General features: G+C 44.4%; 7 protein-coding genes across 12 annotated transcripts in view; 5 read left to right on the forward strand and 2 right to left on the reverse strand.

The window, feature by feature from the left end:
- Positions 1-2,881: 2,881 nt before the first annotated feature.
- Positions 2,882-12,610, reverse strand: LOC110493281 (coiled-coil domain-containing protein 42-like). Its single transcript, XM_090204204.1, has 6 exons — positions 12,531-12,610; positions 12,285-12,390; positions 11,688-11,888; positions 8,148-8,369; positions 6,423-6,584; positions 2,882-2,971 (listed from the first exon to the last, which is right to left on the reverse strand). Exons 1-6 carry the CDS (start codon positions 12,608-12,610, stop codon positions 2,882-2,884), a joined length of 861 nt encoding a protein of 286 aa, XP_090060330.1.
- Positions 12,611-14,612: 2,002 nt separating this feature from the next.
- LOC110494759 (beta-1,3-galactosyltransferase 6) lies at positions 14,613-17,879 on the forward strand. 2 transcript variants are annotated; one of them, XM_036950822.2, is made up of 4 exons: positions 14,624-15,149; positions 15,247-15,305; positions 15,526-16,075; positions 16,430-17,879. In XM_036950822.2, exons 3-4 carry the CDS (start codon positions 15,536-15,538, stop codon positions 16,907-16,909), a joined length of 1,020 nt encoding a protein of 339 aa, XP_036806717.1. In that variant the 5' UTR covers positions 14,624-15,149; positions 15,247-15,305; positions 15,526-15,535; the 3' UTR covers positions 16,910-17,879. The 2 variants fall into 2 exon arrangements, with proteins under 2 accessions (XP_036806716.1, XP_036806717.1); XM_036950821.2 differs by lacking the exon at positions 15,247-15,305 and having other exon boundaries at positions 14,613-15,149.
- A 7,820-nt stretch (positions 17,880-25,699) lies between these two features.
- On the reverse strand, positions 25,700-29,643 carry LOC110494760 (protein kish-B). Its single transcript, XM_021570090.3, has 3 exons — positions 29,491-29,643; positions 28,083-28,214; positions 25,700-26,563 (listed from the first exon to the last, which is right to left on the reverse strand). Exons 1-3 carry the CDS (start codon positions 29,498-29,500, stop codon positions 26,481-26,483), a joined length of 225 nt encoding a protein of 74 aa, XP_021425765.1. The 5' UTR covers positions 29,501-29,643; the 3' UTR covers positions 25,700-26,480.
- A 1,445-nt stretch (positions 29,644-31,088) lies between these two features.
- Positions 31,089-65,762, forward strand: LOC110494762 (mitogen-activated protein kinase 14A). 4 transcript variants are annotated; one of them, XM_036950813.2, is made up of 14 exons: positions 31,089-31,243; positions 32,005-32,141; positions 42,624-42,719; positions 44,597-44,726; positions 51,239-51,297; positions 51,875-51,986; positions 52,226-52,255; positions 52,936-52,983; positions 53,598-53,712; positions 53,868-53,939; positions 59,047-59,126; positions 61,895-61,973; positions 62,393-62,566; positions 62,662-65,762. In XM_036950813.2, exons 1-14 carry the CDS (start codon positions 31,184-31,186, stop codon positions 62,727-62,729), a joined length of 1,260 nt encoding a protein of 419 aa, XP_036806708.1. In that variant the 5' UTR covers positions 31,089-31,183; the 3' UTR covers positions 62,730-65,762. The 4 variants fall into 4 exon arrangements, with proteins under 4 accessions (XP_036806708.1, XP_036806710.1, XP_036806711.1 ...); XM_036950815.2 differs by lacking the exon at positions 42,624-42,719 and having other exon boundaries at positions 31,098-31,243; XM_036950814.2 differs by lacking the exon at positions 31,089-31,243 and having other exon boundaries at positions 31,647-32,141.
- A 23,296-nt stretch (positions 65,763-89,058) lies between these two features.
- LOC110493283 (trypsin-like) lies at positions 89,059-93,081 on the forward strand. The gene is made up of 5 exons (XM_036950823.2): positions 89,059-89,168; positions 90,135-90,294; positions 91,413-91,554; positions 92,243-92,509; positions 92,760-93,081. Exons 1-5 carry the CDS (start codon positions 89,111-89,113, stop codon positions 92,928-92,930), a joined length of 798 nt encoding a protein of 265 aa, XP_036806718.1. The 5' UTR covers positions 89,059-89,110; the 3' UTR covers positions 92,931-93,081.
- Positions 93,082-96,977: 3,896 nt separating this feature from the next.
- On the forward strand, positions 96,978-101,246 carry camk2n1a (calcium/calmodulin dependent protein kinase II inhibitor 1a). Its single transcript, XM_021570094.3, has 2 exons — positions 96,978-97,639; positions 98,314-101,246. Exons 1-2 carry the CDS (start codon positions 97,477-97,479, stop codon positions 98,382-98,384), a joined length of 234 nt encoding a protein of 77 aa, XP_021425769.1. The 5' UTR covers positions 96,978-97,476; the 3' UTR covers positions 98,385-101,246.
- Positions 101,247-143,472: 42,226 nt separating this feature from the next.
- ddx19b (DEAD-box helicase 19b) overlaps positions 143,473-144,179 on the forward strand; it is a 9,034-nt gene continuing 8,327 nt past the window's right edge. Inside the window, exon 1 of one of the 2 annotated variants that reach the window (XM_021570095.3) lies at positions 143,473-143,895. In XM_021570095.3, the coding sequence (XP_021425770.2) occupies positions 143,839-143,895 (57 nt within the window). In that variant the 5' untranslated portion in view covers positions 143,473-143,838. The remainder of the gene's footprint in view (positions 143,896-144,179) is intronic. The other variant, XM_090206429.1, reaches the window with a different exon arrangement.

Consider the following 144,179-nt stretch of genomic DNA (forward strand, 5'->3'; position numbering starts at 1 on the left):
TTCCTATGTGAAGACTCACTTTTGAGTTGAAGCTAAATTAATACCGTAAAGATGGCGTCTCATGGATACATAACAAGCGTAGTTTGAGCTACTCCTGGAAGTGGAGGCAAGCTCAGCGCTGTCCCTTCTCATTGAGTCAAGTTGAAGGCAGACCGGCGTACTGCAGGCTGTCATCGGCAACTGAAACTATCCTGTGAGCGATTTTAAAATAATCGGTTCAAGGACATAAATCTGGTGTATTAGAAGTAATTATTGGTACCACATTTGTCTTTGAAAAACCTTTTCATCAAGATTTCCATTTTCCCGTTCACTGTTTTCTGCAAACAATGGCTGCAGTACCGCGGCTTCAATGAGAGGGGGCAGTGTTTCTCCACTGGTTGTGAAGGTGTGGATCCTCTGAGAGCTGAATTGGTAGAGGTCTTAAAGGAAACAGCGCCATCTACAGCTGATGGCACAAAGCCCCAGAAGAGGGTAAGGACTCATAACCCTGACTCATAACCCTGACTCATAACCCTGACTCATAACCCTGACTCATAACCCTGACTCATAGCCCTGACTCATAACCCTGACTCATAACCCTGACTCAAAACCCAGACTCATAACCAATGATTCATAACCCTGACTCATAACCCTGACTCATAACCCTGACTCATAACCAATGATTCATAACCCTGACTCATAACCCTGACTCATAACCAATGATTCATAACCCTGACTCATAACCCTGACTCATAACCCTGACTCATAACCCTGACTCATAACCAATGATTCATAACCCTGACTCATAACCCTGACTCATAACCCTGACTCATAACCCTGACTCATAACCAATGATTCATAACCCTGACTCATAACCCTGACTCATAACCCTGACTCATAACCAATGATTCATAACCCTGACTCATAACCCTGACTCATAACCCTGACTCATAACCAATGATTCATAACCCTGACTCATAACCCTGACTCATAACCCTGACTCATAACCAATGATTCATAACCCTGACTCATAACCCTGACTCATAACCCTGACTCATAACCCTGACTCATAACCAATGATTCATAACCCTGACTCATAACCCTGACTCATAACCCTGATTCATAACCCTGACTCATAACCCTGACTCATAACCCTGACTCATAACCAATGATTCATAACCCTGACTCATAACTCTGACTCATAACCCTGACTCATAACCAATGATTCATAACCCTGACTCATAACCCTGACTCATAACCCTGACTCATAACCCTGACTCATAACCAATGACTCATAACCCTGACTCATAACCAATGACTCATAACCAATGACTCATAACCCTGACTCATAACCCTGACTCATATCCCTGACTCATAACCCTGACTCATAACCCTGACTCATAACCCTGACTCATAACCAATGATTCATAGCCCTGACTCATATCTCTGACTCATAACCCTGACTCACAACCCTGACTCATAACCCTGACTCATAACCAATGATTCATAGCCCTGACTCATAACCCTGACTCATAACCCTGACTCATAACCCTGACTCATAACCCTGACTCATAACCAATGATTCATAACCACTTTTATTTAAGCCACCATGCATCCATCTGGGGACTCCCCCGCCATTGTCAGAAATATTTTGGAAGCAATTTAGAAATTCACATGTATTCTATTACAGACATCTTAATGCATATTTCTAAATTATATCATGTGAGCTAAGGATAAAAAATGTAAATATATAAAAATAACTTTTCTTTTAAGTATAATTATTTAGAAAGTGCTAATATTACTGTCCCCACAACAACAACAAAACGACTTCAATACATTGTCCTTACAGTATATATACAGTACCAGACAAAGGTTTGGACAGAGGAGACTGTGTGAATCTGCTGCAAAGAAACCACTGCTAAAGGACACCAATAAGAACAAGACACTTGCTTGGGCCAAGAATCACAAGCAATGGACATTAGACTGGTGGAAATCTGGAAATTTTAGATTTTCGGTTCCAACTACCGTGTCTTTGTGATACGCAGAGTAGATGAATGGATGGGACTAGTGGGACTATCAATTGTTTTTCAACAGGACAATGAGCCAACACACCTCCAGGCTGTGTAAGGGCTATTTAACAAAGAAGGAGCGTGATGGAGTGCTGCATCAGATGACCTGGCCTCCACAATCACCCGACCTCAACCCAATTGAGATGGTTTGGGATGAGTTGCACCGCAGAGTGAAGGAAAAGCAGCCAAAAAGTGCTCAGCATATGTGGGAACTCCTTCAAAATGTTGAAAAAGCATTCCAGGTGAAGGTGGTTGAGAGAATGAGAGCGTACAAAGCTGTCATCGAGGCAAAGGTCGGCTACTTTGAAGAATCTCAAATATAAATGTCACTGATCCCTCTGGAACTTTCATTGCACACACCTGTCCCCTATTCCCACTGATTGTATTTCTATATATGTTCCCTTTTTTCTCCATGGTCTTGTTGATTATTGTTACAATGTCCGTTGGCGCATGTGAGTACCTGTGCTGTGTATTTTGGGCTTTCGTGCCCTTGTGAATTGCGCAGATGATTACGGGTCTCATCCTGTGTGTATTTATTAGAAGTACTCCTCGCTCTTTTGTTTTGGGTTTCAACCCTGTGTTTTGTGTACGTGTTTGTTAGGTCTTCGTCCCCGTGCCTCTACACGCACGCCGTAATATGAGCTGAATAAAAACCCTTATTACTCATTCCTGCCCTTGTCTCCCGATACTTCATACCAACGTGACAGTATAATCGACCATTGAGGGAGACAGCAGGAATGGCCCGTCTGACAACGCTGCGATTGGTCCGTCCGGCACCGCCGCAACTTCGGCAACTGCAACTGGGTCGGCCGACGTCGCCACAATGGGTCCGTCTAACGACGCAACTTCGGCAGCTGCATCGGCTCCTCATCGACCCGCATTGCGTTCCTGTGATCGCCCTCGAGGCCGTTGTCATTGTGCTGCTTTGGCAGCACGTCGAGGGGGGGGGGGGGGGGGTCCTGTCACAGATCCCTCTGGAACTTTCATTGTGCACACCTGTTACCTATTCCATGTGTATTTATTAAAGGTACTCCTCGCTCTTTTGTTTTGGGTTTCTACCCTGTGTTAAGTTATGTGTTTGTTTGGTCTTTGTCCCTGTGCCTTTACACGGCACGCCGTAATTTGGGCTGAATAAAAAACCCTATTACGCATTCCTGCGCCTGTCTCCCGAATCTCCTCATACCAACGTGACAATAAAATATATTTTGATTTGTTTAACGCTTTTTTGGTCACTACATGATTCCATATGTGTTATTTCATAGTTTTGATGTCTTCACTATGATTCTACAATGTAGAAAATAGTACAAATAAAGAAAAACCCTTGAATGAGTAGGTGTGTCCAAACCTTTGACTGGTACTGTATATATCATTGCTCATAACGCTACATCTAGGTCCTGTCACATAGAGAAAGCGAGGGCCGCTGTTCACGTTTTGTTAGTCTATCTGACTTATGAGCAGAGGCACATAATTAATAATCAGTCTCATTTTTCAAGCAATACACCTGCAACCTGTACACAGTGAACATGTCACATCTAGTCTTCATCACTTTGGGCTTGTGTTGAACAGCACCAGGAGAACGTAGGCAGTAGAGCAGTGGGCGTGTCTCATTTGTATGAGTTTATGCCTGCATTTCACTAGTCGCCAAATCAATCAATCAATCAAATTTATTTTATATAGCCCTTCGTACATCAGCTGATATCTCAAAGTGCTGTACAGAAACCCAGCCTAAAACCCCAAACAGCAAGCAATGCAGGTGAAGAAGCACGGTGGCTAGGAAAAACTCCCTAGAAAGGCCAAAACCTAGGAAGAAACCTAGAGAGGAACCAGGCTATGTGGGGTGGCCAGTCCTCTTCTGGCTGTGCCGGGTGGAGATTATAACAGAACATGGCCAAGATGTTCAAATGTTCATAAATGATCAGCATGGTCGAATAATAATAAGGCAGAACAGTTGAAACTGGAGCAGCAGCACAGTCAGGTGGACTGGGGACAGCAAGGAGTCATCATGTCAGGTATTCCTGGGGCATGGTCCTAGGGCTCAGGTCCTCCGAGAGAGAGAAAGAAAGAGAGAATTAGAGAGAGCATATGTGGGATGGCCAGTCCTCTTCTGGCTGTGCCGGGTGGAGATTATAACAGAACATGGCCAAGATGTTCAAATGTTCATAAATGATCAGCATGGTCGAATAATAATAAGGCAGAACAGTTGAAACTGGAGCAGCAGCACAGCCAGGTGGACTGGGGACAGCAAGGAGTCATCATGTCAGGTAGTCCTGGGGCATGGTCCTAGGGCTCAGGTCCTCCGAGAGAGAGAAAGAGAGAAGGAGAGAATTAGAGAACGCACACTTAGATTCACACAGGACACCGAATAGGACAGGAGAAGTACTCCAGATATAACAAACTGACCCTAGCCCCCCGACACATAAACTACTGCAGCATAAATACTGGAGGCTGAGACAGGAGGGGTCAGGAGACACTGTGGCCCACTCCGAGGACACCCCCGGACAGGGCCAAACAGGAAGGATATAACCCCACCCACTTTGCCAAAGCACAGCCCCCACACCACTAGAGGGATATCTTCAACCACCAACTTACCATCCTGAGACAAGGCTGAGTATAGCCCACAAAGACCTCCGCCACGGCACAACTTAAGGGGGGGGGGGGGGGGGGGCGCCAACCCAGACAGGATGACCACATCAGTGACTCAACCCACTCAGGTGACGCACCTCCTCCAGGGACGGCATGAGAGAGCCCCAGTAAAGCCAGTGACTCAGCCCCTGTAATAGGGTTAGAGGCAGAGAATCCCAGTGGAAAGAGGGGAACCGGCCAGGCAGAGACAGCAAGGGTGGTTCGTTGCTCCAGAGCCTTTCCGTTCACCCTCCCACTCCTGGGCCAGACTACACTCAATCATATGACCCACTGAAGAGATGAGTCTTCAGTAGAGACTTAAAGGTTGAGACCGAGTTTGCGTCTCTGACATGGGTAGGCAGACCGTTCCATAAAAATGGAGCTCTATAGGAGAAAGCCCTGCCTCCAGCTGTTTGCTTAAAAATTCTAGGGACAATTAGGAGGCCTGCGTCTTGTGACCGTAGCGTACGTGTAGGTATGTACGGCAGGACCAAATCAGAGAGATAGATAGGAGCAAGCCCATGTAATGCTTTGTAGGTTAGCAGTAAAACCTTGAAATCAGCCCTTGCTTTGACAGGAAGCCAGTGTAGAGAGGCTAGCACTGGAGTAATATGATCAAATTTGTTGGTTCTAGTCAGGATTCTAGCAGCCGTATTTAGCACTAACTGAAGTTTATTTAGTGCTTTATCCGGGTAGCCGGAAAGTAGAGCATTGCAGTAGTCTAACCTGGAAGTGACAAAAGCATGGATTAATTTTTCTGCATCATTTTTGGACAGAAAGTTCCTGATTTTTGCAATGTTACGTAGATGGAAAAAAGCTGTCCTTGAAATGGCCAAATGCATATTTAGTGCCAGATGAGAACATTTTAACATGCTTAGAGTGCCACCCACACTGTAGCCTTCAAAGTAGCCTGAGCTCCTACTGACTACCGACTGCAGTCTGTCTCTGGATTCTAAAGACTCCCACAGCATCATAATGAGGCCCCTGACTGGCTCTCTGACTCGGCAGTCTGTCTCTGGATTCTAAAGACTCTCACAGCATCATAATGAGGCCACTGACTGGCTCCCTGAGAGACCACACTTCATATATACTTCATTTGTTTGGTTCGTTATTGCAGTTATAAGACCAGAGAGTGGGAGAGAGGGGAAGGAAAGGAAGAGGAGGAGAGGCAGTAGTAGAGAGAGAGAGAGAGAGAGAGAGAGAGAGAGAGGCAGAGATGGAGGGAGAAAGAGAGAACTACCTAGTTTAAACACTGTCTATTCAGAATAACAATGGCCCCCTCTACTGGTCACTGTGAGGAAACTCACTTTTATCTGTAGTAATCCTACTGTATTTTAAATGTCTTAAATGACAGGTAAGTCAGGTCCTTTTATGTCAGTCTTTAGTAAGAGGCTTTAGAGTGTGAATAGGATTCAGGGTAAGGCCGGTTAGGGTTGGAAATGTTGTCTTGTTTGTACTTGGTTGACCTCCTCCCAAATACAGATGAGGTTGGAGAGGAATTTCTGAACCTGCAGGCGAAGGACATCATTTGAAAGATCAGTCATTGATAGCCTACACGGTTTCTGGTAAGTTCTTGTCTGATATGTCATTAGGACTTTCTGTACAACAGTGCCAAGACAATAGAATAGAATAGAACTGAATTGAACAGATTCACTTTATTTTTCCCAGAAGGATCTTCAGTGACATGACAAATATAAATAGTTACAGTAAACTGCACAGTTAGCATGGTAACACACACACAGACACACACACCTTATCCAGCTGTTTGAGAGTGTCCTTCAGAGCGACCTCGCCCCACCCATCCTGGGCCTTCTTGCTGGTAGTCTGGTACAGGTTGGCGGTGGCCATCTTGATGGTGCCCAGGAGCATGGCCTTCGTAGTTGCCGAATTCTGGATGTGAGCCCACCGGGACTCCTGAGTGAAGAAACACACATGAAGAGAGAGAGATGAGAGAGCTAAAGGAAAGACTGGTCTGTGTGTGCAGCCCTCATGTCTATATTTTGGAAAACAGTTAGGACACTGAAGCCTGGGAATTCCATCCCCTTTCCTGCCTAAGTAAGTTGTGTCAGACTATCGAATCGTTACTGAGAAAAATTAGATAAGTGATGCTTTTAATCAGCATTTTATCTCTGGAGGATTTTTATTTGAAAGAAATGGTGGTTTAATTGACCCAGGTCAATCAGTCGACTGCTCTTCCCTCTCCCAACCTCCAGTTGGCTCAGTGGGAGATCAGTCAACTTCTACTGAATCTTTGTTTTCGTTTCAACAACTTTCTACTTGTGATCTACTAGATGGGTTAAGATTGATGTAAAAAATAAATAAACTGCCGCTGATTTGCTTAATCTTTTCTGGCTGTATCTTTCTGCTCTCCTGATTGCGGAGTCTGGCGCTTATCTCTGGTGCTATCCCCAGGGTTTCTGCTCCCTCTCCACAAAGGTAGTGACCCCTCCAACCTAAATAATGATCGCCCTGTCTCAAAAATGTCTTGCATAGCAACAATTTTGATGACCGCTTATATACATCTGGGTATCTGGGTTGACGAAAAGCTAATATGTTGATGAGTTAGTTAAGAAATTATGAATTAAAATGGGCTTATTTTATAGGAATAAGTCATGCCTTTCATTAAATAGCAGCAAACAAATAATTCAGACAGCATTCATACCGGTTATAGACTATGGAGATATTGTCTATAGGAATGCAGCTGCCACTTAGCTTTGTTACGGGCGTTAGGTTCAGTACACATCAATGCATTCTGTATCAAAAGGTAGACTGACCCTCTTTGAAGTCTGTAGGTCAATGCAATGCACTCATTCGGTTTATAAACCCCCTCCTGCGTGAATTTCCTCCATACCTTACTTCATTGTTAAACTTACAGACGTACCAGATTCCAGAGCCAGTGTCAGGTATGGTTAACTCTCGATCTCCACTGATTTAGATAAATCTGCTTTTAGTTTTTTTGCACCTTGCTTGTGAAATTATCTCCAAGACGTTCTAAAGTTTGGTGCCTCTCGGGCAATACAACCTTTATTTTATTCTACAAAAGGCTGCTTGAGGTCCATTTTACTGGAAAATGTGTTTGTTTTCTATGATTGTGTTTAGCTTTTTGTGTATTGGTGTAAATATTGATGTGTAAAGTGATGTGTATATTGAGGTGTGTAGTGATGTGTGTAGTGATGTGTGTAGTGTATATTGAGGTGTGTAGTGATGTGTGTAGTGATGTGTGATGTGTATATTGAGGTGTGTAGTGATGTGTGTAGTGTATATTGATGTGTATATTGAGGTGTGTAGTGATGTGTGTAGTGTATATTGATGTGTAAAGTGATGTGTATAGTGATGTGTGTAGTTTATATTGATGTGTATATAGGGCTCATCTATGAAAGAGACCCAGGTCTCGAAATAAAGGCTGAATACATTTTTGGGGCACACCATGCTGATTGATCTGCACAGCCTCATGTCTGTTCACTGCTGTCCCCTCACCCATAGCATGGTCTCACTGCGTACTCTGTCCAGAATCCTCTGTAGCTTGGCCAGCCTGTTGTTGTAGTGCAGCAGGCGGTCGTCGTTCTGCTCCAGGTACTGGGTCAGCTGGGTCCGGGCCGTCTCACAACACTCCTGGTTCTGCTTGATGCTGGTCAGTAGTTCTTCCCTGGTCTGGACCAGACTGTCCACCCTGGACATCACCTGCCACGCCTCCTGGAACTGAGAGGATTCTAACACAGTTAGAATAATGTTCACAAAATGGTTACTCTAGGTTAGGGGTACTCACTCCACCCATGCCTATTAGACTGAGGGTCAGGTTAGGTCAGGGATGGCCAATCCTCCTCCTGGAGAGCTACTTGGTGTATAGGCTTTTGTTCCAGTCCTGCTCTAAAACCTCTGATTCGACCATTACACATCATGATGAGCAGTTTATTAGTTTAACCTTATGAATAGCATTGGCCACCTCTGACCTGACCTGACCTGACCTCTGACCTGACCTGACTATCTACCACATACTTCTCTCAATGGCTTAATAATGGAAGTTAGTTCCATTAAATATGTTACAAACTCATGGAGAGTCTTAGAAATCTCAGTATCGGTGTCAGTTCCACCAAGCCATCAGACCAGAGAATTAGCTCAAAAACAAGTCTCTCACCGTTGCCGCCTGCTATAGAACACCCTCTGCCCCAGCTGTGCTCTGGACACCATATGTGAACTGATTGCCCCCCATCTATCTTCAGAGCTCGTGCTGCTAGGCGACCTAAACTGGAACATGCTTAACACCCCAGCAATCCTACAATCTAAGCTTGATGCCCTCAATCTCACACAAATTATCAATGAACCTACCAGGTACCTCCCCAAAGCCTTAAACACGGGCACCCTCTTAGATATCATCCTAACCAACTTGCCCTCTAAATAGACCTCTGCTGTCTTCAACCAAGATCTCAGCGATCACTGCCTCATTGCCTGCATCCGTAATGGGTCAGCGGTCAAACAACCTCCACTCATCACTGTCAAACGCTCCCTGAAACACTTCAGCGAGCAGGCCTTTCTAATCGACCTGGCAGGGGTATCCTGGAAGGATATTGATCTCATCCCGTCAGTAGAGGATGCCTGGGTATTTTTTTTAAATGCCTTCCTAACCATCTTAAATAAGCATGCCCCATTCAAGAAATTTAGAACCAGGAACAGATATAGCCCTTGGTTCTCCCCAGACCTGACTGCCCTTAACCAACACAAAAACATCCTATGGCGTTCTGCAGCATCGAACAGCCCCCGTGATATGCAGCTGTTCAGGGAAGCTAGAAACCATTATACACAGGCAGTTAGAAAAGCCAAGGCTAGCTTTTTCAAGCAGAAATTTGCTTCCTGCAACACTAACTCAAAAAAGTTCTGGGACACTGTAAAGTCCATGGAGAATAAGAACACCTCCTCCCAGCTGCCCACTGCACTGAAGATAGGAAACACTGTCACCACTGATAAATCCAACATAATTGAGAATTTCAATAAACATTTTTCTACGGCTGGCCATGCTTTCCACCTGGCTACTCCTACCCCGGTCAACAGCACTGCACCCCCCACAGCAACTCGCCCAAGCCTTCCCCATTTCTCCTTCTCCCAAATCCATTCAGCTGATGTTCTGAAAGAGCTGCAAAATCTGGACCCCTACAAATCAGCCGGGCTAGACAATCTGGACCCTTTCTTTCTAAAAATTATCTGCCGAAATTGTTGCCACCCCTATTACTAGCCTGTTCAACCTCTCTTTCGTGTCGTCTGAGATTCCCAAAGATTGGAAAGCAGCTGCGGTCATCCCCCTCTTCAAAGGGGGGGACACCCTTGACCCAAACTGCTACAGACCTATATCGATCCTACCCTGCCCTTCTAAGGTCTTCGAAAGCCAGGTCAAAAAACAGTTTACCGACCATTTCGAATCTCACCATACCTTCTCTGCTATGCAATCTGGTTTCAGAGCTGGTCATGGGTGCACCTCAGCCACGCTCAAGGTCCTAAACTATATCTTAACTGCCATCGATAAGAAACATTACTGTGCAGCCGTATTCATTGATCTGGCCAAGGCTTTCGATTCTGTCAATCACCACACCCTCATCGGCAGACTCAACAGCTTTGGTTTCTCTAATGATTGCATCGCCTGGTTCACCAGCTACTTCTCTGATAGAGTTCAGTGTGTCAAATCGGAGGGTCTGCTGTCCGGACCTCTGGCAGTCTCTATGGGGGTGCCACAGGGTTCAATTCTTGGACCGACTCTCTTCTCTGTATACATCAATGATGTCGCTCTTGCTGCTGGTGAGTCTCTGATCCACCTTTACGCAGACGACACCATTCTGTATACTTCTGGCCCTTCTTTGGACACTGTGTTAACAACCCTCCAGGCAAGCTTCAATGCCATACAACTCTCCTTCCGTTGCCTCCAATTGCTCTTAAAAACAAGTAAAACTAAATGCATGCTCTTCAACCGATCGCTGCCTGCACCTGCCCGCCTGTCCAACATCACTACTCTGGACAGCTCTGACTTAGAATACGTGGACAACTACAAATACCTAGGTGTCTGGTTAGACTGTAAACTCTCCTTCCAGACCCACATCAAACATCTCCAATCCAAAGTTAAATCTAGAATTGGCTTTCTATTTCGCAACAAAGCATCCTTCACTCATGCTGCCAAACATACCCTTGTAAAACTGACCATCCTACCAATCCTCGACTTCGGCGATGTCATTTACAAAATAGCCTCCAATACCCTACTCAACAAATTGGATGCAGTCTATCACAGTGCAATCCGTTTTGTCACCAAAGCCCCATATACTACCCACCATTGCGACCTGTACGCTCTCGTTGGCTGGCCCTCGCTTCATACTCATCGCCAAACCCACTGGCTCCATGTCATCTACAAGACCCTGCTAGGTAAAGTCCCCCCTTATCTCAGCTCGCTGGTCACCATAGCATCTCCCACCTGTAGCACACGCTCCAGCAGGTATATCTCTCTAGTCACCCCCAAAACCAATTCTTTCTTTGGCCGCCTCTCCTTCCAGTTCTCTGCTGCCAATGACTGGAACGAACTACAAAAATCTCTGAAACTGGAAACACTTGCAGCTCACAGATTACTGCACCTGTACATAGCCCACCTATAATTTAGCCCAAACAGCTACCTCTTTCCCTAATGTTTTTATTTGATTTATTTTCCTCCTTTGCACCCCATTATTTTTATTTCTACTTTGCACATTCTCCCATTGCAAATCTACCATTCCAGTGTTTTACTTGCTATATTGTATTTACTTTGCCACCATGGCCTTTTTTTGCCTTTACCTCCCTTATCTCACCTCATTTGCTCACATTGTATATAGACTTGTTTATACTGTTTTATTGACTGTATGTTTGTTTTACTCCATGTGTAACTCTGTGTCGTTGTATGTGTCGAACTGCTTTGCTTTATCTTGGCCAGGTCGCAATTGTAAATGAGAACTTGTTCTCAACTTGCCTACCTGGTTAAATAAAGGTGAAATAAATAAATAAATAAAATACCTGCTTGCTGGCTTTGACCACTTTATCTAGAAAGCGGGGGTAGATTTCATGTTTCTCTACAAGACCGGCAATCTTTTCTCTCTCTTTAGTGAGAGCCTTGAGCTCCTGTCTCAGGATGAGTAGGTGCGCTGCTTTCTGACGAGCTAGCTCTCTCTCCTTCACTGCTGTCTTCAATGCACGGCCGTTTTTCAATTTATTCTCCTGAAAAAGGCAGGAGGGGATTGCTGAGTGGAATCAGTTTGTGTGATGTGGAACTACTGTCTCTGAGTTCAATGGAAAATATTAACTGATACACAAGCCTAAAATAAGCCAATAAAGTATGTGATTGGTTGAAAGAGTCAGAACATGCAATAGGTTGAGACGTCCTACTACTAAGGTCCTACTATCAGACCTCTCCATTTACCTGGAGAAATGTGTTGAAGTTACTGAGGTATTCCTTTAAGTTAACCTCCCTCTCCTTCAGCTCTTTATCTCTGACACGCTAGGCCATCAGGGTCATGGCAAAGTCCTGATAGACACAGACACAGGAGGAGCGGGCAAAGGGTCAGAAGTCAGTGTGTGCGCATGTGCAAGCGTGTGTGCGTGCGTGTGTATCACCTCTTGAAGGGCTTCCATGGCCTTGTGCATGTCCAGCTCCTCTCTTCTCTTCCTGATGAGGTGAGTGGTGGGAGCCAGGACATCATCAGTGGATCGGGGAGCTTTCCTGATTAACAACAACACAGAAACAACTCAATGTGATTTATTGTGTAAATGTACAGCTTCCTTCAGCATTTATTTTGGTAAGGAGCATATCCCAACGGAAAAACAAATGCTGCAGAAGTTCTATACTACTTGTGCACTTACAGTAGCTCTTTTTGAAGATTGTTCCCAGAGAATGTTTTAAAGTAATGAGTCAGATCCTCTGCTGCCTTTTTATTGTCCATGTCTGACAGTCAGCCTGACAGTCTGGCTGTGTCGGCTACTGGTAGAAACACAAGCCTGACAGTCTGGCTGTGTCGGCTACTGGTAGAAACAAGAGCCTGACAGTCTGGCTGTGTCGGCTACTGGTAGAAACAAGAGCCTGACAGTCTGGCTGTGTCGGCTACTGGTAGAAACAAGAGCCCGACAGTGGACAACACTGTCATGTCACACTACATGTTATATCTAATGGAATGCTTGATCATACCTGGTCAAGAAATATTTAACAATGGTGTCCTAGCAACCAACCAGAGTGGCTCTTCCTTTTACATAGAGATAGAACATAAAATTGGAACAGGTAGAACATAGAATGTGCCATAGAATGGAGGTAGAAATTGTATCTCTATGGTTTCTTACCCACAAAACTAACAAAGAACAAGAACAAACAGTTGGGAGGTTCCACATTCCATTCGACACAATCAGTGTTGGAAAAAGTACCCAATTGTCATACTTGAGTAAAAGTAAAGATACCTTAATAGAAAACGACTCAAGTAAAAGTGAAAGTACTGACTATCCTACCGATCCTCGACTTCGGCGATGTCATCTACAAAATAGCTTCCAACACTCTACTCAGCAAACTGGATGCAGTTTATCACAGTGCCATCCGTTTTGTCACTAAAGCACCTTATACCACCCACCACTGCGACCTGTATGCTCTAGTCGGCTGGCCCTCGCTACATATTCGTCGCCAGACCCACTGGCTCCAGGTCATCTACAAGTCTATGCTAGGTAAAGCTCCGCCTTATCTCAGTTCACTGGTCACGATGGCAACACCCACCCGTAGCACGCGCTCCAGCAGGTGTATCTCACTGATCATCCCTAAAGCCAACAGCTCATTTTGCCGCCTTTCGTTCCAGTTCTCTGCTGCCTGTGACTGGAACGAATTGCAAAAATCGCTGAGCAGCTAACCGATCGCTGCAGCTGTACATAGTCTATCGGTAAATAGCCCACCCAATTTTACCTACCTCATCCCCATACTGTTTTTATTTATTTACTTTTCTGCTCTTTTGCACACCAATATCATTTATCACTCCAGTGTTAATCTGCTAAAATTGTAACTATTCGCCGACCTCCTCATGCCTTTTGCACACAATGTATATAGACTCTCTTTTTTTTCTACTGTGTTATTGACTTGTTAATTGTTTACTCCAAGTGTAACTCTGTGTTGTTGTCTGTTCACACTGCTAAGCTTTATCTTGGCCAGGTCGCAGTTGCAAATGAGAACTTGTTCTCAACTAGCCTACCTGGTTAAATAAAGGTGAAATATATATTTTTTAAATTAAGTCACCCAGTTAAATACTACTTGAGTGAAGGTATTTGGTTCTAAACATACTTAAGTATCGAAAGTAAATGTAAATGCTAAAATATACTGAAGTATCAAAACTAAAAGTACAAGTATAAATCATTTCAAATTCCTTATATTAAGCAAAGCAGATGGACACATTTTCCAGTTCTTTTTTATTTACAAATAGCCAGGGACATGCTCCATCACTCAGACATAATTTACAAATGAAGAATGTGTTTAGTGAGTCTGTTTAGTGAGTCCACCAGATCAGAGGGAGTAGGGATGACCAGGGATGTTCTCTTGATAACTGTGTGAATTGGATCATTTTCCTGTAAAAATGTAACGACTTCTTATGGGTGTCAAGGAAAATCTATGTAGTAAAAAGTAGGAATGTAATTGAAGTAAAAGTAAAAGTTGTCAAAAATATAAATAGTAAAGTTTTGAAAAAAATACTTAAGTAGTACTTTCAAGTATTTTTACTTTAGTACTTTACATCACTGCACACAGTCCATTCCATAGGATTTAGAATCAGTGCTGTAGTTCAGATGTTTAACTCATTCTAATTGTATCCACTGGGAGGCACCAAAGGCGTGTCTTTCCAGCAGTGAAGTGTATGCGTCATCACATGCTGCCTTCAAACCAACTGGGAACTCGGGAAAAAAACAAACTAAGCCTAGGAAAAAAAACTTGTGACGGTGACGTCAGTGATGTCCAGATTGGAGAAGTTGTAGCTCTCGGATGATGCCTGAGTTTCCGATTTGTAATTCCGATTTTTATGAACGTAACAAAAATATTTTCGCAGTTTTTTTTCCGACTTTCCATTTGTGTTAAATAAACTGAAGTCTGAGGTCCAATATTTCCGATTTCCGTGTTGTCTTGAACTCACCGTCTGTCTTGTATATACTGCGTGTCACCAGTTGAGTCAAAAATAACGTCTAGCGGAGGTGTAGATCACTAGCTAGCTGTTCATCTAGCTACACAAAAGGATTGCTCTTTTTGTTTAATGATTTTATTCATTCGCGTAATTTTGTAGCCAGCGAAGTGAGCAGTAAATCAAATCCTCCTTCCTCCATAGCTATTAAGCTAGCTAGCGAGCCTGCTGACGTTTCCCCATTTGTGCTATCTCGGCTAGCTAACTAACTAGCTAGCTACAGACAGAAGCAATGTCCATGTAACTGTCATCGATGCATTAAACATCTAGCGTTGTGTGACACATTCAGGTACTGTAGTCTATATTCTCGCCTTTGTTTTGATGCAATGAGCATATCCGTTGCTTGCATGGAATGAGATTGATCGGGTAATGTTATCGTTAACCAGGTTGCAGGCAAGCTGTGGGTGGTCTGCCTAACACTGATTTGTTTGCCGAGTTCGATTAGGTAACGTTAAGTTAGCTGTCTGTTCAATTGTTGATTAACTTTAGAATGTATTTTTCTCTAGCTACCTCATTTCTCTGGGAGACATTCATTGACTGCTGTCTTTATTGTTAACTGAATGAACAGACATGCATTGTTGCTTACAGATCTCTCTTGTCTCTCTTCCCCCCCCCCCCCCATCTCTCCATCCCGTCTCTCTCTCCCCCATCTCTCTCCTTCTCAGTCTCAGCACCATGAGCCTGGTCCGCGTTGTGTGTCGTCACAAGACGGCCCTGGCCATTGGAGGAGTGTGCCTCTTTGCTGTTGTCCTCCTTTTCCTCGCCAAGTGTACCTCGGAGACCCTAAAACAGGGCCAGGCCGACCCTCCAGGCCTAGCCCCCCACGCTGCCCACTCCCAGCCCCGAGCAGAGCACCCTGAGCTCCCCTCACTCCCCAAAGACCTCTCGGCCTTCCTGGTGGTCCTCATCACCACAGGACCCAAGTACACAGAGCGCAGGAGCATCATCCGTAGTACCTGGCTGGCTAAGAAGGATCCGGAGGTTCTAGCTATGTTCGTGGTGGGAACCGAGGGTCTGCCCGCAGAGGATATGCAGAACATCAACACAGAGCAGGGGCGGCACAAAGACCTGCTCTTACTCCCCGCGCTGCGAGACTCGTATGAGAACCTGACCCTGAAGCTGCTGCACATGTACTCCTGGCTAGATCACAACGTAGACTTCAAGTTTGTGTTAAAAGCGGACGATGACACTTTTGCTCGTCTGGACCTGTTGAAGGTATGTGTTTGATATGGCCCAAATGGCACCCTCTTCACTATGTAGTGCACTATTTTTGACAAGGGTCCATAGGGAATAGGGTGCCATTTGGAACATAATGTGTATTGTAAACTGGATGGTTTGAGCCTTCATTGCTGATTGGCTGAAAGCTGTGGTATATCAGACTGTATACCAGGTGTATGACAAAACATGTACTTTTCCTGCTCTAATTACGTGCTTAAAAATGGCGCTTAGCGGTGGTATTTTGGCCATGTGCCACACCCCCTCGGCCCTTATTGCTTAAATATGGAGCTTGTGCTGTAACAAATGTATGTGCAAACACCCAATAACGTATAATCTCTCCTAATCTTATAGGAGGAGCTGAAGACTAAAGAACCCAGCCGGCTGTACTGGGGCTTCTTCTCAGGCCGCGGTCGCGTGAAGACAGCAGGGAAGTGGAGGGAGTCGGCCTGGGAGCTGTGTGACTACTACCTACCCTACGCCCTGGGTGGAGGCTACCTGCTCTCCTGCGACCTCGTACACTACATCCGAATCAACACGGCCTACCTCAAGGTGTGGCAGAGCGAGGACGTGTCACTGGGGGCGTGGCTAGCCCCGGTGGACGTCAAACGGACACACGACCCTCGATTCGACACGGAGTACAAGTCTCGGGGGTGTAGTAATAAGTACATGGTGACTCACAAGCAGAGCCTGGAGGATATGTTGGAGAAACAGCAGATGCTGCAGAGAGACGGGAGGCTGTGTAAGGAAGAGGTTAAACTCCGCCTGAGCTACGTGTACGACTGGAGTGTCCCGCCCTCACAGTGCTGCCAGAGGAAGGATGGAATACCCTGACCTATAACCCCTAACCTTCCTCACTTTGTCCACCCATGTAATTCTCATCAGTGTTTCCCCTACTACGGTTACCCAGGCGGTGTGGTGCTCCCCCTAAGCCTTACTCCGTTCTGTGGTGCCCCCCCCTTCCCCGTAAAATATTGTGCTGCCTTCAGTTGACCTCCATAGAAGATGTCTGTTATGGCAGCCCGCCTATGAAAAGACCTGAGGAAAACACTGATCCCCATTCCCTTTTTATATATGTTTATTTATTTATTTATTCTGGAGCCTTTGCTGACTGTCCTAAAGCACACTGGTACAGGACTGGGAGAGTGGACTGGGTGCAGCCACACAACAGGAGACCGTCATTTATTAATAACAGCACATGTATGTGGGGAGAAAGTGTACTTAAAGGAACCAGTATTCAGCTTTCTGGTTGGACAATGAAAAGACTTCGAGTCATTCCCGAATCTGTTTAAAATGTCCTGGAGACTCTAAGTGGAAGTGGCCCTATTTATGAATGCGATGGAAGTGATTCTCTTGATATGAAAATGGGGTGTATTGCTTCAGAACAATGGTAGAGAATGAGCCAGTCATGGGTTGGTGGTATTTGGCGTTGCATTGAGACCATGTGTAATATTGTAGGCCTCTCTCTCCCCTGCTTACTGAGAGTTCTGTTCAGTTGGGAGATTTACCCTACCTGCTGTCTGTGTTTGGTTGACGTATTTACTAAGTGCAGTGATGGTCAACAGAGCTGTTTGTGTTCAGCTGAGCTACTCTACAGGCAATTTTCCAGCTGATATTCGGTTACTTTTAAACCCCCCAAAAAAAAGACTGCTTCTGTTAATGTCGTTGAAGAAACCAACCGTTGTATTATTGTGACTGACTTTGACCGTGTCCTCATCACCAGTGTTGTTTTAAACCTACTGTCAAACTACTTCAAAATGAATGTTTAAAATATTTGGACCTATTAAAATGTTTTTGAAACATGTATTTTTGTGAAAAATATTTATGACTAAGAAATGGGTATAAACACAAGAAAAATACCTACTGTACACCCCCCCCCCCCAATACCCCCTACAGCAGGGTTCCTCAACCCTAATACCTCCTACAGCAGGGTTCTTCAACCCTAATACTCCTACAGCAGGGTTATTCAACCCTAATACCTCCTACAGCAGGGTTCTTCAACCCTAATACTCCTACAGCAGGGTTCTTCAACCCTAATACCCCCTACAGCAGGGTTATTCAACCCTAATACCCCCTACAGCAGGGTTCTTCAACCCTAATACTCCTACAGCAGGGTTATTCAACCCTAATACCCCCTACAGCAGGGTTCTTCAACCCTAATACTCCTACAGCAGGGTTATTCAACCCTAATACCTCCTACAGCAGGGTTATTCAACCCTAATACCCCCTACAGCAGGGTTCCTCAACCCTAATACTCTCTACAGCAGGGTTCCTCAACCCTAATACCCCAGCAGGGGTTCCTCAACCCTAATAATTCCTACAGCAGGGGTTCCTCAACCCTAATACCTCCTACAGCAGGGGTTCCTCAACCCTAATACCCCCTACAGCAGGGTTCCTCAACCCTAATACTCTCTACAGCAGGGTTCCTCAACCCTAATACCCCAGCAGGGGTTCCTCAACCCTAATACCTCCTACAGCAGGGTTATTCAACCCTAATACCCCCTACAGCAGGGTTCTTCAACCCTAATACTCCTACAGCAGGGTTATTCAACCCTAATACCTCCTACAGCAGGGTTATTCAACCCTAATACCCCCTACAGCAGGGTTCCTCAACCCTAATACCTCCTACAGCAGGGGTTCCTCAACCCTAATACCTCCTACAGCAGGGGTTCCTCAACCCTAATACCTCCTACAGCAGGGGTTCCTCAACCCTAATACCTCCTACAGCAGGGGTTCCTCAACCCTAATACCCCTTACAGCAGGGTTCCTCAACCCTAATACCTCCTACAGCAGGGGTTCCTCAACCCTAATACCTCCTACAGCAGGGGTTCCTCAACCCTAATACCCCCTACAGCAGGGTTCCTCAACCCTAATACTCTCTACAGCAGGGTTCCTCAACCCTAATACCCCAGCAGGGGTTCCTCAACCCTAATACCCCAGCAGGGGTTCCTCAACCCTAATAATTCCTACAGCAGGGTTCCTCAACCCTAATACTCTCTACAGCAGGGTTCCTCAACCCTAATACCCCAGCAGGGGTTCCTCAACCCTAATAATTCCTACAGCAGGGTTCCTCAACCCTAATAATTCCTACAGCAGGGTTCCTCAACCCTAATACCTCCTACAGCAGGGTTCCCCATCCCCACCCACAGTATCATAATAATCCCTACAGCAGGGTTCCTCAACCCTAATACTCTCTACAGCAGGGTTCCTCAACCCTAATACCCCAGCAGGGGTTCCTCAACCCTAATAATTCCTACAGCAGGGGTTCCTCAACCCTAATACCTCCTACAGCAGGGGTTCCTCAACCCTAATACCCCCTACAGCAGGGTTCCTCAACCCTAATACTCTCTACAGCAGGGTTCCTCAACCCTAATACCCCAGCAGGGGTTCCTCAACCCTAATACCTCCTACAGCAGGGTTATTCAACCCTAATACCCCCTACAGCAGGGTTCTTCAACCCTAATACTCCTACAGCAGGGTTATTCAACCCTAATACCTCCTACAGCAGGGTTATTCAACCCTAATACCCCCTACAGCAGGGTTCCTCAACCCTAATACCTCCTACAGCAGGGGTTCCTCAACCCTAATACCTCCTACAGCAGGGGTTCCTCAACCCTAATACCTCCTACAGCAGGGGTTCCTCAACCCTAATACCTCCTACAGCAGGGGTTCCTCAACCCTAATACCCCTTACAGCAGGGTTCCTCAACCCTAATACCTCCTACAGCAGGGGTTCCTCAACCCTAATACCTCCTACAGCAGGGGTTCCTCAACCCTAATACCCCCTACAGCAGGGTTCCTCAACCCTAATACTCTCTACAGCAGGGTTCCTCAACCCTAATACCCCAGCAGGGGTTCCTCAACCCTAATACCCCAGCAGGGGTTCCTCAACCCTAATAATTCCTACAGCAGGGTTCCTCAACCCTAATACTCTCTACAGCAGGGTTCCTCAACCCTAATACCCCAGCAGGGGTTCCTCAACCCTAATAATTCCTACAGCAGGGTTCCTCAACCCTAATAATTCCTACAGCAGGGTTCCTCAACCCTAATACCTCCTACAGCAGGGTTCCCCATCCCCACCCACAGTATCATAATAATCCCTACAGCAGGGTTCCCCAACCCTAATACCCCCTACAGCAGGGTTCCTCAACCCTAATAACTCCTACAGCAGGGTTCCTCAACCCTAATACCCCCTACAGCAGGGTTCCCCATCCCCACCCACAGTATCCTAATACCCCTACAGCAGGGTTCCCCAATCCTCACCCACAGTAGCCTAATACCCCTGCAGCAGGGTTCCCCAATACTCATCCACAGTACCCTAATACCCCTGCAGCAGGGTCCCCCAACAGTAGCCTAATACCCCTGCAGCAGGGTTCCCCAATCCTCACCCACAGTACCCTAATACCCCTGCAGCAGGGTTCCCCAACAGTAGCCTAATAATCCCTAAAGCAACTGTTTGACCTCAAATATGACACATTTGGCAAGCTCCTGTGTTTCCTATGGAGGTGTTGTGATGGGTCAGTAGGTCAGCCTATATGCATACAATGTGTATTCTGTGCTGCCTCTTGTGTAGTTCCTGATCCAAGTCAGAGGGTGGTCTGAGGATCCACTCTGTCTCCCAGTGCTGCTCCCTCTGTCTCTGTTCTAGAACACGCTGCCCTCAGAACAGCCTCAATTCATCAAGGCATGGACTCTACAAGGTGTCAAAAGGGGTTCCCTCAGTCAGGTATGCTGGTCCATGTTGACACCAATGCTTGCCACAGTTTGTGCTAAGTTGCCTGAATGTCCTTTGGGTGATGGCCCATTCTGGATACATACGGGAAACCGTTGAGCGTGAAAAACCCAGCAGAGTTGCGGTTCTTCACACCCGGCTTAGCACCTACTACCATACCCCCTTCAAAGGTATTTCAATCTTTTGTCTTGCCCATTCACCCTCTGAATAGCACACACACAATACATGTCTCAAGACTTAAAAATCCTTCTTTAACCTGTCTCCTCCCCTTCATCTACACTGATTGAAGTGGATTTAACAGGTGACATCAATAAGGGATCACAGCTTTCACCTGGATTCACCTGGTCAGTCTATACCATAGAAAGAGCAGGTGTTCTTAATGTTTTGTACACTCAGTTTTCGTATTGGAAGAAGGTATGGGTCATATTTAACATAATACATTTTTGTTTTACATTACTAGTCATGCTCTTTGGCAAGTTCTCCTGTTATTCCCAATATTAACGGTTTATGATCAAGAATCCAGTTCACCTCTCCTTTGGCTTCTGTAGCATCTGAGGAGCATTATGTAGAGGAGCATTATGTAGAGGAGCATTATGTAGAGGAGCATTATGTAGAGGAGCATTATGTAGAGGAGCATTATGTAGAGGAGCATTATGTAGAGGAGCATTGTGAAGAGGAGCATTATGTAGAGGAGCATTATGTAGAGGAGCATTGTGAAGAGGAGCATTATGTAGAGGAGCATTATGTAGAGAAGCATTATGTAGAGAAGCATTATGTAGAGAAGCATTATGTAGAGGAGCATTGTGAAGAGGAGCATTATGTAGAGGAGCATTATGTTAGAGAAGCATTATGTAGAGGAGCATTATGTAGAGGAGCATTATGCAGAGGAGCATTATGTAGAGGAGCATTATGTAGAGGAGCATTATGAAGAGGAGCATTATGCAGAGGAGCATTATGTAGAGGAGCATTATGTAGAGGAGCATTATGTAGAGAAGTATTATGTAGAGGAGCATTATGTAGAGGAGCATTATGTAGAGGAGCATTATGTAGAGGAGCATTATGTAGAGGAGCATTATGTAGAGGAGCATTGTGAAGAGGAGCATTATGTAGAGGAGCATTATGTAGAGGAGCATTGTGAAGAGGAGCATTATGTAGAGGAGCATTATGTAGAGAAGCATTATGTAGAGAAGCATTATGTAGAGGAGCATTGTGAAGAGGAGCATTATGTAGAGGAGCATTATGTTAGAGAAGCATTATGTAGAGGAGCATTATGTAGAGGAGCATTGTGAAGAGGAGCATTATGTAGAGGAGCATTATGTAGAGAAGCATTGTGTAGAGGAGCATTGTGAAGAGGAGCATTATGTAGAGGAGCATTATGTAGAGGAGCATTATGTAGAGGAGCATTATGTAGAGGAGCATTATGTAGAGGAGCATTATGTTAGAGAAGCATTATGTAGAGGAGCATTATGTAGAGGAGCATTATGTAGAGGAGCATTATGTAGAGGAGCATTATGCAGAGGAGCATTATGCAGAGGAGCATTATGCAGAGGAGCATTATGCAGAGGAGCATTATGTTAGAGAAGCATTATGTAGAGGAGCATTATGTAGAGGAGCATTATGTAGAGGAGCATTATGCAGAGGAGCATTATGCAGAGGAGCATTATGTAGAGGAGCATTATGTTCACACAACAGTAATGAAGACGCAAGATTTCTCGTTCTACTCTCCTTTGAACCCACACAAAACACACTGTATCATGATCAAACCCCACACATACAGTGCATTCGGAAAGTGTTCAGAACCCTTGACAGTTTGTTACGTTACAGCCTTATTTTAAAATGAATTAAATAGTTTTTTCCCCCCTCATCAATCTACACACTATACTCCATAATGACGAAGCAAAAAAAGTATAGCTTTTTCTTGCGAATATATAAAATAATAAAATGGAAACATCACATTTACATATGTATTCAGACCCTTTATTCAGTACTTTGTTGTAGCACCTTTGACAGCTATTACAGCCTAGAATCTTCTTGGGTAGGACGCTACAAGCTTGACACACCTGGTTCTGGGTACTTCTCCCATTCTCTGCAGATCCTCTAAAGCTCTGTCAAATTGGATGGGGAGCGTCGCTGCACAGCTATTTTCAGGTCTCTCCAGAGATATTTGATCGGGTTCAAGTCTGGAGTCTGGCTGGGCCACTCAAGGACATTCAGAGACTTGTTCCGAAGCCACTCCTGCATTGTCTTGGTTGTGTGCTTAGGGTCGTTATCCTGTTGGAAGGTGAACCTTCGCACCAGTATGAAGTCCTGAGCGCTTTGGAGCAGGTTTTTATCAAGGATCTCTCTGTACTTTGCTCCCTTCATTGTTCCCTTGATCCTTACTAGTCTCCCAGTCCCTGCCGCTGAAAAACATCTCCACAGCATGATGCTGTCACCACCATGCTTTACCGTAGGGATGGTGCCAGGTTTCCTCCAGACATGACGCTTGGCATTCAGGCCAAAAAGTTAAATCTTGGTTTCATCAGATCAGAGACTCTTGTTTCTCATAGTCAGTCTTTAGGTGCCTTTTGGCAAACTCCAAGCGGGCTGTCATGTTCCTTTTACGGAGGAGTGGCTTCCGTCTGGCCACTCTACCATAAAGGCCTGATTGGTGGAGTGCTGCAGAGATGGTTGTCCTTCTGGAAGATTCTCCCATCTCCACAGAGGAACTCTGGAGCTCTGTCAGTGATCATCGGGTTCTTGGTCACTTCCCTGACCAAGGCCCTTCTCCCCCAAATGCTCAGTTTGGCCGGGCGGCCAGCTCTAGGAGGAGTCTTGGTGGTTCCAAATTTCTTCCATTTAAGAATGATTGAGGCCAGTGTGTTCTTTGGGACCTTCAGTGCTGCAGAAATGTTTTGGTACCCTTCCCCAGATATGTGCCTCGACAAAATCCTGTCTCGGAGCTCTACGGACAATTCCTTTGACCTCATGGCTTGGTTTTTGCTCTGACATGCACTGTCAACTGTGGGACCTTATATAGACACGTGTGTGCCTTTCCAAATCATGTCCAATCAATATAATTTACGACAGGTGGACTCCAATCGAGTTGTAGAAACATCTCAAGGATGATCCATGGAAACAGGATGCACCTGAGCTCAATTTCGAGTCTCATAGCAAAGGGTCTGAATACTTATGTAAATAAGGTATGTTATATTTTTTGATAAATTTGCAAACATTTCTAAAAACGTATCACTTGGTCATTATGAGGTGGTATTGTTTGTAGATTGATGAGGAACAATTTTTATTTGATCAATTTTAGAATAAGTTTGTAACGTAACAAAATGTGGAAAAAAGTCAAGGGGTCTGAATACTTTCTGAATGCACCGTACAGTACTACCAAAAAAGAACAGCCTTATCTGTGCGCAGTTTTACAGTCACATTTTAGATAGACTGCTGCTCTGAGAGAAGAAAGCATGTACTGTCTTGATAGATCTTAATTCTGGTACACGTTCTCTTTCAAACAGACATGCACACACTTCAAAGCAAAACCTTGGTATTGTCTTCAGAAGAAGCTCTCTCCTCTGAGAGTGGACTCGGCAGCAGCTTGGAGCAGCAGCTGCAGTGAATGTAGTGACATGTTGAACAGGTGCAGTTTACAGCCCTATGCAGGTCAAATGTGATTACATCTAATCATCCCTCCCTCTCTTTTCAAGGGAAACTGGTGTCGCAACTGCTCAGAGAGAGAGAGAGAGAGAGCGAGGACAAATTAATTCTTATAGGTACAGTATATTGTGAGCCTGGTAAAACATAATATCAGAATGAGAAAAAAAGCCACTGACTTGACACTGTCCCTGTACAAATCATTGTTTGGGTCAGCTAATTGGCTTGACACACTGATGGCTGACCTCCAGCTGGCTTACGGACACATATAACTGGTTCGTGCCATGATGGCAGAGTTAAGTTAGTTGTCATAAACCACCGACATCAGCTATCATGACTGATCATCATGCATATCCAGAGGGTCACAGTTATGTATGTTAAAAATACACACATTTATCAGTTATAAATACAGTATTGTGAACATGCATGGTAATACATCATATAAATTACAGCATAGTGGTAATACATAATATCAGAATAACAAAAAAAAGCAACACTGAACCATGCATGAGAACACCAGCTGTTCCAGACAACTGTGTGATCTCGCTCTCCGTAGCCGATGTGAGTAAGACCTTTAAACAGGTTAACATTTACAAGGTTGCGGGGCCAGACAGATTACAAGGACGCATACGCATACGCTGACCAGCTGGCCAGTGTCTTCACTGATCATTTTCAACCTCAAGTCTGTAATACCTAAGTTTCAAGCAGACCACCATAGTCCCTGTGCCCAAGAACACCAAGGTAACCTGTCTAAATTATTATCGACCCGTAGCACTCCCATCTGAAGCCATGAAATCTTCCAGCCATCTCTGCAGCACTCCACCAATCAGCCCTTTATGGTAGAGTGGCCTGACGGAAGCCTCCTCAGTAAAAGCCTCCCAGGCCTCCCGAGTGGCGCACCGGTCTAAGTCACTGCATCGCAGTGGTAGAGACATCACTACAGACCCTGGTTCGTTCCCAGGCTGTGTCACAACCGCCTGTGAGTCCCATAGGGCAGCGCACAATTGGCCCAGTGTGGTCCGGGTTAGGGGAAGGTTTGGCCGAGGGGGTAGGCAGTCATTGTAAATAAGAATTTGTTCTTAAATGACTTACCTAGTAAAAAAAATGTTAAATATTGTTAAATCCTTTGAATGTGTCTGTCTGCATATTTCAAGATATGGCATTTGGGGGTTTAGTGAGATACCCGATGGGTTCGGCGATTCTCATCTTGAAAAACACATACTAAAAACTTGGAAATGAATCAATCCACCATCATTAACACAATGGGAACTATCTATGATTTATTATTTCAATATTGAAAGTGCCTGGGCTACAGAGAAACAAAATGGTGCAGTTTCAGGCCATGTGGCAAACAAGGCAGACACTAGGGATGGGTGTGTGAGCATGCGGGTCTGGGCAGGGGAAATGTAGTAGTTGTTTGTGTTTGTCTATAAATTGTTGTGTGTGTATTTGGTGTGGGGGAAAAAATGGAGGGAAATTATGTGTTAGTGCTGAGCTAAGACAAAAATGTGCCCCTGGAGAATAGATTGGCAAACCGTGTTCTAATGGGATGTGTACAGTAAACACAGGTTAAACTGGGTGACGGTGGTATCGTGCAGGGATGGATACAACGCCTGCGTCCCTGTCGTCTCTCCTTTCTCCCCAAGAGTGCACTTGAACACTCCCCTTCATAATCTCTGAACAGAAATCACTGGTTTATGGAAACTTCCTAGCCCCATGCCAACCCCAATCTAATGCTTTTACATTTGTGGGGTGTAGTGAACGAGTGCTCACTTCAGGAGAAAGGAGATGTTATTGGGATGCAAACAGGTGTAGAAGAGTGCAGAGAGTGACTGGGATCTTTATCACCACCTGGGGGCAGTATTAGCTTGTCCTTCATACATGTCCTTTACGGTTACTGGGTGAATGAATTGGTGTTCTGGGGGCACACGGTCCTAAGTTTCCATGGGTGGCAACCCAGTGCAGCCCAATCCAGCTCTGCAAAGCACAGCCAAGCCTGCCCTGGATCAGTCCATCTCAGTCCAGTCTGACGCTGTCACTTTAAGAAGACGAGGTACAATGCCATCGACAGACAGGTTATAGCCACAGCATGGTGGAGTCTGGTCCCAATCACTGCAGCTGAGAGGCAGAAAGACAGAGAGAGAGAGAAAGAGAGAGAAGAAGATAGAGGGGGAGAGAGGAAGAGTGAGATTGAGGAGAGGGATACAGAGTGGAGAGATGGACAGAGAGAAACAGGAAGATGGAGAGAGAACAAGGGAGAAAAAAAGACAGACAGTCTCTGCTTCAGACTATGGTGAAGCTGTAGTAGTGAACCTCTCTGCTTCAGACTATGGTGAAGCTGTAGTAGTGGACCTCTCTGCTTCACTGTGGTGAAGCTGTAGTAGTGAACCTCTCTGCTTCAGACTATGGTGAAGCTGTAGTAGTGAACCTCTCTGCTTCAGACTATGGTGAAGCTGTAGTAGTGAACCTCTCTGCTTCAGACTATGGTGAAGCTGTAGTAGTGAACCTCTCTGCTTCAGACTATGGTGAAGCTGTAGTAGTGAACCTCTCTGCTTCAGACTATGGTGAAGCTGTAGTAGTGAACCTCTCTGCTTCAGACTATGGTGAAGCTGTAGTAGTGAACCTCTCTGCTTCAGACTATGGTGAAGCTGTAGTAGTGAACATCTCTGCTTCACTGTGGTGAAGCTGTAGTAGAGAACCTCTCTGCTTCAGACTATGGTGAAGCTGTAGTAGTGAACCTCTCTGCTTCAGACTATGGTGAAGCTGTAGTAGTGAACATCTCTGCTTCACTGTGGTGAAGCTGTAGTAGAGAACCTCTCTGCTTCACTGTGGTGAAGCTGTAGTAGTGAACCTCTCTGCTTCAGACTATGGTGAAGCTGTAGTAGTGAACCTCTCTACTTCAGACTATGGTGAAGCTGTAGTAGTGGACCTCTCTGCTTCACTGTGGTGAAGCTGTAGTAGTGAACCTCTCTGCTTCAGACTATGGTGAAGCTGTAGTAGTGAACCTCTCTGCTTCAGACTATGGTGAAGCTGTAGTAGTGAACCTCTCTGCTTCAGACTATGGTGAAGCTGTAGTAGTGAACCTCTCTGCTTCAGACTATGGTGAAGCTGTAGTAGTGAACCTCTCTGCTTCAGACTATGGTGAAGCTGTAGTAGTGAACCTCTCTGCTTCAGACTATGGTGAAGCTGTAGTAGTGAACCTCTCTGCTTCAGACTATGGTGAAGCTGTAGTAGTGAACATCTCTGCTTCACTGTGGTGAAGCTGTAGTAGAGAACCTCTCTGCTTCAGACTATGGTGAAGCTGTAGTAGTGAACCTCTCTGCTTCAGACTATGGTGAAGCTGTAGTAGTGAACATCTCTGCTTCACTGTGGTGAAGCTGTAGTAGAGAACCTCTCTGCTTCACTGTGGTGAAGCTGTAGTAGTGAACCTCTCTGCTTCAGACTATGGTGAAGCTGTAGTAGTGAACCTCTCTGCTTCAGACTATGGTGAAGCTGTAGTAGTGGACCTCTCTGCTTCACTGTGGTGAAGCTGTAGCATAGCTCTTTGATTGTAGTCAGAAACACATAACCAGTATTTATATTCCATTGTTCTATTACATAGATGAACCATTGACAGATTGATTGATTGATGTCTTACCTTTATAGAACACCCCCCACACTCCCTTCTTCTCAGAAAGTAGCCAACTGTTTAAGCGAGGCACCTTCTTGAGGTACGCACACGTACAGATGTACAGAAGCCCAAACACCACAATCCCATCGAACGAGTACACTGACGGGTGGAGAAGAGAAGATAATAATAATTTGGTTTGAAGATGACATCTGTAGACATGGCTGGTTATTCAATATTCAAAAGATTAACTAGCATTACTTAGGATAGTTGAATATTTCAATGACAACAATAGTTTGACAGATTGCATCTTGATGTAGCTAGCACACAATAACGTTGAGGTCTACAGCAATGGTAAAAAAAAAAAAAAACATTGCCAATTAAACCTGTTCGACAGGTAGGCTACACTTGATACCTGTGTGGAACCACAGCTAGATACCATTACAAACAATTGTCACTTATGTTAATATAATGTACAAAAGCAGTGTTGCATAGATGGCTGTAGGAGCCAGTAAACTGGCCACCAAACATCACATAGATAGGTAGGTAGATAGCAAACTAGCCAGATACAACTAGCCCTGGATCAAATCTCTCAGTTCCATTACACAAGCGTCATTGGACAAACGAGTCTTCTGTAAAGGGTTTTGGTAAGAGCCTAAATGTTCAGTCTGAACATTAACACGCATCGCTTGCGGTAAGGTTTGGGAGCATATGGATCGTATCTATAATATGGGCGAGAAATAATTTTCAAAAAACTAAATATTGACACACAGCTTGATAGGAGTAGGGTTCCCATATGTCCATGTTACAGCGCTTGTTTACGGAGAAGACGTGAGTGGACTATTGTACCTGTGCTAATTCGTTATCTGCTTCTCCGGACACCTTTGTGTCAACGGAAGACAGACACCATAAATGTGTTGGAAATGTAAAATAGTGTTGACTGCAACTGTTAAAACAGTGTACAGTAACCACTTAATTTGTTTTTTGTTGTTGTTGATGATGTATTAACGTAGAGGGTTGTTTCTAGAATCGATTCCCGTTTAGATGGGAGTATTCGGCTGTTTAGGCTTCCAGAGCCAATTCGCCATTTAAACAGAACATGTAAGGAGGTCCCATTAGGCTCCTTCACTCCAATACTGGCCTATAGCTAACGTTAGATAGCCACCAACTGGACGTATCCTTGCCCAGAACTAGTTTTTGGTTCCAAATTGACCATGCACTTTTTATGTTCATAAATTCGTTATCTAATTGATGTTGGCTGGCGACGGTCTGCAGCCACGTCACCAGAAATCTATGCTAGTTACAAAAGTAGCAGAAATTAAATCAGAGCTAACTAACGTCCGTCCAGCCAGACAGCCAATGTCTACTTCTTTCCTTTCAAAACAGTGCATCTCCTGCAAGATTACCTATAAAATGACACACGTCTCATCAAACTGACCATTTGTCATGTTTGCAGTTTGCTGTTATCCAAGACTGTGTCGAATTCTCAGGTATTTTCAATCATCCATGTTGTTAAATGTTGTCCTCCCTTCCCTGTGACAGGCAGCAACCAGGATGACCAATCAAGCGACGTATCCGGATTCATCAGGACAGAGCAATGGAACTCGGATATTGTTAGGAACAGAGGCCAACTGTGTGTGTGTAATGTTTTTTATTAAGTATTTCAAAATTTGAATTTGTAATCGATGGTCTCCTCCACATTAAAGGGACAATTCACTCCAAAATCAAAGTTTGTCAAATGGTTTCAGACCTCAAAGGTCGTCTTATGTCCCAGCCAGTTGTGTATCAAATATAAACGAAACCTGCAACAATTTCAATGATTTTACTGAGTTCAATATAAGGAAATCAGTCAATTGAAATAAATTCATTAGATGCTAATGGGTTTCACATGACAGGGTAGGGCTAGGGGAGCCATGCCCAGCCAATCAGAATTCATTTTCCCCACAAAAGGGCTTTATTACAGAAATTATAGAGAGGTGAAGAAGCCGGATGTGGAGGTCCAGGGCTTGTGTGTGTAACAGTATAACTTTAGACCGTACCCTCGCTCATACCCGGGACCCTCTGCACACATCAACAACAGCCACCCACGAAGCATCGTTACCCATCGCTCCACAAAAGCCGCGGCCCTTGCAGAGCAAGGGGAACCACTTTTTTTATTTTTTTATTTTTTTATTTTATTTTTTATTAATTTCAAATCAATACATAAAGCACATGAGGGAACACAAGCATACATAGATTACAAACAATAGACAATCGAGCTAGGGGGTACAATATCACATTACAATTACACAAGGACCTTAAGGGACATGCATATACTTACAATTCTAACAGCTTTTTTGTTAGTAGAGCATTTAACTGTCTTAAAATACAGTTCAATTTCTTTTTGTAGGGTACGAAAATGTGGTTTTCTGTTTGTAAATTTACATTTGTGTATATGAAATTTGGCCAAAAGAATAATGAAATTAATTACATAAAAATGATTCCGCTTATTTCTATTGTATGTAAAGAATCCAAACAGTACATCTCTCCACAATAGTGTAAAATCTTCATAAATAGCAAGGGGAACCACTACTTCAAGGTCTCAGAGCAAGTGACGTCACCGATTGAAACGGTGCACCACCGCTAGCCTGCACCACCGCTAACTAGCTAGCTATTTCACATCCGTTACACGTGGTAACACCTGGTCTGTGGTTGTGAGGCCGGTTGGACGTACTGCCAAATTCTCTAAAATGACATTGGAGGTGGCTTAAGTTAGAGATTTGAACGTTCAATTCGCTGGCAAGAGCTCTGTTGGACATTCCTGCAGTCAGCATGCCAATTGCACGCTCCCTCAAAAACTGTGGCATAATGTTGGGTTTTTCAGGGGCTTTTATTGTCCTCAGCACAAAGTCCATCTGTGTAATGATCATGCTGTTTAATCAGCTTCTTGATATGACACACCTGTCAGGTGTATCGATTTCCTTTTTGGATGTTTATTATCCACCTGTACACTAGGTGGCTGAATGCACATATAATTGTTGTGAACGCCATTATACCAAATAATAAGAAGGTGGATGATTGTCTTGGCAAAGGAGAAACGCTCACTAACAGGGATGTAAACACAATTGGAGAGAAACCAGCTTTTTGTGCATATGGAACATTTCTGGGATCTTTTATTTCAGCTCGTGAAACATGGGACCAACACTTTACAGGTTGCATTTATATTTTTGTTCAGTATATATAGCAAAAGAAATAGGGTGTAATGAGTGTCTTTGATATAAACGTATAGGATACATAGGCTAATCAGTACTTGTTACCGAATTAAATGAACAGTTAATACCTACTCTTACTGCAAGTAAAAATGAATGCAGAATGCTTGTCCCAGGGCAATTCAAAATATAGGAGGACCATCACGATAGTAAGGAATCATACACTTTGAAGGGCTTGGTCATCGTAAGATTTGTGCTTTAATATATATATTGTGGCAACGCGCAAATATATATCACTCTATTTCACAGGGCTATTTAATTAATGTCAACATATTACGTAGCCTGCAGTAAAAAGAGATTAGGAATCCCCACAGCGGGATTTCCCCAGCTACTAAACTCAAATCGCGCGAGAAGTGAGAATCGGGACGGGAGCGCGCTTCGTCTTTGACGGAGCGAGAATTATGTTCAGTTTAGGTCCTCTTCAACACAAGAAACAGATTGGAATCTGCATAGAGGGAAATCTACTGTAGCTCGCTGACTGAACGTGTTGTTTTAGGAGTCTGCTGTCCTCAAAGAGACGTCCTCATATATAGTGCACGGGATAACGTTTGCACCGTTGCACTGCCCGGAATGCGCGAGATCCAATTTATGTATTGGTTGGGTCAACAATAGTTCTCGTTGTATTGAGTTTTTAGTTTTCAGAAAGGCTCTACTGCCACGCGAAGGAGGAAACCGAAGTTACGACTGGCTTGTTTGTCTCGTAGTCTCTGAATTCTGCAGGAATGTCTCACAAGGAGAGACCCACTTTCTACCGACAGGAGCTGAACAAAACGATATGGGAGGTCCCGGAGCGGTATCAATCCCTGTCCCCGGTCGGCTCTGGAGCCTATGGATCAGTCTGGTAAATACCGTGCATTATAACAATATCTCAGAGGACTATAGAGTTGACTGTTGCATAACAAATATCAGAGTTGGCTGAGGTTTAACCTAACGCCCAACCCCATAGTTATAGGGCCTGGGGAAATTCAAAGCTTGCTCAATCTACTGTGATGATCTACCAATAAACGATAGCATCAGTGTAGCAATATGCAAATGCATCAAATCACAAATCGTGCAGGGAATCTACAAAGTTTCAGCCAGTGTAACAATTTATTAGACTAATGTTACTCAAACCAGATTGTTGTCCTACTGCACGCTTCGGGGTGCTTCGGGTTTGTCTCGGATTATCTTTGTTTTTGTGCTGATCAAAACATTTTTGTTTGACGGATGTTTTTCATGGCGCACAACATCCTGTAAACAAACATAGATTGTCATTTGCGAGAAGTTAGCTGCCAGAAGAAAGGCTATTCACTATTGACTCTCAAGTAAACATTAAAGGCACAATCGAAATAGTTTTCGAGGAATTTGTTAAATGGTGCAGATTGTTATTGTTAACACAGCCTACTTATCGGTGAGAACGCAGTGTGCCAATGAGTGCACGCACGTATCGCATGTCGTTGCCAGCAGCACATAAACAACAAAGCTAATGCATCATCTGTCAAGATTGTAGAATCAGAATGTGTAGCCTATATGGTTCTGGCGTCTATCTCCAAAATGTTGGATAACAATAAGTGTGTTTTCAACTGTGACGTCTGTATCTTGCTGGTTCGAATCCCCGAGCCGACTTAATGAAAAATCTGCCGATGTGCGTGCTCTTTGAGCATGGCACTTAACCCTAATTGTTCCTGTAAATTGTTCCATATAAGAGCGTCTGCTAAATGACTAGGGTCATAAAAATGATTAGTGTTCTAAATGGAACAACATTTTCTGCATGGTTTTTACAAGCTATACATAGGCTATTAGATTTGTCCCACATAATGTTTCTTGATCTTGGCTAATTCATTGTGCTTTGCGCCTGTATGTAAGCTTAAAGTGACCGAAACTGAACTTAAGCTTCTAGTTACATCACCCCTGTGCCCAATAGCCCTTTGCCTCCTTTAACATCCATGCATGTTCGTTCTAGTACTCCACTCCAAGCCAGCAGTGTGTGTGACTGACAGTAAGTCACATGGTATTCGGGCAGAGGCTTACATTTGTATACAATCAAGTCACCCTGTTATGCGTGGGAATACTTAAAAAGATTTCCTAAATGAAAATGACTTAGCTGATTTCCTGGTGTTTTTAGTCGTTGATGTCCAATAGTAATACAAAATTTAAGAAACATTTGGCTCAGACTTTGGGGGGGATTCTAGAATGATGTCATAATTACCCATTGTGTCTACAGGGATGAGTCATAGCCTCAAGCTTAGGTAGCCTACACTCCTCAGCACTGATTTAGTTTAGTCATCCTATTCAATGTCCCTTTGACAAGAAGACCTCATTATTATGTACTATTATTACTTAATCCTCGTGCCCTTGGAGAATAGTTATTTTCTCTTCTGGACAGGATAAGTGTGTGTGTGTGTCACTACTGGGTTGTTTTGTACAGTAGCAGCTGCAGATGTCTCATTTTGCTTTCAGTTGGAGAATGATGCTTTGACCGTCTGTCACTGGGTGGTCATTCTATAAAGGACTATGTTAAGGGTGATTTATCATCAGAAAGTGAGAAGCAACTGAACTGATTAGCAAATATATTATGATGTTTAGGGATAGTGGTAAGGGTAGCTGCAAGGCTTAATTTAATGTTAGTTTAGCTAACCTCAGAATGTCTCTCTCAGTATGATAACCACATATTGATGACCTGCTGCATCTCTGCTCTCCTGGACACAGCATATGTATACTGATTTAATGCAGTGGTGAGAGAGGCAGTAGTAAACAGTATAATGGGAGAGTAGTGAGGTATTAATAGACTAACTCTACCTCCTCCCAGTTGTCTTGGCTGTTCAAATCACTAAGAACTTAAAAGGATCCACGCGCACAGAAGGTGTGACCGTGCTTCTTCCCCCTCAGGATGTTGAAAAGGTTTGGCTTGGGCCCTCAAATCATCAAAAGGTTATCCAGCTACACCACTGAGAGCATCTTGACTGGCTGCATCACCCCTTGGTATGGCAATAACACCGCCCTCGATCGCATGGCACTACAGAGGGGAGTGAGGACAGCCCAGTATGTCACTGGGGACGAGCTCCCTGCCTCATCCAGGACCTCTATATCAGGCGGTGTGAAAGGAAGGCCTGGGGAAAATCGTTAGACTCCAGCCACCCAAGCCATAGACTGTTCTCTCTGCTTCCGCACGGCAAGCGGTACCGGTGACACCAACAGGCTCCTGAACAACTTCTATCCCCAAGCCATAAGGCTACTAAATAGCTAACAAATGGCTACAGAGACTTAGTTGACAGTGGTATTTTATTAGTCTCTGTGCACACTCACACGGCCCTACACACCTCACACGGCCCTACACACCTCACACGGCCCTACACACCTCACACGGCCCTACACACCTCACACGGCCCTACACACCTCACACGGCCCTACACACCTCACACGGCCCTACACACCTCACACGGCCCTACACACTCACACGGCCCTACACACTCTCACTCATACACACTCTCACTCATACACACTCTCACTCATACACACTCTCACGGCCCTACACACCTCACACGGCCCTACACACCTCACACGGCCCTACACACCTCACACGGCCCTACACACCTCACACGGCCCTACACACCTCACACACTCACTCATACACACCTCACACGGCCCTACACACCTCACACGGCCCTACACACCTCACACGGCCCTACACACCTCACACGGCCCTACACACCTCACACACACTCTCACTCACACACACTCTCACTCATACACACTCACACGGCCTTACACACTCACACGGCCCTACACACACACAAACACTCACTCCATCATTTGCTCACACACATAATATGCACCAACATGTATACTGACTCTATACACACACACACCCACACCCACTCGCATACAATCATCATGGTGTTCTGTTTATCATATCCTGATTCCGAGTCACCTTTCCTCTATACATATTAACCAGTATCCCTGCACATTGTAAATACACTACTGGAACTGACCCTGTATAAAGTATGCTTACATACTTTGTGTTTTTCTTATTTCTAAATCTTGTGTGTTTTATTCTACCTTGTTATATTTAGTAATACGGCAAGCGGTACCAGAGCGCCAAGTCTAGGACCAAACGGCTCCTTAACAGCTTCTACCCCCAAGCTATAATACTGCTGCTACCACAAGGCTCTGCTACCACAAGGCTCTGCTACCACAAGGCAAGCGGTACCAGAGCGCCAAGTCCAGGACCAAAAGGCTCCTTAACAGTTTCTACCCCCAAGCTATAATACTGCTTCTACCACAAGGCTCTGCTACCACAAGGCTCTGCTACCACAAGGCAAGCGGTACCAGAGTGCCAAGTCTAGGTCCAAAAGGCTCCTTAACAGCTTCTTCTTTCATTTGACCCCTTTTTCTCTCCAGTTTCGTGGTATCCAATTGGTAGTTACAGTCTCGTCTCATCGCTGCAACTCCTGTATGGACTCGGGAGAGGTCGAAGGTCGAAACACAATGCTCACTTAACCAGCCGCACCAATGTGTCAGAGGAAACACCGTACACCTGGCGACCGTGTCAGCGTGCACTGTGCCCGGCCCACCACAGGAGTCGCTAGTGTCCGATGGGCCAAGGACTCCCTGCCGGCCTAACCCTCCAGTAACCCGCACGGCGCTGGGCCAATTGTGCACCACCCCATGGCTCTTCCGGCTGCGACAGAGCCTGGACTCAAATCCAGAATCTCTAGTGGCACAGCTTGCAGTGCCTCGCAGCTTCTACCCCCAAGCCAGAAGACTGCTGAACAATTAATCAAATGGCCACTCAGACTATTTACATAGACCCCCCCCCCCCCCAACACACACACACTTATTTTTACACTGCTGCTACTCCCTGTTTATTATCACTTTACCCCTTCCTACATGTACAAATTACCTCAACTAACCTGTACCCCCGCACATTGACTCCGTACCCATACCCCCTGTATATAGCCTGACTAACCAGTACCCCCGCACATTGACTCCGTACCCATACCCCCTGTATATAGCCTGACTAACCAGTACCCCCGCACATTGACTCCGTACCCATACCCCCTGTATATAGTCTGACTAACCAGTACCCCCGCACATTGACTCCGTACCCATACCCCCTGTATATAGCCTGACTAACCAGTACCCCCGCACATTGACTCCGTACCCATACCCCTTGTATATAGCCTGACTAACCAGTACCCCCGCACATTGACTCCGTACCCATACCCCCTGTATATAGCCTGACTAACCTGTACCCCCGCACATTGACTCCGTACCCATACCCCCTGTATATAGCCTGACTAACCTGTACCCCTGCACATTGACTCCGTACCCATACCCCCTGTATATAGCCTGACTAACCTGTACCCCCGCACATTGACTCCGTACCCATACCCCCTGTATATAGCCTGACTAACCTGTACCCCCGCACATTGACTCCGTACCCATACCCCCTGTATATAGCCTGACTAACCTGTACCCCCGCACATTGACTCCGTACCCATACCCCCTGTATATAGCCTGACTAACCAGTACCCCCGCACATTGACTCCGTACCCATACCCCCTGTATATAGCCTGACTAACCAGTACCCCCGCACATTGACTCCGTACCCATACCCCCTGTATATAGCCTGACTAACCAGTACCCCCGCACATTGACTCCGTACCCATACCCCCTGTATATAGCCTGACTAACCAGTACCCCCGCACATTGACTCCGTACCCATACCCCCTGTATATAGCCTGACTAACCAGTACCCCCGCACATTGACTCCGTACCCATACCCCCTGTATATAGCCTGACTAACCAGTACCCCCGCACATTGACTCCGTACCCATACCCCCTGTATATAGCCTGACTAACCAGTACCCCCGCACATTGACTCCGTACCCATACCCCCTGTATATAGCCTGACTAACCAGTACCCCCGCACATTGACTCCGTACCCATACCCCCTGTATATAGCCTGACTAACCAGTACCCCCGCACATTGACTCCGTACCCATACCCCCTGTATATAGCCTGACTAACCAGTACCCCCGCACATTGACTCCGTACCCATACCCCTTGTATATAGCCTGACTAACCAGTACCCCCGCACATTGACTCCGTACCCATACCCCCTGTATATAGCCTGACTAACCAGTACCCCCGCACATTGACTCCGTACCCATACCCCCTGTATATAGCCTGACTAACCAGTACCCCTGCACATTGACTCCGTACCCATACCCCCTGTATATAGCCTGACTAACCAGTACCCCCGCACATTGACTCCGTACCCATACCCCCTGTATATAGCCTGACTAACCTGTACCCCTGCACATTGACTCCGTACCCATACCCCCTGTATATAGCCTGACTAACCAGTACCCCTGCACATTGACTCCGTACCCATACCCCCTGTATATAGCCTGACTAACCAGTACCCCCGCACATTGACTCCGTACCCATACCCCCTGTATATAGCCTGACTAACCAGTACCCCTGCACATTGACTCCGTACCCATACCCCCTGTATATAGCCTGACTAACCAGTACCCCCGCACATTGACTCCGTACCCATACCCCCTGTATATAGCCTGACTAACCAGTACCCCTGCACATTGACTCCGTACCCATACCCCCTGTATATAGCCTGACTAACCAGTACCCCTGCACATTGACTCCGTACCCATACCCCCTGTATATAGCCTGACTAACCAGTACCCCCGCACATTGACTCCGTACCCATACCCCCTGTATATAGCCTGACTAACCAGTACCCCCGCACATTGACTCCGTACCCATACCCCCTGTATATAGCCTGACTAACCAGTACCCCCGCACATTGACTCCGTACCCATACCCCCTGTATATAGCCTGACTAACCTGTACCCCCGCACATTGACTCCGTACCCATACCCCCTGTATATAGCCTGACTAACCAGTACCCCCGCACATTGACTCCGTACCCATACCCCCTGTATATAGCCTGACTAACCAGTACCCCCGCACATTGACTCCGTACCCATACCCCCTGTATATAGCCTGACTAACCAGTACCCCCGCACATTGACTCCGTACCCATACCCCCTGTATATAGCCTGACTAACCAGTACCCCCGCACATTGACTCCGTACCCATACCCCCTGTATATAGCCTGACTAACCTGTACCCCCGCACATTGACTCCGTACCCATACCCCCTGTATATAGCCTGACTAACCAGTACCCCCGCACATTGACTCCGTACCCATACCCCCTGTATATAGCCTGACTAACCAGTACCCCCGCACATTGACTCCGTACCCATACCCCCTGTATATAGCCTGACTAACCAGTACCCCCGCACATTGACTCCGTACCCATACCCCCTGTATATAGCCTCCTTATTCTTATTTTATTGTGTTACTTTTTGTTATTTTTTTACTTAAGAAAATATTTACCAAATTAACTAAATTCTTTCTTGAACTACATTGTTGGTTCAGGTCTTGTCAGTAAGCCTTTCACAAATACCTGTTGTGTTTGACGCATGTGACAAAGTTTGATTTGATTATTGCATTGTTGGGTTTGAGTTTGCAAGAAAGGCATTTTTCACTGTATGTGTGCATGTAACATTAAACTTCTTCCATGGGTCAGTTCCTGTTGTCCTGTCTCCAGTCAGTTAGTTGTCAATCAGTCGTTCGCCCAGTCAGTTGCTCGCCCTGCCAGACTGTTGGTCAGTCCAGTCAGTCGCTCGCCCTGCCAGACTGTTGGTCAGTCCAGTCAGTCGCTCGCCCTGCCAGGCTGTTGGTCAGTCGCTCGCCCTGCCAGACTGTTGGTCAGTCGCTCGCCCTGCCAGACTGTTGGTCAGTCGCTCGCCCTGCCAGACTGTTGGTCAGTCGCTCGCCCTGCCAGACTGTTGGTCAGTCGCTCGCCCTGCCAGACTGTTGGTCAGTCGCTCGCCCTGCCAGACTGTTGGTCAGTCGCTCGCCCTGCCAGACTGTTGGTCAGTCGCTCGCCCTGCCAGACTGTTGGTCAGTCGCTCGCCCTGCCAGACTGTTGGTCAGTCGCTCGCCCTGCCAGACTGTTGGTCAGTCGCTCGCCCTGCCAGACTGTTGGTCAGTCGCTCGCCCTGCCAGACTGTTGGTCAGTCGCTCGCCCTGCCAGACTGTTGGTCAGTCGCTTGCTCGCCCTGCCAGACTGTTGGTCAGTCGCTTGCTCGCCCTGCCAGACTGTTGGTCAGTCGCTTGCTCGCCCTGCCAGACTGTTGGTCAGTCGCTCGCTCGCCCTGCCAGACTGTTGGTCAGTCGCTCGCTCGCCCTGCCAGACTGTTGGTCAGTCGCTCGCTCGCCCTGCCAGACTGTTGGTCAGTCGCTCGCTCGCCCTGCCAGACTGTTGGTCAGTCCCTCGCTCGCCCTGCCAGACTGTTGGTCAGTCCGGTCAGTCGCTCGCCCTGCCAGACTGTTGGTCAGTCCGGTCAGTCGCTCGCCCTGCCAGACTGTTGGTCAGTCTGGTCAGTTGGTCGCCCTGCCAGACTGTTGGTCAGTCCAGTCGGTTGGTCGCCCTGCCAGACTGTTGGTCAGTCGCTCGCCCTGCCAGACTGTTGGTCAGTCGGTTGGTCGCCCTGCCAAACTGTTGGTCAGTCACTCTGTGGCTGTGTTCCAGGGTTTCTTTTTTGCCGTCCTGCTACTCAGATGATCAGCTCTCACGTCTCCTGGAGTGATCTAACATACCAGGAATCACTTTAACACATTGTAGTGATCTTATCATATGCGCAGCACGACTGCACAACACAACGTGGCATGCCAGCCTTTCAGCCAGTCAACCATCTCGTCAGTCATAGTTAATGTATGTACAGTAGGGCAAAAAAGTATTTAGTCAGCCACCAATTGTGCAAGTTCTCCCACTTAAAAAGATGAGGCCTGTAATTTTCATCATAGGTACACTAACTATGACAGACAAAATGAAAAAAAAAAAATCCAGCTACAAAACCAAGCTTCCCAAACACATGCATTCATTATGGAAACGAAACAGTGGAGACGAGACAACCCATGATAGGCCTGCTTTCTTGAACATGACCACGTGGGCGTGCAGTTGTGGTAGCAAGTTTACTCTCAGAAAAAAAAAAGCAGCTCCTATACATGTCAGACTTCTTCGTAGGAACTTGCTTCCTTGGTATTTGAAGGGGAAACACAACAGTGTCTGTATTTGGCAACATGGTGTGTGTATATATAGAGAGGTAATTTATAGGAAAGTGTTTGTCAGGAGATATGCCATAGCTGTCACTGCCCCAATATATCACTGATACAAATCAGATGTGTGTGTGTGTGTGAGTGAGAGACTCGGATGGGCAGGGCAGGTTTAACACCCACTCAACCTCTGCTCTCTGTACTCTCTGTTCAGTCTCAGGGTGTGGACATGCTGAGGAATTACTGTAGCAGGGAGCACAGCCAAGCCCCGTGTGTGTGTTACAGCCAAGCCCCGTGTGTGTGTTACAGCCAAGCCCCGTGTGTGTGTTACAGCCAAGCCCCGTGTGTGTGTGTTACAGCCAAGCCCCGTGTGTGTGTGTGTTACAGCCAAGCCCCGTGTGTGTGTGTTACAGCCAAGCCCCGTGTGTGTGTTACAGCCAAGCCCCGTGTGTGTGTTACAGCCAAGCCCCGTGTAGGCCAGGCCTCGTTACAGCCAAGCCCCGTGTGTGTGTTACAGCCAAGCCTGGTTACTGTTGTACATATGGACAGATGTCATGAAGAAGCGGAGTCACTATCGGTCACATCCACCTCTTAGCAGACAGTAACATAACATAGGGGCAAATCCTAAGGCATCACTGTCAATGGGAGACTAGGTGAGTGAAAAATGTGACTTAGGTGCAAGTTAGGATTGGCCCCATTGAGACCAGTAAAGTAGGAGCTTCTAGAGACTCTGACTGCCAGATGGTCAGCTCTGGCTTCCCATGGATAGTGACATCACTGTATTTCCTGTTACAGTGGTGCTGTAATCTGTTAACAGTCAGCTGCTATAGGAACCGGATGGTCAGGAGCTGATGGGGTTGTTATGAGAAGGGTGCAGCAGCTGTATTAGCTGTTAACATATACTAAAACCATGTGTTGATAGACCATGTTGTATCTCATCTGTCAGTTGGAAGGGCAAAGGTTGCCCCAAGAATCTCCCCTACAGGCGGTCAGACATGTTCTTTGAAACATAAACATGATCAGCCATCTCAGATAATCTAACATGAGGTGCGTTTGGTGTTTCACTGCATGCAGGCCCTGGCTGAGTGGCACTGCCTTCTTTAGCCTGCCTAATGGCTGAGGAGACTGCAGGACACAGACAACAATGCTGAGAGTCTGACACACCCACACACACACACACACACACACACAGGACACCATCCATCTACAAAGCAGTAGGCAATCTGCAGAACTAACAGGCCGGTCTGGACGTACGATCCCATTACCCTATGATGAAACTAAGTGCAATAACGAGCCTCCATGAATATAGGCCATAAGCAGAACAGAATTAGGAAAGGGTCAATGACCAGCAACCAGCCAGAAGCATAATTCTCTCCTGGCCTACCGGAGTATGATTTCCTAAAATGTTGTTGCCTGGGTTTTGTTTGTTTGCTCTAGTGTGCGGTAGAAGTGTGTTTATGGTGTTTAAGGCACTCAATGTTACAACTACTGCCCTACTTACGACTTCCTGGAAAAAAACATTACACAGAATTCTGACCACGCCAGCTCCTGCTGCCATGGCAACCTAGTACGGAGACCCATTATTGTTTCCAAGATCAGTTCGGGAGGTGGGTTGGGGAAGAGACTGTGTAGGTGGTAGAAGGGGGAGAAATCAGGGGAGTTTTGAGAAACTGTGTACAGCACCTCTCCAGGTCCCATGTGTACAGCACCTCTCCAGGACCCATGTTTATTTAACCAGGTAGGCCAGTTCAGAACAAGTTCTCATTTACAACTGCGACCTGGACAAGATTAAATCAAAGCAGTGCGACACAAACAACACATAGTTACACATGGGATAAACAAATGTACAGTCAATAACACAATAGGAACATCTATATACAGTGTGTGCAAATGAGGTAAGATTAGGGAGGTAAGGCAATAAATAGGCCATAGTGGTGAAATAATTACAATTTAGCAATTAACAGTGGAGTGATAGATGTGCAGAAGATGAATGTTCAAATAGAGACTAGGGTGTAAAGGAGCAAAAAAATAAATTACAATATGAGGATGAGGTAGTTGGGTGGACTATTTACAGATGGGCTATGTACAGGTGCAATGATCGGTAAGTTGCTCTGACAGCTGGTGCTTAATATTAGTGAGGATGATATAAGACTCCAGCTTCTGTGATTTTTTTTTTGCTATTCGTTCCAGTCATTGGCAGCAGAGAACTGGAAGGAAAGGCGGACAAACAAGGAGTTGGCTTTGGGGACAACCAGTGAGATATACCTGCTGGAGCGCGTGCTATGGGTGGGTATTGCTATGGTGACCAGTGAGCTGAGATAAGGCGGGGCTTTACCTAGCAAAGACTTTTATAGATGACCTGGAGCCAGTGGGTTAGGCAACAAATATGAAGCGAGGGCCAGCCAACTAGAGCATACAAGTCGCAGTGGTGGGTAGTATATGGGGCTTTGGTGACAAAACGGATGGCACTGTGATAGACTACATCCAATTTGCTGAGTAGAGTGTTGGAGGCTAGGAGAGTTTACTGTCTAACCAGACACCTAGGTATTTGTAGTTGTCCACATATTCTAAATCAGAACCGTCCAGAGTAGTGATGCTGGACTGGCGGGTAGGTGCGGGCAGCGATCGGTTGAAGAGCATGCATTTAGTTTTACTTGCATTTAAGAGCAGTTGGAGGCAGCGGAAGGAGAGTTGTATGGCATTGAAGCTCGTCTGGAGGTTTGCTAACACAGTGTCCAAAGAGGGCCAGAAGTATACAGAATGGTGTCGTCTGCGTAGAGGTGGATCAGAGAATCACCAACAGCAAGAGTAACATCATTGATGTATACAGAGAAAAGAGTCGGCCTGAGAATTTAACCCTGTGGCACCCCCATAGAGACTGCCAGAGGTCCGGACAACATGCCCTACGATTGGTCACACTGAACTTTGTCTGAGAAGTAGTTGGTGAACCAGGCGAGGCAGTCATTTGAGAAACCAAGGCTATTGAGTCTGCCGATAAGAAAGCAGTGATTGACAGAGTCGAAAGCCTTGGCCAGGTCGACGAAGACGGCTGCACAGTATGTTTTTGTGCCGTTCAAGGGCAGTCAAGTCTGGAGTGAGCCAAGAGCAATATCTGTTCTTAGTTCTACATTTTTGAATGGGGCATGCTTATGTAAGATGGTGAGGAAAGCTCTTTTATATCTATCTATGAGGGTGACTGTGTTTACGGATTTAGGGTTGCACCTGGTAGGTTCCTTGATAATTTGTGTTAGATTGGGGGTATCTAGCTTAGACTGTAGGACGGCCGGGGTGTTAAGCATATCCCAGTTTAGGTCACCTAACAGTACAAACTCTGAAGATAAATGGGGGGGCAATTAATTCACATATGGTGTCTAGGGCACAGCTGGGAGCTGAGGGGGGGTCTATAACAAGCAGCAACAGTGAGAGACTTATTTCTGGAGAGATGGGTTTTTAAAAGTAGAAGTTCGAACTGTTTGGGCACAGACCTGGATAGCCTGCATAGTTCTGTCATGCTATCTCTGCAGTAGATTGCAACTTCACCCCCTTTGGCAGTTCTATCTTGGAGGAAAATGTTGTAGTTGGGGATGGACATTTTAGAATTGTTGGTGGCCTTCCTACGCCAGGATTCAAACACTGCTAGGACATCAGGGTTGGCAGAGTGTGCTAAAGCAGTGAGTAAAACAAACTTAGGGAGGAGGCTTCTGATGGTAACATGCATGAAACCAAGGCTTTTACGGTTACAGAAGTCAACAAATGATAGCGCCTGGGGAATAGGTGTAGTACTGTGGGCTACAGGGCCTGGGTTAACCTCTACATCACCAGAGGAACAGAGTAGGATAAGGGTATGGCTAAAGGCTATACGGACTGGTCGTCTAGTGCGTTGGGGACAGAGAATCAAAAGGAGCATATTTCTGGGCGTGACCTCTCCAGGTCCCATGTTTACAGCGCCTCTTCACACAATATTACATCATTGTTGAATTAAAAGTTGGGTTGAAAGTAGCATACACACACACGGAATAAAAGCAATGTTAGTGTTGAATTATTGATGTACAACATGTCATGAATGTGATAACAGGAATTTCATGTGATATCAGGAATGATATGAATGTTGTCATTACCATGTCGTAAGGTATCGTGTGTGTGTGTGCTCTTCAATACTGCAGCTCGTCGTATGACGTGAAGTCTGGGCAGAAGATGGCGGTGAAGAAGCTGTCCAGGCCGTTCCAGTCAATTATCCACGCTAAGAGGACCTACAGAGAACTAAGGCTCCTGAAACACATGAAACACGAGAATGTGAGTTAACCCCAACACACACAGACATATGAGTTAACCCCTCCATGACCTTTTACTGATTCATTACTGGGGTGAAGAAATTCTTGAAACTTTTCCAAAGTTCCCAGGTTTTTACGAATCCCATTTTGAGCCTTCCAAGAGTCCTCCAATCGAGATTTCGGTGGGAAAATCTGTCGTGTGCGTGTGCTTGCACGAGTGGACATGCCTTCACTCTTGAGCAAGCTGACCTGACCTCGAGTGAGAGGAGTTGTATCTGACTGTGGTACTGAATGTCTGTGTTCTATAAAAAGGCTATTGATCGCTGTCTCTTAAACTAAAGAGCAGATGGAGAAGTGTGTGTGTGCACCTGAGTGTCTGTGTGTGAAGGGGGTCAAGTGTAAGACGTCTTTGTAACAAGTTTGTTACATGATTCTCTAGCTTCTAACAGTGTAGCTTCTCTCAGAGCTGCTACATGATCCTCTAGCTTCTAACAGTGTAGCTTCTCTCAGAGCTGATACATGATCCTCTAGCTTCTAACAGTGTAGCTTCTCTCAGAGCTGATACATGATCCTCTAGCTTCTAACAGCGTAGCTTCGCTCAGAGCTGCTACATGATCCTCTAGCTTCTAACAGTGTAGCTTCTCTCAGAGCTGCTACATGATCCTCTAGCTTCTAACAGTGTAGCTTCTCTCAGAGCTGCTACATGATCCTCTAGCTTCTAACAGTGTAGTTTCTCTCAGAGCTGATACATGATCCTCTAGCTTCTAACAGTGTAGCTTCTCTCAGCTGTCAACAGATCCGTGTCACATCCATAGAACCACAATCGCTAGAACCGACAAAGCCCCCTCAGCCCTGTTAAAGCCGTGCTTCTGGTGTGAAGGGAAGTTTTCTGTAGATCAGGAGTAAACAACACCATTCTCTTCCTTCGGGGGTGTGTGGTTTCACTGAATGATTCAGGGGTGTTTACAACGGTAACACACTGGGTCAACCGCTGTGTGTTAGGGTGAAGTCGGAGTTTAACTAATAATCTGAATCTGACAATGTTGGTGGTGATTGTGCAGAAGGTCTACCCAAACTTCCAAACTTGTCTCTCTGTGAGTTGTGAGTAACTCAGCTGCAGGAAGGGAACAGGAGAATACAGTATGATCCACAGAGAGTGTGTGTGTTTGATAGTATGCTACAAAATAGTATGCTACACCTGACAGAAAGAGTGTGTGTTTAAATTTTTAAAAGTTTTAAAAAACCTCTCTCTGAGTTGAGGTAACTCTCTCTGCAGCAGGGTGAGGTAACTCTCTCTGCAGCAGGGTGAGGTAACTCTCTCTGCAGCAGGGTGAGGTAACTCTCTCTGCAGCAGGGTGAGGTAACTCTCTCTGCAGCAGGGTGAGGTAACTCTCTCTGCAGCAGGGTGAGGTAACTCTCTCTGCAGCAGGGTGAGGTAACAGTACAAAACACTGATCTACCTGACGCAGCTCTTGACCCGGTTATTCTTTGAGCTGATTTCCCCACTGTTGCCTGGTTACACGGTTGGTTATGCTTTTTTGGAAAGCCTGAGTCGGCCAATCACTGTTTGCTTTGGCTGGAGTCCACCAATCGCAGCGGTCATGGAGTCGTGTTGTTATGAAACCCACCCACCGCAGTCCCTTTCTCTAGAAGGGGGCACACTGGGTCTGGCACATGTCTCCTTTTCTCCCCCCCCCCCTCTCTAGTCACCCACACACTGCCTGCATGCTACCTCTGGTCACACTCTGCCTGCATGCTAGCTCTGGTCACACTCTGCCTGCATGCTCGCTCTGGTCACACACTCTCCCCATGTCTTTTTCTCTCTCCTCGGCCTCTCTCTCTAATTGCATTCTGGATGTTTTTCCTGTTCAGAGTTCATTCATCACTTTCCCTATGTGTTAACAGCCTCACACATAATTCAAACTCATTCAAAACCTAGTTACCCTAACCTGTACTCTTAACCCTAAATAAAAACCTAACCTTAACCCAGCTCCTAACCCTCACTCTAAAACTAACCATAGCTCGTAACTTTTGGTCCCCACAAGAATAGTTAAACACGTCCACACACACAGCAAACATTTGCTTCACATCTCCAACTCAATCATCAAGTTTGCTGTCAACACAACATTAGTAGGCCATATTACCAACAACGATGAGACAGCCTACAGGGAGGAGGTGAGGGCCCTGGCAAAGTGGTGCCAGGAAAATAACCTCTCCCTCAAAGTCAACAAAATAAAGGAGCTGATCGTGGACGACAGGAGACAACAGAGAGAGCACGCTCCAATCCACATCTACGGAGCTGCAGTGTAGAGGGTCAAGAGCTTCAAGTTCCTCTGTGTGCACATCATTGAGGACCTGAAATGTTGCCTCCACACTGACAGTGTGGTGAAGAAGATGCAACAGCTCCTCTACAACCTCAGGAGGCTAAAGAGGTTTAGCTCTGCCCCTAAGACCATCACAAACTTCTAGAGATCCACCATTGAGATCATCCTGTCGGGCTGTTTCGCCACCTGGTACAGCAATTGCACCGTCTGCAACCTCCAGAGGGTGGTGCGGTCAGCCCAACACATCACCGGGGGGCACACACCCGATGTCACAGGAAGGCCAAGAAGATCATCAAGGACCTCAGCCTCTCAAGCCACATCTTGTTCATCCCGCTACCACATAGATGGTGGAGACAGTACAGGTGCATCAAAGCTGGGACAGAGAGATTGATTAACAGCTTCAGACGGTTAAACACTCCCCTCTAGCCGGCCTCCACCCAGTACCCTGCCCTGAATCTTAGTCCCTGTTACTAGCCGGCTACCACCCGGTTACTCAACCCTGAACCTTAGAGGCTGCTGCCCTATTTACATAAGACTTGGAATCACTGGCCACTTTAATGATGTTTACATACTGTTTTACCCACTTTATATGTGTGTATACTGTATTCTAGTCCAGACTCTTCCTATATACAGTGCCTTGCGAAAGTATCCAGCCCCCTTGAACTTTGCTACCTTTTGCCACATTTCAGGCTTCAAACATAAAGATATAAAACTGTATTTTTTTGTGAAGAATCAACAACAAGTGGGACACAATCATGAAGTGGAACGACATTTATTGGATATTTCAAACTTTTTTAACAAATCAAAAACTGAAAAATTGGGCGTGCAAAATTATTCAGCCCCCTTAAGTTAATACTTTGTAGCGCCACCTTTTGCTGCGATTACAGCTGTAAGTCGCTTGGGGTATGTCTCTATCAGTTTTGCACATCGAGAGACTGAACTTTTTTCCCATTCCTCCTTGCAAAACAGCTCGAGCTCAGTGAGGTTGGATGGAGAGCATTTGTGAACAGCAGTTTTCAGTTCTTTCCACAGATTCTCGATTGGATTCAGGTCTGGACTTTGACTTGGCCATTCTAACACCTGGATATGTTTATTTTTGAACCATTCCATTGTAGATTTTGCTTTATGTTTTGGATCATTGTCTTGTTGGAAGACAAATCTCCGTCCCAGTCTCAGGTCTTTTGCAGACTCCATCAGGTTTTCTTCCAGAATGGTCCTGTATTTGGCTCCATCCATCTTCCCATCAATTTTAACCATCTTCCCTGTCCCTGCTGAAGAAAAGCAGGCATGATGCTGCCACCACCATGTTTGACAGTGGGGATGGTGTGTTCAGCTGTGTTGCTTTTACGCCAAACATAACGTTTTGCATTGTTGCCAAAAAGTTCAATTTTGGTTTCATCTGACCAGAGCACCTTCTTCCACGTTTGGTGTGTCTCCCAGGTGGCTTGTGGCAAACTTTAAACAACACTTTTTATGGATATCTTTAAGAAATGGCTTTCTTCTTGCCACTCTTCCATAAATGCCAGATTTGTGCAATATACGACTGATTGTTGTCCTATGGACAGAGTCTCCCACCCCAGCTGTAGATCTCTGCAGTTCATCCAGAGTGATCATGGGCCTCTTGGCTGCATCTCTGATCAGTCTTCTCTTTGTATGAGCTGAAAGTTTAGAGGGACGGCCAGGTCTTGGTAGATATGCAGTGGTCTGATACTCCTTCCATTTCAATATTATCGCTTGCACAGTGCTCCTTGGGATGTTTAAAGCTTGGGAAATCTTTTTGTATCCAAATCCGGCTTTAAACTTCTTCACAACAGTATCTCGGACCTGCCTGGTGTGTTCCTTGTTCTTCATGATGCTCTCTGCGCTTTTAACGGACCTCTGAGACTATCACAGTGCAGGTGCATTTATACGGAGACTTGATTACACACAGGTGGATTGTATTTATCATCATTAGTCATTTAGGTCAACATTGGATCATTCAGAGATCCTCACTGAACTTCTGGAGAGAGTTTGCTGCACTGAAAGTGAAGGGGCTGAATAATTTTGTACGCCCAATTTTTCAGTTTTTGAATTGTTAAAAAAGTTTGAAATATCCAATAAATGTCGTTCCACTTCATGATTGTGTCCCACTTGTTGTTGATTCTTCACAAAAAAATACAGTTTTATATCTTTGTTTGAAGCCTGAAATGTGGCAAAAGGTCGCAAAGTTCAAGGGGGCCGAATACTTTCGCAAGGCACTGTAGATCAGAAAAGACTCATCTCTTCCTCAATAGCATGCAGGCTATGAGTATGACATCCTGGCATTTTAAATCATACTACACGTTAGAAAATACAAAACAGTCTATTTTCGCATAACCAATCAGCCTACTATTCAAATCAAACTTTATTTGTCACATGCGCCGAATACAACAAGTGTAGACCTTACCGTGAAATGTTTACTTACGAGCCCTTAACCAACAGTGCAGTTCAAGAAGAGTTAAGAAAATATTTACCAAGTAGACTAAAATAAAAAGTAATGATAAAAAGTAACACAATAAGAATAACGAGGCTACATATAGCAGGGTGCAGGGGTAAAGGTTAGGTGGGGGTGAAATGACTATGCATAGATAATAAACAGTAGTACGGGCTAGTTGTACATGTAGGTGGGGGTGAAATGACCATGCATAGATAATAAACAGTAGTACGGGCTAGTTGAGGTAATTTGTACATGTAGGTGGGGGTGAAATGACTATGCATAGATTATAAACAGCAAGTAGCAGCAGTATACTAAAGGAGGGGGGATCAATGGGCCAATGTAAATTGTCCGGTGGCAATTTTTATGAATTGTTCATCAGTCTAATGACTTGGGGGTAGAAGCTGTTGAGGAGCCTTTTGGTCCTGGACTTGGCGCTCTGGTACCGCTTGCCTTGTGGTAGCAGAGCCTTGTGGTAGCAGAGCCTTGTGGTAGCAGCAGTATTATAGCTTGGGGGTAGAAGCTGTTGAGGAGCCTTTTGGTCCTAGACTTGGCGCTCAGGTACCACTTGCCGTGCGGTAGCAGAGAAAACAGTCTATAACTTTGGTGACTAGAGTCTCTGACAATTTTATGGGCTTTCCTCTGACACCGCCTGTTATATAGGTCCTGGATGGCAGGGAACATGGCCCCAGTGATGTACTGGGCCGTTCGCACCATCCTCTTGTAGCGCCTTACAGTCAGATGCCGAGCAGTTTCCGTACCAGGCAGTGATGCAACAGGGCAGGATGCTCTCAATGTTGCAGCTGTAGGACCTTTTGAGGATCTGGGGACCCATGCCAAATCTTTTCAGTCTCCTGAGGGGGAAAAGGTTGTCGTGCCCTCTTCACGACTGTCTTGGTATGTTTATAGTTTGCTGGTAATGTGGACACAAAGAACTTGAAACTCTCCCCGCTCCACTGCAGCCCCGTCGATGTTAATGGGGGCCTGTTCGGCCTGCCTTTTCCAGTAGTCCACGATCAGCTCCTTTGTCTTGCTCACTTTGAGAGAGAGGTTGTTGTCCTGGCACCACACTTCTCTGACCTCCTCTCTATAGGCCGTCTCATCTTTGTCGGTGATCAGGCCTACCACAGCTGTGTCGTCAAACTTAATGATGGTGTTGGAGTCGTTTGGCCACGCAGTCGTGGGTGAACAGGGAATACAGGAGGGGACTAAGTACAGCTCCAGTGTTAAGGATCAGCGTGGCAGACGTGTTGTTGCCTACTCTTACCACCTGGGGGCGGCCCGTCAGGAAGTCCAGGATCCAGTTGCAGAGGGAGGTGTTTAGTCCCAGGGTCCTTAGCTTAGTGATGAGCTTTGAGGGCACTATGGTGTTAAGCTGAGCTGTAGTCAGTGAACAGCATTCTCACATGGGTGTTCCTTTTGTCCAGGTGAGAAAGGGCAGTGTGGAGTGCGATTGAGATTGCGTCATCTGTGGATCTGTTGGGGCGGTATGCTTATTGGAGGGGGTCTAGGGTGTCCGGGAGGATGCTGTTGATGTGAGCCATGACCAGCCTATCAAAGCACTTAATAATTTAGGCAGGTTACCTTCGCTTCTTTGGGCACAGGGACTATGGTGGTCTGCTTGAAATTTAGAACGCAAGTACGGTTATTCAGACACGGACAATATATATTTTTTTTCTAGTGTGACCTTTTATCTGTAGTGTGAGTCGTGTCTGTTGTGTGTAGAATGTTGTGTAACCTTTTGACCTTTGCTGTTAGGTGATTGGTCTGTTGGATGTGTTCACGCCTGCCACCAGCCTAGAGGAATTCAACGACGTGTGAGTATTCACTTTCTTTCTCTCCTTCTCTTTCCTCCACTTCTACCCCCCCACCCCCCCTCTCTCTCGCTCTCTGGCAGTTCGTATAGCACGTGGAGTTTAAATTGCCTAGCAGAACGCATGCGCGGATGCACACACACACACACACACACACACACACACACACACACACACACACACACGCATGTGGAATATAATGGTTTATTTAAACAAACCAATTTCTGCAGATCTTTATTTCGTATGGTTTGTTGTGAGGTTCATCTCACTAAGGAACATGCAGGATTACCACGTGCACACATTATTCCTTATTTCCATGGTAACGACCATTCCACTTTCTCCATGGCTGCCAGTGTGTGTGTGTAGAATACTGACGCAATATCCTTCACTTCATATCACTTCACACACACACACACACAACACTCTCCCTGGTTCACCCTAAAGGATATGTAAAGCTTTTAGCAGTGTTTATGGCTTGAAATTCGTAGTGCTGGCAAAGGAGACATGCTCTCTCTTTCATACTCTCTGTTTTGTTGCCATGGTGACAACTTGTCTTCCTCTTTTTTTTTTTGATTGGCAGGTACCTGGTGACCCACCTGATGGGGGCAGACCTCAACAACATAGTGAAGTGTCAGAAGCTGACAGACGACCATGTGCAATTCCTCATATACCAGATCCTCAGGGGACTCAAGGTCTGTCTGTCTGTCTGTCTGGTCTGTCTGTCCTGTCTGTCTGTCTGTTTCTGTCTGGGTCGGGTCGGGTCTGGTCTGGGTCTGGTCTGGGTCTGGTCTGGTCTGGGTCTGGTCTGGATCTGGTCTGGGTCGGTTCTTGTTCGGGTCTGGTCTGGGTCTGGTCTGGTCTAGTCTGGTCTGTGTTTTTCCATAGCTGCAGCAGGTTAAGGTTTGTTCTTAATTGTTGTTTTGTTTTGCAGTATATCCATTCAGCAGACATCATCCACAGAGTAAGTTACATCATATTTACATTTCATATTTAAATCAAGATGCTTGCATGGGGTGGAGGGTGGGAATATTACTCAATACCTTCCTTATTCTCCCCTCCGTCCCTCTCTCTCTCTCCATCTCCTCTCTCTCTCCATCTCCTCCCTCCCTCTATTCTCTCTTCTCCCTCCCTCTATTCTCTCTTCTCCCTCCCTCTATTCTCTCTTCTCCCTCCCTCTATTCTCTCTTCTCCCTCCCTCTATTCTCTCTTCTCCCTCCCTCTATTCTCTCTTCTCCCTCCCTCTATTCTCTCTTCTCCCTCCCTCTATTCTCTCTTCTCCCTCCCTCTATTCTCTCTTCTCCCTCCCTCTATTCTCTCTTCTCCCTCCCTCTATTCTCTCTTCTCCCTCCCTCTATTCTCTCTTCTCCCTCCCTCTATTCTCTCTTCTCCCTCCCTCTATTCTCTCTTCTCCCTCCCTCTATTCTCTCTTCTCCCTCCCTCTATTCTCTCTTCTCCCTCCCTCTATTCTCTCTTCTCCCTCCCTCTATTCTCTCTTCTCCCTCTCTCACCATCTCCTCCCTCTCTCTCTCCATCTCCTCCCTCCCTCTATTATCTCTTCTCCCTCCATCTCTCTCTTTTCGTCTCTCTCTTCTCCCTCCCTCCCTCCATCTCTCCCTTCTCCCTCCCTCCCTCTCTCCACAGGATTTGAAGCCCAGTAATCTGGCAGTGAATGAGGACTGTGAGCTCAAGGTAAAACATTTAAAATAAACTATTGGCCTACTGTACCCTGCTTAGTGCCTATAGATCTGCTGTCTTAATCTGATCACTCTGTTGTAATGTATTAAAGGTTTAAAATGTCAGGCTTGATTATCCCGAACGAAAAATGTATCAACCTCTACAACAATGTCCATTAATTATAATCCACATAATAATTCACATTTCCTGTTGCTGCAGAATTATCTTGGTGCTGCGAGAAGCAGGGACAAATTAAGATATAGCATCTGCTCTGATCAGCTCCTCTTCTCCAGCTAGAAAGCGATATGTTACTGTAGTTGTCTTTTAAAAAAAATATATATATATAATAATAATTAAACACCTGACAGTCGCCAACATTCAGATCAGCAACATAAAACATGTAATAACACAATTTGTACCAGCAGTAATAGTTCTTGTTGGATAGTACTGTTTACAGTACTGTGTGTTCATTATTATTAGAGTGGCTTTAATACACTCCACCCACACACGAGGTTAGAAGCGTAGGATTTAATCTGCTGTGGAGTTTGTTTAAAGCTAACCCTATCTTCACATACACCCACGCATATACAACACACACACACACCCCTATCTCTTAATTTATCCGTCAGATCCTGGACTTTGGTTTGGCACGACACACTGATGATGAGATGACTGGTTATGTAGCGACCAGGTGGTACCGCGCCCCAGAGATCATGCTGAACTGGATGCACTACAACATGACAGGTAATGATATACTAACTATCACTACTACATGACAGATACAACACACACCTGGTACATACTCATCTAGTACACACACACACACACACACACACACAAACACACAAGAAAACCGACAACTACATGAATGGATGGTAACAATGTTTTTGTTGTTGTAGTGGACATCTGGTCAGTCGGCTGCATCATGGCAGAGCTGCTCACTGGGCGGACGTTATTCCCCGGCACCGACCGTATCCTTTCACTGTCGTCATGGTGACGGAGAAAAGTTCTAATGGACAAATTCAATATTGACCCCTAACCCCTACATCAAGGGTGGGTAACATATGGATCTTGCCCGCGAGCCCAATCAATATGGCCCGCGGGAGGTTTAATTGTTCTGTTTGTTTGGGAAATTATTATTTGGGGGAAAATGATATTTTTGGGGGCATTGCAGTGCTAGAGGTGTCACTACAGACCCGGGTTCGAACCGGGGCTATATCACAACCGGCCGTGATCAGGAGTCCCATAGGCATACAATTGGCCCAGCGTGGGAGGGTTTGGCCGGGGGGGGGGGGGCTTTACTTGGCTCATAGCGACTCCTTGTGGTGGGCCTGGCACCTGTAGGCTGACCCTTGGTCGTCAGTTGAATGGTGTTTCCTCGGCTGGCTTCCGGGTTAGGCGGCTCATGTTTTGGAGGACGCATGACTCGATCTTCGCCTCCCGAGCCCATTGGAAAGTTGCAACGATGAAACAAGATCGAAAAAGGGGGTATAAAATAGAGAGAGAGAAAAAATCAGCCCACTCTTGAACATCTAAAACAAGATAGGAAGTATGTGTACATTTTAATGGGCCTATATATACATGTTTATGGGCCTACAAAATTACTGGCACCCCTGACTGGCAATGCACAATCCTTAAAAAATATAAACAATATAATTATAGAGAGACTCACAATTCCAACGTGAGAAATACTGTACTTTATTAATGTTTCAATGGAACCCACTAAAATAATTTATTCATTTAATTAAAAATCAATCTCCTCCAAATCAAGGTTTCACAATTAATGGCACCCTTAAAGACTATTGTAAATAACATCTACCAAAATTAAACCAGGAAGTCTTTAAGGAACTATATTGAGCCATTACATCACTTCCTGTTTCACTAGGGTATAAAAACTAGAACACACATGCAATATCCCTTGTCGTCCAACACCATGAAGAAAACAAAAGAACCGGCAGTTGAAAAGAGAAAGATGGTCGTAGACCTTCATAAATCTGGTCATGGCTACAAGAAGATCCACAAACGATTGAATTTCCACTGAGAACTGTCAGGGGAATTATTTACAAATTCTAAAGATATGGAAAACCTCACGGGTAGAGGACGCAAATGCATTTTGCCCCCCAGGATAGGGAGGAGGATGGTGAGAGAAGCAACAAAATCCCCAAGAATCACTGAAAGATTTGCAGGCCTTGGTGGCGTCTTGGGGTCACCAGGTTTCAAGAAGCACCATCAGACACCACCTCCACATCCACAGGCTCTTTGGAAGGGCTGCTAGAAGAAACCCCTTTCTGACCCCAAGACACAGGCACTTGGAGGTTGCCAAACCTCATTTAAATTATGACTGGAAGAAGGTGCTCTGGTCAGATGAGACCAAAATGTAAAGTTTTGGTCAGATTCGGCATGTTTGGCGTCGAAACAGAGATGCATACAAGGAGAGGCACCTCATACCCACGGTGAAATATGGTGGTGGGTCAGTGATGTTTTGGGGCTGTTTTAATTCCAGAGGCCCAGGGGCACTGGTTACGATTGATGGCATAATGAATTCCACCAAGTATCAGGCAATTTTGGCTGACAATCTGGTTGCCTCTGCCAGAAGGCTGGGACTTGGTTGTAGGTGGACTTTCCAACAAGACAATGACCCAAAACATACCTCAAGATCCACACAGAAATGGTTCTGTGACAAGAAAATCAATGTTCTGCCATCTCAGTCGCCGGACCTCAATCCAATGGAAAACCTGTGGGCTGAGTTGAAGAGGGCAGTTGATAAGTGCAAACCCAAGAATGGGAAGGATCTTGAAAGGATCTGCATAGAGGAATGGTCCAAAATCCCTCCAAATGTGTTCCTTAACCTTGTCAAACATTACAGGAAAAGACTCCATGCTGTTATCCTTGCCAGAAGATAATTGTATAACACTATGATTTGGGTTGGTTCCATTGAAACATGAATAAAGTACAGTGTTTCTCACATGTTGGTATTTGGAGTTTATCTCTATAATGATATTGTTTATATTTGTTTAAGTATTGTTTGTACATTGCCAGTCAGGGGTGTCAGCGATTTTGGAGCCCACTGTATGCATGCTTACATTTGCATTTTAAGGGTACCACATGAGGAAGGAGGATGTCTTCCCTGTAACGCACAGCATTGAGATTGCCTGCAATGACAACAAGCTCAGTCTGATGATGCTGTGACACACCGCCCCAGACCATGACGGACCCTCCACCTCCAAGTTGATCCCGCTCCAGAGTACAGGCCTCAGTCTAACGCTCATTCCTTCAACGATAAACGCTAATCCGACCATCACCCCCGGTGAGACAAAACCGCTACTCGTCAATGAAGAGCACTTTTTGCCAGTCCTGTCTGGTCCAGCGACGGTGGGTTTGTGCCCATAGGTGACGTTGTTGCCAGTGATGTCTGGTGAGGACCTGCCTTACAACAGGCCTACAAGCCCGCCGTCCAGCCTCTCTCAGCCTTTTGGGGACAGTCTGAGCACTGATGGAGGTATTGTGCGTTCCTGGTGTAACTCTAGCAGTTGTTGTTGCTGCCATCCTGTACCTGTCCCACAGGTGTGATGTTCGGATGTATCGATCCTGTGCAGGTGTTACACGTGGTCTGCCACTGCGAGGATGATCAGTTGTCCATCCTGTCTCCCTGTAGCGCTGTCTTAGTCATCTCACAGTACAGACATTGCAATTTATTGCCCTGGCTACATTTGCAGTCCTCATGCCTCCTTGCAGCATGCCTAAGGCACGTTCACGCAAATGAGTAGGGACCCTGGGCATCTTTATTTTGGTGTTTTTCAGAGACCGTAGAAAGGCCTCTTAGTGTCCTAAGTTTTCATAACTGTGACCTTAATTGCCTACCATCTATAAGCTGTAAGTGTCTTAACGACCGTTCCACAGCTCCATGTTCATTAATTGTTTGTGGTTCATTGAACAAGCATGGGAAACAGTGTTTAAACCCTTTACAATGAAGATCTGTGAAGTTATTTGGATTTTTACAAATTATCTTTGAAAGACAGGGTCCTGCGTTACTATGACAACCTCCTAAACTACTATACTTTCTTCCTGTCCTGCCCTTATTTAGCCACTCACTGTAACTCTAACTCAACACCACAGCTCCCTGTGTATGTCCAGCTCCCAGATACATGGGCTGCTCTCAGTCTATATTCTTGTATTCTTAAAGCCAATATTTAAGGTAACCAATTAGCAACTAAAAACTTCCATAGTGTGTCTATTAAGAGAAGCAAAGACAACCATCTAGTTCAGTTTCCCAACTCTGGTCCTCCAGGACCCCCCAACAGTACACATTTGTATTGTATCCCTGGACAAATACACCTCATTCAACTCATTGAGGCCTTGTTGATTAGTTGACAAGTTGAATGAGGTGTGTTTGTCCGGGGTTACAATACAACTGTGTACTGTTGGGGGGTACTGGATGACAGGAGTTGGGAAACACTTATCTCTGTCATTGAGTAGAGCTGCCCTGTAATGCCCTTGACTCCCTCTTGTCCATCTGAGTTCATCTGTTCCTCTGACACATGTTTCTCTGTTCCTCTGACACATGTTTCTCTGTTCCTCTGACCTCTGAAGTTTAAATACACTCAATTAGTTATTGGTAGCATTGCCTTTAAATTGTTTAACTTGGGTCAAACATTTTGGGTAGCCTTCCACAAGCTTCCCACAATAAGTTGGGTGAATTTTGGCCCATTCATCCTGACAGAGCTGGTGTAACTGAGTCAGGTTAGTAGGCCTCCTTGCTCGCACACACTTTTTCAGTTCTGCCCACACATTTTCTATAGGATTGAGGTCAGGGCTTTGTGATGGCCACTCCAATACCTTGACTTTGTTGTCCTAAGAGCCATTTTGCCACAACTTTGGAAGTATGCTTGGGGTCATTGTCCATTTGGAAGACCCATTTGCGACCAAGCTTTAACTTCCTGACTGATGTCTTGAGATGTTGCTTCAATATATCCACGTAATTTTCCTTCCTCATGATGCCATCTATTATGTGAAGTGCACCAGTCCCTCCTGCAGAAAAGCACCCCTACGACATGATGCTGCAACCCCCGTGCTTCACGGTTGGGATGGTGTTCTTGGGCTTGCAAGCCTCCCCCTTTTTCCTCCAAACATAACGATGGTTGTTATGGCCAAACAGTTCTGTTTTTGTTTCATCAGACCAGAGGATATTTCTCCAAAAAGTATGATCTTCGTCCCCATGTGCAGTTGCAAACCGTAGTCTGGCTTTTTTATGGAGGTTTTGGAGCAGTGGCTTCTTCCTTGCTGAGCGGCCTTTCAGGTTATGTCGATATTGGACTCATTTTACTGTGGATATAGATACTTTTGTACCTGTTTCCTCCAGCATCTGCACAAGGTCCTTTGCTGTTGTTCTGGGATTGATTTCACACCAAAGTGCATTCATCTCTAAAAGACAGAACGCATCTCCTTCCTGAGCGATATGACGGCTGCGTGGTCCCATGGTGTTTATACTTGCGTACTGTTGTTTGTACAGATGAACGTGGTACCTTCAGGCATTTGGAAATTGCTCCCAAGGATGAACCAGACTTGTGGAGGTCTACAATTTATTTTCTGAGGTCTTGGCTGATTTCTTTAGATTTTCCCATGATGTCAAGCAAAGAGGCACTGAGTTTGAAGGTAGGCCTTGAAATAATTCCACAGGTACACCTCCAATTGACTCAAATTATGTCAATTAGCCTATCAGAAGTTTCTAAAGCCATGACATCATATTCTGGAATTGTCCAAGATGTTTAAAGGCACAGTCAACTTAGTGTATGTAAACTTCTGATCCACTGGAATTGTGATACAGTGAATTAATAAGTGAAATAATCTGTCTGTAAACAATTGTTGGAAAAATGACTTGTGTCATGCACAAAGTAGATGTCCTAACCGACTTGCCAAAACTATAGTTTGTTAACAAGACATTTGTGGAGTGGTTGAAAAATTAGTTTTTTAATGACTCCAACCTAACTGTATGTGAACCTCTTGACTTCAACTGTAGTTTAGGGACACTTTGACCTGTGTGACAGAATGATGTGTGACCCTTGACCCTGAGCCTGAAAGATATAAACCAGCTGCAGCAGATCATGAGGCTGACAGGAACGCCCCCGGCCTGTCTCATTAGCCAGATGCCCAGCCACGAGGTGAGGCACTACGACATGTCCTTCCCAGGTCCCTCCACTTCATACAAGCTGCAGCAGGCCTTCCCACAAGTCCCATGTTGTTTCCTTTTTTAAAGAGATTCTCCATGCCATTTTTAAAGAGATTCTCCATGCCATTTTTAAAGAGATTCTCCATGCCTTTTTTAAAGAGATTCTCCATGCCTTTTTTAAAGAGATTCTCCATGCCTTTTTTAAAGAGATTCTCCATGCCTTTTTTAAAGAGATTCTCCATGCCTTTTTTAAAGAGATTCTCCATGCCTTTTTTAAAGAGATTCTCCATGCCTTTTTTTAAAAGTACTTTTTATACTTTTTAGCGAGTAGTTCTGAAAGCTCACGGGGCAAACGTGGTCCCCGGAAATTGCGTACTACGTCACATATGTGCCGATACAGTGCCCATAGAAAGTCTACATCCCCCTTGGATTTATTCACATTTTATTGTCTTACTTAGTGGGATGAAAATGTATTTAATTGTCATTTTTTTTTTGTCAACAATCTACACAAAATACTCTTGTCAAAATGGAAGAAAAATGTATTTAAAAAAATAATAATAAAGATCAATGAAAAATTAAAATGCTATTATACCTTGATTAGATAAGTACTCTTGGGTAAGTCTCATAAGAGCTTTGCACACCTGGATTGTGCATTATTTGCCTGTTATTCTTTTCAAAATTCTTCAAGTCTTGCCATAGATTCTCAAGCAGATTTAAGTCAAAACTGTAACTTGGCCACTCAGGAACATTCACTGTCTTCTTGGTAAGCAACTCCAGTGTAGAGTTGGCTTTGTGTTGTAGGTTAATGTCCTGGTAAATTAATCTCCCAGTGTCTGGTGTAAAGCAGACTAAAGATTTGCTGTAGGATTTTGCTGTTTATTTTCTTCTTGAAAAACTTGCCTAAACAAAACTATATTTTAGTTATTTAATTTGTAAAAGTGTGTAGCATTTTCTTTCACTTTGACTTGGAGTATTTTGTGTACTGTAGATCAATGACAAAATAATTGCCAACAAAATGTGAAAAAAATTCAAGGGGGTGTAGATTTTCTATAGACACTGTATGTGCACCGCGTCAATGCCCTCTCACTCTGCTGTGTGTGCGTCTTGCTAGCTGTCGCTCAGATGGCGAGCGGCTGAAGCTTCTTGGTTGAAACTAATTGCTAGGGGGCTGGCCCATGTGGGGGGAAATGACACCGCACAGATTCCAGAAAACACTCTCTTTCAAACTAGGGATTTCGTGGCTAATTGAGGTAAGACAGTAATTCTGCTCATAGATTATGCATGTGTGACCTACACATTGACACATCCAGACCAAAGTGGGATGTTTAAGAAAAAAAAGACTCCGTAGCATCTTACAATTAATTTTTTCTCACCTTTTTGATCTTGAACTCTTTATTGTTGAGGAAGGGCTTGCACGTAAACATTTCACTGTATGGTTTACACCTGTTGTATTCTGTCATGTGACAAACTCTGATTTGATATTGCTCTCTGTCCACGGAACCCAGGCAGAGACAGAATTGGAGTCACAACATCAAGCCCTTTTCCCTCTGAAAGCCAATCAACCTTGCTATTTTTTTTGTTTGATGACAATATTGGCCCTAGAATTTTGTTACACTCTGCAGAGCTCTTCCCACCCTCTCTCTGCACAAGTCTGCCTTTTGTCTCTGGTGTAATCTCACCACTTCCCAGAGTGCTTTGAAAGCCCTAATTCCTGGTAACTGTCAAAAATAAAGGAAACACCAACATAAAGTGTCTTAATAGGGCGTTGGGCCACCACGAACCGCCAGAACAGCTTCAATGCACCGTGGCATATATTCTACAAGTGTCTGGAACTCTATTGGAGGGATGTGACACCATTCTTCCACAAGAAATTCCATAATTGGGTGTTTTGTTGATGGTGGTGGAAAACACTGTCTCAGGCGCTGCTTCCAGAATCTTCCATTAGTGTTCAATTGGGTTGAGATCTGGTGACTGAGACGCACGCACACACACACATACACACACACACACACACATAAACGCGCACGCACACACACACACACCCTTTAAACCCCCTGTGCTCCTTTGAGACCCCTGTTTTAAAGTCACTGAGATCTCAGTTTGTTTGTTTTTTATCAGTAAAGCTATTTAAGGTTGAGTTGATACTTCAATATGCATACCAGCCCAGATAAATTATAGTCCATGCATATATTATTGGATTCCAAGCATGCCCAAAGCGAAGATGCACTTGTCATTTTGCGCAGTGAGTGTTTTGAGGCAGCAGTCAGGCAAAAAAAAAGTTGTTGACATGATCTCCTAAAAAGTTTGGAAATGTGGTATAAGAATTTTCAAAGTAGGTAAACATTTCATTAAATGTGATTAGGTGATTTATTTTTTAATAGATGACCCTAAGCATGATTGGATGTTAATTGCTTAATTAACTCAGGAACCACACCTGTGTGGAAGCACCTGCTTTCAACATACTTTTTATCCCTTTATTTACTCAAGTGTTTCCTTTATTTTGGCAGTTACCCATACATCCACTGTGCCCGTAACTGACATGTCCTCCTCCCATTGGCATCAATGCATGATTTACGCATTCTGATCAAGTTTTGGCCCTAAGTGTACAGAAAGCTATCTTCACAGCCGTCCTGTGGGATCACTTGATTTCAGAAACAGAGTGGGAAGTGTTGAAGTCAATTCTGTGTTTTCTACCCAGTGTGTTTTTGAGCTGTGTTGAGTGGAATGTGTGTTGAGCCGCTATGTGTGTATCTTTGACAGGCCAGAAACTACATCAACTCCCTTCCCCAGATGCTCAAGAGGAACTTTGCTGATGTGTTTGTTGGCGCTAACCCACAAGGTAATAATGGGCTAGTCTGTGTAGTGTAATATACGTACACACACACACACACTGTTTAACACACACACACACACACTGTTTAACACACACACACACACACACACACACTGTTTAACACACACACACACACACACTGTTTAACACACACACACACACACACTGTTTAACACACACACACACACACTGTTTAACACACACACACACACACTGTTTAACACACACACACACTGTTTAACACACACACACACACTGTTTAACACACAGCATTTCATTTATACTCTCTGTCTTTTGATACTACCCAGTAAGAAAGAAGGTTTATGTCTGTCTAGTGGAATGTTCACACTCACTCACACTGTCTAATCAGACACACTCTGTTTACAATCCCTTTCCCTTTCTCCCACCCCCTTCTCTGCCACTAGCGGTGGATCTGTTAGAGAAGATGCTGGTTCTGGACACTGATAAGCGAATCACAGCGTCCGAGGCCCTGGCCCACCCCTACTTCTCCCAGTACCACGACCCTGACGATGAGCCAGAGTCCGAGCCATACGACCAGAGCTTCGAGAGCAGAGAGCTGGAGATAGAGGAGTGGAAAAGTAGGTGGACATAGCAAAATACTCTTATTTAACTAGGTGCTGAACAAGTCTACTGACCTCTGATTCTCTTGTTTTCCCACCTCCCTCTCTCCCAGGGTTGACATATGAGGAGGTTTGCAGTTTCGAGCCCCTGCCATTCGATGGAGACGAGATGGAGTCCTGAGGGGACGAGGGTGAAGTCATTGCTAATCCCGCCTCCTTCTCTTACTGAACTGTGAGGAAGAAGTTGCATGTAGACATTGATCTAGGGACAGTTTTGTGTTTCATCCCCTAATGGTTTAGATTAGGATCTGGGGGTAAGCTGATCCTAGATCTGTACTTAGATACAACTTACATCCGGAGCACGCAACCTTGTGTGAGGACTATCAACTCACCAGACTAGTTCAAACAAACAAACAGGAAGCCACGACATTCAAGTGCCTGCCGTCATTCATTTCTGGGGTTAGAGGTCAAGGGTCAAAGGTGACTCCCCTCTACACCCTCCTCCTGCTTTCTGTATTATATCGTCTTTGATTGGGTCCCTGGGAAGAATTGGGGAAATTACTTTGTAATATATTATCTAGTGTTTGTGTGTTTTAGAGTTTATTAAGTCACATTATTTGCCAAAAACTACCTAAATTCTTGGAAAAGGTGCTCAGATTTTAACGTTCAATATCGCAAAAACAATCACATGGTTTAACCAACAAACCACTGCATTTATGGAGCTGTTATTTATGGTCTGTAGTTTATAGCCTTTTGGATAGAAGCCTGTAGGAAATACAACAGTGGTCATGACCTGCTCGTCTACGACAAACCTTGTCTCCGTTGTCAAACTGTACGCTGTTGTTATGCCCGGCAGGGTTTTAGATGTGTAAATAAGGCTGCCCTCTTGTAAATAAATGATACTGTGCACCAATAGTAATACTGCCTAGAAGTCCCTATTATCATAGAACACATAGAACCCTCAAGGCTTAGAATGTTGCCCCTTTGCATTCCTTTAGGAGAGACTGGCAGGTTCCATACTCAGAGGGATCGTTATTAAATAGTATTCCATTAGAATGTACACCAGTTTTAACTTTTAATCATAGTGAAGTTTTGACATCCATCTTTTCAAGTCAATCACCCAGAAAGAGGGAGGGGGGAGGGGCTTGGTAGTTTATTCGCTCATCCTGCCTCTTAACTTATCGATTTTTCTACCTGTCTCGGTCTGTTTCTTTCTTCACTCCGTTGTTGTATCATTGCCTCCTTGAGCACTGTCCTGTCCTCTGTGTAGTCTGATTAAAAATGAGTGGAGAGGTAATGTGACTGTCACAAAATGTTATTTAATAGAATGTATTTAAAGTCCTCCATCCCCGTATCACAAGACTGATGCTGAAATCAGAATGGGGTTTTTCCCAAGTATCCATAGTGTCTGCTTGCTCTGTGGAGTGCTTTGAGGTTCAGAGTTGGAGCTTCCATTTAGATAGCTATAGGCATAGAGATCCAATTAATAACATAACATTCTAGGAATCTATAGTCTTCAGAAATCACTGGATTCTCACTCCTGGTTGTTGACAATGTGATTTCAATAATTTTCAAATGTATTTTTAAATAACTGTATGTCCCTAGATGTATCTTGTTATTCTGTTTTATTAAATGTGTGGGATGCTAGCACCCCCTACTGTATTTAACCCCTTTTTTATCTTTTAATTTGTCTCTTGAGTGCATGCCAAAATAGCACATTTATTCCTTATATAGTGCACTATTTTGGACCAGATCTCATAGGGCCCTGTTGAAAAGTAGTGCACTAAACAGGGAATATGCTGCCATATAGGATGCACTGTGATTATTCCCATGGAGCGATCAACATATTTATCTCTTCTAATTTATACAGTACAGCGCTCAAACCAGACAATATTCAGAATCTCTTCTAATTTATACAGTACAGCGCTCAAACCAGACAATATTCAGAATCTCTTCTAATTTATACAGTACAGCGCTCAAACCAGACAATATTCAGAATCTCTTCTAATTTATACAGTACAGCGCTCAAACCAGACAATATTCAGAATCTCTTCCTGAATCTTAACACAGTAACTACTTTTTATTTCATATAGTTTTATGACTGCTCATGGTGGGGATTTTTCTGGCTCTGAAGCAGTAGACTACCTCTCAAAATCAGTGTTGGTGTCAAAGTCATTCCATTTATTTCAAATGGGACTTGAACCTGTCGCTAGCTCTTCCCACAGCTGTCTCTCTGTGTTCATTAGGCATAAAACAGGAGAAAACGTTTTTGAAACAAATGGGCTTTCTAATTGCATGTTTCAAAATGAGTTTTTTTACCATTTGCTGCATTCTGAACATAGACTTGTGACATACAGGGCTGTGGTCTTTCTGTGTAAATCAGTGAGTGTCCACTCGAGGGCTGTATCATAGCAGGATCACTAACAGATAGGCCTACAGCTGGGGCGTATTCATTACGCCGGTTCGGTTTAAAAAATAAAAATAAAAAACTTTAACGGAAGCAAAGGAAACAGGGCGGGACCTACCTGAATTTGTCTAATAGAAATTCTTGTTTTCGTTGCAAAACGCAACTGTTTGGATTAATGATTAGACCGCAGCTCTTGATTGTCTGGCTCGATTAAAAAGCTAAGAGTTGTTGGGACTGTCAAGTCAGTTACAGCACGCCCATTTCTAGTCTTAATGTTGGAAAGGTATTTCTGATTGTGTAGGAACGTTTGTTGCCTGACCCATTGATCCTGCTTTCTGATACAGCCTTGTGTTTTCATGTTTACAGCAGCAGGATGCTGGAGGGTAACACAGAGGGGTAACACAGAGGGGTAACACAGAAACCTCAAACATTGTATTGACACAGTAACATAGTTAGGTTACTGTCCTCCAGCCAGCTCTCTGTCTCTCTCTCTGTCTCTCTCTCTGTCTCTGTCTCTGTCTCTGTCTCTCTCTCTCTCTGTCTCTCGGTCTCTCTCTCTGTCTCTGTCACAGCAATTATCCTGCAGGATGAAGATAAAATGACTATTCATAATCTGGCTGATCATGCAATGAGTATTGGTTACCTTATTTTGCTATTGTTATGGTTGTTTATTTGATGTATATGTTTTTAACAGACAGACCATGTTTACTTTGTACTTTAATGATTCCCCACATGCAGAACCATGAGAGCAGGTAATGTCACCTGTTAATACCACTGTCAGAAAATAAAGGCTATTATTTTTCAGAACTGGCCTGTCTGCTCTGTCATCCTTCCTTGCTGTATTCATCCAGGGCCTGCGGTGATCCATTTCCCTCAGGTTTAGTTTGTGCTGTAACGTCATGATAGACATAGCATACATTACTTTAACGTTTTCTACGGCATCTATTTTATTCATTTATCAATATTTGAGATAAAACCATAGACTTGAAGATGAAATGTTTTTATTTTGACTGCATTTTGGTTTAGTTTATATTTTGCACGTTAAAAAAATGATTATTCATAAAAAGGTACAATGTGAATGTGGAGGAGCCAAAAGGCCTGACATGGATTTATCAGGTGGCTCCCTCTGGTGGACACACAGGACCAATTTAAGAACAAAAGGCTGGAAGGAGTAAAGATGACTAGAATGACTGGATTAATTGTAGGAGTAGAGGACCTTGTGCATTTCAGGTAAAATAACAACTCAATGTTTATATCCCAGGATAAATTAGCTAGCATCAGCAAGCTAGCTAAATAGGACAAATTAGCTAGGAAGTGCATGCTAACAAGCTAAATTGCCATACGTGTTTAATGCTTTTCGACCTGTCCCCAAATCAATGTTATTTGTTCAGAGTTTGTTTTGATATTTTAACCTGCGTTACGGCAAGAACAGCTCAAATAAGCAAAGAGAAAGGACAGTCCATCATTACTTTAAGACATGAAGGTCAGTCAATGCAGAACATTCAATAACTTTCAAAGTTTTCAAGTGAAGTCGCAAAAACCATCAAGCACAATGATGAAACTAGCACTCATGAGGACCGCCACAGGAAAGGAAGACCCAGAGCTACCTCTGCTGCAGAGGATAAGTTCACTAGTTAACTACACCTCAGATTGCAGCCCAAATAAATGCTTCACAGAGTTCAAGTAACAGACACTTCTCAACATCAACTGTTCAGAGGAGACTGTGAATCAGGCCTTCATGGTCAAATTGCTGCAAAGAAACCACTACTAAAGGACACCAACAATAAGAAGAGACTTGTTAGGGCCAAGAAACACGAGCACTGGACATTAGATTTGTAGAAATCTGTCCTTTGGTCTGGAGTCCAAATTGGAGATTTTTGGTTCCAACCGCCGTGTCTTTGTGAGATGCAGAGTACGTGAACGGATGATCTACGTGTAGCAGTATGTTGTTCACCCTAGATTATGTACCAACACAAAGGACCAGTTCAAATAGACCAGGTCAAGAGGGGATCTTAATAATAATAATTCAGTGTGTTTTTTAAATTGAATTACAGCTGCATAGCTAATGTTATTTTTTGTGTGAAACCGGTACAAAAGTATCTATATCCACAGTAAAACGAGTCCTATATCGACATAACCTGAAAGGACGCTCAGCAAGGAAGATACCACTGCTCCAAAACCGCCATTAAAAAGCCAGTCTACAGTTTGCAACTGCACATGGGGACAAATATCATACTTTTTGGAGAAATGTCCTCTGGTCTGATTAAATAAAAATAGAACTGTTTGGCCATAATGACCATTGTTATGTTTGGAGGGAATAGGGGGGGGCTTGCAAGCTGAAGAACACCATCCCAACTGTGAAGCATGGGGTGGCAGCATCATGTTGTGGCGTTGCTTTGCTGCAGGAGGGACTGGTGCACGTCACATAATAGATGGAACCATGAGGAAGGAAAATTACGTGGATATATTGAAACATCTCAAGACATCAGTCTTGAAGTTAAATCTTGGTCGCAAATGTGTCTTCCAAATGGATATAATGACCCCAAGCATACTTCCAAAGTTGTGGCAAAATGGCTTAAGGACAACAAAGTCAGGGTATTGGAGTGGTAATCACAAAGCCCTGACCTCAATCCTATATAACATTTGTGGGCAGAACTGAAAAAGCGTGTGCGAGCAAGGAGACCTAGAAACCTGACTCAGTTACACCAGCTCTGTCAGGAGGAATGGGTCAAAATTCACCCAACTTATTGTGGGAAGCTTGTGGACAGCTACCTGAAACGTTTGACCCAAGTTAAACTATTTGAAGGCAATGCTACCAAATACTGATTGAGTGTATGTAAACGTCTAACCCACTGGGAATGTGATGAACAAAATAAAAGCTGAAATAGATAATTCTCTCTACTATTATTCTGACATTTCACATTCTTAAAATGAAGTGGTGATCCTAACTGACCTAAAACAGGGAATTTTTACTAGGATTAAATGTCAGGAATTGTGAAAAACTGAGTTTAAATGTATTTGGCTAAGGTGTATGTAAACTTCCAACTTCAACTGTGTGTATGTATGTATGTATGTATGTGTATATATACAGTAGGGCAAAAAAGTATTTAGTCAGCCACCAATTGTGCAAGTTCTCCCACTTAAAAAGATGAGAGGCCTGTAATTTTCATCATAGGTACACTTCAACTATGACAGACAAAATGAGAAAACAAATCCAGAAAATCACATTGTAGGATTTTTTATGAATTTATTTACCAAAGAGCTGTCAAAGGACACCAGAAACAAAATTGTAGACCTGCACCAGGCTGGGAAGACTGAATCTGCAATAGGTAAGCAGCTTGGTTTGAAGAAATCAACTGTGGGAGCAATCATTAGGAAATGGAAGACATATAAGACCACTGATAATCTCCCTCGATCTGGGGCTCCACGCAAGATCTCACCCCGTGGGGTCAAAATGATGACAAGAACGGTGAGCATAAATCCCAGAACCACACGGGGGGACCTAGTGAATGACCTGCAGAGAGCTGGGACCAAAGTAACAAAGCCTACCATCAGTAACACACTACGCCGCCAGGGACTCAAATCCTGCAGTGCCAGACGTGTCCCCCTGCTTAAGCCAGTACATGTCCAGGCCCGTCTGAAGTTTGCTAGAGAGCATTTGGATGATCCAGAAGAAGATTGGAGAATGTCATATGGTCAGATGAAATCAAAATATAACTTTTTGGTAAAAACTCAACTCGTCGTGTTTGGAGGACAAAGAATGCTGAGTTGCATCCAAAGAGCACCATACCTACTGTGAAGCATGGGGGTGGAAACATCATGCTTTGGGGCTGTTTTTCTGCAAAGGGACCAGGACGACTGATCCGTGTAAAGGAAAGAATGAATGGGGCCATGTATCGTGAGATTTTGAGTGAAAACCTCCTTCCATCAGCAAGGGCATTGAAGATGAAACGTGGCTGGGTCTTTCAGCATGACAATGATCCCAAACACACCACCCAGGCAACGAAGGAGTGGCTTCGTAAGAAGCATTTCAAGGTCCTGGAGTGGCCTAGCCAGTCTCCAGATCTCAACCCCATAGAAAATCTTTGGAGGGAGTTGAAATTCCGTGTTGCCCAACAACAGCCCCAAAACATCACTGCTCTAGAGGAGATCTGCATGGAGGAATGGGCCAAAATACCAGCAACAGTGTGTGAAAACCTTGTGAAGACTTACAGAAAACATTTGACCTCTGTCATTGCCAACAAAGGTGTTACGTTCCCCAGTTTATGTGTTGTAGTTTGTGTATTTGCATGTGTTTTATTTCAGAAAATGGCTTCCTGAAATCCCTCAAGCAGCTGATTGGTCGACTCCAGGGCTAATTGGAGAGCTGACCCTGCCCCCTCGTCAAGACACAGCTGTCTCCAGTTACACATTCATTCAGAAGCTATATAAAAGCCAGTGTTCTGTTCAGGAGAGAGAGATTTTGGAGGTAGGGATTGCTGAGAGAGATTTTGCTAGAGATTTGCTGGGAGGTCTTTGCAGAGCGATTGTTTGTGATAGAGAGATTTGCTTGGAGGTCATTGCAGAGAGATTTTGCTAGAGGTTGATTTTGATGGGAGTTCATTGCTGGGAAGTTGGTATGTTTTGTGAGTTTGTTGCTCAGATAGAGCTTATTTGATGTACTTTGTTTCTTAGTTTGTTTGTGAAATTGTTTAATATTCTGTTTCATTTGTTCCCAGGGGGAAAGGGGAAGGCACCTTGGGAGTGTTTAGGCAAGAGGCCCGCGGGCATACATATACCCGTAGTATATTCACTGTCTAGGCACACTAGGTAAGACCTGGGCGGACCACCCCCTGTATTTTGGTTAGGGCACCAGGTGGTGCTAAATTAGGTAAAATGTGGTTAGGCAGGTAAGATGGGGGGGGGGGGGGGCTTTGAGATTTACTTTCTTTGCTTTGGTTCCATCCAGCCCCTTTTCCCCATATTACCGTGTAAAGGAATAAAGTCCTTGTAAACGGTACCACATTCTGTCTGTCATTCTTACTCGCACCTACAGTCCATACCTTTTTCGCTTCACGGAGAGTTTAGTTGTAGCAGGGTGTTGCGTTCCCTCTTTATAGAGGCGTATATAACAAAGTATTGAGATAAACTTTTGTTATTGACCAAATACTTATTTTCCACCATAATTTGCAAATAAATTCATAAAAAATCCTACAATGCGATAGTTGAAGTGTACCTATGATGAGAATTACAGGCCTCTCATCTTTTTAAGTGGTAGAACTTGCACAATTGGTGGTTGACTAAATACTTTTTTGCCCCACTGTGTGTATATATATACACCTAAAAATGTCATTGTTTTTGAAAGATAAGCACATTTTTTGTCCATTAAAATAACAGCAAATTGATCAGAAATACAGTGTAGACATTGTTAATGTTGTAAATGACTATTGTAGCTGGAAACGGCAGATTTTTTATGGAATATCTACAGAGGCCCATTATCAGCAACCATCACTCCTGTGTTCCAATGGCACGTTGTGTTAGCTAATCCAAGGCTTATCATTTTAAAAGGTCAATCGATCATTAGAAAACTCTTTTGCAATTATGTTAGCACAGCTGAAAACTGTTGTCCTGATTAAAAAAGCAATACAATTGACCTTCTTTAGACTAGTTGAGTATCAGGAGCATCAGCATTTGTGGGTTTGATTACAGGCTCAAAATGGCCAGAAACAAATAACTTTCTTCTGAAACTCGTCTATTCTTGTTCTGAGAAATCAAGGCTGTAGACCATTTTAAATATTTGTATGTACTGTTTATTTGTGAAAATGTGAATAATATTTAATTATTTGATGTGCTGTTCATACGTATTTCATATTGCCTATATGCTTCCTAACACAAATACACTTCTAAATCTATCACTCACAGAATTAGATTGAAGAAAAATACCAACTAAATGAGACAAACATTTTACGTATTCATTTAGTACACAACAAATTGATCAATGCACTTAAATATGTAACGTTATTTACCATTTTTATATACGTTAACAATGAAAATGCATAAACATACACTCATTGACCTTTAGTGTATCATTACTTTCCCGTCCACACATGCTACAAAAATAGGTCCTTTTTCTAGATTAGAATTCTACATCCTGTCACCCTCAATCTACTATATTTCAATGATTTACAGGTAACTGCCAACATAAAGGAAATACTTGATACAAAGCAGATGCTTCCACACAGGTGTGTTTTCTGAGTTAATTAAGCAATTAACATTCCAAAGGCACACAGGTTGTTTAAAAAAGTGTGTGTGTGTGTGTGTGTGTGTCATGAACTGTCTGCAGCCACCGCATGGTGAGATGAATTGGTCGATTAAGTCACTGCAGATATTATAGATACAAGACATTTTACAATACAGTCGATGAAAATAAAATGAATATCCTTGGCACACTGCACTATGCCACTCTTACACAGTTGTTTGAGAACGCTCGACTGTTATCAAGATGTTATAGCACGTTCCTGACACTAGGGGTCAGCCTTAGAGCGGTGAAAAAATGAAGAGATTTGAGACGTTAAACTAGAACAGTTCCAAGAGCACCCACTACATGAACTTTACCTGGCGATAGCGATGGCCTTGAAGCTCCTGTAACCCTCTGACCCTGCTTTACAGATGGTGTTCCTCTCTGCACACACCCCCAGGTTGTAACACGCAACAGTCAGGTAGAGCAGGCAGAGCTGAAGAGAAGTCTCACCTGTCCCCTCTAATGAGCTTGATGAATTGATCAATCATTTGATTAGATTTTTTTTTCATAGATTTTTTAAATTGTACGGAATATAACACATGAAATCATCTCTGACTTTTTGCAGCACTCATTTCCATGTCGTCAGCATCGGTGGTGTAAAGTACTTATGTAAAAATACTTTGAAGTACTACTTAAGTCGTTTTTTTTGTGGTATATGTACGTTACTATTTATATTTTTGCCATCTTTTACTTCTACTTCACTACATTACTAAAGAAAATAATGTACTTTTTATTCCATACATTTTCCCTGACACACAAAAGTACTCGTTACATTTTGAATGCTTAGCAGAACAGGAAAATAGTCAAATTCATACACTTATCAAGAGAACATCCCTGGTCATCTACTGCCTTTCATCTGGCAGACTCGCTAAACAGAGAACATCCCTGGTCATCTACTGCCTTTCATCTGGCAGACTCACTAAACAGAGAACATCCCTGGTCATCTACTGCCTTTCATCTGGCAGACTCACTAAACAGAGAACATCCCTGGTCATCTACTGCCTTTCATCTGGCAGACTCACTAAACAGAGAACATCCCTGGTCATCTACTGCCTTTCATCTGGCAGACTCACTAAACAGAGAACATCCCTGGTCATCTACTGCCTTTCATCTGGCAGACTCACTAAACAGAGAACATCCCTGGTCATCTACTGCCTTTCATCTGGCAGACTCACTAAACAGAGAACATCCCTGGTCATCTACTGCCTTTCATCTGGCAGACTCACTAAACAGAGAACATCCCTGGTCATCTACTGCCTTTCATCTGGCAGACTCACTAAACAGAGAACATCCCTGGTCATCTACTGCCTTTCATCTAGCAGACTCACTAAACACAAATGCTTTGTTTGTAAATGATGTCTGAGTGTAGGAGAGTTGGAGTGTCGGAGTGTGCCCCTGGCTATCCATCAATAAAAATAATAAATATGGCTGTCTGCTTTGCTTTGTATAAGGAATTTGAAATGATTTATACTTTGACTTTTAATACTTAAGTATATTTTAGCAATTCCATTTACTCTTGATACTAAAGTATAATTAAAACCAAATGTTATACTAAAGTATATTTAAAACCAAATGCTTTCAGACTTTTAATCAAGTAGTATTTTACTGGGTGACTTTTACTGAAGTCGTGTTCTATTAAGGTATCTTTACTTTTACTCAAGTATGACAATTTAGTCGTTTTTCCACGCTGGTCAGCCAGCATGCTTCAGTTCGGCTGATGGCTAGCCGAAGTCGGTTAGCGAACCGAACGAGTGTACTCCCATACTCCCTTAAAAGACCTTCGCTTGAAAAAGGTTAATTGTACTGTTTGTCATATTTGAGATGCCGTAGCCAGTATACATTTCCTCAAAATAGTCAGAATTAACCTAAAATAACTCAAGAAATCTGTCATTAATTCGGACGTTTTTGCAGAGAAAGATCTAAGTCGCGCAAACATGTTTGGTGCAGTATTTCTCAATTAAAAAATGTGTAGGAAAACGTGTTGTTTCTCGTTTAATGACAACAATTACTTTATAGAAGAGTCCCTACAGGTGACCAATCACGGACGAAGGTGCTGAGATTTCGGCTCCTAGAACTTCGGCTGGTTTCGAGAAAAAATATTGTGCCCGAACAGCCAAAACAAATAACCTTACCGAAGTCCCAAAACGTCACACAATGTCATCATAATGTATACACAAAAAGTATGCCTCTAAGGAACTTCCAACAGTTGATGATTGACAGAGTAGTTGACCAACAATGACAAAACGGCAATCCTTTTGGTGACTATAAGGGCGTTTGTCCTTTAAATACATTTGTCCCTGAGAGGATTACAAATATGAGCCTTTTGAATAACAGACAGAAGGCTATGGGCTCGCTAGACAAACTCTAATATTACTTTGATCAAGCTTGTTGTTGACCAACTTGTTTGCCACCTCTCTTAGCCTGACTTGTTGACACTACATTTTATACTGAAGTTCAAGGCTAAATCAAAGGATGAATTGACCATTACTAACGGGCCAATATGCTAATTGCTCTGTTTGGCTAAAAGCATGTCTTTATGCCACGGACATAACTTAGTTTAGATGGTCTCCCCTCCGATCATCATTAACAACATTATTGAAACTCTGATTTACTGACTGTTAGTTAAACTTGTGCACAAAAAGGCTTCTTGCCCACTTTAACTGACTGACGGAATGACTAAATTCTGACTGAATGACTAAATTCTGACTGAATGACTAAATTCTGACTGAATGACTAAATTCTGACGGAATGACTAAATTCTGACAGAATGACTAAATTCTGGCTGAATGACTAAATTCTGACTGAATGACTAAATTCTGAATGACTAAATTCCAAGGCTGACTGAGGAAATAATCTACAGAAGTGTAGACCTTGGACAGACAGAACTACATCATACTGTATGTACATCGCAGGCTTGCTTCACTATAATGCTTAGTCAGATGGACTCATGAAACAATTCCTTATGATGGGTAGTCAGAAATTGCAAAACAGATATGAACCTTGAAACATTGGATTTGACACCCTTGCACGCCCCTGCTCCAGATTGAAACCAAGCTTTAAGTGTACACTACCACCTTTAACACTTTACAGTGTAAAAAGGATGACATTGTTATGTGATGAAATACTCACTCCGAACTGGAGAGTTATTGATTAGAATTAAGAAATAGAGAATAAGTAAATTGAAATTGAGCTCAGGTGCATCCTGTTTCCATTGATCATCCTTGAGATGTCTCTACAACTTGATTGGATTCCACCTGTGGTAAATTCATAGGAATATATAAATATATATATGAGCAATTTAGAGCGGCATAGACTAAGAAGTATAGAATAGAATACAGTATGTACATATGAGAGTAGGTGATGACGTCCACGGTTTGGGTCACAGGGACAGGTTGTAGCTGAAGATGTTAGTGACCCCCCCAGTCGCTCACCATACAGGTTGTTCCCTGCTGCAACGGGGACGTGTCCACACTGGGCTGAACGTTGGCGTTGAGGGTGTCCGGCCTCTCCAGATGATGATAGAGGGATGGAGGGGGCGGGGAGAGAGGGAGAGAGGAGGAGAGGTAATACGATAGAGTGAGATCAAATTAAGCACACTACTATGTAACTTTATGGCATGTGAGGTAATACAATATAACATATGCCCTTTAACCCTGACCTTAAGGTCAGTAGGTCATCAAGATAGTGATAAATACATTAAATTAAAACCACCATATCCCTCAGTAGAAAGAGGAGGAAGGGAAGCGCTACTAAGGTACACAATAGTACATTTTGGTAGACAGAAGGTGCTCTTTGGTAAAAGGGGTAAATTGGTCATCAAAAAGAAAGGAGGACCAAGGCACCCTTCATATAATTAATTAAAATGCCTTTATTAGTATGGCATGTTCAATAGAAACAAAGTTTTTTTTTAACCGACGCGTATCCCTTACTTTGATCAGCATGATGTCGTTGTTGCAGGTCATGTAATTGTACATGTAGTGGAGCAGCACCTTGGAAACGTTCAATTCCGTCCCAAAGCCCCCCACCCTGGAGAAACTGTGCTCACTCAGAACCACTTTGATCAGGTTGGCGCTGTAGAGAGACGGAGGAGGGCAGGTTAGGTCTCCGATCTGGCAACCCGGTATTTTGGAACTTAAATGGTAACAAGCATGAATCAGTGTACCTATTGATTTTTGAAGAATATAACTTATGCTGAAAGTCATGGAAAATAACCGTCTAGGAGAGCAGCTGAGGGAGAGGTGTTGCTAGCACAAATGACATCCCCGAAGTCAAGGATCGGTACGATAGTCAGTTTTACGAGGGTATGTATGGCAGCATGAGTGAAGGATGCTTTGTTGCGAAATAGGAAGCCGATTCTAGATTTAATTTTGGATTGGAGATGCTTAATGTGAGTCTGGAAGGAGAGTTTACAGTCTAACCAGACACCTAGGTATTTGTAGATGTCCACATATTCTAAGTCAGAACCGTCCAGAGTAGTGATGTTGGACGGGCGGGCAGGTGCTGGTAGCGATCGGTTGAAGAGCATGCATTTAGTTTTACTTGCATTTAAGAGCAGTTGGAGGCCACGGAAGGAGAGTTGTATGGCATTGAAGCTCGTCTGGAGGTTAGTTTAACACAGTGTCCAAAGAAGGGCTAGACGTATACAGAATGGTGTCGTCTGCGTAGAAGTGGATTAGAGAATCACCAGCAGCAAGAGCAACATCATTGATGTATACAGAGAATCGGAGAAGAGAATATACAGAAGAGTCGGACAGAGAATTGAACCCTGTGGCACCCCCATAGAGACTGCCAGAGGTCCGGACAACAGGTCCTCCGATTTGACACACTGAACTCTATCAGAGAAGTAGTTGGTGAACCAGGCGAGTCAATCATTTGAGAAACCAAGGAGAACAACCTGAAGAACAACCTGCGCAAGTCCCTTAACAAAATTACCAGTCGTCTATGTAGATAGTTCTAATGTTGCAAACTTGCTACAGTGATTTCATATTCAATACCTAAAATAAGATATCAAAATCTGATGCTGGATGTGTATGTATAAATTACCTTTTGGGATTCTTTTAATGAAGTTGATGCCAAAGAACAATTTCCATCCTGGATGGACAATGAAGTTCGTATTGGGATAACCAATATTATTGATATTATTAGTAATTGCGTGCTTCATATTTACTGAAAACTTTGTCTGCCTTATTTCGTCTCAATTAAATGTAATGACAGAATAGCTCTGACCGAAGCTGTCACGTTCTGACGTTAGTTCCTTTGTTTTGTCTTTGTTTTAGAATGGTCAGGGCGTGAGTTGGGGTGGGCAGTCTATGTTCCTTTTTCTATAATTTGGGATTTCTGTGTTTGGCCTGGTATGGTTCTCAATCAGAGGCAGCTGTCAATCGTTGTCCCTGATTGAGAACCATACTTAGGCAGCCTGGTTTCACTTTTGAGTGGTGGGTGATTTATTTTCCGTGTCAGTGTTTGTTCCACACGGGACTGTTTCGTTTGTTTCATTTATTCCTGTTGTTATTTTGTACTTTTCAGTGGTCTATTAAAAGTAAGCAATATGAACACGTACCACGCAGCGCATTGGTCCTCCGATCCTTCCTACTACCCCTCCTCGTCAGAGGACAAGCGTTACAGAAGCTCTAAGTGTAGTGTGTGGTGGGACATGCCAAGGCTTAATTAAAGTTGCCAAAGTAAACAAAACATTTAATTTTATTAGATGTTATTATGGCAGCCTAGCGGTTAAGAGCGTTGGGGCCAGTCACCTAAAGGTAGCTGGTTCGAATCCCGGAGCTGACTAAGTGAAAAATCTGCCGATGTGTCCTTGAGCAAGTCACTGAACATTTAATTACTCCTGTAAGTCTCAAAGAGTGTCTGTTAAATGATTTAAAACATTTTATATCAAATTGAATTAGTTAAAAATAAGGAATAGTAAAAAACAATAACGACTACTCACAAGATGAATAAAATACACAGTAATGAAGCTACATACAGGGAGTACTAGTACCATTAGAAATGCCTAACTCTATCCCATGACGGTGTCATAACCTATCAACGTCGTACTATTGGTAGCCTCAATTGCCAGACCGAAGAAGGTTCGGAGAGAGAGCCAGCTGGTGGTCGAGATTAGCCAGACTCAATGCACTCCAGACACCGTGGCTGTTGAAAGAGACTGTAGACGCGTTCCTCTGCCCAGTTGTGTCTGACGCATGCCACATCTTAAAATATACCTTGATAGGTATTTCAAGTATCAGCTAATCACATTATATGATATAGCAATCTGTCAGTGGATGACACGGTCGATGATGTGGCACGCAACCATTGGTTGATGCATGCAACATCTGAGCAGGTCAACGCGACCTTTACAAAATGAATTTGAAGTTGCACTACTCATGGTTACCAACAGTGGGCAGCAGACACCACCCACTGAGGCTGTATGAGGGTGCCTCTACAGTAGTGATATTTGTTGTACTGGACGGAGGCTTGGTATTTTATAGAGTAGGGCATCACCTCCTGGGGGATGTGGAATGGGATGTTTAAGGTGTCAAAGATGATAGTTTACCTTTGATGGTGAAGAGGACCAGTAGGATCAGTGATTATGCCACAGTGGTCTGGTCTGGACTGGTCTGGTCTGGACTGGTCTGGACTGGTCTGGTCTAGACTGGTCTGGTCTGGACTGGTCTGGTCTGGTCTGGTCTAGACTGGTCTGGTCTGGACTGGTCTGGTCTGGTCTGGACTGGTCTGGTCTGGACTGGTCTGGACCAGTCTGGTCTGGTCTGGACCGGTCTGGTCTTTTCTAACGCAGACATGAATGATTCGTTAGAATCACACAATAATTCTTAATTGATCTATCAATTTACTCATATCCCTAAAATCTCCCAGATCATCCAAGCTGACAACTCTGTGCATTCTCAAACCCCTGTGTATAAACACATTCACCAATTGTGCTCTATCTAATGCACTTAATATTTCCCCCCCAAAAAAAGGTATTCAATATGTATGTTACAAGTGTGATGTGTTACCAAAAACCAAAACACCACTTATGTCTTCTTCAATGTCTTACATTTAAATTTTTACCAAAAACTTCAAATAGAAAATGTACATCCAAAGCATCATTAACCTGCTCACCCTTCTGACAGTCACCTAAACACTGTCTGCAGACACGTCGTCACCCACTCCCCCTCCTCTCACACCCAGATAACAGTGTTCCTGTTATTGTGGTTATTGTCCATCCTACTGTGTCTCTGCGTAACAGGGTCTTATTCATTAGCGCACACCAAACCAAAACACATTCAGGTAGTCTCTCTCTGTTTTCAGTGTGTTTTCTTCTGTTTGATGACCTAATGAACATGACCGTGGCTGTGAGATGGTGATGTGACAGATGCAACGGATGTGAAACGGCTAGCTTAGTTAGCGGTGCGCGCTAAATAGCGTTTCAATCGGTGACTTCACTTGCTCTGAGACCTTGAAGTAGTAGTTCCCCTTTGCTCTGCAAGGGCCGTGGCTTTTGTGGAGCGATGGGTAAAGATGCTTCGTGGTGTGACTGTTGTTGATGTGTGCAGAGGGTCCCTGGTTCGCGCCCGGGTATGAGCGAGGGGACGGTCTAAAGTTATACTGTTACACAGACACAAAGCTGAGACTGACCAAGTACATCCCAAAGACAGCCACTCCTTTTATTATCCCTTCCTGTTCTCTCTAGGGACCCTTGATTATTTGTGTTTTGACATTCATTGTCTGCTAATAGTGGGGGAAGAAAAGAGATCGTTTAGGGAGGTGGAACTGAATATGTTGTCTGGTCACAGAAGGGTCTCCAGGCATGTTGGTTATTGTGTCGTTTGGCTGGATGCTATGATAGTGTCAGTCTGAGAGAGAGGGAGGGGGAAAAGACAATGGCCGTTATATGATTATCGCTGTGCTTAAAGGTCCAATGCAACCATTTTTTATCTCACTATCAAATAATTTATGGGTAACAATTAAGTATCTTACTGTTATTGTTTTCAATTAAAATTGTCATGTACTGTCATGTTGTGTCTTGTCTCTGTCCTTTCCCTTCACCCTGTCTCCCTCTGCTGGTCGTTGTTAGGTTACCTTTTCTCCCCCTCTTTCCCCCAGCTGTGTCTTGTCTCCTCCTAACCACCTCGTCACCCCTTTTCCCACCTGTTCCCTTTTTCCCTCTGATTAGGTCCCTATATCTCTCTCTGTTTCTGCTCCTGTCCTTGTCGGATTCTTGTTTGTTGTGTTTCATGCCTGAACCAGACTGTCGTCATGTTTGCTGTAACCTTGTCTTGTCCTGTCGGAATCTGCCGGTCCGTCTGAGCCTACCTATGTTTGGTAATTAAAGAAGCTCTGTTTAAGTTAATTCGCTTTTGGGTCCTCATTCACGCACCGTAACAGAAGAATCCGACCAAGAATGGACCCAGCGACTTCGGATCCTCTCCACTCAGCCGTCGGGATCCAGGGAGCGATGCTAGGCAGACACGAGCAGGAATTGTCTGCTGCTCGACATGCCGTTGAGACCCTGGCCACCCAAGTCTCCAACCTCACAGAACAGGTTCACCATCTCCGCCTCGATCCACCGGCCACTTCCAGGGCTTTCGAATCTCCGGAGCCCAGAATCAATAACCCGCCGTGTTACTCTGGGGAGCCCACTGAATGCCGCTCGTTCCTCACCCAGTGTGATATTGTGTTTTCTCTCCAGCCCTACACTTTCTCCAGGAGCACTGCTCGTGTCGCCTACGTCATATCTCTCCTTATTGGACGGGCTCGTGAGTGGGGCACGGCAATCTGGGAGGCAAGGGCTGAGTGTACTAACCAGTATCAGGACTTTAAGGAGGAGATGATACGGGTTTTTGATCGATCTGTTTTTGGGGAGGAGGCTTCCAGGGCCCTGTCTTCCCTATGTCAAGGTAATCGATCCATAACAGACTACTCTATTGAGTTTCGCACTCTTGCTGCCTCCAGTGGCTGGAACGAGCCGGCTTTGCTCGCTCGTTTTCTGGAGGGTCTCCGCGCAGAGGTAAAGGATGAGATTCTCTCCCGGGAGGTTCCTTCCAGCGTGGATTCCTTGATTGAACTCGCTATTCGCATTGAGCGACGGGTTGATCTTCGTCACCGAGCTCGTGGAAAGGAGCTCGCGTTCTCCGTTGCCCCCCTCTCCGCATCACTACCATCTTCCTCTGCCGGCTCGGGTGCTGAGCCCATGCAGCTGGGAGGTATCCGCATCTCGACTAAGGAGAGGGAACGGAGAATCACCAACCGCCTCTGTCTCTATTGCGGTTCCGCTGGTCATTTTGTCACTTCATGTCCAGTAAAAGGCCAGAGCTCATCAGTAAGCGGAGGGCTACTGGTGAGCGCTACTACTCCTGTCTCTCCTTCAAGATCCTGCACTACCTTGTCGGTCCATCTACGCTGGACCGGTTCGTCAGCTTCCTGCAGTGCCTTAATAGACTCTGGGGCGGAGGGCTGTTTTATGGACGAGACCTGGGCTCGGGAACATGACATTCCTCTCAGACAGTTAAAGGAGCCCACGGCCTTGTTCGCCCTGGATGGTAGTCCTCTCCCCAGGATTCAGCGTGAGACGCTACCTTTAACCCTCACTGTTTCTGATAATCATAGTGAAACCATTTCTTTTTTAATTTTTCGTTCACCTTTTACACCTGTTGTTTTGGGCCATCCCTGGCTAGTTTGTCATAATCCTTCCATTAATTGGTCTAGTAATTCTATCCTCTCCTGGAACGTCTCTTGTCATGTGAAATGTTTAATGTCTGCTATCCCTCCTGTTTCCTCTGTCTCTTCTTCACAGGAGGAGCCTGGTGATTTGATAGGGGTGCCGGAGGAATATCACGATCTGCGCACGGTGTTCAGTCGGTCCAGGGCCACCTCTCTTCCTCCACACCGGTCGTATGATTGTAGTATTGATCTCCTTCCGGGAACCACCCCCCCCCCGGGGTAGACTATACTCTCTGTCGGCTCCCGAACGTAAGGCTCTCGAAGATTATTTGTCTGTAGCTCTTGACGCCGGTACCATAGTCCCCTCCTCCTCTCCCGCCGGAGCGGGGTTTTTTTTTGTCAAGAAGAAGGACGGGTCTCTGCGCCCCTGCATAGATTATCGAGGGCTGAATGACATAACAGTGAAGAATCGTTATCCGCTTCCTCTTATGTCTTCAGCCTTCGAGATCCTGCAGGGAGCCAGGTTTTTCACTAAGTTGGACCTTCGTAACGCTTACCATCTCGTGCGCATCAGGGAGGGGGACGAGTGGAAGACGGCGTTTAACACTCCGTTAGGGCACTTTGAATACCGGGTTCTTCCTTTCGGCCTCGCTAACGCTCCAGCTGTCTTTCAGGCATTAGTCAATGACGTCCTGAGAGACATGCTGAACATCTTTGTTTTCGTTTACCTTGACGATATCCTGATTTTTTCACCGTCACTCCAGATTCATGTTCAGCACGTTCGACGTGTCCTCCAGCGCCTTTTAGAGAAATGTCTTTTTGTGAAGGCTGAGAAGTGTACTTTTCATGCCTCCTCCGTCACATTTCTCGGTTCTGTTATTTCCGCTGAAGGCATTAAGATGGATCCCGCTAAGGTCCAAGCTGTCATTGATTGGCCCGTCCCTAAGTCACGCGTCGAGCTGCAGCGCTTTCTCGGCTTCGCGAACTTCTATCGTCGTTTCATCCGTAATTTCGGTCAGGTGGCAGCTCCTCTCACAGCCCTTACTTCTGTCAAGACATGCTTTAAGTGGTCCGTTTCCGCCCAGGGAGCTTTTGATCTCCTCAAGAATCGTTTTACATCCGCTCCTATCCTTGTTACACCTGACGTCTCTAGACAGTTCGTTGTCGAGGTTGACGCGTCAGAGGTGGGCGTGGGAGCCATTCTTTCTCAGCGCTCCCTCTCTGACGACAAGGTCCACCCATGCGCGTATTTTTCTCATCGCCTGTCGCCGTCGGAACGTAACTATGATGTGGGTAACCGCGAACTGCTCGCCATCCGGTTAGCCCTAGGCGAATGGCGACAGTGGTTGGAGGGGGCGACCGTTCCTTTTGTCGTTTGGACTGACCATAGGAACCTTGAGTACATCCGTTCTGCCAAACGACTTAATGCGCGTCAGGCGCGTTGGGCGCTGTTTTTCGCTCGTTTCGAGTTCGTGATTTCTTATCGTCCGGGCTCTAAGAACACCAAGCCTGATGCTTTGTCTCGTCTCTTCAGTTCTTCAGTAGCCTCCACTGACCCCGAGGGGATTCTCCCTGAGGGGCGTGTTGTCGGGTTGACTGTCTGGGGAATTGAGAGGCAGGTAAAGCAAGCGCTCACTCACACTCCGTCGCCGCGCGCTTGTCCTAGGAACCTTCTTTTCGTTCCCGTTCCTACTCGTCTGGCCGTTCTTCAGTGGGCTCACTCTGCCAAGTTAGCCGGCCACCCTGGCGTTCGGGGTACGCTTGCTTCCATTCGCCAGCGTTTTTGGTGGCCCACCCAGGAGCATGACGCGTCGTTTTGTGGCTGCTTGTTCGGTCTGCGCGCAGACTAAGTCCGGTAACTCTCCTCCTGCCGGCCGTCTCAGGCCGCTTCCTATTCCCTCTCGACCGTGGTCTCACATCGCCTTAGATTTTGTCACCGGACTGCCTTCGTCAGCGGGGAAGACTGTTATTCTTACGGTTGTCGATAGGTTCTCTAAGGCGGCTCATTTCATTCCCCTTGCTAAGCTTCCTTCTGCTAAAGAGACGGCACAGATCATCATCGAGAATGTTTTCAGAATTCATGGCCTTCCGTCGGACGTCGTTTCGGACAGAGGTCCGCAATTCACGTCTCAATTTTGGAGGGAGTTTTGCCGTTTGATTGGGGCTTCCGTCAGTCTCTCTTCCGGCTTTCACCCCCAGTCTAACGGTCAAGCAGAACGGGCCAATCAGACTATTGGTCGCATCTTACGCAGTCTTTCTTTTCGCAACCCTGCGTCTTGGTCAGAACAGCTCCCCTGGGCAGAATACGCCCACAACTCGCTTCCTTCGTCTGCGACCGGGCTATCTCCTTTTCAGAGTAGCCTCGGGTACCAGCCTCCGCTGTTCTCATCTCAGTTCGCCGAGTCCAGCGTCCCCTCCGCTCAGGCTTTTGTCCAACGTTGCGAGCGCACCTGGAAGAGGGTCAGGTCTGCACTTTGCCGTTATAGGACGCAGACTGTGAGGGCTGCTAATAAGCGTAGAACTAAGAGTCCTAGATATTGTCGCGGTCAGAGAGTTTGGCTCTCCACTCAGAACCTTCCCCTTAAGACGGCTTCTCGCAAGTTGACCCCGCGGTTCATTGGTCCGTTCCGTATTTCTCGGGTCATTAATCCTGTCGCAGTTCGACTTCTTCTTCCGCGATACCTTCGTCGCGTCCACCCGGTCTTCCATGTCTCCTGCATCAAGCCCGTCCTTCGCGCCCCCGCTCGTCTTCCCCCCCCCCCCCCCATCCTTGTCGAGGGCGCACCCATCTACAGGGTCCGTAGAATTTTGGACATGCGTCCTCGGGGCCGTGGTCACCAGTACCTCGTAGATTGGGAGGGGTACGGTCCTGAGGAGAGGAGTTGGGTTCCCTCTCGGGACGTGCTGGACCGTGCGCTGATCGAGGATTTCCTCCGTTGCCGCCAGGTTTCCTCCTCGAGTGCGCCAGGAGGCGCTCGGTGAGTGGGGGGGTACTGTCATGTACTGTCATGTTGTGTCTTGTCTCTGTCCTTTCCCTTCACCCTGTCTCCCTCTGCTGGTCGTTGTTAGGTTACCTTTTCTCCCCCTCTTTCCCCCAGCTGTGTCTTGTCTCCTCCTAACCACCTCGTCACCCCTTTTCCCACCTGTTCCCTTTTTCCCTCTGATTAGGTCCCTATATCTCTCTCTGTTTCTGCTCCTGTCCTTGTCGGATTCTTGTTTGTTGTGTTTCATGCCTGAACCAGACTGTCGTCATGTTTGCTGTAACCTTGTCTTGTCCTGTCGGAATCTGCCGGTCCGTCTGAGCCTACCTATGTTTGGTAATTAAAGAAGCTCTGTTTAAGTTAATTCGCTTTTGGGTCCTCATTCACGCACCGTAACAAAAATAGTCAAAAATAAACAAAAATAGCTTTGTATCAAAAAGCTACTTCTCAAGCAAGGATTTTGCTAGGACTGTCTGGGAGTGGTCTGAAATCTAGCTGTTATTGGCAGAGAGGTTTGGAACTCTCTTTCTTATTCGTCTATGAACCAATTTACTGCTTGGTGATGTCACCAGGCAGGCCAAAACTCCATCCCAACAAAACAGGCTATAATTTCTGTCAGTCTTTTCAAACAGCTAAAACACTAAAAGGGCATTATCATCATTTTCCTAAATGTCACTCGATTATTTCAACCTCATAGTGTGGAAGTAAATATAAAACACAGGAAATCACATTTTTGACTGAACTGGGCCCTTTAACTTGCCTGTCTGAATACTTCTGCCTTCTACAATGCCTTCTCATTCTTCTACATCCCATCTTTCCTTCCCTTTCTCCTTCTGCCCAGTACTCTACCCTGAACCTTAGTCCCTGTTACTAACCGGCTACCACCCAGTACCCTGCCCTGAACCTTAGTCCCTGTTACTAACCGGCTACCACCCAGTACCCTGCCCTGAACCTTAGTCCCTGTTACTAACCGGCTACCACCCAGTACCCTGCCCTGAACCTTAGTCACTGTTACTAACCGGCTACCACCCAGTTACTCAACCCTGCCTTGCACCTTAGTCACTGTTACTAGCCGGCTACCACCGGGTTACTCAACCCTGCACCTTAGTCACTGTTACTAGCCGGCTACCACCCGGTTACTCAACCCTGCACCTTAGTCACTGTTACTAGCCGGCTACCACCCGGTTACTCAACCCTGCACCTTAGTCACTGTTACTAGCCGGCTACCACCCGGTTACTCAACCCTGCACCTTAGTCACTGTTACTAGCCGGCTACCACCCAGTTACTCAACCCTGAACCTTAGTCACTGTTACTAGCCGGCTACCACCCGGTTACTCAACCCTGCACCTTAGTCACTGTTACTAGCCGGCTACCACCCGGTACTCAACCCTGCACCTTAGTCACTGTTACTAGCTGGCTACCACCCGGTTACTCAATCCTGCACCTTAGTCACTGTTACTAGCCGGCTACCACCCGGTACTCAACCCTGCACCTTAGTCACTGTTACTAGCCGGCTACCACCCGGTTACTCAACCCTGCACCTTAGTCACTGTTACTAGCCGGCTACCACCCGGTTACTCAACCCTGCACCTTAGTCACTGTTACTAGCCGGCTACCACCCGGTTACTCAACCCTGCACCTTAGTCCCTGTTACTAGCCGGTTACCACCCGGTACTCAACCCTGCACCTTAGAGGCTGCTGCCCTATGTACATAGACATGGAACACTGGTCACTTTAACAATGTTTACATACTGTTTTACCCATGTCACATATATATACTGTATTCTAGTCTAGTGTGCAGACCTAACATCCGTCCTGTGAGTCTGTGACTTTGTGCAGACCTAACATCCGTCCTGTGAGTCTGTGACTGTGTGCAGACCTAACATCCGTCCTGTGAGTCTGTGACTGTGTGCAGACCTAACATCCGTCCTGTGAGTCTGTGACTGTGTGCAGACCTAACATCTGTCCTGTGAGTCTGTGACTGTGTGCAGACCTAACATCCGTCCTGTGAGTCTGTGACTTTGTGCAGACCTAACATCCGTCCTGTGAGTCTGTGACTTTGTGCAGACCTAACATCCGTCCTGTGAGTCTGTGACTTTGTGCAGACCTAACATCCGTCCTGTGAGTCTGTGACTTTGTGCAGACCTAACATCCGCCCTGCGAGTCTATGACTTTGTGCAGACCTAACATCCGTCCTGAGTCTGTGACTTTGTGCAGACCTAACATCCGTCCTGTGAGTCTGTGACTGTGTGCGGACCTAACATCCGTCCTGTGAGTCTGTGACTTTGTGCAGACCTAACATCCGTCCTGTGAGTCTGTGAGCCCCCGTGTTCTTCTCATGTTTGTCTATAGTTCTCATCAGGGATCAATACAAACCGCTGGCTGGGTGGGTTGACGTGATTCATAGTGTGCAACGTGAAGCCATGCTGTGGTGACTCCTCCCAGGTGTCACCATTACAGTAAAGGAGAAAGATGATGGTATGTTCCCTCTCCCCAGAGAACATACAGGCACAAACAGGATGTGTGTGTGTGTGTGTGTGTGTGTGTGTGTGTGTGTGTGTGCGTGTACTGTAGATTTCCGTGTGCATGTGGAGCACAGGGCTGTTAGGCGGCCACCTCATGTGACACAGACACACAGGTACCAATTGAGGCCAAACTATAATGGCCTTCTCACCCCAGAGATGCTTTCCTTCCAACTGGAACTGTGCAGAGTATAACCGCAATCTCAGTGTGTGTAAAACATGTTGTCTTGGCACAGACAGGTGTATGCTGAAGCAGCTTCTGTCTCGCCCTACTCGTGATCAATGATGTCTGTAGACGTGAATAAAATACTGTATATTATGTAGGTATATGCTCGTGAGGAGACAATGTTACTGAGACACGTTTGCACTAACAGAATAAACCCACAAGCATATATACAGGAACCTTGATTTCCAGCTTTCGCACGTTTGTGTTTAAACACCGTTAGTGAAGACTAGACCATATGTAGACAGAATATAGTGTGTATGATGTCATATATATGCAGTATGTCTTTGAATAAACCCATACTCACAACAAACTAACTAACTAACTAACAATCAAACACATTTCAGTGAGTTTATTCTCATTGGGTTATACCCATTCTCGTTGGGTTATATCCATTCTCGTTGGGTTATACCCATTCTCGTTGGGTTATATCCATTCTCATTGGGTTATACCCATTCTCATTGGGTTATACCCATTCTCATTGGGTTATATTAATTCTCATTGGGTTATACCCATTCTCATTGGGTTATACCCATTCTCATTGGGTTATACCCATTCTCATTGGGTTATACCCATTCTCGTTGGGTTATATTAATTCTCGTTGGGTTATACCCATTCTCATTGGGTTATACCCATTCTCATTGGGTTATACCCATTCTCGTTGGGTTATACCCATTCTCATTGGGTTATATTAATTCTCGTTGGGTTATACCCATTCTCATTGGGTTATATCCATTCTCATTGGGTTATACCCATTCTCATTGGGTTATACCCATTCTCATTGGGTTATATCCATTCTCATTGGGTTATACCCATTCTCATTGGGTTATACCCATTCTCGTTGGGTTATATTCATTCTCGTTGGGTTATACCCATTCTCATTGGGTTATACCCATTCTCATTGGGTTATACCCATTCTCGTTGGGTTATACCCATTCTCATTGGGTTATATTAATTCTCATTGGGTTATATTAATTCTCGTTGGGTTATACCCATTCTCATTGGGTTATACCCATTCTCATTGGGTTATATTAATTCTCGTTGGGTTATATTAATTCTCATTGGGTTATACCCATTCTCATTGGGTTATACCCATTCTCGTTGGGTTATACCCATTCTCGTTGGGTTATATTAATTCTCGTTGGATTATACCCATTCTCATTGGGTTATATCCATTCTCATTGGGTTATACCCATTCTCATTGGGTTATACCCATTCTCGTTGGGTTATATTAATTCTCGTTGGGTTATACCCATTCTCATTGGGTTATACCCATTCTCATTGGGTTATACCCATTCTCGTTGGGTTATACCCATTCTCATTGGGTTATACCCATTCTCGTTGGGTTATACCCATTCTCGTTGGGTTATATTAATTCTCGTTGGATTATACCCATTCTCATTGGGTTATATCCATTCTCATTGGGTTATACCCATTCTCATTGGGTTATACCCATTCTCGTTGGGTTATATTAATTCTCGTTGGGTTATATCCATTCTGATTGGGTTATATTCACTGCCCTATTTACTGTATAGAGTATTTGTCCTTGGTTATACCTGTCAGTAAAGGACTTTGGGTTCAGAAAATACCTCGCTGTGGGAAGAGCAGTAAAGAGAAGCCATATTCTTCTGGTTAAAATACAGTATGAATGATTAATTCCCTAAATGTGGGACAAGGACAGGTCAGGACTCAGGAGAGAGTCTTCCACAAAGGGGGTGTATAATGCTTACCCTGCTGTACTATCCACTGTAATTATGTCCAACCTGTCCAGATGTTTTTATATGGAAGGACCCCTGGAAAGTGAGATGGCACACCTCAAGAAGCCCAGTGTTTGTCACTTCAGTCTAGAACAGTGTCAAATGTTGTTGATTCTACAGAGGGAAATACAAGTGTGTTATACAGATGGTATGACTGTATAAAATACTCCTTTGTCATTCAGAATTAATCTCCCAGACACACACGCACGCACACACACACACACACTCACACAGAGGTCCATTGAAAACTTCCACAGGAGGAAAATCTGTGTGAAGCTCCTGCTGATGACACAGGACATGAGATATGTTACTATGGAGACAGTGTAATGTACTGTAAGGGCCCCTGTGGAGAGTCAGGGGGTCAGAGAAGGGGGACAGTTTATGAAGGTGCACTTTGTTGCTCTTCCTTTCTCTCTCTCTGTATATTTTCTTTCTCTCTCTCTCTTTCTCTCTCTCTCTCTCTCTCTCTCTTTTGCTTTCTCTCTCTCTCTCTCTCTCTCGCTTTTGTTTTCTCTCTCTCTCTCTCCCTCTCTCCATCCTATATCGTTGTATCTGAACAGTGTGGCCATGATGACTGAAATCGGAACTTTCAGAAATCTGAGGATCTCTGCTCATCGCTGTCTGATGAGATGTCCTTCTTCCTGTTATAGAGAGAGAGAGGAGAGAGGATATAGAAGTGTTATTCCAGCACTGCATCACACTGCTCAGCCTGCACTCCACTCTCTCCTCTCATCATGAACCTGCTTGTAGTCTGTCTGTGCTATGCAGTTTTGGAGCTCTTGGCAGTCAATTGTAAGTATAACATTTTCCTCTTAGTTGTCATTTTATTCATGTAGTGAATACTTCATTATCACTTATTCAGGTTTTTATGTGACCCAGAGTGCGGAGATATGCTGATGATTTGTGTGTTTATATATGAATTGCTTTCAATAATATGCACGACAAAACAATGCATGATTAGCATTGTGTTGTATTGCTTGTCTTTGCATGCTGACTGCCTCCTAAAGTAGAAACCTGTTTACTCAGCAGTACACATAATGTTCAGGGTCTAGACATCTGTTGTCACTTGTTATAAAGGTATTATATTGGTGTCACGATCCTTTGATGTTGAATAGAACAGAATTTAGATTATAAATTCTGTTGTCAACAGAAAATCTAATCTGTCCTTCTGGGATGAACTCACAGGCCAGGTTTCTTGAACACAGATTAAGCCTTGTTCAGGACTAAAAAACATGCCCAGAGGAGATTCTGTATGTAGCATGCCTTGTTGTCAAGAACTAGGTAGAAACCGAGCTATACTGTATTACCAACAGTAACAATGACAGGGATTTTTCCTCTCTCTGGTGTTACACAGCCCTGTGAAGGCAAACTCTCTCTGGTGTTACACAGCCCTGTGAAGACAAGCTCTCCCTGGTGTTACACAGCCCTGTGAAGGCAAGCTCTCTCTGGTGTTACACAGCCCTGTGAAGGCAAGCTCTCTCTGGTGTTACACAGCCCTGTGAAGACAAGCTCTCTCTGGTGTTACACAGCCCTGTGAAGGCAAGCTCTCTCTGGTGTTACACAGCCCTGTGAAGACAAGCTCTCTCTGGTGTTACACAGCCCTCATACAATATCATGTAACTGTTTCTGTTTCCATGTTTCAGGATCTGACTCAATACGAGGAAGGTGTTCTTAATATGTTGTACATTCAGTGTATATTTATATCACATCCCATATACCATGTAATCCTACACACGTTGTTTCCATGCCTTCCTGCAGGTCAGGAGGTCATACAGGACCGTATAGTCGGAGGTTACGCTCCAGCCCCCAATTCCATCAAATACATTGTGTCCTTACAGACCACCAAGGGACAGCACTTCTGTGGCGGATCGTTAGTACACAAGTACTGGGTGCTTACAGCCGCTCACTGTAACATAGGGTGAGTCAGTCAATATACTGCTTTATTACACTGAGGAGAAGTTAGCATGACTCTAAACACTGTATCCCATATGCATACAGATGTGCAGTAGTACAGTGACATGTTTTTCTTACTTGCTCTTTCCTAATACTGTAGTAGTAAGATTAAAAAATTTAAAAAATACATTTGAAAAAGTCAAGCAGAACTAAAAAAAAAACACAAAAATGAGAAATAACCATGTATTACTGTCTCTGTCACATGTTAAAAACTTCACACGTGTCCAAAAACCACATGTCCCACTCATGAAAATGTATATAAAAAAATACTAGAATTTCACATTTCTTTCACACAGGTGTTCACACGTCCAATAACCACGTGTGTTTATAACCACGTGTCCAATAACCACGTGTGTTTATAACCACGTGTGTTTATAACCACGTGTCCAATAACCACGTGTGTTTATAACCACGTGTGTTTATAACCACGTGTCCAATAACCACGTGTGTTTATAACCACGTGTCCAATAACCACGTGTGTTTATAACCACGTGTGTTTATAACCACGTGTGTTTATAACCACGTGTGTTTTCACATTTACCTGTGATTGTTTTTCATGTGTTTTTTATTGTTGTTGTGAGAATCAGTCCTGATCTCTGTTTGTTTGTCGTTAGCAGCCTCAGTGAGTCTTGGGACTGGGAGGTCAGACAGACAGTAAAGGGCGATAAGAGACACACTGGGCTCAGCAGAGCAACCTTGGCATGTCTGTCATCGCAGCGCAGCGTGCGTTACACGACGAGGTGTCAACATGTCAGACGTTGTAGGTTCAGAAAGGATAACAGTCACATTGTTCCTGTTTCACACAGGGAAGCATTGTACCCACTTATACACCCACTTCAGTGCAGTCAGCGCAAAGGAAACTTTTGGGATGTTGAATGCACCTCAGATGTCTTTTCCTTTGTTATTTGTTGCATAAAGCAGAAGGAAAAAATGTATTTTAAATAACGTTAGTCAGTGTTTGCCAAGTTGAACACAGCTCAAATTGCACTCCACCGTCTAAGGACAGAGCAGATGGCAATGCTCCAATAATGTCAACAACGAGGTTGAATGTATCTCTGATGTCTCCCTTGCCTCTCCTCCCAGGTCAGATCAGATGATGATTGTAGCAGGGGACTACTCTCTGAGTATGTTTGAGGGAACGGAGCAGTATTCCAAACCTCACAGAATTATCCCCCATCCTCTGTACAACAAGACCACCAACAATGCTGACATCATGCTCATCAAGGTACAGGATACAACCATAGACAATGTACATATTCACCTACCTTTCATATTCATGTTCATTATAACATCATTGTATACAGCTGTTTTAGGATGTTTGGCCAAGTGATAGGCCTTATATTAGAGTAACTAGCTGTGTATTACATTTGTAATTACCTTGTAATAACTTAGTAAGTACATGTATTTCCGTTTAGTTCAGTTCAATTCTATTCTGTTCAATTCAACTCAACTCAGTCAACTCAACTCAGTCACCTCAACTCAGTCACCTCAGCTCAACTCAACTCAGTCAACTTAGCTCAACTCAATTCAACTCAACTCAGTCAACTCAACTCAGTCACCTCAGCTCAACTCAACTCAGTCAACTTAGCTCAACTCAATTCAACTCAACTCAGTCAACTCAACTCAGTCACCTCAGCTCAACTCAACTCAGTCAACTTAGCTCAACTCAATTCAACTCAACTCAGTCAACTCAATTCAACAACTCAGTCAATTCTACTCAACTCTGTCAACTCAATTCAATAACTCAGTCAACTCAATTCAACTCAAATCAGTCAACTCAGCTCAACTCAATTCAACAATTCAACTCAATTCAACAATTCAACTCAATTCAACTCAATTCAACAATTCAACTCAATTCAACAATTCAACTCAATTCAACTCCCCCTCTATCTCTTTTCTTCCACCCTTTGCAGCTGAGGGTTCCCATGGTGATGGGTAGCTATGTGTCCCTGGCACCCCTCCCTCGGCAGGGTACAGGGGTTATGGCGGGGCGGGTGTGTCGTGTGTCGGGGTGGGGGTACACCTCTCTGGGAGGGGGTCAGATCCCCTCCACCCTGCGGACTGTCAAGCTGCCCATCGTGTCATCGGCCAGGTGCAACAGCAGCGAGTCTTTCAATGGGAACATCACCTCCAACATGATCTGTGCCGGATACAATGCTGGGGGCAAGGACGCGTGCAAGGTACTGGACCTGATAGATGTAACAGGTTGAGTTTTTGAACACGCCCTATTGGCCTGTCAGTTCCCACTAGCTGTATAGGATAGTTAAGGGTGTGTTCGAGAACCTATTTCCTTAATCTATAGTTACACAACACAATCACATTTTAATTCTCTCTTCTCATGATAGTTTACCTACCTTGTGGTGGCCTCAGAAAATGAGACACGTTGTCATGGAAACTGAGTGTGGGTGTGGTGTACCTTGTGGTTTCCAGGGAGATTCCGGCGGGCCGCTGGTGTGCGAGGGGCGTGTCTACGGTGTGGTCTCATGGGGAAACGGCTGCGGAGATGCCAAGTTTCCGGGCGTTTACACAGCGGTGTCCAAGTTCCGGCGGTGGGTCGACAGAACCATCTACAGCTCCTACACACGCTGTCTGAAGTATTAAAGAGAAGTAGAGTGGGGGGGGAGAGAGGGAAGAGAGAGAGAGAGAGAGAGGTAGAGGAGAGAGAGAGAGCGAAAGAGGGGGAGGAAGAGAGAGAGGGGTAGAGATGGGGAGAGAGCGAGAGAGAGGTAGAGAAGGGAGAGAGAGAGCGAAAGAGGGGGAGGAAGAGAGAGAGGGGTAGAGATGGGGAGAGAGCGAGAGAGAGAGGTAGAGAAGGGAGAGAGAGAGCGAAAGAGGGGGAGAGAGAGGTAGAGATTGGGAGAAAGAGAGAGCGAAAGAGGGGAGGAGAGAGAGAGGTAAAGAGGGGGAGAGAGAGAGAGGTAAAAAAGGGTAGAGGTAGAGGGGGATTGAGAGATGTAGAGAGGGGGAGACAGAGAGAGGTAGAGCGGGGGAGACAGAGAGAGGTAGAGGGGGGGAGACAGAGAGAGATAGAGCGGGGGAGACAGAGAGAGGTAAAAAAGGGGAGAGGTAGAGAGGGATTGAGAGAGGTAGAGAGGGGGAGACAGAGAGAGGGGGAGACAGAGAGAGATAGAGCAGGGGAGACAGAGAGAGGGGGAGACAGAGTATAGAATGACTAAATGTTTTCCAGTAACGATGATTGACAGAGTGTATAATGGCTATTAAAGAAGGTGTTGATGGTACCAGAGACACTACACAAGTCATTGTACAATCATAACTACTTAAATGAGGTTGTGATTCAACTATTTGAGAAAGAAAGTCTCCTGTCAGGAGTGCCTGTGTTACTGTAGATGTCAACGGTCTCTATTCATGAACAGACACCACCATTTGGGTTAAACGGCACCGTATGGATTTATCATTTGTAATTATGAATTTACAGACACGTACTTCCTCATCATTTTATACAAATAAATGCCCGGATTTTAAAACACGTTGGATTTTGTTTTACAGTTCTTCATTTCTATCCCTCTGATTGCATTGATGAGTAATAAGACATGCAGGGCTGCACTAACTATTATAACACATGAATAATCCACTGATATGTTAATACTGTGTTACCCTTAGATAATGTCTCTATACAGAAGGGTATAAAACATACGTCAGATGCATGTCTCTAACATCAGGGCTCTCCTTTGACTCCCACGGGTCCTGGGAGACTGGGTGAGACATGGTGAGACTGGGTGAGACATGGTGAGACTGGGTGTGACAGGGTGTGACAGGGTGAGACATGGTGAGACAGGGTGAGACAGGGTGAGACAGAGTGAGACCGGATGAGACAGGGTGAGACCAGATGAGACCGGGTGAGACCGGATGAGAAAGGATGAGACCGGGTGTGAGAGGGTGAGACAGGGTGTGACAGGGTGAGACTCTCCTTTGACTCCCACGGGTCCTGGGAGACTGGGTGAGACAGGGTGAGACTGGGTGAGACAGGGTGAGACCTGATGAGAAAGGATGAGACTGGGTGTGACAGGGTGAGACAGGGTGAGACCGGGTGTGACAGGGTGAGACAGGGTGAGACCGGATGAGACCGGGTGAGACCGGATGAGAAAGGATGAGACCGGGTGTGACAGGGTGTGACAGGGTGAAACAGGGTGAGACCGGATGAGAAAGGATGAGACTGGGTGTGACAGGGTGAGACAGGGTGAGACCGGGTGAGGCAGGGTAAGACCGGGTGAGACAGGGTGAGATTGGGTGAGACAGGGTAAGACCGGGTGAGACGGTGTGACTGGGTGTGACAGGGTTGAGACGGTGTGACAGGGTGTGACAGGGTGAGACCGGGTGAGACTGGGTGAGACTGGGTGAGACTGGGTGAGACAGAGCGAGAAGGTGTGACAGGGTGAGACCGGGTGAGACAGGGTGAGACCGGGTGAGACAGGGTGAGACCGGGTGAGATGGTGAGACCGGGTGTAACAGGGTGAGACCAGGTGAGACAGGGTGAGACCGGGTGAGACAGGGTGAGACTGGGTGTGACAGGGTGAGACTGGGTGTGACAGGGTGAGACAGGGTGAGACAGGGTGAGACTGGGTGAGACAGGGTGAGACGGTGAGACCGGGTGAGACAGGGTGAGACCGGGTGAGACAGGGTGAGACCGGGTGAGACTGGGTGAGACAGGGCATGACAGGGTGAGAAGGTGTAACAGGGTGAGACTAGGTGTGACAGGGTGAGACTGGGTGTGACAGGGTGAGACTGGGTGTGACAGGGTGAGACAGGGTGAGACAGGGTGAGACAGGGTGAGACTGGGTGAGACCGGGTGAGACAGGGTGAGACAGGGTGAGACAGGGTGAGACCGGGTGAGACAGGGTGAGACCGGGTGAGACTGGGTGAGACAGGGCATGTCAGGGCGAGACAGGGTGAGAAGGTGTGATAGGGTGAGACTGGGTGTGACAGGGTGAGACTGGGTGTGACAGGGTGAGACAGGGTGAGACTAGGTGAGACAGGGTGAGACTAGGTGTGACAGGGTGAGACTGGGTGTGACAGGGTGAGACTGGGTGTGACAGGGTGAGACTGGGTGTGACAGGGTGAGACTAGGTGTGACAGGGTGAGACTAGGTGTGACAGGGTGAGACTGGGTGTGACAGGGTTGGACCAGGAATAGTAGACGGCATATTGAAGTTGGTCCCGCTACAAGAGCTGGTGTCTGGTTTCATGTGTGTGCGTGTGTTTTCATCACCTCACTCTCACTCCAGACCGCCTGTAAAACGAGAGGGTGGGAGAAATTATATTCTGTGATTTACTTACAACCACATCTCTGTCTCTCTATTACATTTCATATTTGAGTCATTTAGCAGACGCTCTTATCCAGAGAGACTTACCATAGTGAGCAGTGGTATCTCTCTATGCTCCCCCCCCCCCCCCCCCCCCCTTCTCTCTTTCCATCTCTAGTGAATGTTTCCTACAGGGATTTGATTGTGTTGTGTGGTTGAGTCTCCGTGTTCCACATGGAACAAAATGTGGTCTCCGGATAGAGTGGACTCAACCTGCCCCTGTGTGAGTGGTGTGTGAAAATATGGGGATTCAGAACAGTACAACTGGACAAACTGCATGTGTGTAAAAGGTCTTAAGGGGCTTTCTGTTCCCAGGTCAGTTTAGGTACATGGTTCAGGGTGAGGAACAGAACCAGGGCACGTACATGAATCTGACCTCCTGTCTGTCTGATCATATTAACTGCCCCTGAACAGGCAGTTAACCCACTGTTCCTAGGCCGTCATTGAAAATAAGAATTTGTTCTTAACTGACTTGCCTGGTTAAATAAAGGTAAAATAAAAAATAAAATAAATAAATATAGGAAAACACTGCCATCCTCTGGTGAGGCTTCCTGCTTGTGTCTACTAGGTGGGTCCATCCATTACAACACTGTTGTAACACAAGGCATTAGGCTACACAGCACGACGGGAAGAACAACTATAGATCAATATAGGCCATCACACACTAGTGGGAAAAATACAGTGACAAGGCCTGTACAGTACACCAGTTCAACATTCGATTTTTAAATCAGCCAAAAATGTCAGTAGGCCTAACAATTCTCTGGATTAAAAATACACTGTTGAATTGACATTTCCAAAATGTGAATCACCCTCTTTCTTACTTAGCCTATAGAATACCGATGAAAATGCATTAATAATGTATAGCTCAATCTGTTGTCTTCCAGTCGACCATATTCACCATATAGCCTACAATAAATTCATATTCCAACGTCATTGTTTTTCCTAGCCGCCGTGCTTCTACACCTGTTTGGGGTTTTAGGCTGGGTTTCTGTACAGCACTTTGAGATATCAGCTGATGTACGAAGGGCTATATAAATACATGTGATTGAATTTGATTGTGATTCCAGCTAGACGGCGTGCGGATGTAACATCAGTCCTCACTGTCAGTCGGTCCAAACTGGAATCTTCTCCGTTCTGGATCGGCTGTGGTCTGCAGCACCACCTGCTCTGCTCTACCTCTCTCTCTCTCTCTGCTCTCTCTCTCTCTGCTCTCCCTCCCTCTCTCTCTCTCTCTCTCTCTCTCTCTCTCTGCTCTCCCTCTCTCTCTCTCTCTCTCTCTCTGCTCTCCCTCCCCCTCTCTCTCTCTCTCTCTCTCTCTCTGCTCTCCATCCCTCTCTCTCTCTCTCTCTCTCTCTGCTCTCCCTCCCTCCGCCCGCGGGATCCGTGTTTTGCATCGCTCCCCAATTTGCATTTTTTCCTCAGACTTTCCGTGCGGCGCTCCAGCCGTTCTTCTAGCTAGAAGGCGTACCACGGTGGCAATATCCATGCGCCCCGCGTTTACAGAACAATACTCACAGTAGAACCCACTGGAACATGTGAATAATGTTGCCGAAGCTTTCCGAAAGTAGAAATTGAGCGTTTTAAAAAAAAAATCAATTTGGATCAATCGCGTTTTGGTTGCGAGACACGTGCCTTCGAGGTAAACAGACAGCAGGACTGGGCAGCCAGATAACGTTAGTACTCTTGGTTAACGTTACATTGTTTTTCTCCTGTGTTACAAGCGTGTATAAGCGGTTATAACGCCACCATAGTGGACGTAGACGTCGAGCGGAGGTTCATTTTGTTTTAGTTTGTGCACCTTGGTTGATAATTGAGACGCAGTTGGACATGTCGGAAGTACTACAAGACAAAATGAGTCATTATGGAAATGAGGATGACGAGGGACACCTTTCCTTCACCTGTCGCCTCCAAGACACCAACAACTTCTTCAGCGGCTCGCAGGGGGGAAAACGCCCACCCAAACTTGGACAGATAGGCAGAAGCAAACGAGGTACCTATGACCATCAAAGCATTTTCAGTTGTGTTATGGGGATGTCTTCTATGTTCATAATCATGAGATGGGAAATAATGGTATGGGCAATTCAATGGGAAGTCGAATCTGTTCACCATCTCCCCGTGACGCACAGTAGGCTATCGCATTCCATGACTGTATTCTGATGATTATGGGATGGGATTAATGGGTTTTAACAATTCTGTTGGCATTGCAACACATGCTTGGATGCGCAGTGCTTGCACTGTTCAATGCCTTTTGGTACAAGTGTTGTCGTGCTGTTCTACTGAATATTCCAACCAACATGCATGCTGGGATTCTAGAGGATTCTAGAATATTTTCTGGATGTGTCTCTTATTCTTGTGTGTGTGCGTGTGTGTGTGTGTGTGTGTGTGTGTGTGTGTGTGTGTGTGTGTGTGTGTGTCGTGCGTGCGTACGTGTGTGTGTGTCGTGCATGACCAATTAAATAAACGTAGCACATGCAACACTTCCAAAACATGCTCACACACACACACACACACCATCTCGCTTTCTCTACCTCTCGCTCTCTGTACTTCTGTGCTGTAGCCTAGTGCATGAGTTCCATGCATTCACATCAATGAAATATTAGATTCTTAGATGTGATAACGTGCCAACCCTCCTCCTCCTCATCATCTCTTCCATATTCTCCACAGTTGTTGAGGACGAGAACGGCGTTGACGAGGCGCTAAAAAACGGGACAGAGAAAACACAGACAGAGGCTTAAACACATCACCCCCTGGAAGGACATTGATTCTCATTTTCTATTTGATATTTGCAGTTTTGATCCAAAGACACTGTATATAAGCACTTTTAACCCATGTGGCAACAAGCACTTCCAGTCCCATCTCCTCTCTCTCCCAGTCCTCATGATGATCTCCTGAGACTTATACTGGCAGGATGGGGAAGCAGCCGAGATGGAGACAGAGGGAGTGATGGACACAGAGGCGGAGACAGACAGAGTGATGGAGACAGACAGAGAGTTGGAGACAGAGAGAGTGATGGACACAGAGGCGGAGACAGAGGTGGAGATAGAGAGAGTGATCGAGACAGAGGTGGAGACACAGAGAGTGATCGAGGCAGAGGTGGAGACAGAGGTGGAGACAGAGGTGGAGACACAGAGAGTGATCGAGGCAGAGGTGGAGACAGAGATGAAGACAGTGACAGAGATGAAGAGAGAGGCGGAGACAGAGAGATGAAGACAAAGGCGGAGATGAAGGCCGAGTCGGAGACAGAGAGATGCAGACAGAGAGAGAGATAAAGAGAGGCGGAGATGGAGATGAAGACAGAGACAGAGATAAAGAGAGGCGGAGATGGAGATGAAGACACAGACAGAGATAAAGAGAGGCGGAGATGGAGATGAAGACAGAGATAAAGAGAGGCGGAGATGGAGATGAAGACAGAGATAAAGAGAGGCGGAGATGGAGATGAAGACAGAGATAAAGAGAGGCGGAGATGGAGATGAAGACAGAGAGAGAGATAAAGAGAGGCGGAGATGGAGATGAAGACAGAGATAAAGAGAGGCGGAGATGGAGATGAAGACAGAGAGAGAGATAAAGAGAGGCGGAGATGGAGATGAAGACAGAGATAAAGAGAGGCGGAGACTGAGATGAAGACAGAGATAAAGAGAGGCGGAGATGGAAATGAAGACAGAGATAAAGCGAGGCGGAGATGGAGATGAAGACAGAGATAAAGAGAGGCGGAGACAGAGAGAGAGGCGGAGACTGAGCGAGAGATGAAGACAGAGGTGGAGACAGAGATGAAGACAGAGAGAGAGATGGAGACAGAGGCCCAGGTGAAATAGGTGAATTCTATCATCCAGGGTTTAGGCCCACAGAACTCTTCTAAAACAGGAATGGCCCAACCCTCCACCTGGAGAGCTACTGGGTGAGCAGCAGGCTTTTTCTCCAGCCCTACACTTTTTTTTACACTAGTCAACCATTGGTCGTACAATCAAAACTCCTAAGCAGGCAGCCAACAAATGTAGCCGTGTAGAAAGGGTCTTTCACAAACCAGATTCGGTCAATCAAGGTCCTGCGTAGCATGTGATTAGTAGAATCAGGTGTGTTTACAGTATGACTGGAGCGTCTAAACCATGTAACCAGGAGAGGATGATGAAGGAGGAAGACGATGAATCTAAGGTTGCAGCGATAGAAACAGACGATGCCGTCGAACCCTCACAGAAATCAGGGAAGGAACAGTATAAATGATCTACTTAACTAAAGCACACGTTGTTATATCAATCAAAACATACCATATTACATAACCATTCTTTCTGCTCTTGATTCTTATGACCACGAGTGCAAACAAATAATATAGGAAACGTGTAAATAAGAAATGGTAGCCCCACGTTCTGTTAGCCTGGGCGCCAGTCCGTTCCTGCTGTCCTTGTCAACTCCTTATGGAATTGTCATGTTTGACGTGACAATGAGTGATAAGGAGTTGGCAAGACAGCACAAATAGATCTGGGAATCAGGCTAGCGTTTTGTTGCACAGTGGAGAAAAGAAGCGTGAAATGGTTTGTCGTAATCTAACATAACGTGTCTGTGTAAAGATACCTTATTTATGGACCCTTTGGATACGTAGTTTCCAGTGCTCAAGGCCTGACTGAGGGACAGTTTTGTATGTAGAGAATTACGATGACAGAATGAATGAAAGCGATTTCTCCTTTTTTTACTTCTTATGAATTTTTATGTCGCCTGATCAGTTTTTTGCAGCTATAGAGTCATTTATATACATTATACAGGACTGTACACCACATGTTTGTAACGTTACAAGAGGCTTACGTCTGGATTGTTAAATATAACTGTACACCCTCCCCTCTTGATAAACTATTTCTATTGCATTGCGCATTATGGTGTGTGCCAAATATCATGAGGGATAAGCTGACCACTTGGTTGTTTATGTTGTGCTTTCTATACCTTATAACTGTAGACATTACGTTCTTCTTCGGTTGTTGCCATTGTTCAGGGCTACTTCTTACCACTGAATTACCAACGCATGCATGGCAGAAATGGGATTGATGCATGGCAGAAATGGGATTGATGCATGGCAGAAATGGGATTGATGCATGGCAGAAATGGGATTGATGCATGGCATAAATGGGATTGATGCATGGCAGAAATGGGATTGATGCATGGCAGAAATGGGATTGATGCATGGCAGAAATGGGATTGATGCATGGCAGAAATGGGATTGATGCATGGCAGAAATGGGATTGATGCATGGCAGAAATGGGATTGATGCATGGCAGAAATGGAATTGATGCATGGCAGAAATGGAATTGATGCATGGCAGAAATGAAATTGATGCATGGCAGAAATGGGATTGATGCATGGCAGAAATGGGATTGATGCATGGCAGAAATGGAATTGATGCATGGCAGAAAGGGAATTGATGCATGGCAGAAATGGTTTCATGCATGGCAACGTTCTAAAGATGATCTAGTGTATTCTGGGACACCTGGTACACAGCTTTGAATGACTAACCTCCAGAACCATCTTAACACTACGTACCTTGTACTGTACTATGATCTTACTGATTTGTACCGTAGCCTAATATCTTGTAATAAAGATTCTGAAGAAGTTCATTAAGAAGTGTTCAGTGTTTATTGCGATGTATGTTGGATAATTCTATGTTTTGTTACTTTCTAAGTGGTGCTGCTTCATTAGAAAGACTGCTTACACAACACAGAAATATGCTTTCCAAGTCAAACTTGTTTTTCTCAGCTCAGATTAAGTCAAGTCCTGGACTAAAATTCCTATTCAGAATCATTTTAAATTCAGGAGCAGTCTTAATCTTGTTCTTGAAACCTGGACCTAGAGGAATGGAAGCACTACAAAATACATTTTGCTTACGATGTCTTTCGGACTGTTACTTTCACATCTGACAGTCAAGGTCAAGTCAGCATTTGTTAGAAGTCAGGGCAGTTAGGGTAAAACTCAAATAAGGAATGAAATTGGATTGACAGGAACTGGGTGACCAAGAAATAAATAGAATCAGGCCACAGTTTGACTTCAAAACTGATTTCAATAAGCTTAACTAGAGTAATCAAGAGACGAAAGAAATCAAGAGACTAGCGGAATCAAGAGACTAGAGAAATCAAGAGACTAGAGTAATCAAGAGACTAGAGGAATCAAGAGACTAGAGTAATCAAGAGACTAGAGGAATCAAGAGACTAGAGAAATCAAGAGACTAGAGTAATCAAGAGACTAGAGGAATCAAGAGACTAGAGGAATCAAGAGACGAGAGAAATCAAGAGACTAGAGGAATCAAGACTAGAGGAATCAAGATACTAGAGGAATCAAGAGACTAGAGGAATCAATAGACTAGAGAAATCAAGAGACTAGAGAAATCAAGAGACTAGAGAAATCAAGACTAGAGGAATCAAGTGACTAGAAAAATCAAGAGACTAGAGGAATCAAGAGACTAGAGGAATCAAGAGACTAGAGGAATCAATCTCTTGATTCCTTAAATGAAGCTTTGATGTGTTATGTATTTTCTCTCAGCACAGTCACAGGGTTTGGGCCTTGATAGTGTCAGTATCTCCCCGATCCTGCAGGAACAACAATCCTGACGCAACAAATCTCAGTTTATCTCTTTACTCAAGTCTTCCTCCTCCTCCTCTTAACTCAGGTTGCTGTAATGTAAACAGGGAAGCTACTGGGACACTGAGGCATGGTGCGTCGTGATGAGACGTGACATTTCCAGGGCTGCTCTGGTGACTAAATGATTCATGTTCTGTGACCAGGCAGGCTCTCTGTCAGCAAATCAACATCATCACTGTCCAAGCGGAGCCTGAGTCTGGTCCACTGAGATATAGTAGTAAGGAACACACACACACACACATACACACACGGGTGTGAACACACACACACACATATGTACATATGCACACTGAAAAACATACACATTTACATGCACTCGTACAAAGACACACAATTCACACACACATGCCACTCAAACTACATGCCACACCATTAGATAGCTGGTTCCCCCTACTTTAGGTCTCTCTCTATCTCTCTCTCTCTCTCTCTCTGTCTGTCTCTTTGCCTCTCTCTCTCTCTCTGTCTCTCTGTCTGTCTCTCTATCTCTGTCTATCTCTCTCTCTCTCTGTCTCTCTCTGTCTCTCTATCTCTCTCTCTCTCTGTCTCTGTCTCTCTCTCTGTCTCTCTAGCCAGTCTTGACAGACATGAAAGAGGCTGCCTGCCTATGCTCGCTGCCATGACAACGTGTGCACCTTGCCTGCTGCCTCGGCAGGGAGATGGGGAGTTGTTTCACTGAGAAGAATCTCCAGACTCTTCCACCAAGCAGCGGAGTACGGACTGCCTGACTGGCACACACAGACACACATGCACACGCACACAGACTATGTACACACGCAATGCACAAACACACACACACACATACTACAAATGAGTGGAATAAAATTAACATGTGGAGTGCAGTGGCTGGGCTGTTGAGGGTTACATAAGCTGTGACAGGTAGAGAGGTCACTGTGACCGCCAGGGGAATCTCACTCACCAAGACCTTTAACAAACACACACACACAGACACACACACACACACACACACACACACACACACAACAGTCATCCGTCTCACTCAGGAAAATACCAACTTCAGTTATTTGCTACTACACTGAGAGAGAGAGAGATGCATTCTGGGTGTTTTTCCACGGGGGAACCTGAAGATGGGATGGACCCTGGGCTTTCCTCTCTCCCCTGCAGTAGCAGCAGTTTAGAAACACCTGAGGCACTAGGCTGCCCACATCATCCCCAGGAGAGGCTATACATGCAGAACAGCAGTGGGTTAGGGGCATAACCTGGGTGTAAATCACAAGGTGAACATGGGGTAGATATTGCCATTGGCTATAGAGAACCACAGTATGAGTCATAATACCCATAAAACCTAGCGTTCCAACACAGAAATGGTTCCAATCATAATTTTCCACTTAAAATAAAGGATGTGTTTGGTGTAGGCTTACCCTGGCATGAAGTTTTGATAACTGTGTAAATCTCTCTCAGACAAGGTGACTTATTCACCTGTATTTACCCCCTCCCCCCCCCACCCCCTGCCGTGTAATAATAAGTAATTACCACTAATTACTTCCTGTTACTTTGATACGTTTCAGCCGTTTGTTCTACTGTATAACTGTTACTATTCGTCAGTGTTAGTGTTACCAATGCTACTTTGCCTATTGGTTATCGTATGTTGTGTTATTTCGGACGACCATAAGTGTTATTATTGCATTGGTTGCACCAGTACTTTAAACGGAAGTGGTTTAAATGTTGTATTGGTAAACGTAGTCTTTTGCATGAACACGCTACCACAGCGTTTTCCATATAAGTTTTCTATTCTCACACAAGGCTGGAGAGAGAAGGTGCCATAAATCTTTACCTTTTGTCAATCCAAGTAATTCGTTTTTTTTTTCTCTCACTCCAAGAGGTGATTATTGAAGTACATTTTTTATATTGATGTCGTGTTTATAGACATGTTATAAGTGTAATGCCATATGCATTTACTCATGTACATGTACATTGCAGAGTTACAACCCTTAACTAATACTGTTTACATGTGTTCACATCTTTGTCTTATAGAACCACAACAGTAACATTCCATGTCACCCGAATGACCAGAATCATATCAACATCTTCAAATGGAAACAGCTGTCTGTGTGTCTGTGTCTGTGTGTCTGTGTCTGTGTGTCTGTGTCTGTGTCTGTGTCTGTGTGTCTGTGTCTGTGTCTGTGTCTGTGTGTCTGTGTGTCTGTGTCTGTGTCTGTGTGTCTGTGTCTGTGTCTGTGTCTGTGTGTCTGTGTCTGTGTGTCTGTGTGTCTGTGTGTCTGTGTCTGTGTGTCTGTGTCTGTGTGTCTGTGTCTCTATGTCTGTGTCTGTGTCTGTGTGTCTGTGTGTCTGTGTCTGTGTCTGTGTGTCTGTGTCTGTGTGTCTGTGTGTCTGTGTCTGTGTCTGTGTCTGTGTGTCTGTGTCTGTGTCTGTGCGTCTGTGTCTGTGTGTGGTGGTGACTATCAAGAGTACAGTGATGGACCTCAACATCATGTTCTAACAGGACAGCACTATAGAGGACAGTTGACTGTGCCTTTAAACAGCTTGGAACATTCCAGAAAATGATGTCATGGCGTTAGAAGCTTCTGATAGGCTAATTAACATAATTTGAGTCGATTGGAGGTGTACCTGTGGATGTATTTCAAGGCCTACCTTCAAACTCAGTGCCTCTTTGCTTGACATAATGGGAAAATCAAAAGAAATCAGCCAAGACCTCAGAAAAAAATTGTAGACCTCCAAAAGTGGTTCATCCTTGGGAGCAATTTCCAAACTCCTGAAGGTACCACGTTCATCTGTACAAACAATAGTACGCAAGTATAAACACCATGGGACCACACAACCGTCATACCACTCAGGAAGGAGACGCGTTCTGTCTCCTAAAGATTAACATACTTTGGTGCGAAAAGTGCAAAGTAAAATGAGTCCTATATCGACATAACCTGAAAGGCCGCTCAGCAAGGAAGAAGCCACTGCTCCAAAACCACCATCAAAAAAACAGACTACGGTTTGCAACTGCACATGGGGACAAAGATCATACTTTTTGGAGAAGTGTCCTAAGGTTTGATTTAAAAAATTGAACTGTTTGGCCATAATGACCATTGTTATGTTTGGAGGAAAAAGGGGGATGCTTGCAAGCTGAAGAACACCATCCCAACCGTGAAGCACGGGGGTGGTAGCATCATGTTGTGGGGTGCTTTGCTGCAGGAGGGACTGGTGCACCTCACAAAATAGATGGCATCATGAGGGAGGAACATTTTGTGGCTATATTGAAGCAACATCTCAAAACATCAGTCAGGAAGTTAAAGCTTGGTCGCAAATGTGTCTTCCAAATGGACAATGACCCCAAGCATACTTCCAACATTGTGGCAAAATGGCTTAAGGACAACGAAGTCAGGGTATTGGAGTGGTAATCACAAAGCCCTGACCTCATCCTATATAACATTTGTGGGCAGAACTGAAAAAGCATGTGTGGGCAAGGAGGCCTACAAACCTGACTCAGTTACACCAGCTCTGTCAGGAGGAATGGGCCAAAATTCACCCAACTTATTGTGGGAAGCTTGTGGAAGGCTACCCCAAACGTTTGACTCAAGTTAAACAATTTAAAGGCAGTGCTACCAAATACTAATTGAGTGTATGTAAACTTCTGACCCACTGGCAATGTGATGAAATAAATAAAAGCTGAAATAAATCATTCTCTCTACTATTATTCTGACATTTCACATTCTTAAAATAAAGTGGTGATCCTAACTGACCTAAGACAGAGAATTTTACTAGGATTAAATGTCTGGAATTGTGACAAACTGAGTTTAAATGTACTTGGCTAAGGTGTATGTAAACTTCCCACTTGAACTGGATATAGCGGGTGAGGGCATTCACAGCCGACCACTCAGACAGGTGAGGCCATACCAACTATTTTTACTGGTCCTTCTAGACGGATTTAGTGACTAACAGTTTTTTTTTTACATGGTCAGTAATTTCTCCGGATATATCGAACAATAGTTTTTACAGTTTGTTTGTGTCTGTGGGTGAAGGGTGGGTAACTTCAAGTAACTACTTGACTTCGAAGCGAACCTTTGCTAGCTGTATTATTTCAGTCTGTCGTTTTGAGACGTTTCGGAGATGGACTGATTAGCCTCCTCGCTTGAGTCAACAGTGTGCTTTACTTTACTGCGGGAAGACATTGATCTTTTTTTTGCTGTTACCCTCTGAACAGCAGATCGTTAGTTATGTAACTGTCCTACCTGCTATGTTGGGTTTTAAATTAATTGGGATTCACACATTTGTTTTTGAGGTAAAATTACTGTCACGTTAATGATGCCAAATTGCAAACCTCATTTGCACCTTGTCTATTTCCAGAACCAATGGGTGTGCCTGAGTCTCATCACCTCTCAACTAGGGAAGCTGTTTCAACCTGGAACACTATTCTCCTGCGTTGGTCTTTCAGTCATTGCAGGAAGTCCTGATGACCAGCAGTTGTCCCGATCCTGCCCAAACACCTGACTTAAACAATCAACATAACAAATCACAGCAATAGGCTATGATTTGAAATCCGGTATGAGCTGGAACGAAAGCTTGTACACACTCCTGCCATTCAGATCTGGAGCTATCCACCCTGTTCCCAGCATGCAGGACCCATTGATTACAGGGTATTGATTAGCTAAACAAGCAAGTCTGTTTGTTTTGTTACCAAGGCAACTACTGTAGCTGTCTAGCAAAATTGCTAGCTACTTCAGTGCATGTTGAACACATTTCTAGCGGTGTTAAATTATAGCCGCGGTATAAATAGTGCGTTGTGAAACACATCTGCCATGTAGTTGATTATTTTCCATAGAAGCCAAAGCCCCTCGTTGATTATCCCTTACATAATGCATGTTCCAATCTCAAGTTGAAGTTGAACTTGTTGACTGATGCCCAGGCGGTGGCTGCTAAGAACAAGAAATGAATAGCTGCTGACCAGAAGCCTGCAGTCAAGGGAGCACTGGTCCACACCTGCCCTGTCTGTCAGGTGAGTAGTATTGGTTGGTACTGCATGTGTTTTTCTCCATGTGTAGGTTATTGTACTGGCCTGTGTGCTACGGTCTTTCGTATGTGTAAGGTTATTGCATCGTATTGCTTAGTTTTATCATTTGTGTTAACTTTGAATTCAATCTAAACCACAGATTGTTAACTTCCTGCATTTTGAGAGTAAGCATCTCATGTCTACATAATGGTCCCAGTACTGGTTGATGTGCAGGCCTAAGTGACCACACACACTCAAATCAAATCAAAATGTATTTGTCACACGTGCCGAATACAACAGGTGTAGGTAGACCTTACAGTGAAATGCTGCATACAACAGGTGTAGTAGACCTTACTGTGAAATGCTGACTACAACAGGTGTAGGTAGACCTTACAGTGAAATGCTGAATACAACAGGTGTAGTAGACCTTACTGTGAAATGCTGAATACAACAGGTGTAGGTAGACCTTACAGTGAAATAGTGAATACAACAGGTGTAGTAGACCGTACAGTGAAATGCTGAATACAACAGGTGTAGTAGAACTTACTGTGAAATGCTGAATACAACAGGTGTAGTAGACCTTACAGTGAAATGCTGAATACAACAGGTGTAGTAGAACTTACAGTGAAATGCTGAATACAACAGGTGTAGTAGACCTTACTGTGAAATGCTGAATACAACAGGTGTAGTAGACCTTACAGTGAAATGCTGAATACAACAGGTGTAGTAGACCTTACTGTGAAATGCTGACTACAACAGGTGTAGGTAGACCTTACAGTGGAATGCTGAATACAACAGGTGTAGTAGACCTTACAGTGAAATGCTGAATACAACAGGTGTAGTAGACCTTACTGTGAAATGCTGAATACAACAGGTGTAGTAGACCTTACTGTGAAATGCTGACTACAACAGGTGTAGTAGACCTTACTGTGAAATGCTGACTACAACAGGTGTAGTAGACCTTACAGTGAAATGCTGAATACAACAGGTGTAGTAGACCTTACAGTGAAATGCTTACTGACAAGGCCTTAACCAACAATGCAGTTTTAAGAAAAATACCTAAAAAACATTTAAAAAAAATAGATTTACAGCTGGGGTAAGATTCTTCCATCATTCACATCAGTCACTCATCGTCTTTAATGTTGTGGTCACTCATCTTTAATGTTGTGGTCACTCATCTTTAATGTTGTGGTCACTCATCTTTAATGTTGTGGTCACTCATCGTCTTTAATGTTGTGGTCACTCATCTTTACTGTTGTGGTCACTCATCGTCTTCAATGTTGTGGTCACTCATCTTTACTGTTGTGGTCACTCATCGTCTTTAATGTTGTGGTCACTCATCTTTAATGTTGTGGTCACTCATCTTTAATGTTGTGGTCACTCATCTTTAATGTTGTGGTCACTCATCGTCTTTAATGTTGTGGTCACTCATCTTTACTGTTGTGGTCACTCATCGTCTTCAATGTTGTGGTCACTCATCTTTACTGTTGTGGTCACTCATCGTCTTTAATGTTGTGGTCACTCATCTTTAATGTTGTGGTCACTCATCTTTAATGTTGTGGTCACTCATCGTCTTTAATGTTGTGGTCACTCATCTTTAATGTTGTGGTCACTCTTCTTTAATGTTGTGGTCACTCATCATCTTTAATGTTGTGGTCACTCATCATCTTTAATGTTGTGGTCACTCATCGTCTTTGATGTTGCGGTCACTCATCGTCTTTAAAGTTGTGGTCACTCATCGTCTTTAATGTTGTGGTCACTCATCTTTAATGTTGTGGTCACTCATCTTTAATGTTGTGGTCACTCATCTTTAATTTTGTGGTCACTCATCTTTAATGTTGTGGTCACTCATCTTTAATGTTGTGGTCACTCATCTTTAATGTTGTGGTCACTCATCTTTAATGTTGTGGTCACTCATCTTTAATGTTGTGGTCACTCATCTTTAATGTTGTGGTCACTCATCATCTTTAATGTTGTGGTCACTCATTGTCTTTAATGTTGTGGTCACTCATCGTCTTTAATGTTGTGGTCACTCATCTTTACTGTTGTGGTCACTCATCGTCTTTAATGTTGTGGTCACTCATCTTTAATGTTGTGGTCACTCATCATCTTTAATGTTGTGGTCACTCATCATCTTTAATGTTGTGGTCACTCATCGTCTTTAATGTTGTGGTCACTCATCTTTAATGTTGTGGTCACTCATCTTTAATGTTGTGGTCACTCATCATCTTTAATGTTGTGGTCACTCATCTTTAATGTTGTGGTCACTCATTGTCTTTAATATTGTAGTCACTCATCGTCTTTAATGTTGTGGTCACTCATCTTTAATGTTGTGGTCACTCATCTTTAATGTTGTGGTCACTCATCGTCTTTAATGTTGTGGTCACTCATCTTTAATGTTGTGGTCACTCATCGTCTTCAGCACCCTGTTTATTGTTTATTTCAGCATACCAGCACCCTGTTTATTGTTTATTTCAGCACACCAGCTCCCTGTTTAATGTTTATTTCAGCACCAGAACGGTGTTGATATAGCTGTGTTTAGGCATGGCAACATGGACCTGATACATCTGACCAGAACGGTGTTGATATAGCTCTGTTTAGGCATGGACCTGATACATCTGACCAGAACGGTGTTGATATAGCTGTGTTTAGGCATGGCAACATGGACCTGATACATCTGACCAGAACGGTGTTGATATAGCTCTGTTTAGGCATGGCTTCCTTGTTATGAGTCTGTTAAGTGTGCCTCTCATTCTGCAGGAGTCAACCTAGTATTTTATATTAAACCTACCTTACAAATCCAGTTGTTTCTCCATTTGTAACTCACCCATCAAAAATCTCAATACGCTGCTTTAAATGTTGTGTTTTCTAATTCCTGAAATGGAAAGGCAGAAGAATCGCTACGCTCTCGGATAGTAATAATAATAAATAATAATTGTTTGTATGATACTTTATTTATGTCCCAGGTTTGTGACATTGAGAATAAACCATTACATCTTTACTTCAAAGTCAGATGTTTATACACTGAGTACATCAAAACATTAAGAACACCTTTTCTAGTACTGAGTTGCACACCCCCTTTCTTCTGCCCTCAGAACAGCCTCAATTCGTCAGGACGTGGACTCTACAAGGTGTCAGAACAGCCTCAATTCATCAGGACATGTACTCTACAAGGTGTCAGAACAGCCTCAATTCATCAGGACATGGACTCTACAAGGTGTCAACAGCCTCAATTCATCAGGACGTGGACTCTACAAGGTGTCAGAACAGCCTCAATTCATCAGGACGTGGACTCTACAAGGTGTCAAAACAGCCTCAATTCATCAGGACGTGGACTCTACAAGGTGTCAGAACAGCCTCAATTCATCAGGACGTGGACTCTACAAGGTGTCAGAACAGCCTCAATTCATCAGGACGTGGACTCTACAAGGTGTCAGAACAGCCTCAATTCATCAGGACATGGACTCTACAAGGTGTCAGAACAGCCTCAATTCATCAGGACGTGGACTCTACAAGGTGTCAGAACAGCCTCAATTCATCAGGACGTGGACTCTACAAGGTGTCAGAACAGCCTCAATTCATCAGGACATGGACTCTACAAGGTGTCAGAACAGCCTCAATTCATCAGGACGTGGACTCTACAAGGTGTCAGAACAGCCTCAATTCATCAGGACGTGGACTCTACAAGGTGTCAGAACAGCCTCAATTCATCAGGACATGGACTCTACAAGGTGTTGAAAGCGTTCCACAGGGATGCTGGCTCATGTTGACTCCAATGCTCCCGACATTTGTGTCCAAGTTGGCTGAATGTCTTTTGGGTGGTGGACCATTCTTGATACATGCATGAAAAACCCAGCAGCGTTGCAGTTCTTGGCACAAACCGGTACACAGGCACCTACTATCAAGCCAAGTTCAAAGGTGCTTCAATCTTTTGTCTTGCCCATTCACACTCTAAATTGCACACATACTGTACACAATCCATGTCTCAATTGTCTCAAGGCTTAAAAATCCTTCTTTAACATGTCTCCTCCCCTTCATTGAAGTGGATTTAACAAGTGACATCAATAAGGGGATCATTGCTTTCACCTGGATTCACCTGGTCAGTCTATGTCATGGAAAGAGCGGGTGTTCTTAATGTTTTGTATACCCAGTGTATGTTATGTATAAAAGTCATATGTATGCATTGTTTAGTATTTTGATTTCTTTAAAACAATGTCATTGTTGGAGTTCAGATGTTTGACGTGATTGTTGGGTGACTAGGTGGGTTCTTATCAAATAAATATGCTTAATTCATTCTGCAATGAGTTCATCTGGTTTGACAGAACACGTCAACAAGTTAGTTCTGAATTTAAATGCTGCTTTAAATACAGCAGTGCATTCTGACACCATGAATTGAAATAGAATTCACCTCGTTCATATAGTTGGCAGAAATGACAAGTGGATTTAATGTAGACCACCGGCGGAAGGAGGAGAGGATCTGGTCAAATAAAGGTATGTTGCTAATAATCCGCTAGGTAGCTAGCTCGCTATATAGCTTCTTTGCAACAACAAAAAAACAAGCCTAGTTTTCATGTCACATTATAAATGTCTGACTTGTCGCTAGGATAGTATTCTGTACAAGACACAAGACTAAATGCATAAATAAGACAAATATTATTATTAGTTAAAGAAAATATGGAACAATAAATGCAAATGTTCAATATACTGTATATTTTGTTTTGGATCATGTAGCTAGTTGCTAGGAGCTTGCAGGGATTTGTAGTTTTGGATCATGTAGCTAGTTGCTAGGAGCTTGCAGGGATTTGTAGTTTTGGATCATGTAGCTAGTTGCTAGGAGCTTGCAGGGATTTGTAGTTTTGGATGATGCCTACTTGGATGTTAATTAGCATTTTTGAATCTGAGAGTAAATAGGGCCAAATATATTGATAAAAGTCACGTTGTCCGAGAGAGATTTACACGGTCATCACAACGTCACGCCAGGGAAAACTTGCATGAAACACAAACCTTGTTTGAAGTGGGTTTCCCATATGGGAGAACAATTTATGGTGAAAAGAAAAAGGATTGGAACCATTTCCAGTGTTTGACCGCTAGGTTTTATAGGTATTAGGAGGCGTCCGCTGTGGGCCTCTGTCCTATGGGGGTAAGCAGAGCTGTGGGAACACACTCTGATTGCAGCGTATAGGTACTAGGTTTCCTCAACCCCAGAAGAAGAGAGGCCACACTACATACAGCTGTGGGGTTGTGGGTACAGCCTGAATGAAAGTAAAACCCTCTGTAGCCCTGAGCCACAAGGAATCCCCTACACCAAGGAAAGACCATACATGAAGAACAGCATGGGCTTAGGCATAGCCTGAGTGATAACCACACAATAGAAAACTTTGTGTAAGCACACTCTGAAAGCTGCCCTGATGGATTTACTACAAAGCAGGATCATTGAGTTAGCCAGCTAACTTTGATAAACAACCAGAAATAATTACTGATTTTCTGGTTCAATAAGAAAGCTAAACTTAGATATGTGCTTTTGGTTGTTGGATCAATTAGACCATGACAATTTCAAGCTTATCTTTCTGAAAAACTTCAGAATATTAAGGCAAGTTAGCAGGCTTACTCATTGATCCTGCTTTGCAGTATTGCCATCTGAAGCACCAGCAGGGTTTTCCCACTCTGCACCACCCCCAGGGACAGGCCAGTACAGCAGTGGGTTTGGGTACAACCTGAGTGAGAGTAAATGGGCTTGGGCCATGTAAATGGTTTGGTGTGATGCAGTCTGATCCTCTGTCATGGGTTTAGCATGTAAATGGTTTGGTGTGATGCAGTCTGATCCTCTGTCATGGGTTTAGCATGTAAATGGGCTTGGTGTGATGCAGTCTGATCCTCTGTCATGGGTTTAGCATGTAAATGGGCTTGGTGTGATGCAGTCTGATCCTCTGTCATGGGCTTGGGCCATGTAAATGGTTTGGTGTGATGCAGTCTGATCCTCTGTCATGGGTTTAGCATGTAAATGGTTTGGTGTGATGCAGTCTGATTCTCTGTCATGGGTTTAGCATGTAAATGGGTTTGGTGTGATGCAGTCTGATCCTCCGTCATGGGTTTAGCATGTAAATGGTTTGGTGTGATGCAGTCTGATCTTCTGTCATGGGTTTAGCATGTAAATGGGTTTGGTGTGATGCAGTCTGATCCTCCGTCATGGGTTTAGCATGTAAATGGTTTGGTGTGATGCAGTCTGATCCTCTGCCATGGGTTTAGCATGTAAATGGGCTTGGTGTGATGCAGTCTGATCCTCCGTCATGGGTTTAGCATGTAAATGGTTTGGTGTGATGCAGTCTGATCCTCTGTCATGGGTTTAGCATGTAAATGGTTTGGTGTGATGCAGTCTGATTCTCTGTCATGGGTTTAGCATGTAAATGGCTTGGTGTGATGCAGTCTGATTCTCCGTCATGGGTTTAGCATGTAAATGGGTTTGGTGTGATGCAGTCTGATCCTCCGTCATGGGTTTAGCATGTAAATGGGCTTGGTGTGATGCAGTCTGATTCTCTGTCATGGGTTTAGCATGTAAATGGTTTGGTGAGATGCAGTCTGATCCTCTGTCATGGGTTTAGCATGTAAATGGTTTGGTGCGATGCAGTCTGATCCTCTGTCATGGGTTTAGCATGTAAATGGTTTGGTGTGATGCAGTCTGATCCTCTGTCATGGGTTTGCATGTAAATAGTTTGGTGTGATGCAGTCTGATCCTCTGTCATGGGTTTAGCATGTAAATTGTTTGGTGTGATGCAGTCTGATCCTCTGTCATGGGTTTAGCATGTAAATGGTTTGGTGTGATGCAGTCTGATTCTCTGTCATGGGTTTAGCATGTAAATGGTTTGGTGTGATGCAGTCTGATTCTCTGTCATGGGTTTAGCATGTAAATGGTTTGGTGTGAGTCAGTCTGATCCTCTGTCATGGGTTTAGCATGTAAATGGTTTGGTGTGATGCAGTCTGATCCTCTGTCATGGGTTTAGCATGTAAATAGTTTGGTGTGATGCAGTCTGATCCTCCGTCATGGGTTTAGCATGTAAATGGGTTTGGTGTGATGCAGTCTGATCCTCCGTCATGGGCTTAGCATGTAAATGGGTTTGGTGTGATGCAGTCTGATCCTCCGTCATGGGTTTAGCATGTAAATGGTTTGGTGTGATGCAGGAAGTACATTTGCATTTGATTCTCTGGATGCAGGTACAGACTACCTAAGATTTAAAAGAAATAGGGCCAAGTACTCTTTTATTCTGAATGCAATTCTGCAACTTAACAAACTGTTGGACTAATTGCACTTAGCATTTGCACTATGACATTGTGCTTAACCTGCCTATTTGTTTCGTAAATATCCTGTACTATTTATTTTTATTTTTTTATGTGTGATATGTTTTATGACTGTTGCAAGATGAATTGCCTCTTTGAGGACATTTAAGTTTTCTGAATCTGAATGTTTATACACTACATGACTGAAAGTATGTGGACACCTGCTCGTTGAACATCTCATTCCAAAGTCATGGGCATTAATATGGAGTTGGTCCCCCCCTTTGCTACTATAACAGCCTCCACTCTTCTGGGAAGGCTTTCTACTAGATCGCTGGAACATTGCTGGAGGGACTTTCTTCCATTCAACCACAAGAGCATTAGTGAGGTCGGAGTCGCCGTTCCAATTCATCCCAAAGGTGTTCGATGGGGTTGAGGTCAGGGCTCTGTGCAGGCCAGTCAAGTTCTTCCACAACAAACCATTTATGCATGGACCTTGCTTTGTCCATGGGGGCATTGTCATGCAGAAACTTGAAAGGACCTTCCCCAAACTGTTGCCACAAAGTTGCCATTGTTGCTCCTAGACATTTCCACTTCACAATAAAAGCACTTACAGTTGACCTGGGCAACTCTAGCAGGGCAGAAATTTGACAAACTGACCTGTCCTATGACGGTGCCACGTTGAAAGTCACTGAGCTCTTCAGTAAGGCCATTCTACTGCAAATTTCAAACACCTGTCAGCAAAGGGTGTGGCTGAAATAGCAGAATCCACTCATTTGAAGGTGTGTCCACATACATTTGTATATATAGTGTATTAGTGTCTGTGTGTCAGGGTGGGTTCCCCCGTCATATCGTCAGGTATGGTGCCAGTGCTTGGGAAAACAACAAGACCACTGATGATCAGGAAGACAGGGAATAACACTGGGGGAAACACCAAGACCACTGATGAGCAGGAAGACAGGGAATAACACTGGGGGAAACACCAAGACCACTGATGAGCAGGAAGACAGGGAATAACACTGGGGGAAACACCAAGACCACTGATGAGCAGGAAGACAGGGAATAACACTGGGGGAAACACCAAGACCACTGATGATCAGGAAGATAGGGAATAACATTGGGGGAAACACCAAGACCACTGATGAGCAGGAAGACAGGGAATAACACTGGGGGAAACACCAAGACCACTGATGAGCAGGAAGACAGGGAATAACACTGGGGGAAACACCAAGACCACTGATGAGCAGGAAGACAGGGAATAACACTGGGGGAAACAACAAGACCACTGATGAGCAGGAAGACAGGGAATAACACTGGGGGAAACACCAAGACCACTGATGAGCAGGAAGACAGGGAATAACACTGGGGGAAACAACAAGACCACTGATGAGCAGGAAGATAGGGAATAACACTGGGGGAAACACCAAGACCGCTGATGAGCAGGAAGACAGGGAATAACTGGGGAAAACACCAAGACCACTGATGAGCAGGAAGATAGGGAATAACACTGGGGGAAACAACAAGACCACTGATGAGCAGGAAGACAGGGAATAACTGGGGGAAACACCAAGACCACTGATGAGCAGGAAGATAGGGAATAACACTGGGGAAAACAACAAGACCACTGATGAGCAGGAAGACAGGGAATAACTGGGGAAAACAACAAGACCACTGATGAGCAGGAAGACAGGGAATAACTGGGGAAAACAACAAGACCACTGATGAGCAGGAAGACAGGGAATAACACTGGGGGAAACACCAAGACCACTGATGAGCAGGAAGATAGGAAATAACACTGGGGGAAACACCAAGACCACTGATGAGCAGGAAGACAGGGAATAACACTGGGGAAAACAGGATCTAGTGCCTGGAGAGTACCTGGAATGTTGTGTATTATTTCATCATGTTCTTGTCAATATGTTTCTGTAGATTATTGAATGAGGTCAGCGTTGGAATTCTAACTCCGTTGGTTGTGTTGTTGTCGTCAACAGTAACTTGTAGCCTGTCTCATCATACTCATCTGTAGTGTATGATTTAGAATAGATTTCTGTGTTTGTTCAGGGTTTTTACATGTTTCTGTCACAGGTAGATTCCAAAATAGATTTCAGTTTATGACCTGAGACCTGTTTTGAAATCTATACCTGAAATCTGTTTTGTACCTGCAAAGCTAACTTCACATTCACATTAAGTAAAAATGACATGACTCAACATTGACTTCGATGCACTTCTCTCTTTCCATGTTTCCTCCATTCTCTGGTAGCTTACTGCACCTGCTCCCAATCTGAAACCACAGACCCAGTACACGTTTCTGTCTCTGCTTCATGCCTGATGCCCCCGCCCCTCCTCCTCACGCAGTTATCGTAGCAAATGGAACTGGAACTGAACAATCTCGTTAGAACAGGAGAGAGAGAGAGAGAGAGAGAGAGAGAGAGAGAGAATCAGAGAGAGTGAGAGAGGGACGGACGGACAGATAGATAGATAGATAGATAGATAGATAGATAGATAGATAGATAGATAGATAGATAGATAGATAGAGATCAATGTGTATTATCATCAAACAACTTGCTGTTTTCCAAGAAATCTGTGAGAGCTCACAGGAAGAGAGGGAGAGAAAGGTAGACAGAGAGAGAAAAAAGGGAAGAGAAAAAGAGAAAGATGGAGAGAGAAAGATGGGGTAGAAAGAGCGAGATGTAGAGAGAGAAACAGAGAGATTGGAGAGGCTCAACATGTTGAAATTTGCACCAGACAGCCGGAAAGAAAGGGTCCGTTCAGATCCATTGCCATGGCAACCATTACCAGGCTCTCTGGCGCTGTAGCTTTGTTTCTGTGAAGTCTTTGGAGGGAAACGACTGACTCTCACAGAGAGGAGAGGGTTTTTTAGAAAGCCCGTTTTTGGTGCAGTGGCGTCATCATAATGAGCAGATGTTAATAAAATCAAGTTAATTTCACAGTAAAAATGATGTTGTTGTAGTGCTCATGTCATCACGACATGGCCTGCCTCTCCTCTCTCTACCTTTCTCACCACCATCTCCCCTCTCCCCCTTTTCTTTCTCTATCTCTCCCTATCTCTCATTATCTCTTCCCATCTCTCTTTATCTCTCCCATTTCTCTTTATCTCTCCCCATCTCCCTTTATCTCTTCCCATCTCATTTTATCTCTCCCCATCTCCCTTTATCTCTTCCCATCTCTATCTCTCCCCATCTCTCTTTATCTCTCCCCATCTCCCTTTATCTCTCCCCATCTCCCTTTATCTCTCCCCATTTCTCTTTATCTCTCCCCATCTCCCTTTATCTCTTCCCATCTCATTTTATCTCTCCCCATCTCCCTTTATCTCTTCCCATCTCTCTTTATCTCTCCCCATTTCTCTTTATCTCTCCCCATCTCCCTTTATCTCTTCCCATCTCTCTTTATCTCTCCCCATTTCTCTTTATCTCTCCCCATCTCCCTTTATCTCTCCCCATCTCCCTTTATCTCTCTTCATCTCACTTTATCTCTTCCCATCTTTCTTTATCTCTCCCCATCTCCCTTTATCTCTCCCCATCTAATTTTATCTCTCCCCATCTCTCTTTATCTCTCCCCATCTCTCTTTATCTCTCCCCATCTCTCTTTATCTCTCCCCATCTCTCTTTATCTCTCCCCATCTCCCTTTATCTCTCCCCATTTCTCTTTATCTCTCCCCATCTCCCTTTATCTCTTCCCATCTCATTTTATCTCTCCCCATCTCCCTTTATCTCTTCCCATCTCTCTTTATCTCTCCCCATTTCTCTTTATCTCTCCCCATCTCCCTTTATCTCTCCCCATCTCCCTTTATCTCTCCCCATCTCCCTTTATCTCTCTTCATCTCACTTTATCTCTTCCCATCTTACTTTATCTCTCCCCATCTCCCTTTATCTCTCCCCATCTAATTTTATCTCTCCCCATCTCCCTTTATCTCTTCCCATCTTTCTTTATCTCTCCCCATCTCCCTGTATCTCTTCCCATCTCATTCTATCTCTCCCCATCTCTCTTTATCTCTCCCCATCTCCCTTCATCTCTCCCCATCTCTCTTTATCTCTCCCCATCTCCCTTCATCTCTCCCCATCTCTCTTTATCTCTCCCCATCTCATTTTATCTCTCCCCATCTCCCTTTATCTCTCCCCATCTCTCTTTATCTCTCCCCATCTCCCCTTATCTCTTCCCATCTTTCTTTATCTCTCCCTATCTCCCTTTATCTCTCCCCATCTCTCTTTATCTCTCCCCATCTCCCTTTATCTCTCCCCATCTCCCTTTATCTCTCCCCATCTCACTTTATCTCTCCCCATCTCCCTTTATCTCTCCCCATCTCTTTATCTCTCTCCATCTCCCTTCATCTCTTCCCATCTCGTTTTATCGATCCCCATCTCCCTTTATCTCTTCCCATTTCGTTTTATCACTCCCCATCTCCCTTTATCTCTTCCCATCTCATTTTATTGCTCCCCATCTCTCTTTATCTCTCCCCATCTCCCTTTATCTCTCCCCATCTCATTTTATCTCTCCCCATCTCCCTTTATCTCTTCCCATCTTTCATTATCTCTCCCCATCTCCCTTCATCTCTCCCCATCTCTCTTTATCTCTCCCATCTCATTTTATCTCTCCCCATCTTCCTTTATCTCTCCCCATCTCACTTTATCTCTGCCATCTCGTTTTATCTCTCCCCATCTCATTTTATCTCTCCCCATCTCTCTTTATCTCTCTTCATCTCTTCCCATCTTTCATTATCTCTCCCCATCTCCCTTCATCTCTCCCCATCTTTCTTTATCTCTCCCCATCTCTCTTTATCTCTCCCCATCTCCCTTCATCTCTCCCCATCTCTCTTTATCTCTCCCATCTCTCTTTATCTCTCCCCATCTCCCTTTATCTCTCCCCATCTCTCTTTATCTCTCCCCATCTCCCTTTATCTCTCCCCCTTTTCTTTCTCTATCTCTCCCTATCTCTCATTATCTCTCCCCATCTCTCTTTATCTCTCCCCATTTCTCTTTATCTCTCCCCATCTCCCTTTATCTCTTCCCATCTCTCTTTATCTCTTCCCATTTCTCTTTATCTCTCCCCATCTCCCTTTATCTCTTCCCATCTCATTTTATCTCTCCCCATCTCCCTTTATCTCTTCCCATCTCTCTTTATCTCTCCCCATCTCTCTTTATCTCTCCCCATCTCCCTTTATCTCTCCCCATTTCTCTTTATCTCTCCCCATCTCCCTTTATCTCTTCCCATCTCATTTTATCTCTCCCCATCTCCCTTTATCTCTTCCCATCTCTCTTTATCTCTCCCCATTTCTCTTTATCTCTCCCCATCTCCCTTTATCTCTCCCCATCTCCCTTTATCTCTCCCCATCTCCCTTTATCTCTCTTCATCTCACTTTATCTCTTCCCATCTTACTTTATCTCTCCCCATCTCCCTTTATCTCTCCCCTTCTAATTTTATCTCTCCCCATCTCCCTTTATCTCTTCCCATCTTTCTTTATCTCTCCCCATCTCCCTGTATCTCTTCCCATCTCATTCTATCTCTCCCCATCTCTCTTTATCTCTCCCCATCTCCCTTCATCTCTCCCCATCTCTCTTTATCTCTCCCCATCTCCCTTCATCTCTCCCCATCTCTCTTTATCTCTCCCCATCTCATTTTATCTCTCCCCATCTCCCTTTATCTCTCCCCATCTCTCTTTATCTCTCCCCATCTCCCCTTATCTCTTCCCATCTTTCTTTATCTCTCCCTATCTCCCTTTATCTCTCCCGATCTCCCCTTATCTCTCCCCATCTCTCTTTATCTCTCCCCATCTCTCTTTATCTCTCCCCATCTCCCTTTATCTCTCCCCATCTCACTTTATCTCTCCCCATCTCCCTTTATCTCTCCCCATCTCTTTATCTCTCTCCATCTCCCTTCATCTCTTCCCATCTCGTTTTATCGATCCCCATCTCCCTTTATCTCTTCCCATTTCGTTTTATCACTCCCCATCTCCCTTTATCTCTTCCCATCTCATTTTATTGCTCCCCATCTCTCTTTATCTCTCCCCATCTCCCTTTATCTCTCCCCATCTCATTTTATCTCTCCCCATCTCCCTTTATCTCTTCCCATCTTTCATTATCTCTCCCCATCTCCCTTCATCTCTCCCCATCTCTCTTTATCTCTCCCATCTCATTTTATCTCTCCCCATCTCCCTTTATCTCTCCCCATCTCACTTTATCTCTGCCATCTCGTTTTATCTCTCCCCATCTCATTTTATCTCTCCCCATCTCTCTTTATCTCTCTTTATCTCTTCCCATCTTTCATTATCTCTCCCCATCTCTCTTCATCTCTCCCCATCTTTCTTTATCTCTCCCCATCTCTCTTTATCTCTCCCCATCTCTCTTTATCTCTCCCCATCTCCCTTTATCTCTCCCCCTTTTCTTTCTCTATCTCTCCCTATCTCTCATTATCTCTCCCCATCTCTCTTTATCTCTCCCCATTTCTCTTTATCTCTCCCCATCTCCCTTCATCTCTCCCCATCTCTCTTTATCTCTCCCATCTCTCTTTATCTCTCCCCATCTCCCTTTATCTCTCCCCATCTCTCTTTATCTCTCCCCATCTCCCATCATCTCTCCCCATCTCTCTTTATCTCTCCCATGTCATTTATCTCTCCCCATCTCCCTTTATCTCTCCCCATCTCCCTTTATCTCTTTCCATTTCGTTTTATCTCTCCCCATCTCCATGCACCCCCAATCACCACCCCCAATCAGCACTCCCAATCAGCACCCCCAATCACCACCCCCAATCACCACCCCCAATCAGCACTCCCAATCAGCACCCCCAATCACCACCCACAATCAGCACCCCATTCACCACCCCAATCAGCACCCCCAATAGCCAACCCAAATCCCCCAATCAGCATCCCAAATCACCACACCAATCACCAACCCCAATCCCCCAATCAGCACCGCCAGTCAGCGCCCCCAATCACCACCCACAATCAGCACCCCATTCACCACCCCAATCAGCACCCCCAATCGCCAACCCAAATCCCCCAATCAGCATCGCAAATCACCACCCCAATCACCAACCCCAATCCCCCAATCAGCACCGCCAGTCAGCGCCCCCAATCACCACCCCAAACATCATCCCCAACCAGCACCCCCAATTAGCACTCCCAATCACCACCCCAATCACGACCCACATCACCACCCCCATCACCACCCCAATCAGCCCCCCTATCACCACCCCTATCACCACCCCAATCAGTATTATCCAAATCAGTCTGCTTGCTGCACAACAACAACAACAAAGCAAAGCTGTTTGGCCTCTCTCTCTCTGTCTCTCTCTCTCCCTCTCTCTCTCTCTCTCTCTCTCTCTCTCTCTCTCTCTCTCTCTCTCTCTCTCTCTCTCTCTCTCTCTCTCCACCACGTCATGCATGGAGATCATTTTCAAAAAGACACAAAATTATTTCCTGTGTCTCGGTGGCAGAGTAGCGTATTAAGACCGGGACCAATGGCACCCTATTCCCTATGTAGTGCACTACTTTTGACCAAGACCAATGGCACCCTATTTCCTATGTAGTGCACTACTTTTGACCAGGAGCATGGAGCTCTGGGCACAAGTAGTGCACTATATAGTGATACGAATTCCATTTGGGACGCATCCAGGCAGGGATTGTGTATAGGGCCCTGATAGGGCCCTGGGGCGAGATGGCATGTAACTGTGTACGCGTGCCGAGCTTCCTGAATAAAATATGGTGACCTAGATGGAAATCCGCCATTGGTCAGCTTAATTGTCCAACATGTGTGATTGGCGAATGCCCAAACACACAGGACAGGTGCAGGAGGTGTGGCCATGGAGTCATTAGAGTTAAAGGTGGTCATGTAGGCCCTGTAGATGAAATGAGTACGTTGCCAACTGTTGTTGCTGGGTGCCCTCTTCGGACTTGGAGAGTAGAAATTAAATGGTGAATTTACCTACAATACAACATCTTAAGAAAAGATGCTGGATATTGCATTAAATGGATATTGAGTCATGAAGCCAAGGAAAGTGTACATCTACTAAGACAATGCAACATTTTTTTATGTACACATTTTTTTATTTTAATTTTTAACTCTGTATATGTTTGCTCTTTTTTAAAATTAGCTTCTTATCCATTTGATCTCTTGTTTGTATTCCGGCTTGTCGTTTGGGGTTTCTTATCCATTTCCTCTTTTGACAATCTGACAAATCATTCACTTCTGCATAACCGTTCTAGAAAGAAAAACAATCACAGGAGAGAATCGTGAGAAACATGAGAGCCCTCTTACAGTGTTCTCTAGCTGCTAGGTGATGTCACTGCTGAGGCTCCTCTTCCATTCAGTTCAGGGTAACATGTGATGTTTCCCCAGACCCCGGGTAACTAAACATAGTTCACTGTACTGTATTGTTGCGTGCCAAATGGCGCCCTATTCCCTACATAGTGTACTACTGTTGACCAGAAGACAACATGCCCTGGTCAACAGTAGTACACTATGTAGGGAATACGGCCCTGGTCAACAGTCGTGCACTATATAGGGAATAGGGCTCTGGTCAATAGTAGTACACTATATAGGGAATAGGGGCCTGGTCAACAGTAGTGCACTATATAGGGCATAGGATACCATTTGTGACTGACCCAGCATGTCTGCAGGCATGGCTGGACGAGCACAACAGACACAACGCATTTTGATTCAACACAGCTATACGACTACACTGAACCCTCTACATTATTGATGCACAATTTGATTGTTGGTACAGTATCAATAAATGATTAGGGAATTGAAAATTGTTGAGCGAAGACCTTGAAGCAGAGCCATGAATCTGACTAACACAAGAAGGCAGGGAGCCTCAACAGAATCAACTTGGCCTTCGTCTGGGTTGAAGGAACCTTGAATCTTTTCAAAGAACCTTCAGCTATTTGGCCCCCATGAGTTATGTGATGAATGATCTTATTGAATGAAACAACTCGTCTTACAAACTAAAGCCCAGTTAACCTCTGATACTCCAGTCTGCAGCCTCTGTTTGCCTGGATATTACTATAAGCACCTAACCCACCTGATAACCTGGGAGTGGCCAATTCCAGTCCAGGAGGTCTGCTGTGCTGGTTTCCCTGGTTTCCAGGTCTACATCAGTCACTGTTCCAAAGGCAGGAGTGAAAACGAGCAGGACTGTGGAAACTCTCCCCTGTTCAAGTAGTCAGTCGGGTGAACCAAGAACATGCTCAGTATTCACTGTGGGACAATTCATCATTCAGAATCTTGCAAATAGAGAGGTGATGATTAGGAATAATAATAATTATAATTCTCTATCATGTGGTACAGAGATGCATGTCCAGTCTATGCAATGCATTTCTGTGTACAACATTGCTCTATGTAGCCAACTGAAGATTACTGGTGAAAACCCTAGCTAATACATTATCTATTATGGGATGTTGTATAGCCATTGTAATTCCATGGTGATGTCCAGTATGCACCGGTCGCTTCTCTCACTAAGCCTCTGGAATAACAACCAGCCCTGATCTCTCCCTCCCCCTCTCTCTTTATTTATCTCTCTCCATCTCTCTCTGTCTTTCTTTCTCTCCCTCCCCCCTCTCTCTTTATTTCTCTCTCTCCATCTCTCTCTGTCTTTCTTTCTCTCCCTCCCCCCTCTCTCTTTATTTCTCTCTCTCCATCTCTCTCTGTCTTTCTTTCTCTCCCTCCCCCCTCTCTCTTTATTTATCTCTCTCCATCTCTCTCCGTCTTTCTTTCTCTCACGACTCCTTTCTCTATTTATTTCTCTCTCTCCATCTCTCTCTCTCTGTCTTCTCTCTAAGACAGAAAACAACTTCTGCATAACCATTTTAATTCTGGCGTGGGTGTGCAAGTTTTCTGAGGGAGGCAGAGAGGGAGAGAGAGAGAGAGAGCGAGAGAGAGAGAGAGAGAGAGAGAGAGAGAAAAGAGACAGAGACAGAGACAGATAAAGAGAGAGACCATGGACTCTGCATGCTAATGTCTTCCAGGAACAGAGCAGTAGAGGGTTGAGTCCCAAATGGCACCCTATTCCATATAGCGTACAACCTCTGACCGGAGCCCTATTGGCCCAGATAAGAAGTAATGCACTGTATAGGGAATATGGTACCATTTGGGACTCAGCAGAGGTTTGAGGAGGAAAATCCTGTTTAATCCCTGCTATCTGACCACAGGGACCTGCACACAGTTTACAGGATCAGCCTCCCTTTGATTCTCATTCATTAGAAGACTGAGAACAGCCATGCACCGCCACGATGCATCTAAGGCAGTAGTATTCAAAGTCGAGGTCGTGACCCCTAGTTTTTAGGAACTAAAAATGAAGAGTAAAGAATATTGTATGGGACAATACAAACGTTTTTTAGAAAGGTAATTTGGAAAATACAATTTTATTGAGTAAATGTATTTATTAGTTTCTTTTCATTTTGATAAGAGATGAAAATGTAATGAATTTAATGCTATTTGTTGATGTAAAAATCGAAATGTACCGATTTTAAGGTTGTGCCATTGGATTTGGCGTGGGGTGGGGTCGTGTAAAATTCTTGCGGGGAAAGAAATGGGGTCCCCAGAAATTATTGTGGAAACAATGGGGTTTCAGGTGAAAAATGTTGGCTGCCACTGATCGAAGGATACAGAACAGGCTAGAACTGGTTGTGCAGGAAGGGAGCTCAACATTAGTAACAATAACAATTATGTAACAATGTGTTGTCACATATACAGTGCATTCGGAAAGCATTCAGAGCCCTTGACTTTTTCCACATTTTGTGACGTTACAGCCTTTTTCTAAAATTGATTAAATAAAAAATGTTCCTCGTCAATCTACACACAATAGCCCATAATGACAAAGAGAAAACAGGTTTTTAAGTATTCAGACCCTTTGCTATGAGTTTCGAAAATTGAGCTCAGGTGCATCCTGTTTCTGTTGATCGTCTTTGAGATGTTTCTACAAGTTGATTTGAGTCCACCTGTGGTAAATTCAATTGATTGGAAAGGCACACACCTGTCTATATAAGGTCCCACAGTTGACAGTGCATGTCAGAGCAAAAACCCCCGTGGCCTCCATCATTCTTAAATGGAAAAAGTTTTGAACCACCAACTCTTCCTAGAGCTGGCCAAATTGAGCAATCGGGGAGAAGTTATGCACATCAACAACAATAAGATCAACAACTAATGCTAGCCAGAGCAAGATGAGCTAAAATCTAACGATGGAACATTAGATAAACTCGCAAACTTTTTCTCCTAGTTGTCTATCAAAATTGCACTGATAAACGATGAGGAGTTGTAGCCTCCTCGTCCTTCTGCAGCTTGCCTGCCTTTGCATGCTTGTCTCAACCAAGCACCCAAGCTAACTGGCTAAAGTTGGCTAGCTTGCTAGCTAGCTACTTCCAGACACAAATGAGAGAACACCTCACACTGACCATTTACCTCACCATAGCAGAGCTGGTTAGGCTGTTTACATTTATTATCTAGAGTGTTCTTGACTAACTAGCTAGCTCTTTTTTTGTGCCTATATTTACTGACCAGTTTATTCAGCCGGTATTTCCTGTTTGTAAATTCATCAGTTGTTCTGCACTCTGGCATGAGCGGAAATGAGGGGGAAAAGTCAGTCATTCACCCACTCCTCCAATGGCATGACATGACATCCTCCTAGCAGTTAGCTAGCTATCTAGCTATCGTTAGGCTCTGTGTTTTTAGCTTGCTACATAAATAGATATGCTAGTCAATTAGCCACGTTATGACTGACTTGTGATCATTGCCCCTCGCTAGTTTGATTGTATTGACATTCCCAGCTTTAGTTACATTTGTTTGTTTCTGTCCACAATATTGAGTCATTGAAACTGAACCAGTGCATCTTGAATGGAGGCAGTAAACAATGTACCAGGTCAGCTGTGATTTACAACCTGATAGCAGTGTGTTTTGGACTACCAAGAAATGTATTGTTGAATTATATGAATCATGCATTGAACTGCATCCATCTATTCTGCCAACAGTGCCTTAGTGTACGTCATGGAACGTTGAGTCAAATACAACCTATTTTTAAAACCTCTTATAAAGTTGGTTTGTAGCATAAACTGGGAATTTGTGACCGATATTATGATTGTCTGTTTGTTTCATATCTGCAAAGTAGTTGAAACAAAGTCAGTTCCACTTTAAACGTTATGTCACCTGTTACTTTATGTGCTAAACGTGAAACGTGTTTTTTTTGCAATGGGAAGTAATAGTTGTACATTTTGTTTGGGAAATGCTTCATGGTTGTGTTTTTGTAATCTGATGATTCTGATGGCTTATTATGTCAGAGTTTTATGGACTGTTTGTCCTTTAACATCATGCTGTGTGTGACTGCTGTCTCTCTGCAGACTGCTGTCTCTCTGCAGACTGCTGTCTCTCTGCGGCCCTATGCAGTGGTGCAGTGATGCCTGGAGAAGTGGGTATACTCTAGTTTTGCCAGAAAGTTCCCAAACGGTGTCGCCACTGGCCCTTTGTGTTTTTACAAAAAGTGCTCTATCCTACATTAGTGCTCTATCCTACATTAGTGCTCTATTCTACATTAGTGCTCTATCCTACATTAGTGCTCTATCCTACATTTAGTGCTCTATCCTACATTAGTGCTCTATCCTACATTAGTGCTCTATCCTACATTAGTGCTCTATCCTACATTAGTGCTCTATCCTACATTTTGTGCTCTATCCTACAGTAGTGTGCTGTTATTACGGTTGCTGTCCTTTCAGCATCATCAACCTGTCACACACTGAAGGCCTATAGGTTCACCACTGAAGGCCTATAGGTTCACCACTGAAGGCCTATAGGTTCACCACTGAAGGCCTATAGGTTCACCACTGAAGGTCTATAGGGTCACCACTGTCACACACTGAAGGCCTATAGATTCACCACTGTCACACACTGAAGGCCTATAGGTTCACCACTGTCACACACTGAAGGCCTATAGATTCACCACTGTCACACACTGAAGGCCTATAGATTCACCACTGTCACACACTGAAGGCCTATAGATTCACCACTGTCACACACTGAAGGCCTATAGATTCACCACTGTCACACACTGAAGGCCTATAGATTCACCACTGTCACACACTGAAGGCCTATAGGTTCACCACTGTCACACACTGAAGGCCTATAGATTCACCACTGTCACACACTGAAGGCCTATAGGTTCACCACTGTCACACACTGAAGGCCTATAGATTCACCACTGTCACACACTGAAGGCCTATAGGTTCACCACTGTCACACACTGAAGGCCTATAGGTTCACCACTGTCACACACTGAAGGCCTATAGATTCACCACTGTCACACACTGAAGGTCTATAGGTTCACCACTGTCACACACTGAAGGCCTATAGATTCACCACTGTCACACACTGAAGGCCTATAGGTTCACCACTGTCACACACTGAAGGCCTATAGGTTCACCACTGTCACACACTGAAGGCCTATAGATTCACCACTGTCACACACTGAAGGTCTATAGGTTCACCACTGTCACACACTGAAGGTCTATAGGTTCACCACTGAAGGTCTATTAGTTCACCACTGAAGGTCTATAGGTTCACCACTGAAGGTCTATTAGTTCACCACTGAAGGTCTATAGGTTCACCACTGAAGGTCTATAGGTTCACCACTGAAGGTCTATTAGTTCACCACTGAAGGTCTATAGGTTCACCACTGAAGGTCTATAGGTTCACCACTGAAGGTCTATTAGTTCACCACTGAAGGTCTATAGGTTCACCACTGAAGGTCTATAGGTTCACCACTGAAGGTCTATTAGTTCACCACTGAAGGTCTATAGGTTCACCACTGAAGGTCTATAGGTTCAACACTGTAATAACATGTCTATAATAGATATAAAGGCTGTTAAGATATTGTCACCAGTGGTGTAAAGTACTTAAGTAAAAATACTTGAAAGTACTACTACTATGAGTACTTCACTTTACTATGTATATTTCTGACTTTTACTTCACTACATTCCCCCCCAAAATAATGAACTTTTTACTCCATACATTTTCCCTGGCACCCAAAAGTACTCATTACATTTTGAATGCTTAGCAGGACAAAAGAAAAAGTCATATTCATGCCATTATCTAGAGAACATCCCTGGTCATCCCTACTGCCTCTGACTCACTAAACATACATGCTTCATTTGTAAAATATGTCTGAGTGTTGGAGGATGCCCCTGGCTATCCATAAATTCTAAAAACAAGAAAATGGTGCTGTCTGGCTTTTTTAATATAAGGAATTTTAAATTATTTATACTTTTACTTTTGATACTTAAGTATATTTTAGCAATTACATTTACTTTTGATACTTAAGTACATTTAAAACCAAATACTTTTATACTTTTACTGAAGTAGTATTTTACTGGGTGACTTTCACTTTTACTTGAGTCATTTTCTATTAATGTATCTTTACATTTAATCAAGTATAACAATATGGTACTTTTTCCACCACAGAATGTTCCCAGAAAGGAGTGTCTATATTTGGCCTGGAGAAGCAGTTTTATGCTGCTGACCGAATGGATGCTGATAATTGTGAGTTCTTTTACTCCGCTGGTCTCGGGAAGAACTTATGAGTACTCACTGTCCGAGACGAGTCAAGAACGAGTACAAATGTATCAGACACCGAGACACTAAATCTGTGAAAGAAAGGGACCTAGTCAGTTGTACAACTGAATGCATTCAACAGAAATGTGTCTTCCTCATTTAACCCAACCCCTCTGAATCAGAGAGGTGCAGGGGGCTGCCTTAATCCACATCCCCATCATCGGCGCCCGGGGAACAGTGGGTTAACTGACTTCCTCGGGAGCAGAATGACAGCCTTTCGGGTTACTGGCCCTACCCACCAGGCTTCCTGACGCTCCAGGTAGGTAGCCTGGTCTCGCGACCTACAACACTGGCCAGGCATGTTGGTTTGTGTCAAGAATGGCAACACTGCTGGATTTTACACTCTCAACAGTTTTCCGTGTGTATCAAGAATGGTCCACCACCCAAAGGACATCCAGCCAACTTGACACAACTGTGGAAAGCATTGGAGTCAACACCCCTGTGGAACACTTACGACACATTGTAGAGTCCATGCCCCAACTACTTTAGGTGGTCTTAATGTTTTGTATACTCAGTATAGATGATGTGGTGCACTGGCAAAATATAAATGCACACACGCGCACACACGCACACACACACACACACACACACACACACACACACACACACACACACACACACACACACACACACACAGTCTACTCCCATTATCCATTCCAGACAACATCTACGGTCTTCTTATCTGTGCTCAATGCGTTCCATAGAGTCTCATTGGTGTGATAACAGGTAGCCCTTGTTCTTTGCCTCCTCCTAAAATTCTCGGGGGAACTGAAACCTTAATTTTACACTTTTGGTTGCCATGGATACCTCATCCAGCGCAGCCGCAGTTTGGCAACAATAAACTCAGACTCCCTTTTAAGCCAAATGTATCTCCAAACTAAACGACCCAGACCCCCCTGCCTCTCCTCCTCTTCCTATAACTCAACATACACTGATGATCACCATCAACACTGATCAATATAGTCTTCTAATCTCTTACTGTCTCCCTCTCCTCTCGCTTTCTCCCTCTCTCTGTCTCTCTCCCTCTCTCTGTCTCTCTCTCTCTGTCTCGCTCTCTCTCTCCTCTCTCTCTCTCTCTCTCCTCTCTCTCTCTCTCTCTCCTCTCTCTCGCTGTCTCTCCTCTCTCTCACTCTCTCTGTCTCTCCCTCTCTCTCTCACCTCTTACTGTCTCCCTCTCCTCTCGCTTTCTCCCTCTCTCTGTCTCTCTCCTCTCTCTCGCTGTCTCTCCTCTCTCTCACTCTCTCTGTCTCTCTCCTCTCTTTTTCTCCCTCTCTCTGTCTCTCTCACTCCTCTCTCTTTCTCCCTCTCCTCTCTCTGTCTCTCTCTCTCACTCTCTCTGTCTCTCTCCTCTCTTTTTCTCCCTCTCTCTGTCTCTCTCTCACTCCTCTCTCTTTCTCCCTCTCCTCTCTCTCTCCCTCTCTCTCACCTCTTTCTTTCTCCCTCTCCTCTCTCTGTCTCTCTCTCTCACTCTCTCTGTCTCTCTTTCTCCCTCTCCCTGTCTCTCTTTCTCCCTCTCCCTGTCTCTCTCTCTCCATCCATCCATCCATCCATCCCAGCGGAACTAGACCAAGCAAAGGTGTGAAATCAATTCGCCATGTAATGAAGCAGCAGCAGTAGCATCAGTGAAGACAGGCTTCAGAGAGGTGACCTCTGGGTCTCTGTAGGTTTAATGGACGCTGAATCTGATCAATAGATAGACAGTCAGTCCGTCCCTTGGAAATATCGGGTTGTATTACCTCGGTATAGGTATGGATTCATACTGGTGTAGACTTTACTGCAAGTGGTCACAAACTGTTCCCTAAAATGTCTTAAATGCAACCCGTATTTCAGTTATGAATACAGAATGTGTAAGGCACCATCTAGAGGCTGCGTAAAGTACTAAATACACATTGTGAGAAACTGATATTTTACCGCAAATAAATTATTTTATCCATCTGCAATACTCAGGGAGAACATGTGCGAACCCTAGCGGAACAACAATAATTTCATCCATGCAGGCTATTTTTTGTATTAAATGCACTATACAGAATTAGCTAAACCAATACGGTAACGTTATATTTGAATGCACTTTTGTTGTGCCATTCGGGAGGAACTGTTTTGCTCTTGTCTCAATTTCTACACCCGGACATTTTTACGGACGCACTGGTGAACTCCAAGCCTATTTCTTCACGCCATTGTAATATTAGTTTATTTTCAGACTTTGGAAACACTTTGTTGGGGTTCCTAGCTCAGTTATCAGGTTGGTGTTGAAGCTACTGGGAACCAGGTGGTGTGATAAGAGAACGAGACTGACCTAATAACAGAATTAGAGTTAAAGGTGGTCATGTAGGCCCTGTAGATGAAATGAGTACGTTGCCAACTGTTGTTGCTGGGTGCCCTCTTCGGACTTGGAGAGTAGAAATTAAATGGTGAATTTACCTACAATACAACATCTTAAGAAAAGATGCTGGATATTGCATTAAATGGATATTGAGTCATGAAGCCAAGGAAAGTGTACATCTACTAAGACAATGCAACATTTTTTTATGTACACATTTTTTTATTTTAATTTTTAACTCTGTATATGTTTGCTCTTTTTTAAAATTAGCTTCTTATCCATTTGATCTCTTGTTTGTATTCCGGCTTGTCGTTTGGGGTTTCTTATCCATTTCCTCTTTTGACAATCTGACAAATCATTCACTTCTGCATAACCGTTCTAGAAAGAAAAACAATCACAGGAGAGAATCGTGAGAAACATGAGAGCCCTCTTACAGTGTTCTCTAGCTGCTAGGTGATGTCACTGCTGAGGCTCCTCTTCCATTCAGTTCAGGGTAACATGTGATGTTTCCCCAGACCCCGGGTAACTAAACATAGTTCACTGTACTGTATTGTTGCGTGCCAAATGGCGCCCTATTCCCTACATAGTGTACTACTGTTGACCAGAAGACAACATGCCCTGGTCAACAGTAGTACACTATGTAGGGAATACGGCCCTGGTCAACAGTCGTGCACTATATAGGGAATAGGGCTCTGGTCAATAGTAGTACACTATATAGGGAATAGGGGCCTGGTCAACAGTAGTGCACTATATAGGGCATAGGATACCATTTGTGACTGACCCAGCATGTCTGCAGGCATGGCTGGACGAGCACAACAGACACAACGCATTTTGATTCAACACAGCTATACGACTACACTGAACCCTCTACATTATTGATGCACAATTTGATTGTTGGTACAGTATCAATAAATGATTAGGGAATTGAAAATTGTTGAGCGAAGACCTTGAAGCAGAGCCATGAATCTGACTAACACAAGAAGGCAGGGAGCCTCAACAGAATCAACTTGGCCTTCGTCTGGGTTGAAGGAACCTTGAATCTTTTCAAAGAACCTTCAGCTATTTGGCCCCCATGAGTTATGTGATGAATGATCTTATTGAATGAAACAACTCGTCTTACAAACTAAAGCCCAGTTAACCTCTGATACTCCAGTCTGCAGCCTCTGTTTGCCTGGATATTACTATAAGCACCTAACCCACCTGATAACCTGGGAGTGGCCAATTCCAGTCCAGGAGGTCTGCTGTGCTGGTTTCCCTGGTTTCCAGGTCTACATCAGTCACTGTTCCAAAGGCAGGAGTGAAAACGAGCAGGACTGTGGAAACTCTCCCCTGTTCAAGTAGTCAGTCGGGTGAACCAAGAACATGCTCAGTATTCACTGTGGGACAATTCATCATTCAGAATCTTGCAAATAGAGAGGTGATGATTAGGAATAATAATAATTATAATTCTCTATCATGTGGTACAGAGATGCATGTCCAGTCTATGCAATGCATTTCTGTGTACAACATTGCTCTATGTAGCCAACTGAAGATTACTGGTGAAAACCCTAGCTAATACATTATCTATTATGGGATGTTGTATAGCCATTGTAATTCCATGGTGATGTCCAGTATGCACCGGTCGCTTCTCTCACTAAGCCTCTGGAATAACAACCAGCCCTGATCTCTCCCTCCCCCTCTCTCTTTATTTATCTCTCTCCATCTCTCTCTGTCTTTCTTTCTCTCCCTCCCCCCTCTCTCTTTATTTCTCTCTCTCCATCTCTCTCTGTCTTTCTTTCTCTCCCTCCCCCCTCTCTCTTTATTTCTCTCTCTCCATCTCTCTCTGTCTTTCTTTCTCTCCCTCCCCCCTCTCTCTTTATTTATCTCTCTCCATCTCTCTCCGTCTTTCTTTCTCTCACGACTCCTTTCTCTATTTATTTCTCTCTCTCCATCTCTCTCTCTCTGTCTTCTCTCTAAGACAGAAAACAACTTCTGCATAACCATTTTAATTCTGGCGTGGGTGTGCAAGTTTTCTGAGGGAGGCAGAGAGGGAGAGAGAGAGAGAGAGCGAGAGAGAGAGAGAGAGAGAGAGAGAGAGAAAAGAGACAGAGACAGAGACAGATAAAGAGAGAGACCATGGACTCTGCATGCTAATGTCTTCCAGGAACAGAGCAGTAGAGGGTTGAGTCCCAAATGGCACCCTATTCCATATAGCGTACAACCTCTGACCGGAGCCCTATTGGCCCAGATAAGAAGTAATGCACTGTATAGGGAATATGGTACCATTTGGGACTCAGCAGAGGTTTGAGGAGGAAAATCCTGTTTAATCCCTGCTATCTGACCACAGGGACCTGCACACAGTTTACAGGATCAGCCTCCCTTTGATTCTCATTCATTAGAAGACTGAGAACAGCCATGCACCGCCACGATGCATCTAAGGCAGTAGTATTCAAAGTCGAGGTCGTGACCCCTAGTTTTTAGGAACTAAAAATGAAGAGTAAAGAATATTGTATGGGACAATACAAACGTTTTTTAGAAAGGTAATTTGGAAAATACAATTTTATTGAGTAAATGTATTTATTAGTTTCTTTTCATTTTGATAAGAGATGAAAATGTAATGAATTTAATGCTATTTGTTGATGTAAAAATCGAAATGTACCGATTTTAAGGTTGTGCCATTGGATTTGGCGTGGGGTGGGGTCGTGTAAAATTCTTGCGGGGAAAGAAATGGGGTCCCCAGAAATTATTGTGGAAACAATGGGGTTTCAGGTGAAAAATGTTGGCTGCCACTGATCGAAGGATACAGAACAGGCTAGAACTGGTTGTGCAGGAAGGGAGCTCAACATTAGTAACAATAACAATTATGTAACAATGTGTTGTCACATATACAGTGCATTCGGAAAGCATTCAGAGCCCTTGACTTTTTCCACATTTTGTGACGTTACAGCCTTTTTCTAAAATTGATTAAATAAAAAATGTTCCTCGTCAATCTACACACAATAGCCCATAATGACAAAGAGAAAACAGGTTTTTAAGTATTCAGACCCTTTGCTATGAGTTTCGAAAATTGAGCTCAGGTGCATCCTGTTTCTGTTGATCGTCTTTGAGATGTTTCTACAAGTTGATTTGAGTCCACCTGTGGTAAATTCAATTGATTGGAAAGGCACACACCTGTCTATATAAGGTCCCACAGTTGACAGTGCATGTCAGAGCAAAAACCCCCGTGGCCTCCATCATTCTTAAATGGAAAAAGTTTTGAACCACCAACTCTTCCTAGAGCTGGCCAAATTGAGCAATCGGGGAGAAGTTATGCACATCAACAACAATAAGATCAACAACTAATGCTAGCCAGAGCAAGATGAGCTAAAATCTAACGATGGAACATTAGATAAACTCGCAAACTTTTTCTCCTAGTTGTCTATCAAAATTGCACTGATAAACGATGAGGAGTTGTAGCCTCCTCGTCCTTCTGCAGCTTGCCTGCCTTTGCATGCTTGTCTCAACCAAGCACCCAAGCTAACTGGCTAAAGTTGGCTAGCTTGCTAGCTAGCTACTTCCAGACACAAATGAGAGAACACCTCACACTGACCATTTACCTCACCATAGCAGAGCTGGTTAGGCTGTTTACATTTATTATCTAGAGTGTTCTTGACTAACTAGCTAGCTCTTTTTTTGTGCCTATATTTACTGACCAGTTTATTCAGCCGGTATTTCCTGTTTGTAAATTCATCAGTTGTTCTGCACTCTGGCATGAGCGGAAATGAGGGGGAAAAGTCAGTCATTCACCCACTCCTCCAATGGCATGACATGACATCCTCCTAGCAGTTAGCTAGCTATCTAGCTATCGTTAGGCTCTGTGTTTTTAGCTTGCTACATAAATAGATATGCTAGTCAATTAGCCACGTTATGACTGACTTGTGATCATTGCCCCTCGCTAGTTTGATTGTATTGACATTCCCAGCTTTAGTTACATTTGTTTGTTTCTGTCCACAATATTGAGTCATTGAAACTGAACCAGTGCATCTTGAATGGAGGCAGTAAACAATGTACCAGGTCAGCTGTGATTTACAACCTGATAGCAGTGTGTTTTGGACTACCAAGAAATGTATTGTTGAATTATATGAATCATGCATTGAACTGCATCCATCTATTCTGCCAACAGTGCCTTAGTGTACGTCATGGAACGTTGAGTCAAATACAACCTATTTTTAAAACCTCTTATAAAGTTGGTTTGTAGCATAAACTGGGAATTTGTGACCGATATTATGATTGTCTGTTTGTTTCATATCTGCAAAGTAGTTGAAACAAAGTCAGTTCCACTTTAAACGTTATGTCACCTGTTACTTTATGTGCTAAACGTGAAACGTGTTTTTTTTGCAATGGGAAGTAATAGTTGTACATTTTGTTTGGGAAATGCTTCATGGTTGTGTTTTTGTAATCTGATGATTCTGATGGCTTATTATGTCAGAGTTTTATGGACTGTTTGTCCTTTAACATCATGCTGTGTGTGACTGCTGTCTCTCTGCAGACTGCTGTCTCTCTGCAGACTGCTGTCTCTCTGCGGCCCTATGCAGTGGTGCAGTGATGCCTGGAGAAGTGGGTATACTCTAGTTTTGCCAGAAAGTTCCCAAACGGTGTCGCCACTGGCCCTTTGTGTTTTTACAAAAAGTGCTCTATCCTACATTAGTGCTCTATCCTACATTAGTGCTCTATTCTACATTAGTGCTCTATCCTACATTAGTGCTCTATCCTACATTTAGTGCTCTATCCTACATTAGTGCTCTATTCTACATTAGTGCTCTATCCTACATTAGTGCTCTATCCTACATTAGTGCTCTATCCTACATTAGTGCTCTATCCTACATTTTGTGCTCTATCCTACAGTAGTGTGCTGTTATTACGGTTGCTGTCCTTTCAGCATCATCAACCTGTCACACACTGAAGGCCTATAGGTTCACCACTGAAGGCCTATAGGTTCACCACTGAAGGCCTATAGGTTCACCACTGAAGGCCTATAGGTTCACCACTGAAGGTCTATAGGGTCACCACTGTCACACACTGAAGGCCTATAGATTCACCACTGTCACACACTGAAGGCCTATAGGTTCACCACTGTCACACACTGAAGGCCTATAGATTCACCACTGTCACACACTGAAGGCCTATAGATTCACCACTGTCACACACTGAAGGCCTATAGATTCACCACTGTCACACACTGAAGGCCTATAGATTCACCACTGTCACACACTGAAGGCCTATAGATTCACCACTGTCACACACTGAAGGCCTATAGGTTCACCACTGTCACACACTGAAGGCCTATAGATTCACCACTGTCACACACTGAAGGCCTATAGGTTCACCACTGTCACACACTGAAGGCCTATAGATTCACCACTGTCACACACTGAAGGCCTATAGGTTCACCACTGTCACACACTGAAGGCCTATAGGTTCACCACTGTCACACACTGAAGGCCTATAGATTCACCACTGTCACACACTGAAGGTCTATAGGTTCACCACTGTCACACACTGAAGGCCTATAGATTCACCACTGTCACACACTGAAGGCCTATAGGTTCACCACTGTCACACACTGAAGGCCTATAGGTTCACCACTGTCACACACTGAAGGCCTATAGATTCACCACTGTCACACACTGAAGGTCTATAGGTTCACCACTGTCACACACTGAAGGTCTATAGGTTCACCACTGAAGGTCTATTAGTTCACCACTGAAGGTCTATAGGTTCACCACTGAAGGTCTATTAGTTCACCACTGAAGGTCTATAGGTTCACCACTGAAGGTCTATAGGTTCACCACTGAAGGTCTATTAGTTCACCACTGAAGGTCTATAGGTTCACCACTGAAGGTCTATAGGTTCACCACTGAAGGTCTATTAGTTCACCACTGAAGGTCTATAGGTTCACCACTGAAGGTCTATAGGTTCACCACTGAAGGTCTATTAGTTCACCACTGAAGGTCTATAGGTTCACCACTGAAGGTCTATAGGTTCAACACTGTAATAACATGTCTATAATAGATATAAAGGCTGTTAAGATATTGTCACCAGTGGTGTAAAGTACTTAAGTAAAAATACTTGAAAGTACTACTACTATGAGTACTTCACTTTACTATGTATATTTCTGACTTTTACTTCACTACATTCCCCCCCAAAATAATGAACTTTTTACTCCATACATTTTCCCTGGCACCCAAAAGTACTCATTACATTTTGAATGCTTAGCAGGACAAAAGAAAAAGTCATATTCATGCCATTATCTAGAGAACATCCCTGGTCATCCCTACTGCCTCTGACTCACTAAACATACATGCTTCATTTGTAAAATATGTCTGAGTGTTGGAGGATGCCCCTGGCTATCCATAAATTCTAAAAACAAGAAAATGGTGCTGTCTGGCTTTTTTAATATAAGGAATTTTAAATTATTTATACTTTTACTTTTGATACTTAAGTATATTTTAGCAATTACATTTACTTTTGATACTTAAGTACATTTAAAACCAAATACTTTTATACTTTTACTGAAGTAGTATTTTACTGGGTGACTTTCACTTTTACTTGAGTCATTTTCTATTAATGTATCTTTACATTTAATCAAGTATAACAATATGGTACTTTTTCCACCACAGAATGTTCCCAGAAAGGAGTGTCTATATTTGGCCTGGAGAAGCAGTTTTATGCTGCTGACCGAATGGATGCTGATAATTGTGAGTTCTTTTACTCCGCTGGTCTCGGGAAGAACTTATGAGTACTCACTGTCCGAGACGAGTCAAGAACGAGTACAAATGTATCAGACACCGAGACACTAAATCTGTGAAAGAAAGGGACCTAGTCAGTTGTACAACTGAATGCATTCAACAGAAATGTGTCTTCCTCATTTAACCCAACCCCTCTGAATCAGAGAGGTGCAGGGGGCTGCCTTAATCCACATCCCCATCATCGGCGCCCGGGGAACAGTGGGTTAACTGACTTCCTCGGGAGCAGAATGACAGCCTTTCGGGTTACTGGCCCTACCCACCAGGCTTCCTGACGCTCCAGGTAGGTAGCCTGGTCTCGCGACCTACAACACTGGCCAGGCATGTTGGTTTGTGTCAAGAATGGCAACACTGCTGGATTTTACACTCTCAACAGTTTTCCGTGTGTATCAAGAATGGTCCACCACCCAAAGGACATCCAGCCAACTTGACACAACTGTGGAAAGCATTGGAGTCAACACCCCTGTGGAACACTTACGACACATTGTAGAGTCCATGCCCCAACTACTTTAGGTGGTCTTAATGTTTTGTATACTCAGTATAGATGATGTGGTGCACTGGCAAAATATAAATGCACACACGCGCACACACGCACACACACACACACACACACACACACACACACACACACACACACACACACACACACACACACACACAGTCTACTCCCATTATCCATTCCAGACAACATCTACGGTCTTCTTATCTGTGCTCAATGCGTTCCATAGAGTCTCATTGGTGTGATAACAGGTAGCCCTTGTTCTTTGCCTCCTCCTAAAATTCTCGGGGGAACTGAAACCTTAATTTTACACTTTTGGTTGCCATGGATACCTCATCCAGCGCAGCCGCAGTTTGGCAACAATAAACTCAGACTCCCTTTTAAGCCAAATGTATCTCCAAACTAAACGACCCAGACCCCCCTGCCTCTCCTCCTCTTCCTATAACTCAACATACACTGATGATCACCATCAACACTGATCAATATAGTCTTCTAATCTCTTACTGTCTCCCTCTCCTCTCGCTTTCTCCCTCTCTCTGTCTCTCTCCCTCTCTCTGTCTCTCTCTCTCTGTCTCGCTCTCTCTCTCCTCTCTCTCTCTCTCTCTCCTCTCTCTCTCTCTCTCTCCTCTCTCTCGCTGTCTCTCCTCTCTCTCACTCTCTCTGTCTCTCCCTCTCTCTCTCACCTCTTACTGTCTCCCTCTCCTCTCGCTTTCTCCCTCTCTCTGTCTCTCTCCTCTCTCTCGCTGTCTCTCCTCTCTCTCACTCTCTCTGTCTCTCTCCTCTCTTTTTCTCCCTCTCTCTGTCTCTCTCACTCCTCTCTCTTTCTCCCTCTCCTCTCTCTGTCTCTCTCTCTCACTCTCTCTGTCTCTCTCCTCTCTTTTTCTCCCTCTCTCTGTCTCTCTCTCACTCCTCTCTCTTTCTCCCTCTCCTCTCTCTCTCCCTCTCTCTCACCTCTTTCTTTCTCCCTCTCCTCTCTCTGTCTCTCTCTCTCACTCAATTCAATTCAATTCAATTCAAGGGCTTTATTGGCATGGGAAACATGTGTTAACATTGCCAAAGCAAGTGAGGTAGACAACATACAAAGTGAAAATATAAAGTGAAAAACAACAAAAATTAACAGTAAACATTACACATACAGAGGTTTCAAAACAGTAAAGACATTACAAATGTCATATTATATATATATATACAGTGTTTTAACAATGTACAAATGGTTAAAGGACACAAGATAAAATAAATAAGCATAAATATGGGTTGTATTTACAATGGTGTGTGTTCTTCACTGGTTGCCCTTTTCTCGTGGCAACAGGTCACAAATCTTGCTGCTGTGATGGCACACTGTGGAATTTCACCCAGTAGATATGGGAGTTTTTCAAATTTGGATTTGTTTTCGAATTCTTTGTGGATCTGTGTAATCTGAGGGAAATATGTCTCTCTAATATGGTCATACATTGGGCAGGAGGTTAGGAAGTGCAGCTCAGTTTCCACCTCATTTTGTGGGCAGTGAGCACATAGCCTGTCTTCTCTTGAGAGCCATGTCTGCCTACGGCGGCCTTTCTCAATAGCAAGGCTATGCTCACTGAGTCTGTACATAGTCAAAGCTTTCCTTAATTTTGGGTCAGTCACAGTGGTCAGGTATTCTGCCGCTGTGTACTCTCTGTTTAGGGCCAAATAGCATTCTAGTTTGCTCTGTTTTTTTGTTAATTCTTTCCAATGTGTCAAGTAATTATCTTTTTGTTTTCTCATGATTTGGTTGGGTCTAATTGTGCTGTTGTCCTGGGGCTCTGTAGGGTGTGTTTGTGTTTGTGAACAGAGCCCCAGGACCAGCTTGCTTAGGGGACTCTTCTCCAGGTTCATCTCTCTGTAGGTGATGGCTTTGTTATGGAAGGTTTGTGAATCACTTCCTTTTAGGTGGTTGTAGAATTTAACGGCTCTTTTCTGGATTTTGATAATTAGTGGGTATCGGCCTAATTCTGCTCTGCATGCATTATTTGGTGTTCTACGTTGTACACGGAGGATATTTTTGCAGAATTCTGCGTGCAGAGTCTCAATTTGGTGTTTGTCCCATTTTGTGAAGTCTTGGTTGGTGAGCGGACCCCAGACCTCACAACCATAAAGGGCAATGGGCTCTATGACTGATTCAAGTATTTTTAGCCAAATCCTAATTGGTATGTTGAAATTTATGTTTCTTTTGATGGCATAGAATGCCCTTCTTGCCTTGTCTCTCAGATCGTTCACAGCTTTGTGGAAGTTACCTGTGGCGCTGATGTTTAGGCCAAGGTATGTATAGTTTTTTGTGTGCTCTAGGGCAACAGTGTCTAGATTGAATTTGTATTTGTGGTCCTGGTGACTGGACCTTTTTTGGAACACCATTATTTTGGTCTTACTGAGATTTACTGTCAGGGCCCAGGTCTGACAGAATCTGTGCATAAGATCTAGGTGCTGCTGTAGGCCCTCCTTGGTTGGTGACAGAAGCACCAGATCATCGGCAAACAGCAGACATTTGACTTCGGATTCTAGCAGGGGGAGGCCGGGTGCTGCAGACTTTTCTAGTGCCCGCGCCAATTCGTTGATATATATGTTGAAGAGGGTGGGGCTTAAACTGCATCCCTGTCTAACCCCACGACCCTGTGTGAAGAAATGTGTGTGTTTTTTGCCAATTTTAACCGCACACTTGTTGTTTGTGTACATGGATTTTATAATGTCGTATGTTTTACCCCCAACACCACTTTCCATCAGTTTGTATAGCAGACCCTCATGCCAGATTGAGTCGAAGGCTTTTTTGAAATCAACAAAGCATGAGAAGACTTTGCCTTTGTTTTGGTTTGTTTGGTTGTCAATTAGGGTGTGCAGGGTGAATACATGGTCTGTTGTACGGTAATTTGGTAAAAAGCCAATTTGACATTTGCTCAGTACATTGTTTTCATTGAGGAAATGTACGAGTCTGCTGTTAATAATAATGCAGAGGATTTTCCCAAGGTTACTGTTGACACATATTCCACGGTAGTTATTGGGGTCAAATTTGTCTCCACTTTTGTGGATTGGGGTGATCAGTCCTTGGTTCCAAATATTGGGGAAGATGCCAGAGCTAAGTATGATGTTAAAGAGTTTTAGTATAGCCAATTGGAATTTGTTGTCTGTATATTTGATCATTTCATTGAGGATACCATCAACACCACAGGCCTTTTTGGGTTGGAGGGTTTTTATTTTGTCCTGTAACTCATTCAATGTAATTGGATAATCCAGTGGGTTCTGGTAGTCTTTAATAGATGATTCTAAGATCTGTATTTGATCATGTATATGTTTTTGCTCTTTATTCTTTGTTATAGAGCCAAAAAGATTGGAGAAGTGGTTTACCCATACATCTCCATTTTGGATAGATAATTCTTCTTGTTGTTGTTTGTTTAGTGTTTTCCAATTTTCCCAGAAGTGGTTAGAGTCTATGGATTCTTCAATTGCATTGAGCTGATTTCTGACATGCTGTTCCTTCTTTTTCCGTAGTGTATTTCTGTATTGTTTTAGTGATTCACCATAGTGAAGGCGTAGACTCAGGTTTTCCGGGTCTCTATGTTTTTGGTTGGACAGGTTTCTCAATTTCTTTCTTAGATTTTTGCATTCTTCATCAAACCATTTGTCATTATTGTTAATTTTCTTCGGTTTTCTATTTGAGATTTTTAGATTTGATAGGGAAGCTGAGAGGTCAAATATACTGTTAAGATTTTCTACTGCCAAGTTTACACCTTCACTATTACAGCGGAACGTTTTACCCAGGAAATTGTCTAAAAGGGATTGAATTTGTTGTTGCCTAATTGTTTTTTGGTAGGTTTCCAAACTGCATTCCTTCCATCTATAGCATTTCTTAATGTTACTCAGTTCCTTTGGCTTTGATGCCTCATGATTGATTATTGCTCTGTTCAAGTAGACTGTGATTTTGCTGTGGTCTGATAGGGGTGTCAGTGGACTGGCTGTGAACGCTCTGAGAGACTCTGGGTTGAGGTCAGTGATAAAGTAGTCTACAGTACTACTGCCAAGAGATGAGCTATAGGTGTACCTACCATAGGAGTCCCCTCGAAGCCTACCGTTGACTATGTACATACCCAGCGTGCGACAGAGCTGCAGGAGTTGTGACCCGTTTTTGTTGGTTATGTTGTCATAGTTGTGCCTAGGGGGGCATATGTGGGAGGGAATGCTGTCACCTCCAGGCAGGTGTTTGTCCCCCTGTGTGCTTAGGGTGTCAGGTTCTTGTCCGGTTCTGGCATTTAGGTCGCCACAGACTAGTACATGTCCCTGGGCCTGGAAATGATTGATTTCCCCCTCACTCTCTCTGTCTCTCTTTCTCCCTCTCCCTGTCTCTCTTTCTCCCTCTCCCTGTCTCTCTCTCTCCATCCATCCATCCATCCATCCCAGCGGAACTAGACCAAGCAAAGGTGTGAAATCAATTCGCCATGTAATGAAGCAGCAGCAGTAGCATCAGTGAAGACAGGCTTCAGAGAGGTGACCTCTGGGTCTCTGTAGGTTTAATGGACGCTGAATCTGATCAATAGATAGACAGTCAGTCCGTCCCTTGGAAATATCGGGTTGTATTACCTCGGTATAGGTATGGATTCATACTGGTGTAGACTTTACTGCAAGTGGTCACAAACTGTTCCCTAAAATGTCTTAAATGCAACCCGTATTTCAGTTATGAATACAGAATGTGTAAGGCACCATCTAGAGGCTGCGTAAAGTACTAAATACACATTGTGAGAAACTGATATTTTACCGCAAATAAATTATTTTATCCATCTGCAATACTCAGGGAGAACATGTGCGAACCCTAGCGGAACAACAATAATTTCATCCATGCAGGCTATTTTTTGTATTAAATGCACTATACAGAATTAGCTAAACCAATACGGTAACGTTATATTTGAATGCACTTTTGTTGTGCCATTCGGGAGGAACTGTTTTGCTCTTGTCTCAATTTCTACACCCGGACATTTTTACGGACGCACTGGTGAACTCCAAGCCTATTTCTTCACGCCATTGTAATATTAGTTTATTTTCAGACTTTGGAAACACTTTGTTGGGGTTCCTAGCTCAGTTATCAGGTTGGTGTTGAAGCTACTGGGAACCAGGTGGTGTGATAAGAGAACGAGACTGACCTAATAACAGCGGACATCATGTCAACCGACTCCTGGGCCCAGGCTGTGGACGAGCAAGAAGCCGCGGCGGAATCGGTAACGTTAAGCGCCAGCCGAACTGCTCTTTGGCGAAGTGTTTTGTCGGGTCATTGGGCCTATGCTTCGGCTGGTTAACGTTAACTATGGATTCTGTTCAAAAATAGCAAATTACATTAATTAACTAGTTAAATAGTTGACCGATATTGCAATCAATCCACAGTACATGCATGACCCCCTCGACCGTAATATCGTTCACATCATAATCACTACTGTAACTAGCTAGTTTGGCTAACGTCAGCTAGCTAATTAACTAGTCAAGTTATCAAACGTTAGTTAACGTT

Source organism: Oncorhynchus mykiss, chromosome 17, assembly GCF_057628025.1.
Source record: "Oncorhynchus mykiss isolate SJ-2025 chromosome 17, ASM5762802v1, whole genome shotgun sequence".
Classification (NCBI taxonomy): Eukaryota; Metazoa; Chordata; class Actinopteri; order Salmoniformes; family Salmonidae; genus Oncorhynchus; species Oncorhynchus mykiss.

Bases quoted from the DNA above. Each gene is read 5' to 3' on its own strand.
- LOC110493281 (XM_090204204.1), bottom strand. From the start codon at position 12,610: ATGGACAATAAAAAGGCAGCAGAGGATCTGACTCATTACTTTAAAACA. The intron at 8,370-11,687 runs GTATTTTATTTA...GAATCCTCTCAG, and splicing joins TGGTCAAAGCCAGCAAGCAG to TTCCAGGAGGCGTGGCAGGT. The intron at 2,972-6,422 runs GTGTGTGTGTCT...GTGCTGCCAAAG, and splicing joins CTCTCAAACAGCTGGATAAG to CAGCACAATGACAACGGCCT.
- LOC110494759 (XM_036950821.2), top strand. From the start codon at position 15,536: ATGAGCCTGGTCCGCGTTGTGTGTCGTCACAAGACGGCCCTGGCCATT. The intron at 16,076-16,429 runs GTATGTGTTTGA...CTAATCTTATAG, and splicing joins CTCGTCTGGACCTGTTGAAG to GAGGAGCTGAAGACTAAAGA.
- LOC110494760 (XM_021570090.3), bottom strand. The intron at 26,564-28,082 runs GTAAGACATCAA...TCTGCCTCTCAG, and splicing joins GTGGGGGGTGTTCTATAAAG to CTGCAGTGATTGGGACCAGA.
- LOC110494762 (XM_036950813.2), top strand. From the start codon at position 31,184: ATGGAACATTTCTGGGATCTTTTATTTCAGCTCGTGAAACATGGGACC. The intron at 42,720-44,596 runs GTGGGTATTGCT...TCAATACTGCAG, and splicing joins TGCTGGAGCGCGTGCTATGG to CTCGTCGTATGACGTGAAGT. The intron at 59,127-61,894 runs GTGAGGCACTAC...TATCTTTGACAG, and splicing joins GCCAGATGCCCAGCCACGAG to GCCAGAAACTACATCAACTC.
- LOC110493283 (XM_036950823.2), top strand. From the start codon at position 89,111: ATGAACCTGCTTGTAGTCTGTCTGTGCTATGCAGTTTTGGAGCTCTTG. The intron at 89,169-90,134 runs GTAAGTATAACA...GCCTTCCTGCAG, and splicing joins GGAGCTCTTGGCAGTCAATT to GTCAGGAGGTCATACAGGAC. The intron at 91,555-92,242 runs GTACAGGATACA...CACCCTTTGCAG, and splicing joins CTGACATCATGCTCATCAAG to CTGAGGGTTCCCATGGTGAT.
- camk2n1a (XM_021570094.3), top strand. From the start codon at position 97,477: ATGTCGGAAGTACTACAAGACAAAATGAGTCATTATGGAAATGAGGAT. The intron at 97,640-98,313 runs GTACCTATGACC...TATTCTCCACAG, and splicing joins GATAGGCAGAAGCAAACGAG to TTGTTGAGGACGAGAACGGC.